General features: G+C 36.6%; 1 protein-coding gene and 2 pseudogenes across 4 annotated transcripts; 1 reads left to right on the forward strand and 2 right to left on the reverse strand.

Moving 5' to 3' along the window:
- LOC113880806 overlaps window positions 1-54 on the reverse strand; it is a 392-nt pseudogene extending 338 nt beyond the window's left edge.
- A 22,375-nt stretch (window positions 55-22,429) lies between these two features.
- Window positions 22,430-116,358, forward strand: LNPK (lunapark, ER junction formation factor). Of its 4 annotated transcripts, none has more exons than XM_027557089.1 (14): window positions 22,430-22,566; window positions 27,772-27,860; window positions 29,452-29,493; window positions 30,199-30,386; window positions 48,669-48,727; window positions 52,822-52,862; window positions 63,894-63,977; window positions 64,057-64,108; window positions 92,873-93,085; window positions 100,853-100,958; window positions 102,531-102,601; window positions 103,372-103,542; window positions 105,083-105,165; window positions 111,064-111,157. In XM_027557089.1, exons 2-14 carry the CDS (start codon window positions 27,834-27,836, stop codon window positions 111,070-111,072), a joined length of 1,146 nt encoding a protein of 381 aa, XP_027412890.1. In that variant the 5' UTR covers window positions 22,430-22,566; window positions 27,772-27,833; the 3' UTR covers window positions 111,073-111,157. The 4 variants fall into 4 exon arrangements, with proteins under 4 accessions (XP_027412890.1, XP_027412887.1, XP_027412881.1 ...); XM_027557086.1 differs by lacking the exon at window positions 111,064-111,157 and adding an exon at window positions 105,872-108,948; XM_027557080.1 differs by lacking the exon at window positions 105,083-105,165 and adding an exon at window positions 25,554-25,581 and having other exon boundaries at window positions 22,433-22,566; window positions 111,064-116,358.
- Window positions 116,359-140,105: 23,747 nt separating this feature from the next.
- LOC113902149 lies at window positions 140,106-141,339 on the reverse strand (annotated as a pseudogene).
- Window positions 141,340-144,179: the final 2,840 nt, after the last annotated feature.

Consider the following 144,179-nt stretch of genomic DNA (forward strand, 5'->3'; position numbering starts at 1 on the left):
CAGTAGGAAGACCGCGACACTTGCCCATCCTGCTGGCGCCATGGGCCTGAGCGAAAGAGAATTTTACTTTAAGTAACATCTGTATTTCCTGATTTTTGTATTTATCAAAGGTGATGCTTTAACTTAGAAATCTATTTTTAAAAATTTTATCTTGCTGGGTTAATTACTCATACAAAACCTATTAATTCTGCAATACACAAGTCTAATATTTACATATTTTAGTATTATAAAACTACTGTGTAACATAAACTTCTGTGTTAGTTTATTAATTAGGATCATAGAAGAGAATCATAGATGGTAACAATTAGTAAAGTCAAAACTAAATCAGCTAATCTTTTGCCAGTTGCTTCTTCTGCAGTCCTTCTTCCTCCTCACACCCAACACCCCCCACCCCCTTTTCCATATAGTTCAGCAATCATTACCCTTATTCAAAACAATGACAGGCAATATATTTGGCCCCCCAAAAGAAGTCAGTGCTTTAGAATCCATGACATTCTGTATTTGGAAAGACTCTTAAGTATCTGAGGGTTACCCAGTGCTGAAGTGTCACTGAGCACTTCTGTTGTCCGTTCTAGTAATTTTATTCCCTTTATCCTCGAAGATCCAATTAGAAGATTGCTTTTATGAAGTTCAATTTGATAATACACAAGATACAGATTCATTCACTTTTTGAACAGATTGTAGATATCCACATCACAAAAGCTAAATTTATATATATGAATGTGCCCCTAGCAACAGAAATACACATTTTAGTTTTTCTTTTTTCCCATAGTAATAGTGGTAGCTGCGAGTTAAGTCATTCCCTACTTTTCCAGATACTCCTTTTTTTTTTAATTTTATTTTATTTTTAAACTTTACGTAATTGTATTAGTTTTGCCAAATATCAAAATGAATCCACCACAGGTATACATGTGTTGGTCTTATATGGGAAGCCACTGAAAATGACCCAGTACCTTTAGCCCTTTACCTAGTGTCTTAGATCAGGCTTCCTAGAAGCAGACCATCAGATGAGGATTCATGTGCAAGTGATTCATTAAGAAAATACTCCTGGGGGAAACCAAGAAGGGGATGTGGAAAGCAGGACAGGAAAGAGAAGACATACAAGCAAGGATGAATCTCAGGCCAACTCCGATAGAGAGTAGGTTCAGCCTGTGATTTGCAGGGGAATCTGGAATGTAAGTTAAACCTCAGGATTGTCCTAATAGCAGAGGGTAAGGGGGCTGGTCTTTCATACTGTGGCACACATCAGTGCCCCCTGGGTGAGGTAGAGTAGGGGGGAAGTAAATTCCTAAGACTTTCCAGTGTTCCTAGGACATCTTCTGAAAAACAGTCCAGTGTTTGAGTTTGAAAGCAGAAACACATAAACAGGTAAAACAGGATCTGAGGCTATTGGGGAGAAACATCGGCAGTGCTTGCAACACCCTGTCTGGGCACTCCCCCCAAACCCATTCTCCTTTACTTCATGAGCACATAGTTAGTGGGTCTCCCTTGCCAAGCATGGCCCTGTAACTGTGTTCTCTTCAATGGAACAGAGTGCAAGTGATATGTGCCACTTCTGGGCCTAGGATAGCTTCACCCATACTATCTTTCTCCTCTCTGCTGGCTGCAACTCTGGGTGATCCAGCTTATACTATAAGAATAATGACAATGACCTAAGGTTTGATGATGCAATATGATGGAAGGGCTGGAGTCCCTGGAAGACTTCTTAGTGATCCAGAGCAGTCAGGGTGGACTGTTAGGGGAGAAACAAACCTCTTCTTCAAACCACTGAATTATTGTTGGGTCTTTATCACTGCGAGGGCTTCTCTGGTGGCTCAGTGGTAAAGAATCTGCCTGCCAATGCAAGAGTTGCATGTTCAATCCCTGGGTTGGGAAGATCCCCTAGAAAAGGAAATGGCAACCTACTCTAGCATGCTTGGGAAGTCACACGGACAGAGGAGCCTGGCGGGCTATAGTCCATGGCGTCACGAAAGCATCAGACAGGACTTGGTGACTAAACAACAACAACAACAACAACTCATCACAGCAGCCTAGCTATTTTCTAATTAATACAAGATGCTTTATTCTTATTGTAACATTATATTATAGATTCATTTTAATTGCTTATTCTTGGTTTCTTCTATTAAAATATATATTATATGAGAGCAAGAGCTTTATCTCTCTTTTTCTTGCTGTCATAAAATACTCAATAAGTATTTATTTAGTGAATAAGCAAAAGCATAGTTACCTTGTCCCATAATTATTAAAAATTTTAAAACTACATTATAATTATAGAACCCTCTATAAAACTAAATTCAGAGTGATATAAAAGAAATGAAAAGAGTTTAAGGAAAAGTAATCGAAATGTTTAATAAGATAAAATAGTGATATGGAGATAAACATACTGATATATTAAAAATGGATGGCAGATATATCGTGTAAACTTGAAAAAACAAGGCTGAAGGGCACCTTGATAACTGTCTTTGCGTATTGGAAAGGTGATTATAAAGAGGTTGCTGACCAACTGTTTTCCATGTCTGCAGAGGAAAAACTTCAGGAAAGAGCTTAAACTGACCTGACAGTAATAGTGATTAAACATTAGAAAAGGCTCCAGAGTAATATTGTAGAATCTCTGTCCCTGGTGAATTTTAAGGACAAACCATCTGTCTTAGACATTTCAGGCAGAGCCTTGCAGGAAGAGAGAGGTCTGGATTAAATGACTCCTTGAGCTGGCTCCCTTTCAATTCCAGGAGTCTGTGCCACTATACAAGGTATCAGGGGATCTGGCAGTGACATATTTCACTCCAGTGACCAGCCAGATTGATTAACTGGCATCTCTTATCTGTAGCTTGAGAGAACTATTTCTCTGGCTGGGGATGATGGGGTGGGTCGAAAGTAGAGAATAAGAAAACAAATTTTCCCTTCCCTTAAAAAGATATGAAAAAGTATAGTTTGCACCTACAACTCTAAGATACTAAGTGATTTCCATACTATCAATACAAACTAGAAGAGTTCTAAGATTTTTATACCTTTTAAGTGCTAGATTTTATTTAGTAAGATTAACTTCTACAATGATTGAAAAATAATGGTTTACTACTATATATAAAATAGATAACTAATAAGGACCTGCTGTATAGCACAGGGAACTCTACTCAGTACTCTGTAGTAACCTATATGGCAAAGGAATCTAAAAAAGAGTGGATATATGTATAACTGATTCACTTTGCTGTATAACAGAAACTAAGACAGCATTATAAATCAACTACATTCTAATGAAAAGTTTTAAAAATTAAAAAAGATAGTGGTTTAATACCAACAGTGAAATGACATAGAATAGAGAAAAATGTTACTATTGACATTCCATTATATTTATTTACATTGTTTTGCAACATTAGCAACAATGTAAAAATGCTATTTATGATATTGCATTGAATTTAAACTGTACTTATGTCACTCATCAATAATAATGTTAGAAGTTCCCTAAAGACAAGCTTTCATTAGAAGAGGGAATTCCTAAGTCTCAGAAGTTGACTTTTTTATTACTGAATAATATCACGGCTACAAAAGCAATTCAATAATCTTAGTGAAATTTCACATTTTTGCTACAATCCAAAGATATACTTTTGAATTCTTCCAGAAAAGGTGGGAAACCCCTTTAAATTCTAAGGTGTTTTAGTGTTTGTTTATTTATTTGTTTCTATGTATTTATTCATTTATTTTAATGGTAGCTGTTGTAAAGTTACAACTCAGTAGGAGTCTTTTCTTCATTAAAAGTAAAAAATCTAGTCATATTTGGAAAGAAATATTGACTGCTCTTAATGTAATGAGTTTTGAAAGTAAATGTTGCTCTTCAATACATAAAGTGATAATCTGCTGCTGCTGCTAAGTTGCTTCAGACATGTCCGACTCTGTGCGACCCCATAGACGGCAGCCCACCAGGCTCCCCATCCCTGGGATTCTCCGGGCAAGAACACTGGAGTGGGTCGCCATTTCCTTACCTCCCTCATAATTAGAAAACTACAAAATTACAATGAGAAACCATTTAAAAAATTTAAGTATAGTTGACTTACAGTGTTATGAGATACCATTTTTATCACACACTGTGTTGGCCAGGGTTGGGGAGAAAGACATTTCTGGTGGGAATGTAACTTAGTACAACCTCGATGGAGGATAATTTGGCAATATCTATTGAAAGTATAGTTGTCTAGACCCTTTAGCCCAGCAATTCTACTTCTAAATATTCTTTCTTACGGATGTACATGACATAGAAAGAAATGGCGCATGTAAACGATTATGGGCTTTTTTGTATTGCTTGTAACTGTTAAAAGATCAGAAGCAACCTAAATATTGATGATGAAGAATGCTACATCCTTTTAATTGAATATAACACATCTATTAAAAAGACTGCCATTCTTAAGATATATGCTTAATAGTGTATAGGATGAACTAATCTTTGTGCCAAAAAAAAAAAAGAGTGAGTGAAATATATCCATATATTCACAAAAGATATCTGAACTAAGAACTGGCAATAGTGTTTGTTTCTGGGGAAGGGACCTGTAAGTGCTGAGAACAGGATAGGAGAGAGACAATTTTCACCTTATGCCCTTTTGCAACTTTTTTTTTTAAATTTTATTTTATTTTTAAACTTTACAATATTGTATTAGTTTTGCCAAATATTGAAATGAATCTGCCACAGGTATACCTGTGTTCCCCATCCTGAACCCTCCTCCCTCCTCCCTCCCCATACCCTCCCTCTGGGTCGTCCCAGTGTACCAGCCCCAAGCATCCAGTATCGTGCATCTTTTAATTTTGTATCATATGTGTGTGCTACCTATTCAAAAAATAAACAAAATTATTAAAAAAGAAAAATATTGTGAATAATTCATTTATTCTGAGTTTGAGGATTTGTTTACATTAACACAGAATTATCTTTAATTTCAGAGTGTAGAATTATGGCAATATCAAACTTTTTTAGACTCTGCTTGTACTTTCTATGTGGGCTATATTTATGGGTTATAATTACTATTTATAATATGAAAACCCACTTTGAAACAGTTTTAATATATTGCCATATATAAAGACCAACATTATTCATTTTTCCTTCATCCTTAAAGTATGAGGTCCTTGAAGCCAAGGATCTTGTACTCTTTCACCTAGAAAGATAAAACAGGACAAAATTACTTTGTAAAAAATTATTATTTTAATTATAAAAGTAAGATATGCCAGGCATATTTCAAATTTGGTGGTTATTTTAAAACTGACCTAAGCAAGGGCCGATTTACACGTTCACCCACAGTGTATGACAGTACACATCACAGAACTTATCTCAGGTAGACTATTTGACACGTTTCACTCCATCACCTCAGCACGCACGTGAGAGCTCGGTCGCTTCAGTCTGCGACCCCATGGACCACTGCCTGCCAGGTTCCTCTGTTCATGGAATTCTCTAGGCAAGGATATTGGAGTGGGCTGTCATGCCCTTCTCCAATCACCTCAGAGAAATAAGGACAAATAAATAAATTTGGCTAAATAATTTAGATGGAAAATAAGAACAACTTACTGGTATAAAATAGAATTCCTAAAGGAAGCATAAGATCTCTGAAATACTCTGAAATGAGCCATTTTGCAAAAGGTTGAGAGTGAAATTTAAATAGCTTCAGTGTAGGAAAAAAATGGAGTAGATAATTCTAGAGTGAATTTATCTCTAATAGAAATTGATTTCCAAAACAGTAACCTACTTTTCAATAACACAAACGATATTTCTAGGATAAAAAAAAGATAATTTGCTCATAATTTGTTATGGAGGGTCAAAGTTTAATGCCAGAGAAATTAGTACTGGAGGTGTTGAAAGATGGCATGTGCAAAAACAGCTGAATATAAAAACAATAATTTAAATTTGCTATGAATTGTTATAAAAAAGTAATATTCTAAATTCTTTCATCAAGATTTGATCACCATTACCAATGCTAATCATATTGGAGCCTAAGGCATAGGAATAATATACAATATTTATTCCATTAAATTTTTTTTGACATTTTATTAATTACAGATTTTTTTTTTTTGCATTGATCTTAACAAGTATAAAGTTTATGTTGATTACTGAGTTTTTTGACACCTCCCTATAGTTTGGACTTGATGCAAATGCCTCATTCACTTCATCTAGTTCTTTTGATCACTCAAATACTAAAATAGTGTTAAAAGAAGAGAAAAAAATAATTTAAAGCCTCTCTTATGTACCATTTCCTCAATGTTCCCAATATTCTATGGAGAGATATTAAAATGAGAAAAAATAGAATTGATGAAATCCTAAATTAAAAAAATTTTTACAAGCGAGCAAGATATGTATATTTTCTCCATATTTTATATATGAAGAAATTGAGGCTCAAAGATGTTAGTACTTTGCTTTGGGCATACAAAAAAACATGTGGCTCAGCTAAGATTGAAACCGTTTTTCTGTCATTTACCAGAGCCCGAATTCTTTCCAATACACTGAGTTCTTTCTCAGGGAATTATTGACATTTGAATTAAGCCTCAAAAGAAGAGTAGGGATTTGCTAGGAGTAGAAAAAGAGACAAGACATTGCAGGCAGTTGGGAAAATTGTGGAGAAAGCCTGGAAGTAATGTCCAGAGGCAGATTTACCAAGAAACTAAGGAGGTTGATATGTCAAGACTCCTTGGAATAAAATGTTAATAAAGCTTCTTGATAGGAACTTTAGTGATGGTGCTCTCAAAATTACATATTTTTGCAAAATTTGCCCAAGTAAGATATTTTAACTCCAACCAGTGAAGATTGCAGTGTCTTTCCTTCTGACTTTCTTCCATTCAGTTCGGTTAAGCTGCTCAGTCGTGTCCGACTCTTTGCAACTCTGTGGACCGCCAGCATGCCAGGCTTCCCTGTCCATCACCAACTCCCTGAGCTTGCTCAAATTCATGTCCACTGAGTCAGTGATGGCTTCCAGCCATCTCATCCTATGTCATCCCCCTTTCCTCCTGCCTTCAATCCTTCCTAGCATCCAGGTCTTTTCTAATGAGTCAGCCCTTCATATCAGGTGGCCAAAGTATTGGAGCTTCAGCTTCAGCATCAGTCCTTCCAATGAGTATTCAGGATTGATTTCCTTTAGGGTTGACTGGCTGGATCTCCTTGAAGTGCAACAGACTCTCAAGAGTCTTCTCCAACACCACAGTTCAAAAGCATCAATTCTTTGGCACTCAGCATTCTTTAAGGTCCAACTCTCCCATCTATACATAACTATTGGAGAAACCAGAGCTTTGACTAGACAGACCTTTGTCAGTAATGTCTCTGCTTTTTAGTATGCTGTCTAGGTTGGTCATAACTTTTCTTCCAAGGAACAAGTGTCTTTTAATTTCATGGCTGCAGTCACCATCTGCAGTGATTTTGGAGGCCCCCCCCCCCAAATAAAGTCTGTCACTGTTTCCATTGTTTCCCCGTCTATTTGCCACAAAATGATCAGACAGGATGCCATGATCTTCATTTGTTGAATGTTGAGTTTTAAGCCAACTCTTTCACTCTGCTCTTTCACTTTCATCAAGACGCTCTTTAGTTTCTCTTTGTTTTCTGCCTAAGGGTCGTGTCATCTGCATATCTGAGGTTATTGATATTTCCCTCTGCTATCTTGATTCCAGCTTGTGCTTCGTCCAGTCCAGCATTTCACATGATGTACTTTGTGTATAAGTTAAATAAGCAAGGTGACAATATTCAGCCTTGACATACTCCTTTCCCAATATGGAACTAGTTCGTTATTCCATGTCCTGTTCTAACTGTTGCTTCTTGACTTGCATACAGGTTGCTAAGGAGGCAGGTCAGGTGGTCTGGTATTCCCATCTCTTAAAAATTTTTCCACAGTTTTTTTGTGATCCACATAGTCAAAGAATTTAGGGTAGTCAGTGAAGCTGAAGTAGATGTTTTTCTGGAATTCTCTTGCTTTTTCTATGATCCATTGGATGTTGGCAATTTGATCTTTGGTTCCTCTGCCTTTCCTAAATCCAGCTTGAACATCTGGAACTTCACAGTTCACATACTGTTGAAGCCTGGCTTGGAGAATTTTGAGCATTACTTTGCTAACGTGTGAGATGACTGCAGTTGTCTGGTACTTTGAACATTCTTTGGCATTGCCTTGCTTTGGGATAGGACTGGAATGAAAACTGACTTTTTCCAGTCCTGTGGCCACTGCTGAGTTTTCCAAGTTTGCTGGCATATTGAGAGCAGCACTTTAACAGCATCATCTTTTAGGATTTGAAATAGTCCAATTGGAATTCCATCACCTCCACTAACTTTGTTCATGGTGATGCTTTCTAAGGCCCACCTGACTTCCCAGGATGTCTGGCCCTAGGTGAGTGATCACACCATCGTGGTTATCTGGGTCATGAAGATTTTTTTGTATAGTTCTTCTGTGTTTTCTGTTTGTGGGATATATTTACATGTTTCACAGCCACTCCTGTGCTTATTGCTAACCATCTCAGGGTAAGAATAACCTCTCAGCATACTTCAGTTGCCCTTTCTGCCAACTCACTTGACCTGGTGATACGAAGGTGCAAAGGCCAGGGGCTTCTGCCAGATGAATGGTATCTGGATGATGGGAATGGCTTGTTAGGGGAGGAGAAACAAGGTTTGAAATGTATGGACTAGAATACAGTTTGTGGAAAATTCTTTCAATCATCAGATGAGTAAAATTATGAGTTGAAAGTTGAATTTTCATTAAGAAAGTGTCCTTTTTAGAAGCCAAAAATTTAAACTGAAGACTCACAAAAGCGTCAAAATACCAAAAGATTTCTTATTATCTTGGAATACATGCTAAAAATGCCAAAATCATAAAGAAAAGGATGGATTCATTAGAGGCAAGAAAATATAGTGACAGTGGAAGAGATAAAGATTATGAGACTCAGGGCACTCCCAAAGAGGAAATGAAAAATCTGGAGAAACAGAAAATAATCAAGCAAAATACAATTTGTATAGTCAGCAAATGTTGGCAGCAGCTTCATGTTTATGACTTTATTGACTTTAATAAGAACTGTGGTTTTTTTTATTATGGCCCTATCGCTAAAATGTAATAATGTCACTCAGTATTTTAATTAAAGACAAATTCTCCTTCAAAATTGTGAGTCCAATAATATTTATATAGAATCAAACAGAACATAAAATGAGCAAGAGAGATGTTTCTCAAAAAGATATTTTGAAAAAAGTTCTGAAGAGTCACACTCTTATGAGATTCTGGCTAGTTTATCCCAAGGCAAAAAGAGATGATAAATATTGTTTCATTTCTAAATTATTTTCAACAAGACAGACATTACTTACACTGGATGGTTTTTCAGACTAAATGAATTTATTGATAGCCCTCAAAAGCTGTGACTATTCTATGGAGCACAAGACAACTATCTTTTCTTAGATTACCCATAAATAAAAAAACCAGCTGAGTAAGAACATTCCAAATTATTTTGAAGTGCTGAAACAGAAGTAGTTGAGGTTATTGCATTTTTAAGGGGACTTTCAGAGGTCATGATGAAATATAATCATTCATATAACAGAAATTTAATGGGAATCCTAGAAATAACTATTAAATTTAATTCATCTTTGCATGAGAACTTGGAAAAATGCCCAAAATTGAGGGGGGGCGGGGAGTAACAGTTTATGAAGAATGAATAGAAGTAATGGGAAAATATATAATAGAAGGGTTAACAGATAAATAAACCAGAAACCAAATGTTACTCCATTTTTGTAGATTCTAGGCCAGATGTGTCTGACACTGATTAGTTGGCCATTGTTGTGCTCTACTGCTGTGATTGAAAATTCTATATATGGTTTTGACATTTTTCACCAACTGAAAACCAGCCTTTGGCTTTATTCAACAGTGTGAAATAACTTTTGGAAATAGTAACCTGTGGTTGAAAACATTCATGGAGTACTGTCCGTCTAGACATAGGTGAGGAAAAGGGCTCCCAGCACTCTTTAAAGATATTAATAAGTATGCAGGATGTATACCACGTGCAGTTTATTCCTTTAATCTATAAGAGAAAAAGCTGCTTCCACAGTTGTTAACCATGTTGGCATTTTACAACAGCCATTTTCATTTCAGTTTCCTCTCATAAATGGAGTATTTTACATAAACATATCAACTTGGATTTAAAAAAAAGTCTAAGAGTAATACAATGGGTTATCCACTGTAAAGTTGCTCAAGCTTTGCAACACGGGTCAAGGAAATTTCATAGGCCCTAAAATACTTTTTTCAAAGATTTGGAAGGAAACCCCCACTACAAAAGTCAACCAAAAAGTTTATTCAAAAAATTGACACCCAGCAAATACATCACTATAACTGTAATGTAGAAAGACACTTTAAAATGTTTCTATAAGATATTTAAGAAATTGCAGTCACTATCTTTGAATTATATAAAGGGGACCATCTTTCTTCATCCTTAAATCTATTTATAAAAAACTGAGAAAAAATTCAGATAAAAATTAATGGAATATGAAACAAAAGTGGAAAAGGTAAGCAATTAAGCCAATAGAAATTATTCTGACATCAAGAAGTATTTGTAACAACAACAAAAAAGATTTGAAATCATCACCAAAGGCAGGAATTAACCAATGGAAGAGATATATTTCAAATAGAACTGATGAATAGGCTCTTGTATAGTTTGATCATGCACTTAATGAGAGGAAAGAATCATATGAACACAATAGAAAAGGATTTATAACTCTTTGATTTGACACAGAATGATTACATTGCAAAAAGTAATATAAAACTCGTAATATGCTATTGCAACAAAGACATCAAGAATGAGTAATAACTGTTATTGATTCAAAGACTATTTTTAATTAATTACTGCACAAAGAAACGTGAAAACTCTGACATTTTATGGTGTCTAGATGAAAAAAACTAGCAATCTGGTAGCACTTTTCCCACACTTGATAGCCATTCTTAAAATTTACATATTAACAGAAAGCTGAAATGTTTTCCTAAACAATCAATAATGCAAACCATTTAAATCAACAAAAGACTGGATTATCTTTCCACTCTTTATAGAAAATGATATTATAAAATTATTGTCACATAAAGAGTCAATGAGAAACTAGCAGGCTGAACTGATGTGGTCAAATTATAAGCCTACTAAAGCCTATCTTTCTGCTGATTACATCTAAAAACACTAGATGAAATGCAAAAAAGCAGCTCTATGAGAACTTTGGAAAGTAAAGAAAAGCAGGCAGATTGGGGAAAGAAGTCAAAACCTGGGGAAGTGAGCTGTATGGCAGTGAATTTCCCATATTTTTGCCTTTTTCTTGCTCATGGTCTTAAGTGTAGGCTCCTGGTACAGCTGGCACATCAGTACTACAGACAGCTAAAACTCAGAGAAATCCTATCTTTCTGTCCATAAGACCAGAAAAGGGGATCCCTGTGGGCCAGAGAGTATGGGGGTAGCACTCTTTTCTCTCTCTTATTTTACTTCCTTTTTCGTTTGTGTCTTACAGAGGGCTGACCTATAGTGGAGTTGAAGCAGTGGGTTTCCTGTCTTTCTGTCCAGAAGAGTTGAGAAAGGGGAGCTGAGGGCCAGAGAAGGTAGGGAGCATTTCCATTTTTTAAAAACCTTTCTCCCCGCCCCCCAATGCCTTGCCCAGTGGGTCGCCCCAGTTGTGGGAAACTGGCAGCAAAATGGACATCTAGAAATCCAAGAGAAATCCCACCTTTCTGGCCAGAAGATCAGGAAACAAGGCTTCAGAGGGCTGGAGAATGGGAGGGAAATCCTGGAAGGGAGAAACTTAGGGAAGATGATTCCCCCAAATCTGTGATAAACCAGCATAATGCCAGCCAACATCACTGAATTGCACACGTTTGGGTGAGATGTATTATTACTCACAATACATCTGACACCAAATACGTGGTTTTCTTCCTTTCAAATGAACCAATTTTCCCACTCTCTGGACATCAACTGAGTGTCCTATGATTCAATTCAATTCTGACACTAATCATCAGAAATTAGCATCAGATGCCACAGGGTTAAGGGCTAGGTCCCGGAAGATTGGACTTCCACAATGACTCAGTGGTGAAGAAGCTGCCTGCAATGTAAGAGCCATGGGAAATGTGGGTTTGGAGGAGAGCATGGCAACCCACTCCAGTATTCTTGCCTGGAGACTCCCATAGAGAGAGGAGCCTGGCAGGCTACAGTCCATAGGGTCACAAGGAGCTGAACACAAGTGAAGCAACTTAGCATGCATGCACACCTGGATGATTGCCCTCCCTTCAGACCAGTCACAAAACTATTGGGTCCCCAGGATACCCATGCTTCTATCTGACAGCTACAAATCAGGGTTCCTACAACCTCCCTCCCTCAGGTTTAATAATTTGCTCAATCAACTCGTAGAACTAAGGAAAATATTTCACTCACTTGTACTAGTTTATTTCTGCTTTATGGCAGAAAGTGAAGAGGAACTAAAGAGCCTCTGGATGAAAGTGAAAGAGGAGAGTGAAAAAGCTGGCTTAAAATTCAACATTCAAAAAGCAAAGATCATGGCATCCGGTCCCATCACTTCATGGCAAATAGATGGGAAAACAGTGGAAACAGTGACAGGCTTTATTTTCTTGGGCTTCAAATCACTGCAGATGGTGATTGCAGCCATGAAATTAAAAGATGCTTGCTCCTTGGAAGAAAGGATATGACAAACCTAGACAGCATATTAAAAAGCAGAGACATTGCTTTGCCAACAAAGTTCTGTACAGTCAAAGCTATGGTTTTCCAGTAGTCATGTATGGATAGGAGAGTTGGACCATAAAAAAGGCTGAGTGCCAAAGAATTGATGCTTTTGAACTGTGGTGTTGGAGAAGACTCTTGAGTCTGCAAGGAGTCTCCAAGGACTCTTGGACTGCAAGGAGATCCAACCAGTCAATCCTAAAGGAAATCAATCCTGAATACTCATTGCAAGGACTGATGCTGAAGCTGAAACTACAATACTTTGGCCACCTGATGTGAAGGGTTGACTCATCAGAAAAGACTGATGCTGGGAAGGACTGAAGGCAGGAGGAGAAGGGGATGACAGAAGATGAGATGGCTGGATGCCATCACTGACTCAATGGACATGAGTTTGAGCAAGCTCCTGGAGATGGTGAAGGACAGGGAAACCTGGCGTGCTGCAGTCCATGGAGTCTCAAAAGAGTCGGACGTGACTGAATGACTGAACAACAACAACTGGTTTATTATAAAGGGATAGCCAAATGAGAGAAATGCATATAAGGCAAGGTATGGGGAAGGTGGGTGGTTTGGAGCTCCCACACCCTCTCCAGGTGTGCCCTCTTCCTAGTACCTTAACATGTTTACCAATCTGGAAGATCTCTCAACTCATAGGTTAGAGATTTTTATAAGGTTTCATTATGTAAGCATGATTGATTAAACCTTGGCCATTGGTGATTAATTCAATCTCCAGCCATTATCCCTTCCCTGGAAGTCGGGAGATGGGTCTGAAAGTTCTAAGCTTCTAATCAAGGTTTGTCTTTCTGGTGATCTGCTCCCATTCTGAAATTATCTAGGAGCCCCTCAGCCAAGAATCAGCTCATCAACATATCAAATGCATTCTTATTATATACGAGATTCCAAGGTTTTAGGAGTTCTATGACAAGAACCTGGAACAAAGCCCAAATGTATATTTTATATTTTACCATAGTGGGACCATATATTTACCATATATTTACCAAGTTATATAGCTAAGTCTTTGTAAATGGATCTACAAATCTCAAATATCACACTAACTTTTAAGTGGTACATGAGAAAATAGAAAATAGCCTACAAATAAATTAAAAAAATTAATCAATCAAAAGACCCCCCCCCCAAACTAATATTGGGACCATGACCTACAGACAGTGAAGACAGAAGAAGAGATGAAACTTGTGTTCTTGAATGTAAATATGTTGATTGTATGCTACCTAGAGTTGGTCAAACTGTGAAATTTGAGGGTTCAGTGCTCTAGACTTCTGACACCAATCTATATTCACATTCAATAATTCACTCAAAGCATTCAGAACTCATTGACGATTATTATGCCTGTGGTTACAGCTTATTATAGGATTCAAGATTTGAAAATCAATATCATTCATCATATTGACTCACTAAAGAAGAAAAACTATGTGATCATCTCAATAGATGCAGAAAAAGCATTTGACAAAATTCAACATTCAATCATACATTGAATATCAAACTATATTATCCCATCTATAACATTTGTATATATAAATAAAATTCCATACAAAAATGGAATTCCTACAAAAAATAAAGGATTGATTTGATTGGTAAACCTCTGAAATTAGGCAACTGGAAATCCTAACTATATAAACATTCAACAGCATGATAAATACTTTCTGCAAACGAAGAAGGGACTTCCTTAATATAATAAAAAGATTTACAAAATACTTACATCTAATATACTAAAATTGAAAGACTGAATGTTTCCCCTTAAGATTAGGAACAAAGCAAGGATGTCTGCTTTCACTACTTCTATTCAATATTGTACCATAGTACAAGAAAGCAAGAGAAACAAATGAAAAAAGCAGATTAGAAAGGAAGAAAAAAAAAAACTCTGTCAAAACTGTGTGATTCTTCTACATAGAAAATACCAAGAAATTTATAAAAACCTCCTAGTACTAATAAACCATTTTAGAGAAGTCACAGGATAAAAGGTCAAAATATAAAAATCTTTTATTTCTACATATTGCCAACAAACATTTGGGAATCAAATTTTAAAACACAGTATCATTTAAAATAGTACCAAAGCCATAAAATACTTAGATATAAATCTAACAAAAATATGCAGGACATGTATGCTGAAAACTATAAAATAATGATGAAAGAAATCAAAGAATATCCAAATAGAAAGAAATACTCTGTCTTTGGATTGGAAGACTCAGTATTGTTAATATGCCACTTTTCCTCAAGCTATTCTATGTATTCAATGCAATCCCAATAAAAACCAGAGCAAAGTTTTTCCTAGAAATTGATACATTTATTTAAAACTTCATATAGAACTAGGATAGCCAAAACGATTTTTAAAAAGAGCAAAGTTGGAGGACTCACACCACCTCATTTGTTTACTGTAAAGGTATGTGAAAAAAGTGAAAGTGTTAGTTGCTCAATGTGCTGGACTCTTTGGGACCCCATGGACTTTAGCCCGCCAGGCTCCTCTGTCCATGGAATTCTCCAGGCAAGAATACTGGAGTGGTAGCCATTCCCTTCTCCGGGAGATCTTTCCGAGGCAGGGATCAAACCCAGGTCTCCAGCATTGCAGGCAGATTCTTTACCACCAAGCCACTGTAAAGGTATAGTAAACTCATTAATAAAAAGACAAATAATGCCATTTAAAAATTGGCAAATGTTTTGAACAGATAATTTCCTGAGTATGACCTATTTGGATAATAAACAGAAAACTATAGAGCTGCTGTATCTACAAAGGTAGCACAGGGAGGTGGTTTGTGCTCTGCATACACTACACAGTCGCCTTTATCTTGGAGAGAAATATTGGGTCTGATATTAGTATTGCCATAGCATTCGGACTTTTCTAGAACATATGTATATGTTAAGAAAACTAGTGCTTTTGAATATATAGTCTAACACGAAGTTTCTTGTGCATTATAGCTCAAAAATATTAATAAGTTTTGAAGTTGTTCACAATTCAGCTGCACGTAGAGTTGTATGGACTTTTATTTATATATACAAATGTTACAGATGGAATAATATGGTTTGAGCAAGAAGTCTGGTTTAGTGTCTACTGTTTGGGAAATTTAGCTCTTAACCTTTCTAAGAAATGAATTGTATAGTTAGGATTTCCAGTTGTCTGTTTTCAGAGTTCTGCCAAGCAAATCAATCCTACATTTTTTTCTCATGTATTTGCTCATGGCTCACAGCAGCAAGTCTTTTCTTCTATTTTTATCTTCAGTTTTTTCTCCTTCCTCATTTCTTAGAACTTTGTCTTTAATTTCTCACATCTTTTATTCTTCCTTCAAGCTTTTTTTTTCAAATCCCTGGCATGTCCCAATTCTCTGTTTTTATAAGACATGTTTTTTTTTCTTAAATATATCCAGTCTCCCATTGGTGATCACTTGTAAATCATCATGACTCAGTATTTATCCTGTTAGCTACCACCTACACGTGTTTTACTAAGCTCAAGGCAGAAAATTTGTCTTCCATATTTTATGCTTTGTAAAACCCCATGTACTCTTATGACTCCTATTAAAAATAAATCTCAGTGTGAATTAGCTAAAGCTATATCTTCCCTGTTTTATGTGTAAGCTTTACATGCATACAAGAGAAGACTCAAGTTTCACCAGATCCCTGATTTGCCATGTGTACCCTCATTTTTCAGGAAGCATTAGAATGCCATCTTTTTTGGACTTAGTGGACAGAAAGCCAATAATTTATTTTACCTTAGTTTATATATATTTTCCAGAACAAGCAAAGTTGTTTTTTTTTTTTCTTTTCAAGAAGGAAATGTTCCTTTTACAATAATTAGTTTAGACTTACATGGAATTATCTACATGCCAGGATACTTTGTATTCTAATTTTAAATTATGCCTTTCGGACACAATTGGTCTCTGGAATTATGCATTACTTATGATAATAGGAATCTCTAGCGTTAGACTTGATGTCAATATTTATTTTCAGTTATTTCACAGCGATCTAGACTTTCTGTCGCCTCTCTTTTATTGAAACACGGGAAGCACATTTAGTGCTCATTTGCTTCTGGAGTGTGGGCTGGACTCATCTGAACGTAATATGAGCAAACACGCTGAGGAGCTGTGGTGCTCCTTTTGCGGCACCCTAAGCGCTTGGCTTTTGGTGCTGTGCTTTCCCTGACTTGCCGTCCCTTTCCTCCCAAGTACTGTCTATCTATCAAACATAGCTTCAGAGGCAGGTGTAAATACAGGTGCATTTTTAGTCTGAATTCTAAATGGTGAAGCAATCTCAGCTGCAGGTCTTGAGTAGTGTGACCTCTGTGGTTATCGTCCTACTTCAAGTGAAGGCTAACTTGATAAGCCACCAAGATTTCTGCTCAATAAGAAAGGTGCATATTAATTTTCTTTTGCTGCTGTAACACATTACCACAATGTTAGCATCTTGAAATAATACTCATTTATTATCTCACAGTTCTGTAGGTCAGGAATCCAGGCACGCTGCAGCTATTGTGCAGTAACAGCATGTGGTTAGCCTGGTGCAGGGCCCAGGCATGGCAGTATCTGCCACCTGTGTCCACCAAGGATGCACAGAACAGCCTCAGGCTAGTTTTAGAGTAGAGCCTGCTCACCTCCTGGTCCACACATGGGCCCTCCAACCCAAACACACCCTTCAAGGTGTAGTCCCTGGAGCCTGGATTCTCTGCTGCTGCTGCTGCTGCTAAGTCGCTTCAGTTGTGTTCGACTCTGTGCGACCCCATAGACGGCAGCCCACTAGGCTCCCCCGTCCCTGGGATTCTCCAGGCAAGAACACTGGAGTGGGTAGCCATTTCCTTCTCCAATGCAGGAAAGTGAAAAGTGACAGTGAAGTGGCGCAGTCGTGTCCGACTCTTAGCGACCCCATGGACTGCAGCCTTCCAGGCTCCTCCGTCCATGGGATTTTCCAGGCAACAGTACTGGAGTGGGATGCCATTGCCTTCTCCACTGGATTCTCTAGAGCTCAGAGTACCTCTTTTACATCTGCAGAAGTCCTTCATAGCAGTACCTAGACTATCGTTTTATTGATTGATTGATCAGGGGATGGGAATCTCGGAGGGCCATCTTTAGAATTCTACTATATATATTCTACTAAAGGTATATATATAATATACCTTTATTTACTATAAAGGTATGAAATTCATGTGATGAAAATGAAAAAATTTTTTGGAAAACACATGAGAATACCTGAACAAATGTGGAGTCATACCATAAGCCAGAAAGGGGAGGCTCATGTTGAAGGATATTATTCTCCCTGAAATTAATACCCACAATTAAAGAAATGTGAATAAAAACCTACAGCCACATGGATGAATCTTAAAGACGTAACTTTGGGTAAAAGAAATAAAGACATGAAAAAAAATTTATGATTCAATTTACATTGAGTTAAAAACCAGGCATGAAATATACTGTTTGAGTAATTAAGCAATAAAACTATAAAGAAAAGCAAGGAAGTCAATATTTTAATAATCATGATAGTGTTTGTTAACTCTAGGTACTTGGGGGTTATAAAGGAAGGGGCACTTTGGGGCCTTTGGGGTGTTGGTAACATTCTACTTTTTGACTCAGTGTGGGTTACATGAGTGTTTTGGGTTATAGTCTTTAAGTAGTATACATCTGTTTGCTATATTACCCATTAAAAAAATAATTCTAATCTCTTTCCCCCCCTTACTTTCTGATTCTTCCTCTACATCTACAGTGCTTCATAGAGAAAAAGAGATGTTACAGTGAGACTACACAGAGAACAAGCAATTCAGTCTTTAAAAAACAAGATGTTTACAATGTAAGTTCTTGAGAATTTGTTGAGAGTGAAACATAACATTCGAACCTATTTCCCTCTTAACCCTGGCCAGATTAGCTAAAAGAAACCTCTGAATTGGTAGGAGTATATGGAGCATAACACCCATAACACCTTCCCCAGTGAGGGAAGGACAGGGTTTGATGCGAGTGGTAGAAAAAGAGAGCACTGGAGTAGGCTGAGCACCATTTCAGTGGACAGGACAGGAGGCCTGGGCTAGGAGCCAGGGAAGCTGTTACAGCAGCCTGTCAGGGCTGCCTGCTGCCTACATTTGCATCATTCAACAAAGGACACCAGCTTTCCTCTAAACTGCCTGACGGAGCACGTAGGACACTTCTGTAAAGGATGGAGGGTGAAATCTTGGACTACCTGGTACTGCATCATCTTCCTTTCTCCCATCCTCCCATCCCTAGAGGGATGTGCTTTTAATAAGCACTTAGGGTAACTCTCATGCAGGTGGCTTCTGGCACTGGAGTACCACTTTCCAGAGAAACTCCCTGAGAGGAAGACTCACTGGTGGCACTTGTTAAAATTCAAAATTTGATGCCTCATACTAGAGAACTTTTTTTTTTAAATGAAGGCCCCAGGTAATTTGAAAGGAAGTTTGGCAAACAGCTTTAGAGACTTTTACTTTTTGTTTTCCCACAATACTTATATTTGCATTTTGAAAAAATAAGTACTTTGTGGAAAAGAACATATTACAAACCCGAACACTTTTTCTCTAACTCAGACTTCTCAGTGCTGCAGACCCATAGATCTGTTTATGTGACATCTCTCCTTGCAGTCATGAAAATATCTGAGACTCAGCCTGTTGAAATCAATTGAAATCACCATCTCCCCCCAAATCTCTTTCAGTGTTCTCCACACCTCAGTGAACATTGCTTTCCATCCACTGTGCCTGCCAGATATCCTGTCATGACTCCTTCCTCTCCTTCAATCCCCATTCATTCCTCTACTTTACCTAAATCCATTCTCTAGACCTATTTCACCTCCTAAATTGTTCCATTTCCCCCACTTTTCTCCATCTCCTTGTGCCCATCCCAATCCACTTGAACTACTTTGGTCCAAGACTGACCTTGTTCATATCTCCACACTGCAGCGGGAATAATCTTTTCCAAACACGGATCTGATCAGGTTAAATCCCTACCCCATTTTGTTCTCAGTATGGCCAAGCAAGTCCTGCTTAGTCTGGTCTCCCTGCACAGGGCTCTAGTCACAATGACTTCCTTTCAGACCCTTGGGCTTGCACTGTTCATTCCTGACAAAAGGCTGTACATATATTGTTCCCTCTGTTTTCTTTTCTCCTTTCTTCAGTTTCTCATCCTTCAGATCTGTATTCCAGGCGACCTCCTCAAGCATGCCTTACCTAACTTTTCTGACCAGATCAGTGACTGACTCTAAGCTCTCAGAGCACCTATCTCTTGCAACTTTCATTTATCTATCTAAATAAACGTGGCTCGCTTATTTGTTGAATTAGATCTTTACAAATTCCTTTGCCTAGAACAGTTTGTTTCCTTGCTCATCGTCTCTTTGCTTTTCACTTCCTTAGTATCTATTGCAGGACAATTTTTAGTATTAGTATTTACAGCTAAAACACACCTCTGGCTGTTCTTGCCTTAGCATTTTCCGATCTTTTGAACATTTGCCTCTACCACAACACTTATTTACCTTATATTGTGTTTTTTTGTTGTTGTTGTTGTTTTCTCAAAGGTTTCTCTCTAGTGTCAGTGGCTTTGCTGTTGCTGCTGCTAAGTCGCTTCAGTCGTGTCCGACTCTGTGCGACCCTATAGACAGCAGCCCACCAGGCTCCCCCATCCCTGGAATTCTCCAGGCAAGAGTACTGGAGTGGGGTGCCATTGCCTTCTCCGGTCAGTGGCTTTAGGGCAGCTATTTTACTTATCTCTGTATTCTCAGCACTTAACACATGGTCTTGTCTTCAATAAATATTTGTAATGACTGAACTGGAGCCTTAGTTCAGCCATATAGTGCATATGCTGATCTTTCTGCTTCTAATATCTTCTCTCACTTTGCCTACAAACTCTTACCACTTGATACAGAGGAGGCAGTGATATAGAGGAGGATAGCATTACTTTCAACAATATATGTATAATTTTTATTCAGTTCCTTTCTCTTTTCAGTTTCATTTGAAAACTGATAATTACCTTAAAAGGTTATTGGAAAGGTTAAAAAAGTTAATGATCTAATTAGTACTCCTCTGTCTCTGCCTGTCAGGTCAAATTTCTCCTGTTCTATATCAACTACCTAAGGTATTTTGTCTCAGGATTAGGTTTTTGGAATTTCTTGTACCCAGTTAGCTCTTTTGTTTTCCCCCACCTGTTTTTGTCCTCTTTTCAGTAAGTCTTGATGGATCAATTAAAACTAGAAAACAAATCATTAGCAAATAGAAAGTATCTCTTCCTTGTTCTCTTAGAGAGATTGTCCTGAGGTGAGGAGCTATATTTGCAAAACTGCACAGGCCTTTCATTTATTTATTTTAAATACATACACATATCCAAATTCTTTTCCCATTTAGGTTGTTATATAATATTGAGCAGAGTTCCCTGTGCTATACATAGGTCCTTTTTGGTTATATATTTTAAATATAGCAGTGTGTACATGTCAGTCCCACACTGCCTAACCGTCTCTCCCCACTACCCTTCCCCTGTGGTAACCAAAAGTTCATTCTCTAAGTTGCCTTTTTTTTAAACTTTAAAATAAGAAAGGATGAATAACAAAATGTTTAAATTTCCATACCAAAATAAGTGAAATGTTTCATTTTCTTTTAGATATGTAATGTGTCTTACCCAGAGCATAAGAAGAAACTTTGGTTTCCTTCCCTTCACATTTACAAATCTGTAACTAAACATTTTAGCAGTTAAGCAACTCTACAGTGAACTATCTGGTAGCTACCAGTATAATCAATTATTCTTACCAACCAAATACTTTGCTTTCTTTTCGTAATTTACCTGTTTGGTTGTCAAAGTTTAAACATAGCATAATACAACGATTATACTCTTTAAAATACCATGGGCACTTAAAATGTGTATATAACTGAACAAAATAGAAGTTCCATGAAAAATGTTTGAACACAGGCGTAAATCGTGACAAGAGCTTATGCTGAAGTTTCTCTATGCTTCTCCAACATTACCTTGTGTGATTCAAGTACTATTTGTTATTGAGACTTGTCACTCTCAGTTGACTAGTAAATTTAATGTGCTTTAGCCAACGTTTAAAATCTGAGGCAAATAAAACCTAGGTGATTTATTCGTGGGCCTAGTACCAAGACCTGCCAAGGAAGTGTTCTTAAGCGTTTTAAGATAGAAAACTCAGTTTATGTTGTTAAGCCACCGGTTTGAAAGCAACATCCTCGGGCAGTTGACGTTTACCACATAATGGTGAGGTAAGCGGCCCAGTCATCAAAGGACCCTTTTTCAAGTCCATGAGTCATAAGTCTCAAGCACTCCTGGAGTCCAGGCTGAATTTCTTCACTAGCTTGGTTGGGAACCCGTCTCTCCTAAGCTGTGTAGTTAACTGGCTCCGTTGCCGGCTGGATGACAGCTGATCCCGCACTCTTCAGGGCGGGCTCGTGTCCAGGTGCACCTATCTCCACCGTCAAACCCACTCCTCTCTCTCGCGGCGGTCTAGGGCCATCCGGACCAATTTCGGGGGTTTTCTTTAGCCAGTGAGACTTTGCAGAACAGGTTCCAAAAGAAAAGCAGGAGGCAGAGGAGGAGTAAGAAGTAATTATTGGTAAGAGTCAAAACAAATGACTCTCCACCTGTGAGACGCGACGACGAGCACCCCATTTGGCTGCGGAAGCCACAGGGATGCACAGACCGCCTCCCGCCAACCGTCTGCCTCTTCCCCCAACTGCCCACCCTAGTCACGGTCACGTGATGAGGGAGCGGCGCGCGCCGGCCACGGCGCTGATTGGCCGGCGGAGGGAGCGCGGGGTTTGATGGGAAGGAGTTGGCCGGGCCCATATCTCTGTCACTGGCTGGTGCTGTCCGCTCTGGAGGCGGACTGCGGGGTGGTGGCTGAAACTGGCAGAGGTGGACGCCAGCGCCGGGCTTTGCCCGTTTCTACTTGAAGGTAGAGGGTTCAAAATGAGGGTCATTGGGAAGGTTCGGCAGAAGGGAGGCGCGCTGAGCTTTTCCCTGGGAAATACGCTGCCGATTATCTCGCTTGCCTCTCCCAGGCGCCTCCGCCTTATGCCGAGTGGCCTACCAGTTGCGCGGCGGCGGCTAGTCGAGCTCCTGCCCGGCTGGGTGCTGACCCCTTCTCACCGCCTGATCCCCTTGGTTTCCCGGTCCAGTGGCTGGGATGGCTCTGGAGTGTTGGAGACCCCTTTTTGTCCCCGGAGGGGAGTTGGTTCCCCAGCCTTTTTTCAGAGATTCGAGGCGGGGGTGGTGGTGCGGTGGCTGGGTTGAGCGGCGCACCATCCCTTTGGCCACCATCCCTTTGGCCCACCTCTCTGTCCGAGCGAAGGGTCAGAAGGTCCTACAGTAGGCCATCGCTCTGCGTGGGTTCTACCCTTGTCATCTTTTGCTGAGTTGTGCAGAGGCGCCGCGAGTGGGAGAGATCGGGAGGGACCGAAAACTGTCAGTGTCATACTGCTCGGCCCAGGCTTGTGGGCGTGGATTATGTGCTGCTTAGAGAAGCCTCTCTTCTGCCGTTGTACTTATTTGAGAGATGGTGGGGTGAAGGGAAGGGCGAGATTGCGTGGGTGTCATAGGCCTGGCAGAAGAAGAGCAACTCTAAACCGCATCAATAGTTTTAATTCCTGAATATTGTGTATGGGGATTAAGAGAAAGTTGGGATTGGTGCTCTCAGTTTTGCTGATGGTGCTCTCGCTGTACTAAGTAAAATCTATGACTCACTGAATTTTCCATTTTCCGTTTTTCCCAGTAGGCTTCTGGTTTGTGGTGCCCATTGTCGACTGTTTTCTCCTTTCTCTGTGGCCTGGGTGTCACTGTTGACAAAATTGTCACCACACAAAATTCAACAGCAGTTTGTGTGGTTGTGAGTAAGCTTCGTTTCAGGGATATGTTCAAACTGGCAAGGAATGCTAATTTCTTGTCCTCAGCAGCCCCCGTAGTTTAGTTTTAGGAGAATCAAGTTGATTTTGAACACATTTTTAAACGAGTGATGCATTTACAATTAGAATTTCAGTTTTTCTGTCATCTACTGGGATGAGCCCAATACTGTTAAAAACCTTGGTGTTCATATATTATTAACTTGAAATATTCTTTCTTAAGGAAGAAATGGCTTACAACAGGTATGATTTGTTATAGAAATCTTTCCAATCAAATAGTCATTTTTTGAGTAGTATTTAGTTTAGAATGACTATTGACTTACCGTGAAGACTAGAACTTAATCATTAAATAATAAAAGTACACTTTTAGAAGTGTACTTCTTTTCAGTAATTTTATTTTTGAGCAATAAATGTGGTTTGGGATATTTCAGAATTGTCCTTTCAGTTAGGATATTCGGGAGTTAGAGTTCTAGAACAAACCCTTTTAATCTCAAGTTGAATAGTCCAGTGTGTTATAGAGGTTTCTATTGATGGTGACTGAATAGTTTTTACTTAAGTTTGGAACTTGATAAAACTAAACTTCCTTTGCTGTTAAAGGCCCTATAGGGTTATTTTAATGGAAGAGTTGTTAGAGTATTTTGCTTTTTTTTTATATTGGAGGAAACGAGAGCAATACACTTTCAGTTTAAAATGCAAACTAATTTTGTTTTCCAATTTTAAAATTATGAAACAGTTTCTTTATAAGAAAGTAGAAAGAAATGTGTTCCATATGAGAAGTACTGCTATACTACATGTGTTTTCTGGTAATAGTAGTAATAAGTTCTATAGTTTATTATACACTTCATTATTTGTTGAACACTGTGCCAAATAATGTATGATTTCATTTAACTTATACAACAATTATGTGAAGTGTACTTTCACAGCTAAACAAATGCTGAACTGAGGCTTAGAGAGTTTAGTTTATCCAAGATCGCATAGCTAGTGTGTGGTTGAGTCATATTTTGAATCCAGACCTTTTTTATTGCCTTATTTCAATATGACTTGAAGTAAGCTGAAAATTTAAGAATAACATGTCTCAAGATTTTAAATTCTGACACCTAAACCTGAGTGTGAATAGCAGTTAGTAGAAAGCATTCGAATAATATGGTGGGCATTGTTATTTATTGAAAAACACATTAGATGCACCCAGCTCTTATGGTCATGTCAGGTCCCATTATATCAAAGTGGAAGGAGACTCTTTGTACATGTTCATAGAAGAGTTCTTAGAATAGGCCAGTTGAGATTGAACCATCTGTCCACTCAAGGGCAAGCAAATCGATTTATGCTTCAGAAAAAAATGCTAGTAGTTTGATTCTCATGTATTTTCCCTGTGTTGAAAGGAAGCAGAGATGGACTGGAGAAAGGCAACACCCACAGCAGTAAAAAAACAATTTGTGTTGAGAAATTAGGATGTGTCAGACACTGCTGTAAATCCTTTAGAATGCTTTTTAACATTTGAGAGGATTCTTATCTATCACTGTTTTGCAGATGAAGATAATGAGTAACTGAGAGGTTAAGTACTTTATTTGCCCAAGGTTTCATAGTAATGTTAATGTTTCATTAATACCAAAACAATTCTCAAGCAAATAATTGATGTGAAAGTTGGTATTAATTGTAGTATTATGCATATATTTCATATGACATGTATTTTAAAAGTGATATGCAGTAAACAAGTAGAAGTAGTACTTGAAGACTTCTTGTACCAGTTCTGCCCCTACCTGGAGGTACATGATTTTGGCACATCATTTAGCTTCTCTTCCGTATAGACTTAAGCACTCAAATTTAATCAAATAAAGGAATTGGGCTACATGATACACTGTACCAATCCTGGATCTTGTGTTTATAACTTTCCACTGCAGTAAGCCTGTTTACCAGATGTTTGAGAATGTCTGAGGTGCTTTTACGTACAAATAATTCAGTGTAATCTACAGAAAGATTTTATTTCTGATTTTGAGTTATTGGAAATAACTTGTTTATTTTTTTGGCCTTTTTTATTGAACTATAGATGATTTACAATATCATATAAATTGCAGGTATGTAACTTAGTGATTTACAATTTTTAAAGATTATTCTCGATTTATAGTTATAAAATGTTGGCTATATTCCCTTGCTGTACAATATATCCTTGTAACTTATTTGTTTTATACATAGTAGTTTGTACTTCTTAATCCCCTACCCCTAACTTGTTGCTTTTTAAAAAATCAAAAGTAAAATACTGTGTCTGGGTCTTCTATTAGTACTTACTGTCTTTGGGAACTTAGTAAATTATTTCACTTCTGTAGCCTCAGTTTCCTCATTTGTAAAACAGATTGATAATAGTATCTAAATGACAAAATTTATGAAAAACATTTGTTTTATGGCTTGCTAGATGATTGAGTACTAAGCGTTTAAATATTATTGTCATTAATTTCAAATGTTAAAATATCTAGTTTATGGTAGCTATAAACTTGGAGGCACGTCACTGTTTCAAACCAGAATGTGTAGGTCAGTTGTATACAATCACTGTCCTATACACCATGCATACGTGGGATAATGTATACTTTGAAAGTATACAAGTTAAGTGGTTCATCTGAATCTTCCCTCCCCAGTCACGTGTCTTGGTGATTTTTAGCATATATGGTTTTAAGATCTATTTAATGTCTTAGCTTAGAAATTTTTAGTTTTATTCATTAAAGTTCCTGTGTTTCCTACAACCACATTTTAGAAATTTGAATACTGAGTTACTATTGAAAGATTAATAATAATATTTAGATTGCAACTTAAATGTGACTTTATAGCATTGATTACATTTATAAACTGCAGAAATTTTTAGGATAGATGATAGATATTTCTGTCCATAAAAGTCACTTTCTGTGTTTTATAATTAGATTTTTTGTTACTTCTGTAACCAAGAAAGTTCAAGGTAGGCATGCCTTATGCTAATTCCAATCTAAAAATAGTATTTCAGAGTGTATGTACTTACTTGGTACTGGCATTATTTTGTGATTACATTTATTGGTTTAAAAAAATGTAAGAATTATGGCCTAACTTTTTTGCATGGAAATGAAGCAGTTTTATATTGGTAGAATATAACTGTAACCTTGTAAAAATATGTAAGTTTGAAAATATAATTCAACTATTTGAATTTAAAAGAATTAAAAATTATATAATTATTGACTGGTAAATTGATTTAGGTTATAATATTGCTGATACATTTTTTAAATGTATGGTAATATTTAATATAGCTTCCCTTGTGGCTTAGTGATAAAGAATCTACCAGCAATTCAAGAGACTGCCTGCAACACAGGAGATGCCAGTTTGATCCCTGGGTTGGGAAGATCCTCTGGAGAAGGAAATGGCAACCTACTCCAGTATTCTTGCCTGGAGAATTGCATACATTTGAGACTCATAGAAAAACAACCAAAAGATGGGGATAGGAGATACAACTGCCTGACATGACACTTTAACTAACTTGAGGGACTCAGAGTTTCAGAGAGAAATGCTTATTTGGGTGTTGACTGGTTCTAGACAGATCAGAAGTCTGAAGATAGAGTTCCTTTGGGTAATGTTTCTTCTGAGTTATGGACAAATGACTTGATTTCTTTCTACTTAATTTTCTTATCTGTAAAATGGTAGTAATGAAGATTATCCTGTGAAAAGTGATACTACTATTAACTTTAATGTACAGAAAAGAAATTATGGCTCAGAAACATTAAATGATATGCTCATTGTCACAGGTAGCCTTGTAACCCTTATTTTCTTACTCAGAATCCAGTTGACTTTCTATTATTGTAAAGTGATGTTATTTCTGAACATTGTAGAGCACCCCTAACTCCAAATAACTAGTTTAGTTGGGAGACAGCCAAATGATAGATATGGCTGTATTTAAGAATGTAGAATAAAAGTATAGCAGAACTTTTCTTGTAAGAACAACATAGAGGACCTACTTTAAGGAACAGAAAATTGCAAAGTGGTATAAATATACACTTTTAAAATGCCTTGCTACTTAAAAAGTCCTTCCAGCATTATTTTCACTTTTAACTATGTTCTGCCTTGAAAGAAAGATTTTTTAAAAGGTGGACTATCTGCAAGTCTATCTGAATTAAAATCTCACATAAGTGAAATCCAAGGAAATTAATATTTTATAGTATTTTATTTATTTTATAGTATTGCAGCATTTAAATTTTATAGTGAGTATGCTGTGTATTTAACTTAAACTTTAAAAATAATTTCTTTATTTCTAGCTGTGAATTCCTTTGGACAACTGATGATATTTATTATTGTGCCCAGTTTTTACAAATGAAAAATGGGTGGATTATTTTCTCGATGGAGGGTAAGTTAGTTTTCTTTACAACAGTTCCTAGTCTAATGTAAAAGTGTCCCATCAAGTTATTTGTAAAGATCTTTGTGGTGTAAACTTGAGTAGTAGTTTAATATTATCCCTAACTCTATTTAATTTTTTTTTTCCTTCTTGTGAATTTGTTTTTTATTTGGACTTTAATGGTTATACTTGCTTTATAGGTGTCTCATGTCTCTGTTTAACAGGATTATTTCACTTTGACTTACGAATTATTTTTATTTCTCTCTTTATACCTTCATGTACAAATGATTATCTTTTATTGTTTTCATAGCACCTAAATTTCAGTCTTACTTGAAAGATAGTTGAAATTATTCTATGCAGTACTTAATGTTTTTATAGGTTGTATCTTTTTGCTTAAAGCTTATCACAAATATTTACTGAAGTGATACTAGATGTACTTTTAGGAATTACTAGGTTAAACACAATTAAAAATAGAGTTTTATTTTATTGGCTAAGTCTTTAAATTTAGGGTTATAAAATATATTGGTAAATGCTCTTCTTTAAAATAAGGGAAGGTAATGTAGTCTAGGACAAACTGCTTATTTTTTTTACTCCTTTTTACCGTAGTAACGGAATCTAGCAGTACTTGACATACAGTTTAGTTTTTGAACTATTGCTGGAACTGCTTTGCTTTGGATTGACATTTTATTGATACTGTCCACCCCGCCCCCCTTTAAAATCTGATAATTGAATTTATCTGTTCTTCCTTTATCTTTCTTGTTAGGTTGAACCATATGAAATTACCAGTCTTCAACAGTTCTGACTCCATAAACAGCAATTTCATATGGTTTAATCTAATATTAACAATTCCTGTGGGTGCTGCAATGAATTGATTATCATTACCCTGTTAGATGGTTGAGTATATAATTAGTAATTATTTTTTCAAGTGTTATGTGAGCCATTTTGGCTGATTTTTATTCTAGGTGATATAAAAAATGTCTCTGAAAAACAAGCTCTGTTGTAATGAAGTATTCTTAGATGCCCTTTAAAAATCTGATCTTCAGAAAAGTACTTTAGGAATTCAGAATGAAGGTAGCTTATTGATTTTTGACCCCCAGCATCCTAAGTGAACTTATAGCAATAGTAGATCAGAACATCTTTAGTTTTGAATTTTTAAATAGAATTTATAGTTATAATAATTTAATATAATTATTTAGAATTAATAATTTATAATAATAATATAATTCTTTTGAATAATCATATCTAAGAAAATTTTCCTTAAAGGAAAATTTAAACGAATTATCTCTCAATAATTTCTAAGTATGTTTGATTGGGGTTAACGAGAGTAAAAATTGAGCTACAGAGTTGAAAGTACTTTTGGGCCTAAAAATAAGTTAAATAGGAGCATCTTATTTCTTTAGTCTTGTGTAACTTTGTTTATACTTATAATTTTTATTTAAATCTAAATCTCATTTGTAAATAAACAGGAATACATATTGCTTGATAATATTGAAAAAACTTAGTTTTGGATTAAAATGTTCTTTTATGATTAAAAAAGTCAAAGTGTTTCCAAGTTAGTGATAACAAGCTTTAATGCTGTCTCCTATTTCTGTTTATATAACAGACGAAACCTTCAACTGTAGAGGTTCTGGAAAATATAGATAAGGTATGTTCTTTGGCTCTGGGGTGTTATCTAAATATTATTTTAGTATATATTACTTTGGAGACTAGATCTGGTATGGGAATTTAGAGGTGATATACAGTAAGCCTGAGAATGTTCATGTTAAAGTCCAAAGTCTTATCAGTGACTTAAGAACTCTGTGTCAAGTAATAGTGTAAATCAATGTTACACCATCATAGATAAGTAGATTATAAAATAGTCTGAAACTATTTATATCAGCTTGCAAACTTCACAGCTTTTTACAGTTTCTATCATAAAAAATACTTATTCCTTGGGAATATTGAGAATGATGAATAGATTGAGGGAATCTAGTATGGATCACTGTTTCAATTTTTATTAATCCTTTTTATAGTTACTTTTTGTTTGGCCTTATACAAAGAGAGTTACTACTTGTTTGTTTTAACAAATACTGAATATTGATGCCAATTTTATACCTCTTGAGCTTTGCTAGTTTGATAGGTTATCAAATATTATTTTTAAATATTTTCCATAAAAAGATTTGTCAAATCATTATAGGCATTTTAATATATTTTAAACTTCATTTTTAATTGTCTTTTCATATTATGTTCTGTTTCAAATATCAAGGTATTATATTTCATTGAATTTTAAGGGTTGTTTCTCTGTAACTTCTCTATCATGTTAAATTTTTTTTAAACAGTTTACTTTCTTTATGAATTTTTCTCTTCACAGGAAATTCAAGCATTGGAAGAATTTAGGGAAAAAAATCAGAGATTACAAAAATTATGGGTTGGAAGATTAATTCTGTACTCTTCAGTCCTCTATCTATTTACATGTTTAATTGTATACTTATGGTATCTTCCGGATGAACTTACAGCAAGACTTGCCATGACACTCCCATTTTTTGCTTTCCCGTTAATGTAAGTAAAATATTCTTTTTGTTGACTTTTCTTCTTTCTGACTAGATAGTTTTAATATAGTCAGTTTCTTTTTATTATGAAATATAGTACTGTTGCAGATTGAATAAATTTCCTTTTTTTTGCAGTTTGAAAACTGTTTCTTTAAAAAAGTAGAACAGTTGTTCTAAACTTTTATTTACAGTCCAGTGTACTTGAGGAATATGACCCAGTGACATTTATAATAATGGTTCTATATGGTAATCTTTTTGTGATTCTCTAATAGATGGTCATGCTTCCTAAGAGTATTGGGCATGGAGTGGGCATTTCTGATTGTGGGTAATGGTAAGTGAGGGAACGCTTATAAAACAAAAAGAACAATTGCTCCAGTGATTCTGAATGTATTCCATTCTCCTGCTGTTCCCCTCTTTTTAGTAACTGCTATAAAGCAATTGACTCTTAGTATAGAAATATTTTGTAATATAGTACTTTACAGGAGATGAGTCATGATTGAAAATTTTGACAGAAAGTTGAGTGAAAAATTTGTTCAGTCAGCAAATGTTTATAGGTACCAATTGTGTAGATGTTGGATTATTGTGGTGTATGGTACACAAAAACACTAAACCTTTGTCCATAGATCTTAGACTGCATACATTAACTTAAGTATAATGAGTATTATGAGAGTGTCAAATGGTCTGGGAGCATTTGACAGGATCCCTAACACAGTCTGGAGTGGAGGTGGGGGTCAGAGAGGTGGAGGTGGGGGTCAGTCCTTTGTTTTCTTTATTACTGCTGCCACAAATTTAGTGATTTAAAGTAATACCATTTATTATATCACAGAAGTAAGTCAGAAGTCCAGGTAGTTTGGACTTTTTGCTTAGGGTCTTACAGGTTTAAATCAGTTATCAGCTGGCCTGGAGTCTCTGGTGGGAAGAATCTGCTTCTAGGCCCAAACGAGGTGTTGCCTGACTTCTGCTCTCTCTGCCTCTGATTTCCTATTTTGCCCTTGATTGGGAGAAACTTCTGCTTAATGGCTTAGCTGGTTATATTAGATCCACCAGGATAATCCATGTTAATCTTCCTATCTTAAAATCAATTGAGTAATAATTATATCTGCAAAGCCCCTTCATCAGTTCAGTTCAGCTCAGTCCAGTTCAGTTGCTCAGTCATGTCCGACTCTTTGCGACCCCATGAATCACAGCACACCAGGCCTCCCTGTCCATCACCAACTCCCAGAGTTCACTCAGACTCACGTCCATTGAGTCAGTGATGTCATCCAGCCATCTCATCCTCTGTCATCCCCTTCTCCTCCTGCCCCCAATCCCTCCCAGCATCAGAGTCTTTTCCAGTGAGTCAACTGTTCGCATGAAGTGGCCAAAGTACTGGAGTTTCAGCTTTAGCATCATTCCTTCCAAAGAAATCCCAGGGCTGATCTCCTTCAGAATGGACTGGTTGGATGTCCTTGCAGTCCAAGGGACTCTCAAGAGTCTTCTCCAACACCACAGTTCAAAAGCATCAATTCTTCGGCGCTCAGCCTTCTTCACAGTCCAACTGTCACATCCATACATGACCACTGGAAAAACCATAGCCTTGACTAGATGGACCTTTGTTGGCAAAGTAATGTCTCTGCTTTTGAATATGCTATCTAGGTTGGTCATAACTTTCCTTCCAAAGAGTAAGCGTCTTTTAATTTCATGGCTGCAGTCACCATCTGCAGTGATTTGGGAGCCCCCCAAAATAAAGTCTGACACTGTTTCCACTGTTTCCCCATCTATTTCCCATGAAGTGATGGGACCGGATGCCATGATCTTCATTTTCTGAATGTTGAGCTTTAAGCCAGCTTTTTCACTCTCCTCTTTCACTTTCATCAAGAGGCTTTTTAGTTCCTCTTCACTTTCTGCCATAAGGGTGATGTCATCTGCATATCTGAGGTTATTGATATTTCTCCCGGCAATCTTGATTCCAGCTTGTGCTTCTTCCAGCCCAGCGTTTCTCATGATGTACTCTGCATAGAAGTTAAATAAGCAGGATGACAATATACAGCCTTGACGTACTCCTTTTCCTATTTGGAACCAGTCTGTTGTTCCATGTCCAGTTCTAACTGTTGCTTCCTGACCTGCATACAGATTTCTCAAGAGGCAGGTCAGGTGGTCTGCCCCTTCATAGCAGTACCTAGATAACTGTTTGTATAACCAGAGAATGGAAATGTTGGAGAGAGAGGGTGGGTATCTTGGAATTCTGCCTACCATAGCCTTCCTGAGGAAGTGATGTTTGAATTTGAGATCTGAAGGTTGAATATGTGTAGCAAGGGTTGTGTGATATGGTAGGTAGTGTAGTAGGCAGAAGGAATGGCATGTGTGAAGACGCCAAGGGAAGATAGAGCATGTAGGTTTAAAGAAGTGAAAGAAAGCTGAAGACTGGATTATGGAGAAAAATCTGGATAATTAGGCGAAGGATATTTCTTGTGGGCCTTATAGTCCATGATAAGGATTTTAGCTTTTAATCTAAGAATAGTGGGCAGCCACTGAAGACTTTTAAGAAGTATGACATGATTGTATTGTTATCTTGAAAATACCACTGAGGCTACAGCATGGAGAGTAAATTAGAAGGGAGTAAGAAGGAAGGAATGATGCTAAAGCTGAAACTCCAGTACTTTGGCCACCTCATGCAAAGAGTTGACTCATTGGAAAAGATTGTGATGCTGGAAGGGATTGGGGGCAGGAGGAAAAGGGGACGCCAGAGGATAAGATGGCTGGATGGTATCACCGACTCGATGGACATGAGTTTGAGTGAACTCTGGGAGTTGGTGATGGACAGGGAGGCCTGGTGTGCTGCGATTCATGGGGTCGCAAAGAGTCGGACACGACTGAGCCACTGAACTGAACTAAACTGAAGAATGAATCTGGAGCAGCAAGATAAAAGGTTATTGTAGCTGTCCGAGAGAGACATAGTGGTAATTTGCACTTGAATGGTGGTAGCAGCATTGAAGAGGAACAGATGGTCTGAATGAAGTGGATGGGTTGAAGAGATTTAGGAGGTAGAATTGAGGTAATATGGAGAGGTTCTTCGTGATTGGTTGGATATGGGGTTGGGGGGGTGAATTGCATCAAGGATAAAATTGAAGTTCATAGCTTGGGAAATTTGGCAGATGGGTAGTGTCATTCATCTGAATAAGCAACAACATGAGAGCGAGCAGGTAGTTGACCCACTGAGACCGAAATACTTGTGTTCTATCCAGATAGAGCTGCCAAGTAGGATGGTTAAGTATGACTATGAAGTTCAGGAGAGAAATTTGAATAGAAGGTACAAATTTAGGATTTGGAAGTATATAAATATTAGTCAAAGCCATCATTTGTCTATTCAGTAAATATTGAGTACCTGCAGTGTATTAGGTTTGGAGCTAGCCCCCAGCAATAAGATCTTTGTCGTCATGGAGCTTGCATTCTGTTGGGGTTGGACAGACAAAAAATGAGAGACAAGTAAACAAACAAAGTTAATTTAGAGAAAGATAAGTGCAATGAGGGAAATAAACAGGTGATGTGATAGAGAGGAGTAGGATACTTCAGGATGGTCCAGAAGGCCTCTTTTGAGGACCTGTTATTTGAAGTGAGAACTAAAGTATGAGAGAGAACCAGTATGGAAACAGTTGGAGTATATGGAAGATTATTTATATATACAATGTAGAATAGCATGTATACCCACAGAGAGATATAGGAAAGGATTATCCTCAAAATAATAATGGTAATTTTCTCTAGGCTTTGGAATTTTAAGTAGTCATTTCTTTCCATTTGCTTTTTTGGTGTTATTTGAATTTTTAATATCAATGTATTCTTCAAATGAAAAACACAATTCCAAGAAGATCTTTCCAAAAGAAAATGCACAGGCTGTGAAGTATGAGAGAGTATTACTTAGGCGAGAACCAAAAACATAGGTATATCTGGAATGTGTGAGGAGAGGATGAGCAATGGAGAGGAAGAGCAATACAAGGTGAGCTTGCACAGTCTAGGTCATGGAGATCACAGAGAGGAGTCTGAATTTCATTTTGGGTGAAATGGTAAATGTGTAAAGGTTTTAGTAGAAAATGGCATGATGATATCTAAGTTAAGATCATATGTGCTGTCGTAGGGAGATGGAGTAAGAGGAGGACAAGAGTAGAAACCAGGAGATCAGCTCAGAGGCTGTTATAGAAGTTTAATTAAAAAATGAAGGTGGATTAGACTTCCCAGTGACAGTAGAGATGAACAATGATTTGGAAATATTTTGGAAGTGAAACTGAGACAACTTGATGGGAAGAAATGGAAGGTAAGGGAAAAGGAGGAATCAGGGTGATAACAAGTTTTTTGCTTTGACATTTGGTGGGTAGGATCTTTTTCTTTGGGACTTCTATAGTAAACATGTTTGGTTTAGTCTTTAGGAACTCCTAGAGCTGATACAATTTTAACTTTGTGTGTAGGTTAAAGAGCCAAAAATCGAGTGCATGCATATTACAAAATAATTGTTTCTGCCATTTAAAAGTTTTTTCTTCTCTTTTGAAATCTATTGGAATGCTTCTTAACCCCACATGTAGTCACAGATTTCATAATGCTGAGCTTCTTTCCCTTGTTTCCTTCCTATTTTTTTCCCTTTAAATGAAGAGAGAAAAATTTAGAAAGTGAGTAAGTGAAAATATTAGTTGATTTAAGTGTCTTTATATACTTAAACTTCACTTGACATCCATTTCCATATAAAAATTGATTTTCTGCTTATAAAAGATTTTTTATCTAGTTGTAAAAGAACGCCTGGCAGGGAACTCTACTGTGTTAATTCCAGTGCCTATCCATAGATTGTCATCAGCTATTTTGACTCAGAAGACTTTTTTTCCCAAATAAATCATACACTGTTTTTAAAAGTAAAAAATACTTAGTTTCTTTAAAAATGTTTGTTATTTCTTCCATTTGATCTTTCCACTCTTTGAGTATGAAACTTTGTTATCCTTACTGTGTCCTTTTGCTTGTTCTGCATCAGCTACATCTAGTATTTCTTGGCATGTTACACTTCAGAGCTATTTCTCACTCTCTCATTCACATCTGTGACCTGGTTCTCTGCTGCAGTTTCTATTTCAGTGTGCTCGTCACTTTTGGAAGCATAGCCCAGTTATCCAACAAAGAATAGAATTGTCCTTCTGATTGATGACAGTCAAAAAAGCATGAAATAAAATACAGCAACCTGAGAGTGAATGTGGTAAATAGAAAGAAGACTCACCACAGGACATTTTCTTTTGAGTGTAATGTGAGCTGTTGCCCAAGTTTACCCCTGGACTTTTTTTCTTTGGAAACTTCTTTTTTTTTTTTTGAGGTTTTTTTCCTTTGGAAACTTTTTTTTTGAGGTCTTAACCAGGTTTTGCTTAAAGAAATGGAGGCAGAAGAAGCAATAAAATGCATTGCTTCACTCTCATCACTGTCTACATTGATTGTAAAGTTTAGACATCTACCTAATAACTACAAGAAGTGACTGCTGCTTCTGCATTCCAAGTTTCCCAAATGCTTTTACTTGCAGAGAAGTTATAGATTTTGGACTGAGCATATATTGCCTAATCATAACTATTCCCCAATTATCTTTTATTATAGAATATTTTATTATGTCTTCTTTTTAGGATGTAATATGGAGGGACTTGGTGAGATTCCAATCTATTGTTTTTCTGCTTTTCAGATATGATAATATATTTATATTTCTCTGGTCTCTTTAACTGTTACTAAAACTGAAATTAAGGTGAACTGATTTCATAGGAATTATTAAGACTGCGTGCTCCATAGTGAGGGAAGGTTTGGGTTACAGTTAAATTTTTATATTTCTACATTTTGCTGGCTGATAACATGCATTACCTTGGGAGCTGGCTCATTTTTTGAGTGAACAACCGTAAAGTTCATCTCTATCCTTAACTAACTCTTTGAGCAACCTTATAAATTTTTATTTCTGGATACCTTATTCTTACTAGTTAAACCTTTCTAGAAATTCCATTCAAAAGATCATTTCAGAGACCAATTAGCATAAAATGTTGACTTCCCCATAGGATTTAACCATGTTTTCTTTCCCTGTATGTGTGTTTTCCTCTTAAAATGAATTTATGAAGGGGAGAATTTAAGCAGAATAACTGAGGAAGGTGGTTTTGTGCTGTTTGCTATGTTTTCTTAGTTTTCTGCTTGAAAGCTGTTTGAGGATAGAGCTTTGATCTTATACTGATACAATTTTTATGCCTCTTTCCCACTTTATCTTCTCCCAACAGCTTGTGATATATATTTCCTCAATCCATCTAGATAGCTAACAGACATAATTTGTAGCCTTTTGAGGAAAGTTAAAAGTTTGTTTCATGAACTCTAATAATAAAGTATCGAGTATAATAAAGTTCAGTTCAGTTCAGTCGCTCAGTCGTGACTATTTGCGACCCCATGGACTGCAGTACACCAGGCCTCCCTGTCTATCACAAACTCCCAGAGCTTACTGAAACTCATGTCCATTGAGTTGGTGATGCCATCCAGCCATCTCATCCTCTTTTGTCCCCTTCTCCTCCTGCCCTCAATCTTTCCCAGCATCAGGGTCTTTTCCAATGAATCAGTTCTTCACATCAGGTGGCCAAAGTATTGGAGTTTCAGCTTCAGCATCAGTCTTTCCAATGAATATTCAGGACTGATTTCCTTTAGGATGGACTGGTTGGATCTCCTTGCAGTGAAAGGGACTCTCAAGTTTTCTCCAACACCACAGTTCAAAAGCATCAATTCTTCGGCACTCAGCTTTCATTATAGTCCAACTCTTACATCCATATATGACTACTGGAAAAACCATAGCTTTGACTAGACAGACCTTTGTTGGTAAAGTAATGTCTCTGCTTTTTAATATGCTGTCTAGGTTGGCCATAGCTTTTCTTCCAAGGAGCAAGCGTCTCTTTAATTTCATGGCTGTAGTCACCATCTGCAGTGATTTTGGAGCCCGCAGAAATAAAGTCTGTCAGTGTTTCCATTGTTTCCCCATCTATTTCCCATGAAGTGATGGGACCAGATGCCATGATCTTAGTTTTCTGAATGTTGAGTTTTAAGCCAATTTTTTCACTCTCCTGTTTCACTTTCATCAAGAGGCTCTTTAGTTCTTCTTTGCTTTCTGCCGTAAGGGTGGTGTCATCTGCATATCTGAGGTTATTGATATTTCTCCCGGCAGTCTTTATTCCAGCTTGTGCTTCATCCAGTCCAGCATTTCTCATGATGTACTCTGCATAGAAGTTAAATAAGCAGGGTGACCATATATAGCATTGATGTACTCCTTTCCCGATTTGGAACCAGTCTGTTCCATATCCAGCTCTAACTATTGCTTCTTGACCTGCATACAGATTTCTCAGAGGGCAGGTCAGGTGGTCCGGTATTCCCATCTCTTTAAGAATTTTCCACAGTTTGTTATGATCCACACGGTCAAAGGCTTTGGCATAGTCAATATAATAAAGTATCTCTCATCAACTATAGTTGTAAAGAAGAAGGTATCTGAACACCTCTTGATATTTACTCAAGGAGACTACTTAGTTTTTGTAGGTAAGAAAATAATTTTGCAGGCATCCCTTTTATAATATTGATAGCTATTAAAACATAGATATTCACTTGATATAATTTTGTATTTAAAGAATTATGTACTGAGACATAATTAAGAGACAAATCCTATTCTTGGATAGGGAGATTCAGTATTGTAATGAGATTGGTTCTCCCTAAATTAATCTAAAAATGTGTAATCACAATAAAAAGACTAAAAATCTTGGTACACTTATTCCATAATTTTTAATGGAAAAGTAAGCAAATAAAAATGTCTTGAAAAATCTAGAAAAGGAGCAGAGGTCTACCAGGCTTCAGATGTATTATAAAATTTCATTAAGTAAAAGTTTGGTCTAAATAGAGACACAGACCAAAGGAAGAGAGACACAAGAATCCAGAAATAAATCTCCAAAGGAATTTTTATTGCATATGGTTTTTATACATGATAAAGATAACATTTCAACTCATTGGGGGAAAATGGTATTGAGTTATATCTCCCTTTCCATTATAAAATAAAATAAAAAAAATAAAGCTTGTATATATGTATGGAATTTAGAAAGATGGTAACAATGACCCGATATATGAGATAGCAAAAGAGACACAGATATAAAGAACAGACTTTTGGACTCTGGGAGAAGTCGAGGGTGGGATGATTTGAGGGAATAGCATTGAAACATGTATATTACCATATGTGAAGTAGATGACCAGTTCAAGTTCGATGCATGAAGCAGGGCACTCAAATCCAGGGCACTGGGACAACCCTGAGGGATGGGATGGGGAGGGAGGGGGGACACGTGTACACCCATGGCTAATTCATGTCAATGTATGGCCAAAATCACCACAATATTGTAATTAGTCTCCAATTAGTTAATTAAAAAAATAATTCTACTCAACATTGTTTAATAAAAAAATTATTTTCTTAAAAAAATAAAGCTTGTTCATTATACCAATATAGATTATTTTTGTTTGAATGTGAAAATAACTCTTGCTAAACCCTTTGATGATTAAATAAACTGACAAAATAGTCAACATAGTTATAAATACTGAGATCTGTATTTTTTCACTTTTAGCTTTATATATTGCTAAGTCTCATCTTAAAACATTTCAATAAATTGGATGGGTTTTGTGCAGTTGTTAGAAAGAAAGCACTTAAATTTGGCAAAAAGGACCAAATAAGTAAAAACTCCTTTGTATATGATTATTGCTAAAAAATCATCAGAGATTTATGGAATGTTAATCCTTCAGTAAAAATGAGGAAGGTTTATGTTGTTTGAGTTTTAGACATTCTGCTGCATTTTAACGTTTATCATTTTTAAATTCAGTACAGTAAAAACACTTACTATGAAGGATTTAAAATGTTTACTGAATCTAAGGTGTAGTTCTGTTTTATTGAAACTCCAATTTTTCATGTTAGAGCACCTTTATAAATTTACAGTGCAAGTCACTGATAATATTCAACAGAAATTCATTCCGACTTACTTTTCAAATAACATCAGATTCATTCAGAAAGGAACAACAGAAATAATTTAATGAATATGAGTTAAGGGATTTTAGTATGTCTTAGTATTACTATCTTAGAACTGATTGTGTATATGAACTTAACTGATTTTCTGTACTAGTTTTGTATTCAACCATAATAATTGTCTTATTGTTTCTTTTTAAAATTTTACTTTTTGACCCTTTTTATTTTGTATTAGGGTGTAGCCTACTAACAATATTGTGATAGTTTCAGGTGAACAGTTTCTAATAAATATTTTAGTTGATTCTTTGAGAGTTTACAAGTATGCAATCTTATTATTTGTAAATAGCAATAATTTTACCACCTCCTTTTAGATTTTTTGACTCTTTTCAGAATATTCCCCCCTCTTTCCTAATTGTGTTGGCTAATACTTGCAGGACAGTGTTAACTTACAGAGAAGATAGTTGTCATCCTTGACTTGTTCTTTCGGAATGCTTCTAATTTCCCCATTGGGCATTATTCTGACTTTTGGTTTGAGACATATATTTTATGTTAAGGAATTTTCTAGCTTTTTGTATATTGTTTAGCTTTTTTTAAGAAAGATTATTGAATTTTGTTAAATGCTATTTCATCATCTATGGAGATAGCCAGATAATTTTTCATCTTACACTTCTTTATATGATAGATCATATTAAATATTGAATTCAAATGCCAAAATGTTGATTTCTAGGAAAATTTCTACTTTCTTAGTTGCAGTCATTTTGTAAAAAATTAGAAAGCTTTTCTTTCTTTTTAAATGGTCTGTAACAGTTTAAATAGTACTGGCAGTATTTGTCCTTTACAGGTTTAGTAGTATTCCATTTGAAATCTTTTGGGCTTTGTGTTTTTTAATAGCAGCTAGCTCTTAACAACTTTTAAAATTCAATAGTAGTTAATTTTTTAGGCTTTCTCTCTCTTCCAAGGTTACTTTTGTTAATCATTCTGCAGTTTTAAAATATATTTGCAGTGTTGTAATAGTAGTAATCACTGTCTCTAATTGATTTTTAAAATCTTCCTTGTAGCTATGATTGCTGCTTCCTTATTGTTTCTTATTTTGTATATTTGTAATTCTTTTTTGATTGAATTGTTTTTATTAGCTGTTTTATTCCAAAGAACCAGATTAAAAAAATGACTTCTTTTTATTAATTATTTTTTCATGCTTAGGTTTACTTTATTCTTGTTACTCAAAATTAATGCTTTAATATATTTATTTTCATTCTTATTTCTTAACACAATACACGGTGCATATATTTGAGGCCATGGTATTTTCTGACTGTTTTAGTTTTATCCCACAGGACTTAATATGTGGTGATGTGTATTTACTTTGGTTATTTTAAGACATCATTGCATTTTTTTATAAGTTTTTATAATTTAAGGGTTATTTCTAGATGGCAGGGTGTATTTGTATGTTTGGTTTTTTGGCTTAGTTATTATTGGCAGTTTTTTTTTTTACAATAATAAAATATATTTATCAGTTTTCACAATCAATAGTTGAAAAATAAAAGATAGTCATAGTTGCAAGCCATAATGGGAACATGATTGATCTAACAGTATAAAATAATTACATACAATTTGGAAGATCAAGCAGAGTGATGTAAGTGAAAGTGCATACATGCACATGTTTTCATCCACCCAGCCAATCTGTGTCTTTCTGTTGATACATATAATCCATTTACAATTAAGATAATTATTGATCTGTATGATCCTGTTACCATTTTCTTAATTGTTTTGGATTTATTTTCTGTAGGTCTTTTGCTTCTCTTGCGTTTCCTGCCTAGAGAAGTTCCTTTAGCATTTGTTGTGAAGCTGGTTTGGTGGTGCTGAATTCTCATAACTTTTGCTTGTCTGGAAAGCTTTTGATTTCTCCATCAAATCTAAAGGAGACTCTTGCTGGGTAGAGTATTCTTGGTTGTAGGTTCTTCCCTTTCATTGCTTTAAATATGTTGTGCCATTCCCTTCTGGCTTGTTTCTGTTGAGAAATCAGCTGATAGCCTGATAGGAGTTCCCTTTTATGTTATTTGTCATTTCCCCCTTGTTGCTTTTAATATTTTATCTTTGTCTTTAATTTTTGTCAGTTTGTTTACCGTATGCCTTAATGTGTTCCTCCTTGGGTTTATCCTGCCTGAACTCTGCTTCCTGAACTTGGTTGACTATTTCCTTTCAAATGTTAGGGAAGTTTTCAGCTATTATCTCTTCGAATATTTTCTCAGGTCCTTTCTTTCTTTCTTCTCTTTCTGGGATCCCTATAATGTGAATGTTGATGTGTTTAATGTTGTCCCCTAGGACTTCACTGGTTGCTCAGCTGGTAAAGAATCTGCCTGCAATGTGGGAGAGCTGGGTTCGATCCCTGGGTTGGGAAGATCCCCTGGAAGAAGGCAAAGGCTACCCACTCCAGTATTTTGGCCTAGAGAATTCCATGGACATGGAGTCACAAAGAGTTGGACACAGCTGAGTGACTTTCACTTTCAGAGATCTCTTAGGCTGTCTTCATTTCTTTTCATTCTTTTTTCTATATTGTGTTCTGCAACAGTAATTTCCACCATTCTGTCCTCCAGGTCATTTATCTGTTCTTCTGCTTCAGTTATTCTGCTATTGATTCCTTGCAACCCACTCCAGTATTCTTGCCTGGAAAATCCCATGGATGGAGAAGCCTGGCAGGCTACAGTCCATGGGATTGCAGAGAGTCAGACACGACTGAGCGACTTCACTTCTCTTCAATATACTATTCATCTTTGTTTGTTTGCTCTTTAGTTCTTGTAGGTCTTTGGTAAACATTTATTGCATCTTCTCCATTGTTTTCCCAAGCTCCTGGATCATTTTCACTGTCATTATTCTGAATTCTTTTTCTGGAAGGTTGCCTATCTCTACTTCATTTAATTGTTTTTCTGGGGTTTTGTCCTTTCATCTAGGAGATAACTTTCTGCTTTTTCATCATGGTTAGTTTTCTATAATATGGTTTTTGTTTTAGCTGCTGTGGAACTGTGCTTCTTCCTTCTGCCCTCTGATGGATGAGGCTAAGAGCTTATGTTAGCTTCCTGATGGGAGGGACTGGCAATGGGAAAAACTGGGTCTTGCTCTGGTGGGCAGGACCTTGCTCAGTAAAGCTTTAATTAAATTATCTACTGATGAGTGGGGTTGCACTCCCTCCCTGGTAGTTGTTTGGCCTGAGGCGACCCAGCCCTGGTGTCTAGAGAACTTATGCCAAGAAGGACCTTCCTGGCCTGCTGCTGCCAGTGTCCCTGTGGTAAGTTCCTGCCGACCCAGGCCTCCACAGGAGACCCTTCAGCACGAGCAGGTAGTTCAGTCTCCTGTGGGATTTCTGCTCCTTTCCTCTGGGTCTTGGTACATGCAGAATTTTGTTTGTGCATTTCAAGACTGGAGTCTCTCTTTCTCCCAGTCCAATAGAAGTCCTATAATCAAATCCCACTGGCCTTCAAGGCCAGATTTCTTGGGGATTCCCAGTCCCTTTGTCAGATCCCCAGGCTGTGCAGCCTAACATGGGGTTCGGAACCTTCACAACAGTGGGAAAGCTTCTTTGGTATTACAGTTCCCCAGTCCGTGGGTCACCCACCCAGTGGGTGTGGGGTTTGGTTTCATTGATGGTGCTGCTCCACTCCCACTGTCTTGCTGTGGCTTCTTCGTCTTTGGACGTGGGGTATCTGTTTTTTTGGTGAGTTCCAGTGTCCTCCTGTCGATGGTTGTTCAACAGTTAGTTGCTGTTTTGGTGCTTTTGCAGGAGGAGATGAGCACACATGCTTCTACTCCGCCATTTTGAACCAAGACCCTATTTCTAGTTTTAATGTATTTCTTTCAGAGAATGTTGTTTAATAATATTTCTACTTCTTTGATCTTATTGAGACTTTTTGGTGGCATGCTGTTTGGTTACTTGCTGTGTTTCATGAATACCTGAAGATAGTGTTTTTTTCCCACATACACAGAGTTTGATAGTATCAGTGAAAATGACCTTGCTGTGTTATATAGGTCTTCTGTATCCTAGTAACAATGTACTTTTACTTCTTGCTATATTTCCTTTAGTTTTCCTTTATATGAATGTTGATACTTTTCTATTTGATGAGTAGATATTCCTAAACTGAAAGCACATCCTTTAAAAAATACTTTTTACTTTGAAATAATCACAGATTCATAGAAAATTGGAAAAAACAGATATACAAGCATGTCCTATTTCTCCTTCACCTAGCTTCCCCAGTGGTTACATCTTGCATGACTATAGTTAAATAACACAGCTGGATATCGTTATTGGTTCAATTCATAGAGCCTATTCAGATTTCACTAGTTTTGCATATGCTCATTTGTGTGTATGTATTTTATATTTGTTTAGTTTTATCATATGTGTAGCTTCATATAACTATCCCACAATTTAGATCCAGAATTGTGCAGAGTTCCTTTTTGCTTCCCCTTTATAGTCATAACAGCTCTCTTCCACCTGCCCCATTCCTAACCCCTGCCACCCCAATCTGTTTTCCATCTCTATACTTTTATTTCAAGAATATTATAAAATCGGATCACATACTATATAACCTTTTGGAATTGGCTTTTTAAACTCCGCATATTCTTGAGATCCATCCAAAATGTTATATTCTTGTGATCCATTCAAAATGTTAAGTATGACAATAATTCCTTTTTATTGCTGAGTAGTATTTCATGGCATTAATGTAGCACAGTTTGTTAGTCCTATTCTTGTTGAAGGACATTTGGATGTTTTCCAGTTTTTGGCTCTCACAAATGAGACTTCCATGAATATATGTGTACAGGTTTTTGTCTGAATGTAAGTTTTCATTTCTCTGGTGTATATACCTGAGTGTAATGTCAGAGCCACATGTAAATACATGTTTACTTTTATAAGAAATTGCTGAACTTTTTTTCAGAGTGTGTGTGTATTCAGTCGCTCAGTTGTGTCCGACTCTCTGAGACTCCATAGACTGTAGCCTGCCAGGTTCCTCTGTCCATGGAATTCTTCAGGCAAGGATACTGAAGTGAATTGCCATTCCCTTCTCCAGGGGATCTTCCCAACCCAGGGACTGAATCTGGGTTTCCTGCACTGCAGGCAGATTCTTTTCCATCTGAGCCACAGGCTTTTTTTTTTTTTTCAGAGTAGAGGTACCTTTTTACACTCCCACTGTTATGTTTAAGTGGTCTAGTTTCTCTGCATCCTTGCCAGCGTTTACTGTTTTCTAATTTGATCATTCTGATAGGTGTGGATTGATAGATCACTGTGGTTTTAACTTACATTTCCCTGATGGCTGTGATGTTGAACATATTTTCATGAGTTTATTTTCGATTTGTATCATCTTCTCAGTGAAATTTCTATTCATGTTTGCTGTCTGATTTTCTAATTGAATTATTAGTCTTTTTGCTGTTGAGTTTTGAAAGTTCTTTATGTATTTTAGATAGAAGTTTTTTGTTGGATATATGGTTTTAAAATATTTTTTCCCAGTCTGTAGTTTGTCTTTTCATCCTTATAAACGGTTTTTCACAGAGCCAAATTTATTATTTACAATTTTCCTTTTATGGATTGTGCATTCGTTATCAAGAACCCCTCTGTAACAGACTCAGACTTAGGGAACGAGCTTATGTTTGACAGGGGGAAGGACGGGGGAAGGGATACCTCAGGAGTTTGGGATGGACATGTACACATTGCTGTGTTTAAAATGGATAACCAACAAGGACCCACTGTATAGCACATGGAACTCTGCTCAGTGTTACGTGGCAGCCTGGACGGTAAGGGTGGATTTGGGGGAGAGTGGATATGTGTATGTGTATGGTGGAGTCCCTTCGCAGTTCACCTGAATGTATCACAATACTGTTAATGGCTATATCTCAATGCAAGACAAAAAGTTAAAAACAAAAAACTGCCCTGTAGCTGTAGGTCTTGAAGAATTTCTTCTTTATTTGCTGTGCTTTTTTCCTTCTAACATTTTACATTTAAGTTCATAATCCATTTTGAGCCTGTTTTTAAATATAAGATGTGAGGTTCCATTGAGATCCTGTCTGTTGCTTGCTTTCTTTGCCTGTGGATGCTCAGTTGCTTCAGCTGTATTTGTTGGAAAGAAACTTCATCCTTTTTAATGCTATAAAATAACCTTTTTCTAGTTTGAAGCTTTGTTTGATTGGGGGGGTAGTCTTGAATTTAATTTTGTGTCATATTATGATCAAACCTTATTTTGTGTGTATTTGCCTACTATATTTTTTGTCCATTGTTTAATTTTCAACCTTCAAAAAACTTAGTTTTAGGTGTCAGTTTACATTATAGGGTTGGTTTTTATTTTATGATCTAGTCTGAAAGTCTTCTTCTTTTGCTCTGGTGAGCTTAGTTCATTTACATTCATTTAAATGAAAGATGTTGGTCTAAGTTTTGAAACATAATTTTCTATTTTGATTTTGGTTTTTATAACTTACAAACAAAATCTATAGGTAGGTGGTATGTTTACTTTACTTTCGTCCAGTTATTTGTAAGAGGTTTATGTGAGAGTATAGAGGCAAGTCTTCCTACATTTTAGGCTATCTATAATTTTCCATATGATCCAGGGTTTAGTATGTTAGTTTGTTCAGCTTTTATTTGTCTCTGGCTAATAAGGTTAGGCAACTGTGTATAAAATTTTTCATAATTCAAAACTTCTCTGCCATGCTGCCATAGAAACAGAATATTCTTTGTAAATAGGGTATTTATGAGTGATTTCTCTTTAAGCCCTGATTTTTCTGTTTCACTGTTGGAACCAAACTGGGGAATTTCTGCTTGTAGCATGTGTATCTTGTTCTCACTGTAATAAACATGAGTTCTAACCTTTACACTTTGAGAAGTTTATCTTCCTGTCTTTTAGTGAGATAAGCAGTTTTCCTTCTCTGCTTTTATTCTTTTGAGCCCCAGCATGATCTCTATTGTTTTGGGGAGCCCATTCACATATTTTGAGAGATGAGTTTTAGCTTATCTTAATTTTATCAGAAAATGAATTTGTGTTTTTGTTTCCCTTCTGTTTGGATGATTTCCGAGAAGGGGCAAATGGAGACTATGCCACTATTCTCAAAGTATAGGAGTCAGTAGAAATATCCTTAATATCTTGACAAACAAGTTATTGTATTGTCATAAGTTATGTTTAATTATTGGGAGTGCAACATCTTTATTGGGATAACTAGAACACATATTCCAGAAGTACTTTAGTTCTTTTCCTAAATTTTATTTTAAAGAATTAGCTATTTAAAAGAATTTCATTTAACTTCTCTTTAAAAAATAGCTAACTGTATTATAGTCTGTCTTTTTAAGTCTTGAAGACTTGACAGTTAGAAATGTGTATTGTTTGACAGCTCCTTTTCTCCACCAGTTGTTCTGATAAAAACCAAAAGAAGAATTTGTTGTCCACAAAGGGGTATTAGTAAGTTTTATTATGAAGTAAGGGACTGTATTTTCATTCTTACAACTTTTACACTTTGAAAATTACATATACTTTTACAGATATCTACCATTTAAGAAAATTAATAGATTTCCTACAGAGTTTTAGTCTTTATCTCTGCAGTTCCTTCTCCTGTGTCCTGTTTTCTTCCTCTGTACTTTTTTTTTTTCCCCACCCCCAAATCATCTCTCAGTTTGCTGCTGTTTGAGTGGATTTGCAGTGGGGAAGTATTATGGGACTTTTCTACTCTTGTAGAATCTTTGAGGGTTGTGAGTTGTATGTTTAACCTTTTTTTTCATCTCCCTTCCCTGGATAAAGAAGGCCAGTGTCTTTTTTTTTTAGTACTAGGGTAGTTGTCCAAGTACTATGTAGGAATCTGCTGCTGGTTATTTTGGTGTTTTCATATCATAAAAATAAATTGTCATAATACAAAAAACATGTACTAGTTATCTGTTGCTATGTAACAAATTGCCCCAGAACTTTGTAGCTTAACAAATGTTTATTTTCTCTTTCAGTTCTTGAGGGGCAGAATGTGGGAGCAGCTTATTAGCTGGATGGTTCTGGCCCAGGGTCTTTTTTCATATAAAAATTGCAGTTAAGCTATTGGCTGGGGCTACAATCATCATCTCAAGGCTTAACTAAGGCTAGAGAATTTACTTCTGAGCTCACACATGTAGTTGTTGGCAGGACTCAGCTCCTTCCTGGCTGTTTGCCAGAGACCTCTGTTCTCATGAAATGGGCTTTTCTGTAGAGTTCCCTGAAGGTCTTCATGTCATAGCAGCTGGCTTCTCTCAGAGTGAGTAATCCAAGAGAGAAAGATAGCAAGCTGAAGAGGCCTGAGATGGAAACTGTGTATTTTTATAACCTAATCTTGAAGTGACATACTATCACTTCTGTCGTATGCTATTGGTCACACAGACCAACACTGGTGAGAGAGGGCTACACAAAGTTCAGAGTTGTGAATACCAGGAGACAGAGTTCACTGGTGGTGACCTTGAAGGCTGATTCCAGGAATAGCAATGATGTATTTCAGAGTGAAGAACTAGTTTTCATACTTATTATTTGAATTTACATATAGATACAATGTATTTCTTTTATAAAATAATAATGTTTGTATACTTATTCTGATATGTTCTATGGAGAAAGGAATTTGGTTTATTTACATTGAATTTAAGAGATGACCTGGGCAAGTCTGTGATGAGGATCATTCTTCGATTTTCTTTTAATTCTCTTAATATCATTTGATGTCTTACTAATGTAAAGCCTAAAGAATTACTCACAAAATTTATGAAAGGAGATGTTTAGCTGAATTTACTTGTCAATTATTTATTTGATTGTAATATTTTGTTTTTTCTCAAGATAGCTTATTTGGTAAAGTTCCCTCTAATATTCAATAACAGGGAAGGAGTATCAACTTACATTTGTATAATGCTCTGGATTTGTAAAATGTGTTTTTCCTAATGTATAGAAATAGATAAAGTTTTAGAGTTCATGTTTACCTAGTAAGAAGGAATTTTATAATTTGTTCGTAATCTTTTGGAGGATTCATAGATCCGTTTGAGAATGATAAGGGCAACGGTCCCTCCAGAGAAATGCACTTAGGTGCACAAAGGCAATTTCACAATTTGGAGGGACCATCAGGAGGTCCATGAATTTTAGATTGAGAATTCCTCCTTTGAAAGCACAGGTAGATTTCTGGTGGCTTCTGAAAGGAGTGCTTTTTTATTTTCAAAATACAAAGGGAAACGTTGTCTCTGACTGTAATTAGAAATGTATATTTGTTTTCATTTAATGTGGCTTCTAATCCATGTCTCCTAATTATGGTTTTTGTTTCCGATTTTTGCTTCTTCTATAGCATCTGGAGCATAAGAACAGTGCTTATTTTCTTCTTTTCCAAGAGAACAGAAAGAAATAGTAAGTTTAATTTTGAAGTTTTTATAAATACATTTAAAAAACCCATCTTATATGGTGCATTGGTTTGTAATTGAATGACAGGTTATGAAATGGTATACTGAAATGACAGTGGTAAATATTGAGAAGTTGTTCACTTTAAAGCATAAGAAAGTTTATGAATGATAAAACCGGTTCTATTTTTCAGTTGTATTATTTCTGTCTTGTCCATTTAGAATTTTTTTTACTCAATACACAAAATAAGTCATTTCTTATTTTGTGTGAAGAGAAATTATACTGGTTATCTTTATAGAAAATTTATGTTATTAGGGAGTAAAATATAGTTAAACATCTTTTGATTTATTCTATTAGTTGCGTCTATTCCTTTCAGTCTCACAGTAGTGTGGAATGTATTATTACCAAAACACAAAGCATTGTACTTTTTATGCATTGACGGTATAATTATACTAAAAGAATACACATATATATTGACTACCATGTTAACTATTCATCATGATATTCCCAACACACAGAAAAGCAATGTTAGAAAAATTAGAACATTTAAAATGGGATATCTCATCATAGAAGAATTTCTTCATAAAAATAAAAAGTGAAAATGGAACTTCAAAGTAAGTTTCTCAGTGGCTTATTTCTGAAGTAAAGGTAGCTATTTACCAGTTGTGAGTTAATTAAATTATGTAATTGCAGCAGATGAAAAACACGTATTTAGGGAAAATCCTTACTTGGCTAGTAGCCTTTTTAGCAAGAACAATTGGTTGAAGAGTTAAGAACACTGGAAGCAACATAGTTCCATTATGTTCATATATTCATATGGATGAATATGTTATATAACATTATGTCCATAATTCCAATATGTTCCTAAACATAGCAACATTTAAAAACAAGACAGATGATTTCAAGTGATTGTCAGTTGGCTCTTTTTTTTCTTTTTTGGCCACACTATTTGGCTTGTGGGATCAGTTCCCTGATCAGAGATTGAACCTGGACCATTGCAGTGAAAGTGCTGAGTCCTAACCACTGGACTGCTAGGAAATTCCCTGTCATTGGTTCTTGATGAGTTGACAGATGTTACTGATACAGCAAGAATTAGCCTCTGTAAACAGTCTGTGTAGAACATGCTGGGAGAGAATTTTTTTAAAGAAGTTGAAAAAGCACTAATTTAATACAACCTGAAATGGACTCTGCTGAGATTCATTTACAACTGTTGTGGTAAAAATATGTGTGAAGCAGAAAAAGGCTTAGTGGGTTAATTTACAAAGCTCATGAAACTGTGAGGTGTTTAAATTCCGTGGTTATTTACTTTGTTACTCAACAGCAGGTATCAATACTTGCAGAGCATATTTGAACCTGTCATGGGTTATTGAACTCATATAGTCAGTGGGGAACTTCATGTGCTCTCACAGACTTAATCATCATCAGTTATATGATCTTTTATCAGAAATAGAAGTGGGGGGACTTCCCTGGTAGCCCAGTGGTTAAGAATCTGCCTTGTAATGCAAGGGGTGCAGGTTCAATCCCCAGTTGGGAAACCAAGATCCCATTTGCCACGGAGCAATTAAGCCCACGCACTGCAACTACGAAGCCTGCAAGCCACAACTAGGGAGTCTGTGTGCTGCAAAAAAGGGTCCTGCATGATGCAGTGAAGATCCTGCATGCCACAACTAAGACCTGACACAGTCAAATAAATAAAAGAAATAGAAGCAGTTGGATGGATTAGTAATAGTAGTAAAGTTTTATTATGATATTTTGAGCTCGACCAGGATCGAAATGTTTCTGAGGCAAACTGCCTTTAATCACTGTGAATGAACTGGGCTTTGGAAATTAGGTCTTGCAGACTTGATAATGGTTCTTAATGAACTCAGCCTAAGATTACAAGGTGAAACAGTCCTCATATGTGAAACCTATAGTGCTATAAAAGTGATTTAGAAAGCAAATAACAATTTAATGACAAAAAGTAATTTTTTAAAAAGTGCTATGAAAAGTTAAGAAGATCTCCATTCCCACACAGATTTGTAGCAGCTATATTATATGAGCTCAAACTGCAGTTCCAGCAGTGTTTTTCACACCTCATGCAAGTACAAAGGAAATTTCCATATTTCAAAATCCATTTAACTGAAAGTGATTAATTTGCAGTGACATAATAAAGACAAATATCAAGAGAAGAATCTAAAGAATTTTATAAATGCCCTTCACACAGTGAATATGCTCAATTAAAATCATGTGGTTATCGATTGATTTAAATATTTAGCAGCACCTATCTGTGTGAAAAAATTTTCAAAAATAAAATGTTTGAAATCTCATTACAGATAAACTAACAGATTGACTTTTGCAATCATTTTTGTTGGTAGGGGATACTAATTTTGAATCTCAATTAAGTGAAATGTTATCCCCCCACCTACCTCCTAAAATTTTTCTTTTCATTGGTAGACCTATGTTATGAACAATTGACCACAATTATTATTATATTTGAATTTTGTCATTAAAAGTTTTGTGGGAATTCATTTACTCTTTTGCTTTAAAATTACCTACTTAATTTTGCCTTTTGGTCCATAAAGCCATTTGCTGTCTGGCCCTTTATAGAAAAAGTTTGCTCATCTCTGCATTAGAGGCTAAATATTTGGCTTGGTCTTATCTAAGTAAGGGCTTCCCTGGTGGCTCAGACCGTAAAGCGTCTGTCTGGAATGCAGGAGACCCAGGTTCAATCCCTGGGTCGGGAAGATCCCCTGGAGAAGAAATGGCAATCCATTCCAGTACTATTGCCTGGAAAATCCCATGGACAGAGGAGCCTGGTAGGCTACAGTCCATGGGGTTGCAAAGAGTTGGACACGACTGAGCAACTTCACTTTCGACTTCACTTTATCTAAGTAAAGATGATTGTTCTCTTTAAAGATGTCAGTAGTTTTTTTCTCCTTTCAGTAATAAGTCAGCTATAACATTAAAGACTACCTAATACATTTTGGAAAAAATATAGTAAAATCATCTTTTCAGAAGTTTATATTTCTTTGAATTTGTATGTAAATAATAATATTTGAATTGATATTTAGATGTTTGCTACTCCAAAACTTCAATGAAGAGATAATTTTGTAAGTAAATTTAATGAAAAATTAAGAACAATTATTTAAATTCTATTTGGTAAAATTTTTAAAAATTTATTTTTTGATTGAAGGATAATTGCTTTACAGAATTTTGTTGTTTTCTGTCAAACCTCAACCTAAAGCAGCCATAGCTATACGTATATCCCCTCCCTTTTGAACCTCCCTCCCATCTCCCTCCCCATCCCACCCCTCTAGATTGATACAGAACCCCTGTTTGAGTTTCCTGAGCCATACAGCAAATTCCCATTGGCTATCTATTTTACATATGGTGGTAAAATGTTTAAATCAAGTTTTAAGTCTCTTCTTTCTCCCTGGGATAGTATTCCTATTTATGCTAGTTCAATATTTCTAGAGAAAAACTAGAAACCTAAAATAAATTTGTAAAGCAGATACTGATGTTCATAAATTACATAAATTATATCCTTTGAAATAATTGTTTATGTTCTACCAATGCAACCTAACTAAGCATGCAAATCTTGGAAAAGTTTAATTTTTGAGAAGTAATTAGTATCATCTTCCTTTTCAAGTCCCTCCTCAGGTATAATACTGTAGGTTTGCAAAGGTTTTCTTTTTAGTGCTCATTTTCTTGAGATCAAATAGCTTAATAAAATGTTCTTTCTTTATAAATAAAAAGAACATTTTTATAACCAATGTATAAAAAGAGAATCAGTGAGTGGGATGTTGAAAGGAAGGAGAAATTATAGAAAGTAATGTTTCTGAAAATATTTAAAAATATATATTTTTTTACATTTGGGAAAAGTGTTTTATTCTATGTAAAGTCCATTTTTTCCCAGCTGAGCTTGTAGTATATAATATAGGCAAACATATAAAATATATGTGGGTAAAGATGAGATAACTTCTGTTTGTACACATCAGTGAAAAATCCTAAAATGAGAATGTTTTCTTGCAGTTGCTTAATGTATATCATTTGACGTGATTTTTTTCTTGTATCTTGAGCATCTTAGTATCTGATTTAGTTTTGGTTTAAATCTTGTTTTCTAGATGAAGCATTGGATGATTTAAAATCCCAGAAGAAAAAAATAGTAAGTTAACTTTTATTTAAGTTAATTTGTATAAAGCTAATGAATTAAGGACTGAATAATTAATGTTTATATGCTGTAAGTAATGACTCTCCAAGGAACACGTATGCTTTTAAATAGCAATTTAATGGTGAAGCTAAATTATGAATATTTTTGCTAGTAAATAATGATTGACAGGAAAAAGTAGTTAGGTGGACTTACGAGATTCTCAGAGTTCATGTCAGTTGGAAGCTGAGAAGTTAGTAAATGGATCATTTTGGAGCACTAAATGAGGCAGAGGGGTAAAAAGGTGAATATCTAGATTTATTATTAGGGCCAAAAAAGGACCAAACATCATGTCAGTTCTCAGATTTTTTTTGACATAATAAGGCTGAGAGAGAGGGGAATCAAGAGGATTGGCTATAAAAGAAATTTAACAATGAAAAAAGAAAAATAACCCTAAAGAAAAGGTGGGGGTGGGGAAGAGAATATTTCTTATTTGATTTCTTCCATTGTCATTCTGTGTCATTGTCCATTCTATCAGCAGTTCTAATTACATGGGCATCTATTGTGGGGCCAGTTAAATGCATCCTTCAGATGGGTTGGAAAGACAAGGACCAAGAGAGAGGAAGGACTTCAGATATTTAGAGGTTGATATTTATTAGTTTTACTAAGTGAATTGAACTTGGTGTTTGACTTGAATTTATATATACTTTTTTCGCATAATTATTTTTGAAATATAAAAATGATAGTTGACAGGAGTATCATGTTATATGGAAACTTATTTAATGATATTTAATCATATGCAAAATCAGTTTAATGTAATTTAGTCTAACGTCCCAGCTGAGCTATTTAAAATCCTAAAACCCAATGCTATTAAAGTGCTGCATTCAATATGCCAGCAAATTTGGAAAACTCAGCAGAGGCCACAGGACTGGAAAAGGTTCATTTTCATTCCAATCCCAACAAGGACAGTGCCAAAGAATGTTCAAACTACCATACAGTTGCTCTTATTTCACATGCTAGCAAGATAATGCTCAAAATCCCTCAGGCTAGACTTCAGCAGTATGTGAACTGAGAACTTGCAGTTGTACAAGCTGGATTTAGAAAAGGCAGAAGAACCAGTGATCAAATTGGCAGCATCCGTTGGATCATAGAGAAAGCAAAGGAATTCTAGAAAAACATCTATTTCTGCTTCATTGACTCTGCTGAAGCCTTTGACTGTGTGGATCACAACAAACTGTGGAAAATTCTTAAAGAGATAGGAGTACCAGATCACTTTACCTGCCTCCTGAGAAACCTGTATGCAGGTCAAGAAGTGACAGTTAGAACTGACTGGTTCAGAATTGGGAAAGGAGTATGACAAGGCTGTATATTGTCACCCTCCTTATTTAACTTATATGCAGAGTACACGATGTGAAATGCTGGGCTGGATAAATCAGAAGCTGGAATCAAGATTGCTAGGAGAAATATCAGCAGCATCAGATATGCAGGTGATACCACTCTAATGGCAGAAGTTTAAGAAGAACTAAAGACCGTCTTGATGAGGATGAAAGAGGAGAGTAAAAAAGGTGGCTTGAAACTCAACATTAAAAAAAGTTAAGATCATGGCATCTGGCCGCATCACTTCATGGCAAATAAAAGGGGAGAAAGAGGAAGCAGTAACACATTTTATATTCTTGAGCTCCAAAATCACTGCGGATGGTGACTTCAGCCATGAAATTAAAAAATACTTGCTCCTTGGAAGAAAAGCGGTGACAAACCTAGATAGCCTGTTAAGGAGCAGAGACATCACTTTGTTGACAAAGGTCAGTGTAGTCAAAGCTATGGTTTTTCCAGTAGTCACGTACTGATGTGAGAGTTGGACCAGAAAGAAGGCTAAACACTGAAGAATTGATGCTTTCAAACTGTTGCTGAAGAAGACTCTTGAGAGTCCCTTAAACTGCAAGGAGAGTAAACCAGTCAATTCTAAAGGATATCAACCCTAAATATTCATTGAAAGGACTGAGGCTGAAGCCGAAGCTCCAATACTTTGGCCGCCTGATACGAAGAACTGACTTATTGGAAAAGACCCTGATTGAGGGAAAGATTGAAGGCAAAAGGAGAAGAGAGAGGGTGTCAGAGGAGAACATGGTTGGATGACATCACCGGCTCAATGGACATGAATTTGAGCAAACTCAGGTAGATAGTGGATGACAGAGGAGCCTGGTGTCCTATAGTCCATGGAGTGGCAAAGAGTCAGACACTACTTAGCGACTGAACAACAACAACAATGTAATAAGTAACAATTATGGATGAAACTAATAAAAGTTATGAAGGTTAAGGTTAATGTTAAAAATTGTTCTGTGAATTGATAAGAAAAGACAACACTAGTCAAGGGATTTACGTACCTGAAAAATAAAGAAGCTTTAATTTTGAAAGGATTCCTTAATCTTTTTTTGTTTGATGTCTCTCAGTGTTCTGTGAGGTATTTATCAAAATTGCATTGACATTTTTGATGGTCCTAAATTGAGTTGTAAACATATTCCCATTGTATCTTATTATATTTCTGGCATTTTGCATGTTATGGAACAGCCAGAAGTTCAAAATGAGGAAATGCCAACGATTCTCAATAATATAGAAGTTGTGATATGATTGGTTTGCTGATGTGATGAAGAATATCTGATAGTGTTGATGAAAGCCAAGCCCTACTTGTACCAAAATGGAGAAATACTGATTAACATAGAAAAGGCAAAGAGGAAGACAAAAGAAAAAAGGAAAAAAGAAAAGTTCTAAGTGATGAGAAGCTGATTCAATGTCAGTGGAATTACATGACCAGAAAACAGAATCTTAGAGAACACATGATTGGGGAAAAATTATCAGTAGAGGAACAGAACAGACTTAGAAAATTCTACGAGAGAGCAAACTAAGCTATTTACTTCTTAAATAACCCTTGATGGAATCGCAAAATAGAAAATGTGCATCTAGGTCTGCCAGTTGGGAAATTCAGTTCAAAGTTCAGTTGTTTTGTATGTATAAATGGTTTATGAGGCATCAGTATTACAGAATAGTTCAGAATGGCATTTCTCTTGCAGTATGATTAGAGAAAAATAAGTTGGCTGCACTCTAAGGGAACATAGTTTACGTTAAATTGATTGTTAAAGGTTACAGTACTGTTGCTATTGGGAACTAGTCCCTTGTCTTTAATGCTCAAGCCCTCACCAGAGCTGCTTTGTTTCAGAAGTACTTTATATTTTGTTTAGAACAATGGGTGTTAAAGGGTGAATTTGTAAGGAGCACAGTGTTAGCTAATGATTGTACTGGTAATGAGAGGAGAAAGAAGGGACATTGCTTTTCAGCAAAAACAAAATGTAACCATATGTTTTACCCTACATTTATAGCTTTAAATATACTGACATGACAAATACCTATTAGTTTAAAACTACTCAACTCTTAACTCTTTCATTAAAAAAATTAATATAAATTGTATTTACTACTTGACATTTTATTGAAGGTGGTTTTCTCAGGGATGCATCTCTTTAATCTAGATAGATCTGTAATGTAATTTGTAATATGTGAAAGTGTAATTTGTAATAGTAAACATGAATTATCAATTGATTAAAAATTACTTAGAAAGGAAAATGAGTAAGAACAATCTTTTAAAACAATGTTTTAAATCTAAGGACTTAATCTAAGTATTTACTTACTAAAATAAAGCTAGGAATTAATCTTTAGTTACCTAAAAACTCTCCCAAGTCTAGATGTGAACATTTTGCCACTCACATATTTTGTGGTCTTTTTTTTTTTTAACTTTTAGTTTAAAAAAAAAATCACTGTTCAACAGATAATCCGTCTGTATCCATGAGCATTCCATTAAAACAGTTCAAAGTCAAAATCCAGCAAAACATGAGTCAAAATGACCTCTTTGGCTTCATGAAAATTCTGTGCTTTTTTCTGAGTAGAACAGGTATTTCTGTATGGTAAGTCCTTCCTGACATTTCTCAGGCAATTTATATTTTTCCAAATCCTGAGGAGAATCGTTTGAGAAATTGGGAACATGGGAAGAAGTGTTATAATTCTCTGAGAATTAAAACTTAACAATCACTACAAATGTTACTGGTTCAAAAGAATCCACTGCCAATTGAAAGCAGGAGCAAAAGCGGCTGACATGCTGAGCTGTAGGTTAATGTGGACGTTTCAGGTGACAGGACAGAGCACATAGAAGTGGCACAGTCTACTTAGTCTTGCTTTTGTGGCCATGTTACAAGTATGTTATGGGCCTTGTCTCTTATAATAGTGAGTTATTCTTACAAATAAATGTTAGTAAGTTTATTTATTATTTTTTAAGGACTTCTTTTGCTTCCAAAGTTTATTTCATGGAATGTCACTCACAGTATACTGTAGTATACTCTGCACAGAATCCTGTACAAAGTGACATTCCATGAAATAAATTTTGGAAGCAAAAGAAGTCCTTAAATTGACAATTTTAGCATATGATTCTGTGTGGGGCTATTAACCTCACTAGAAGTTTCAAATGTTACATTTTTATATTACCCAGTAATATTTGCTGGCATTTTCCAGTGTTTGAATATTCACTATAGGCTACATATCTTTGTAAATACTTTAACAAAAGAAATACAGAGAGAGAAGTTAGTGTTATTGTGAAATATGCCTATGTGAAATCAAAAAATAATTTAAAATCTGAATTATTAAAAAAATATTGATTTCAACAGCAAAACTAAAATCAGGATAAGCAGACAATATTTTCTGGTTCAAAATTGGAAAAGAAGTATGTCAAGGCTGTATATTGTCACCCCGCTTTTTTAGCTCATATGCAGAGTACATCATGTGAAGTGAGGCTGGATGAAGCTCAACCTGGAATCACGATTGCCAGAAGAAATATAAATAACCTCAGATAGGCAGATGACACCCACCCTAATGGCAGAAAGCAAAGAGGAACTGAAGAGCCTCTTGATGAAGGTGACAGAGGAGAGTGAAAAAACTGGCTTAAAACTCGAGATTCAAAAAATGAAGATCATGGCAACTGGTCTCATCACTTCATGGCAAATAGATCGGGAAACAATGGAAACAGTGAGAGACTTTATTTTTTTGGGCTCCAAAATCACTGTGGTTGGTGACTGCAGCCATGAAATTAAAAGATGCTTGCTCCTTGAAATATAAGCTATGACATACCTAGAAATGTATTAAAAAGCAGAGACATCAGTTTGCTGACAAAGATGCATATAGTCAAAGGTATGATTTTTCTAGTAGTCATGTATGGATGTGAGAGTTGTACCATAAAGAAGGATGAATGTGGAAGAATTGACACTTTTGAACTGTGGTGCTGGAGAAGACTCTTTAGAGCTCCTTGGACAGCAAGGAGATCAAATCAGTTAATCCTAAAGGAAATCAACCCGGAATATTCATTGGCAGGACTGATGTTAAAGCTGAAGTTCCAATACTTTGGCTATCTGATGAGAAGAGCCGACTCATTGGAAAGGACCCTGATGCTGGGAAAGATTGAAGGCAGGAGGAGAAGAGGATGACAGAGGATGAGACAGTTGGATGGTGTCACTGATTCAGTGGCCATTAGTTTGAGCAAACTCTGGGAGATGATGGACAGAATCCTGGCATGCTTCAGTCCATGGAGTTGCAAAGAGTTGGACATGCCTGAAAGACTGAACAACAACAGCAAGACATTATTTTATCATTTTAAAAATATGTGTTTAAATGTGAAACATGTACCCTAAAGCTGTGAATTGAAGATGCTTTTGGGCACACTCTTTAATAATTTGACCAAAGTCAATGCAAAACAAAAGACGTTTTTAAAGAAAATGTTGTGTGTTTATTTTCTGCTGCACCGACTCTTCCTTGCTGTGTGTGCGCTTTCTCTAGTTGCAGTGAGCAGGGGCTGCTCTTCATTGTAGTGTGTGGGCTTCTGGTTGCAGTAGCTTCTCTTGTTGTGTAGCGTGGGCTCTTGGGCATGCAGTCTTCAGTAGCTGCAGTTTGTGGGCTTCATTGGTCGTGGTGCTTCGGCTTAGTTGCTCTGTAGCATGTGGGATCGTCCCAGACCAGGGGTCAAACTGGTGTCCCCTGCATTGGCAGGAGGATTCTTAACAAATGGAGCACCAGGGAAGTCCAAAATGCATTTTTCTCTTTTAAAAAATTTTATTTTTTAATATATTTTTGGCTGCGTTGGGTCTTTGTTGCTGTGCGGGCTTTTCTCTAGTTATGGCAAGCGGGGGCTGCTCTCTAGTTGCAGTATGCAGGCTTCTCATTGCAGTGGCTTCTCTTGTTATGGAGCATGGGCTGTAAGGCATGTGGGCTCAGTAGATGTGGTTCCTGGGCTCTAGAACACAGCCTCAGTAGTTGTAGTACATGGTCTTAGTTGCTCTGAGGCATGTGGGATCTTCCCGACTCAGGGATTGAATCTGTGTCTCTTGCATTGGTAGGTGGATTCTTTACCACTGAGCCACCAGGGAAACCCCAAAAGACATTTTTCTATGTGTGGAATATTCATTAAGAAACAAGCATCAAGAATATTGGATAGGGCAGTTAATGCTTTGTGTGTTTTAAAATTTTATTTCAAGAATTATAATTTAAATATTATAGAATTATCTCTCAAAATAAAAAAAAATTGACATTTATTTTGTGTTAGTGTTCCCTTCTTTTAGTGTTCTCTGATGAAATTCTGTATCAGGTAGAAATAAATTTATATGTTCTCAAAATATATAAGCTTGGCAAAATAATGTTGATTGATAATAAATAAGCAATCTTGTGTTTATTTTTCTCTTTTTTATATTGTTTATTTAAATTTTTGGCTGTGCTGGGTCTTTGTTGCTGCACAGGCTTTTTTCTAGTTGTAGCAAATGGAGGCTACTCTCTACTTGCAGTACACAGGCTTCTCATTGCTGTGGCTTCTCTCGTTGAGGAGCACAGGCTCAGGCTTTAGTATTTGTGGTACATGGGCTCAGTAGTTGCAGCTCCCGGCTCTATAGCACAGGTTCAGTTCTTACGGTGCACGGGCTTAGCTACCCCGTGGCATGTGGAAGCTTCCTGGACCAGGAATCAAACCTGTATCTCCTGCATTGGTAGGTGGATTCTTTACCACAGAGCGTCAGGGATGGGGAAACAGTTACAGACTGTTCTTTTGGGCTCCAAAATCACTGCAGATGGTGACTGCAGCCACGAAATTAAAAGATGCTTGCTCCTTGGAAGAAAAACTATGACCAACCTAGACAGCATATTAAAAAGCAGAAACATTACTTTGCCAACAAAGGTCAAAGCTATGGTTTTCCCAGTGGTCATGTATGAATGTGAGAGTTGGATGATAAAGCTGAGCATCAAAGAATTGATGCTTTTGAACTGCGGTGTTGGAGAAGACTCTTGAGAGTCCATTGGACAACAAGGAGATCCAACCAGTCCATCCTAAAGGAAATCAGTCCTGAATATTCATTTGAAGACTGATGCTGAAACTCCAATACTTTGGTTACCTGATGTGAAGAGCTGACTCATTTGAAAAGACCCCGATGCTGGGAAAGATTGAAGGCAGGAGGAGAAGGGGACAACAGAGGATGAGATGGTTGCATGGCATCACCGACTCAATGGACATGAGTTTGAGTAAACTCCTGGAGTTGGTGATGGACAGAGAGGCCTGGCGTGCTGCAGTCCATGGGGTCGCACAGAGTCGAACACGACTGAGCAACTGAACTGAACCAGGGACTCCCTCTCTATATTAAATAAAAAACTCTGAAACTTTCAATATAATCATATCACAGGAAAGCAATCCATTCTTTGTTACATCATTCATTATTATTTAAAGTATGTAAAATATTTTGAAGAATACAGAGTAATTTATAATTTTGGGTATTCTGAGAATTCAATTTCTCATTCCTGAGTCCTGGTATTAATATGTTGGGACTTGAAAACGTGTTTGAAACCTTGTTTCAGATCCACTCTGAAAAATTGACGTAATCTCTGAAGATTGTGTGTTTTGTGTTAGGTGCTATTGTAGACTCTCCTATATTATTTAAATTGCACAACAGTGTTATGAGAAAATAGTATTATATCTTCAGCTTTACAAAAGGAGAAACTGGGGCTAACAGATTTGCTTAAAGTCTTTCTATAGCTAATTAAGAATGGAAATGTACTTTGAACCTAGATCTTTTCTCATGCTGTGCTTTCAAGTTTGTATTCTTCCCACTGATCAGATGTCTCTATATGAAACAGATTATTTGCTTAAAATATAGTAGGAATAAATGTGTTAATTAAGCTATTACAAGAAAAAAGATTTTTGATGTGAAGAGCTGACTCATTTGAAAAGATCCTGATGCTGGGAAAGATCGAGGGCAGGAGGAGAAAGGGACAAAAGAGGATGAGATGGTTGGATGGCATCACCGACTCGATGGACACGGGTTTGGGTAAACTCTGGGAGTTGGTGATGGACAGGGAGGCCTGGTGTGCTGCCGTTCATGGGGTCCCAAAGAATCAGACACGACTGAGCAACTGAACTGAAATGCAAAAGAGAATGGATTTGTATTTTTTGCTTTTTAGAATGATTTTAAGATACTTTAATGTACATAGGCATAAGCATGAATATTTGCTGAATGATGTACTAGGAGCGACAATAGTTTGTTAAAGTGGCATTTTAGTTTTTAGTTTTGTGTATTGTTTTAAAGATCACAGTTGTAACTAATCTTCTTTTTAAACCTAGCTGTAGTCTTACTCTAGAATTGTGCTGTGCAAATCAGCCACTAGACCCATGTAGCTTTTAAAATTTATGTTATTTGGAGTAGGATAAAGAGGCTTCCTAGGTGGACAAGGCAATGGCACCCCATTCCAGTACTCTTGCCTGGAAAATCCCATGGACGGAGGAGCCTGGTAGGCTACAGTCCATGGGGTCGCTAAGAGTCGGACACGACTGAGCGACTTCACTTTCACTTTTTGCTTTCATGCATTGGGGAAGGAAATGGCAACCCACTCCAGTGTTCTTGCCTGGAGAATCCCAGGGGGAGCCTGGTGGGCTTCTGTCTATGGGGTTGCACAGAGTCAGACATGACTGAAGCGACGTAGCAGCAGCAGTAGCAGCAGGTGGTCCTAGTGGTGAAGAACCCATGCAGGTTCTGTCCCTGGTGAGGAAGAAGATCCCCTGGAGGAGGAAATGGCAACCCACTGCAGTACTCTTGCTGGAGAATCCCATGGATAGAGGAGCCTGGCAGGCTGCAGTACAAGGGGTCCCAAAGAATTGGACATGACTGGGTGACTGAGTACAAAGTAGAATAAAAGCTACAGTTGAATTCCTTAGTTGTACAAGCAATATTTTAAGTGATCATTTATCACATATAGTATTGTAGCTATTGTATTGTGTACATATAAACCACTTTCATTATTACATATAATTCTGTTATAACAGTGGTCTGGACTATCAAAAATCAATTTGTAAAGGTCAGGGATTCAGTTCTTTGCTATTTCATGTAGATTATGTTCATTTGGGGATAGATCATGTCTTGCCTTCTGTCCCCATTCCCAGTTTTTCCCCAGCCCTAAAGAAGTAATGTTCGGAGAAGGCAATGGCACCCTACTCCAGTACTTCTGCCTGGAGAATCCTATGGACGGAGGAGCCTGGTAGGCTGCAGTCCATCGGGTTGCTACGGACACGACTGAGCGACTTCATTTTCACTTTTCACTTTCATGCATTGGAGAAGGAAATGGCAACCCACTCCATTGTTCTTGTCTGAAGAATCCCAGGGACAGGGGAGCCTGGTGGGCTGCCGTCTATGGGGTCGCACAGAGTCAGACACAACTGAAGCGACTTAGCATTAGCAAAGAAGTAATGTTACAAACATTTTCTTTACATCAGAAATTTAGATGTGCTTGTTTTAAGACTTTATGATAATTTTGAAATAATTAGAAAAATGTTGTAGTTTCACTAAACCAAGATTAATAAATCATTCATCTAAGCACTTTTACTTCTTAAATATTATATTGAGTTTTTAATGAGAAATCTATTAACTACTATTGTGGCAGCATATTTTAGTTATAGTTTAACTTGGTAAATGTGCTCTGCTTTGCGTTTTAAAATAAATGTCCTTTGTAATAAACATGACATTTAATGAATCTAAGTGGCTGTCAGTGGTCACTGAAAAGGAAAATTCCTCTTCAAGTTTTGCAAAAGAATTTTCATTCTGTATATTAGCTATCTGTCATAATTATGACTGTCTTGTATTAAAGTAAAACTTTTTCTGATATTGGGCTTTAACTGCTAAAATGATGCTTTACTAGTGATTACTTTTGAAATTAAACCCACATATTAAGCCATAAAGTGACTTGAGTGCATTGTAAATAAAATGCTATAATAATGAAGTGCTTTAAATATAGTCACTAGTGTGAGCATAGAACTCAGTAAAATTTTTTTACTTAAATTCTTACTGTGTTCTGTTTTTTACCTCTAAAGTTGTTTGAATCTAAGTAAAAAAGGGAGAGCTTCACCTTTTAAAGTCATTTGAGGAAATTCCATGAGAGAGCATGGCTGTTCTCCCAGTTACTGAGTTTTCACTGAATTTGCAGCAAGCTAATTGCTTCTGCTAATAAATAATCTAAAATCGATGCTGACAGCAGCTAATTGGCACAGAGATTTTATTTTGTAAAGCTCTTGGCTAACGACCTTCTTTAAATTAATAGCATTAAGTGCTATGAGGAAATAAATCTGAGGAATTGCCTGTCATTTGCTTGTCATGTCTAATAACTTCCAATAATGATGGCTGATAGATTTTTGCACATTCCATTATTGAAGTTGGTGCATGTAATTATTCTCCTCATTATACGTAAACAATTAGCAATATTTGGTATTTCCTTGTAGTAAAGCTGTTGAATACAAGTAGCATATTAGAGGTTAGAAGCCATTTTAAATTCTGAATTTTATTATTTGAATGTAGGAAGTCTTTCGTGCTATCTGGATGTATTATGTGCTATTTATTTTAAGCCTTGTACTTGAATACTTTTTGAATAGGACTTATAAAAATATGTAGTGTATGAATGTTTTAAAATGTGACAATTTGTGGAAATTTTTGTTTGCAGCTTGAAGAAGTCATGGAAAAAGAAACTTATAAAACAGCTAAATTAATTCTTGAAAGGTTTGATCCAGATTCAAAGAAAGCAAAGGTAAGGCTGTGATATCACCATTTTATTATAAATTGCCCATTATAGTAGGACACTGTAATAACATTACTGTATTTGATAGGAGTTTGAGCCACCGTCTGCTGGAGCAACTGTAACTCCAAGACCTGGACAAGGTAAATAAACTTTGTAGAAACTGCTGCTGCTGTTGGAAAGATCCCTGTTTACCCAAGTGAGTTCAAAAGTGTGATAGAGGTCTGAAAAATGTAAAATGCTTTTATATTAATTTGTATTTGGTTATTTGAGATATGACTTAAAGTAGATGGCAGTAAGTTTATTTCATTTTCATTAAATATGTTATCTATTGAGATTAAATATATAATTGGTTACAGTCTTTTGAAATTTAAGTGATTTTACCAATATTTTGTAATTCCTCCCCCTTTAAATAAGAGCCTCCTGGAATATCTGCTATTATGAAAATTCCTACATTTTTCTGATTTATTTTTGAGGAAATTAAATGAAGATTTTTGTCAAATTTGAGTTTCTTCTAAAATAACACTTTTAGTTAGGAAGAGGAAAATAATTTAGAAATGAGAAGAATATTGAATTACTGCTATATAATAGCATTAACTCTTTCTTTTTGAGGTTATATTGCCAGATTACTAGTGAAACCATTACTATTATATCATTAAATATTACATAATTTAAAAAATATTATTAAGTGATTATATAAAGAATTCCCATGACTAGTGTGTGAAAAGATATTTTTGAGTTTGCACTGGCTTCCCTTTTTGTTCTTGTCTCTAGAATATAATAATACATAGATATACCTCAGAGATATTGCAGGTTTGGTTCCAGACCACGCCCAAAGTAAATATCGTAATAAAGTGAGTCACATGAATTTTTTGGTTTCCTGGTATATATTAAGGTTATGTTTACACCATAATGTAGTCTGTTAAGTGTGCAATAGCAATATGTCAAGAAAAAAATGTATATCCCTTAATTAAAAAATACTTTGTTGCTAAAAAATGCTAATCATCATCTGATAATGCAGAGTTGCCATAAACCTTCAATTTGTATAGTTTATTTTGTAAAAAAAAGAAAAGAAAAAACGAACTCAGTATACATAAAGCACAATAAAGTGAAACACCGTAAAATGAGGTATGTCTGTAGTTTGTAAGGCTTTTGTTGCAATACAGAATATACTGTATTTAATTTTTACTCTTATAAATCATCAGAATTGGAGCCTGGTTTATAAAGTTAGGGTGGTATTTAGAACTTTGAGAAGTCAGTACTTTTATTAATTTCCACAGTGACCAGGGATATTAATAAGCCTTAATAGTTTTAGGTGTTCTAATTGGTGGAGGAATGTGGAAAGGATCTCATCTCTGCCATCTTTCATAAGTAGAATTCTGGTTAATAGAAATATTAGCCTGCTCTTTTGATGAATATAGAAGTTTATCAAAAGTTATGTTAAAGTTTAAAGATGATTAAAATAAATTAATCTTAGGGAATTCCCTGGTGGTCCAGTGGTTAGGACTCTGTACTTCCACTGCAGGGGATATGGGTTCAGTCCCTGGCTGGGGAACTAAGATCCAGCAAGCTGCATGGCATGGCTGAAGAAAAGAAAATTATTTTACAGTGTAACACCTACTTTCATAATCAGTTTAAATATTTTTACAATTTATACTTCTTACTAGAAATTATGAAAAATATTGTGGCCTGCAGGCCAGGTTTCTATACTTTTTACTTATATAACTATTAACTAACTTTACAAAAATACTTTTGAAATAACCTTCATGAATGTATTTTTAAAATGTGATATTTTGCAGAAAGCTGATGCTGTTACTTTAAATCTATTTTCTCTCGTTATAAAAGAGCATATGTATGACTTTCTTAAGCATTTATTAATAATTAGGCAGCATTAATTCATTTAAGAATCTGAACTTATCTTTCCTTAGAAACTTTTGAAACTCAAACTTTTTTTCTTCTGATGTCATATTGTAACTGTAGAAAAACCGTCTCTGGTCTCTCTGATTTGGATTCCTGAAGCACTACTTTTGGATATTCTTTTAGGGAAAATTAACATTTAGCTATAATACAAATGAATTGTTCACTTAAAAAAAGGTATTAAATAACTCTTATGTGTAGACACCAGGGGGAATAAAGAGATGAATATAGTATGGCTTTTGACCTTAAGAAGCTTATCTATTTTTTAAAGTATTTTTTCTGGGGTACACTATTCTAGTATTTGTAACTTTATTCGTAACTTTATTAATATCTGTAGATATTAATTACTATTTGGAATTTTTCCCCCTATTTAAAAAAAATTATAAACTATATCTCAACTTTATTCCCCTTATTGAGAATTACAGTTTTCATGTTACTTTGATCTTGTTACTGTTATTTTGATAGGTGACTTAGTCATACATTTTATTTATGTTTAAGTTCTGTGTTTCTGTGAGTTTAAACTTGTCTTTATTTCTTTGCTTTAAACCATTGTTAGTCCCTCCCTCCCTTCCTTTTTTCCTCCCTCCCTCCCTCCCTGTTACTCTTTTCTCTTCCCTCCTCCTTTTTTTCGCTTTTGTTTCTTTCACCTATTTCTGAGCTTATATAATAGGAAAGGGGAAAAACTACTAAAGGGTGTTTGTATGTACATTATGTGGCCCTTGAACAGATCTGCTCTCCAAACTGAATCTAATTGGGGTGTCCTTATTTTACTACCTTTCTTTAATATTTACTAAACCAGAACTTAGATTCATGTATAACAGATAGCTTTCTCTCATTTTTTATTATTAGGTGTAAATGATACATATTATGGGCTTCCCAGGAGGCGCTAGTGGTAAAGAACCTGCATGCCAGTGCAGGAGATGTAAGAGATGTGGGTTCAATCCTTGGGTCGGGAGGATCCCCTGGAGGAGGGCGTGGCAACTCACTGCAGTATTCTTGCCTGGAGAAGCCCATGGATAGAGAAGCCTGGTGGGCTATAGTCCATAGGGTCGAAAAGAGTTGAACATGACTGAAATGACTTAACACAATGTGTATTATACTAAGATTTATTATGAAATTTGTGAATAGTATTTTTTGATTTGTTTAGGTTTAGCACTAAAAGGAATATAGTATTTACTGACATAATACTAACCTGACTGCCAGCCTCCTACCCCCTTTTTATCTCTTGTGTTTATTTTTTAAAAAATTACTGAAGTATGGTTGACATACAGTATTGGTTTCAGGTGTACAACATAGTGATTCAACATTTATATGCATTAAAAATGCTCTCCTTGGAAACTATAGCAATCATCTGTCACCATACAAAGTTATTATCATATTATTGACTATATTCTTCATGCTGTACATTATATTATATCCTCAAAACTTATTTATTATGTGACTGGATGGATGTTTGTACCTTTAATCTCCTTCACCTATTTTGACCATTTGCCAACTCCCCATTTCTCTGGCAACTACCAGTTTGTTCTCTGTATCTGAGTCTGTTTCTGTTTTGTTTGTTTTGGTTTATAGGTATGACATATAAGTGAAATCATCTGGTTTTTACCTTTCTTTGCCTGACTTACTTCACTTACCAGAATAACCCATAGGTCCATTCATGTTGTTGCATATGGCAAGATTTCATTCTGTTTTATGGCTGAGTAGTAGTCCATTGTATACATAAATGTATACCATATTTTCTTTATCTATCTATGGGTGGACACTTAGTCTGCTTCCATATCTTGCTATTTGACATAATATTGCTATGAACATAGGTGTGCATATATCTTTTCAAATTAGTGTTTTTGTTTTCTTCAAATAGAAACCCAGGAGTGGAATTGCAGGATCGTCTGGTTGTTCTTTTTATTATTTGAGCAACCTTCATATTGTTTTCTATAGTGGCTGCACCAATTTATCCCACCAACATGAGAGGGTTCCTTTTTCTCTTTGGCAATGCTTTTTATTTGTTGTCTTTTTGGTAATAGCCATTTTGACACGTGTGAGGTGATACCTCATCGTGATTTTGATTTGCATTTCCCTGATAGTGACATTAAGCAACTTTTCATGTTTCTGTTGGTCATCTGTGTGTCATCTTTGAAAACATGTTTCTTTCTGTTCCTCTGCCCATTTTTTAGTCAGATTGCTTGGTTTTTTGATATTGAGTCGTGTATATTATTTGTATATTTTGTATATTAGCCCTTTGTTGGATATATCACTTGCAAATATCTTTTCCCAATAAAAAGGTTGCCTTTTTCTTTTGTTGTTGTTTTTCTTTGCTATGCAAAAGTTTTTAGTTTTATAAGTCCTGTTTGTTTATTCTTGCTTTTGTTTCCCTTGGCTGAGGAGATAGATACAAAAAGATATACTGTTGTCAGGATTTATTGCCTATGTTTTCTTACAGGGGTTTTATATTTTTAGTCTTTAATCGATTTTGAGTTTATTTTTGTATATGGTATAAGAAAGTGGTCTAGTTTGATTCTTTTGCGTTTAACTGTCCAATTTTCCCAACACTATTTATTGAAGAGACTTTAACCACTTGATATTTTTGCCTCCTTTGTCGTAGATTAATTGACTCTAATCATGGCTTATTCCTGAGCTTTGTTCCATTCCGTTGATCTATGTGACTGCTTTTGTGAGCACTGCACTATTTTGATTAGTATATGTGCATGCATGCTCAGTCACTTCGTTGTGTCTGGCTCTTTGTGACTCCGTGGACTTCAGCCTGTCAGTCTCCTCTGTCCATAGGATTTTCCAGGCAAGAATACTAGAGTGGGTTGCCATTTCCTCCTCCAAGAGATCTTCCCAACCCAGAGACTGAACCCGTGTCTCCTGCATTGGCATGCGTGCTAAGTTGCTTCAGTTGTGTCTGAATGTTTGCTATCTCATGGACTGTAGCCCATCAGGCTCCTCTGTCCATGGGATTCTGCAGGTAGGAATACTGGTGTGGGTTGCCATGCCCTCCTCCAGGGGATCTTCCAGACCCAGGGATCAAACCCATGTCTCTTATGTCTCCTGCATTGGCAGGTGGATTCTTTACCACTAGTGCCGTCTGGGAAGCTCTTTGATTATTATACCTCTGTAGTATAATTTGAACTCTGGGAGTATGCTAACTCTCTTTGTTCTTCTTTGCCTATTTGGAGTCTTTTGTGGTTCCATATCAATTTTAGGATTATTTTTTCTAGTTTTGTGTAAAATGCCATTGATATTTTGATAGAGATTGCATTGAATTTGTAGATGGCTTTTTGTAGTATGGACATTTTGAGTGTTAATTCTTCCAACCCATGAGCATGGTATATCTTTCCTTTTATTTGTTTCATTATCAATTTTTTTCATTAGTATTTTACAGTTTTTAGAGTACAGGTCTTTCATCTTCTTACTTAAATTTATTCCTAGTTATTTTATTCTTTTTGATGCAGTTATAAATGTGATTGTTTTCTTAATTTTTTTCCTTTCTGATAGTACATTATTAGTGTATAGAAATGAAACAGACTTCCATATATTAAATTCATATTCTTAAACTTTATTGAATTCATAAGTTGGTTTGAAAGTTTTTTTGTGATGTCTTTAGGGTTTTGTATATTTAATATCATGTTCTCTGCAAATAGTGACAGTTTTATTTCTTCTCTTCCAATTTGGATTCTTTTTCTTGTCTGATGGCTGTGGCTGGGACTTCCAATACATGTTGAGTAAATGTGGTGACAGTGGGTATTTTTGTCTCTTTCCCAATCTTAGAGGAAAAGGTTTCAGCTTTCTCTGCTGAGTCTTAGCTGTGGGTTTGTCATCAGTTCAGTTTAGTCACTCAGTAGTGTCTGACTCTTTGCAACCCCATGGACTGCAGCATGCCAGGCCTCCCTGTCCATCACCAGTTCCTGGAGTTTACTCAAACTCATGTCCATTGAGTCAGTGATGCCATCCAACCATCTCATCCCCTGTCATCCCCTTCTCCTCCTGCCTTCAATCTTTCCCAACATCAGGGTCTTTTCCATTGAGTCAGTTCTTCGCATCAGATGGCCAAAGTATTGGCATTTCAGCTTCAACATCAGTCCTTCCAGTGAATACCAGGACTGATTTCCTTTAGGATTGACTGGTTGGATCTCCTTGCAGCCCGATGGACTCCTAAGAGTCTTCTCCAACATCGCAGTTCAAAAGCATCAATTCTTCAGCACTCAGCTTTCTGTACAGTCCTACTCTCACATCCATACATGACTACTGGAAAAATCAGAGCTTTGACTAGGAGGACCTTTTTTGGCAAAGTAATGTTTCTGCTTTTTAATATGCTGTGTAGTTTGGCGTAACTTTTCTTCCAAGGAGCAAGAGTCTTTTAATTTCATGGTTGCAGTCACTATCTGCAGTGATTTTGAAGCCCCCCAAAATTAAGTCATCACTGTTTCCGCTATTTCCCCATCTATTTGCCATGAAGTGATGGGACCAGACCATGATGTTAGTTTTCTGAATGTTGAGTTTTAAGCTAACTTTTTCACTCTCCTCTTTCACGTTCATCAAGAGGGTCTTTAGTTCTTCTTCGCTTTCTGGCATAAGAGTGGTGTTATCTGCATATCTGAGGTTTTTGATATTTCTTCCAGCAGTTTTGATTCCAGCTTATTCTTCATCCAGCCCAGAATTTCTCATGATGTACTCTGCATGTAAGTTAAATAAGCAGAGTGTCATATATGGACTTTATTATATTGAGGTATATTTCCACCATACCCATTTTGTTGAGAGTTTTTATCATAAATGGATGTTGGATTTTGTCAAATGCTTTTTCTACATATATTGAGATAATCATGATTTTTATCTTTTTATCTTTTGTCTTGTTAACATGGTGTATAACATTAATTGATTTTTGGATATTGAACCATCCTTGCATCCTTGGGATAAACCCCACTTGATTGTGGTGTATGATCCTTTTAATGTATTCTTCAATTTGGTTTGCTAGTATTTTATTGAAGATTTTTGCATCTTTGTTTATCCAGGAGTATTGGCTTATAATATTTTTATAGTGTTTTTATCTGATTTTGGTATAAGCGTAAAGGGAACACTGTTGGAATGAATTTGGGAGCGATCCTTCTTTTTTTGGGATAGTTTGAGAAGGGTAGGTATTTACTCTTCTTTAAATGTTTGATAGAATTCTCTGTGAAGCCATTTGGTCCTGGACTTTTGTTGGGGTTTTGTTTGATTACCAATTCAATTTCATTATTGATAACTATAGTCTGTTCGTATTTGCTGTCTCTTTATGATTCAGTCTTGGGAGAGTGTATGTTTCTGGGAGTTCATCCATTTCTCCTGCTTTGTGCATTTTGTGGTGGTGGTAGTGGGTTAGTTGCTAAGTTGTGTCTGACTCTCGCAACCCCATGAACTGTAGTTTGCCATGCTCCTCTGTTCATGGGATTTTCCAAGCAAGAATACTGGAGTGGGTTGCCATTTCCTTCTCTAGGGCATATTCCCAACCTAGGGAACGAACCCGGGTCTTCTACATTCCAGGTGGTCTCTTGCATTGCAGATGGAATCTTTACCAACTGAGCCACCAGGGAAGCCTTTGTGCATTTTATTGGCTTATAATTATTCATAGTAATCTTTTATGATTCTTTCTGTGGTGTTTTGGTTGTGTTGATTGTAACTTCTTTTATTATCTGCTTTTATTTATTTGGGTCCTGTCTTTTTTTCTTGATGAGTCTGGCTAAAGTTTTATCAATTTTGTTTATCTTTTCAAAGAATCAGTTTTTAGTTTCACCGATCTTTATTATTTTTTAGTTTCTGTTTCATTTATTTCTGCTCTGATCTTTTTTAGTTTCTTCCTTCTGCTAACTTTGGGGTTTTGTTTATTCTTTTTTTCCCCCAGTTTCTTTAGGTGTAATGTTAAATGGTTTGCTTGAGGTTTTTCTTATTTCTTAAGTAGGCTTGTATCATTGTAAACTTAGCTGTTAGAACTGCTTTTGCTGTGCCCCATAGATTTGATATGTTTATCAAACATATCAAGGTATGTTTATCTCAAGGTATTTTTTAATTTCCCCTTTGATTTCTTTGTTGACCAGTTTGTTGTTTAGTAGCATATTGCTTAGCCTCCGTGTGTTTGTATTTTTCTATTTTTTTCTTGTAATTGTTTTCTAGTCTTATACTCTTGTGGTCAGAAAAGATGCTTGATATAATTTCAGTCTTCTTAATTTATTGGGACTTGTTTTGTGGCCAAGCATGTGATCTTGGAGAATGTTCAATGTGCAATTGAAAAGAATGTATTCTGCTGCTTTTGGATGGAATGCTTAGTGTATTTATATATAAAGTCTTTCTGGTATAATGTGTCATGTAAGACCAATGTTTTAAATTGATTTTTGTCTGGCTATTCTATCTATTGATGTAAATGGGGCATTAAAGTTCCCTATTATTATTGTGTTATTGTCTCTCCTTTTATGTCTGTTAATATTTGCTTTATATTTTTAGATGCTTTTATGTTGGTCACATAGATATTTACAAGTGATATGACTTGTTAGATTCATCCGTTTATCCTTGTGTAATGCCCTTTGTTTCTTGTTACAATTTTTGCTTTAAAGTCTGGTTTTTTCTCATGTAAGTCTTGTTGACCCAGCTTTCTTTTTATTTCCATTTGTATGGAATATGTTTTCCTATTCCTCTGCTTTACATCTATAAGTATCTTTAAATTTGAAGTGTCTTGTAGACAGTTTATGTATGGGTCTTGATATTGTAATCCCTTCAGCCATCCATTGTCTTTTGATTACAGTATTTTTGTCCATTTATATATAAATATTGCCATTTTGTTATTTGTTTCTGGTGTTTTTGTAGTTCTTCTCTGTTTCTTCTTCTCTTGAGATTTTATGGTTGTCTTTAGCATTATGTTTGGATTCTTTTTTTGTTCTGTGTGTGTATTTTGTACTTTTATTTGTTTCTGTATATGTATTATATATTGTTGTCTGTTTTAAGTGATGATCTTGTTTCAGTTCAAATGCTTTCTCAAAGCCCTTCATTTTTACCCCCCACGTCATATTTTATGTTTTTGATGTCTTATTTCACATTTTTAATTTTGTGTATCCCTTAACTACTTATTGTAGATAAGATGATTTTACTACTTTTGCCTTTCATCCTTTCTACTAGCTTTATAAGTGACTGATCCACTTCCTCCACTATATATTTGCCATTACAAGTGAGACTTTTCCTTCATAATTTTCTTATTTCTAGTTTTTTTTTTTCTTTTCCTCCTGAGAAGTGGCTTTAACTTTTCTTGTCAGTTCAGTCACTCAGTCGTGTCTGACTCTTTGCAATTCCATGGACTGCAGCACGCCAGGCTTCGCTGTCCATCACAAACTCCCAGAGCTTGCTCAAACTCATATCCATTGCTTCGGTGATGCCATCCAACTGTCTCATCCTCTGTCATCCCCTTCTCCTGCTTTCGATCTCCTTCCCAGCTCAGGGTCTTTTCAAATGAGTCAGCTCTTTGCATCAGGTGGCCAAAGTATTGGAGTTTCAGCTTCAGCATCAGTCCTTCCAGTGAATATTCAGGACTGATTTCCATTAGGATAGACTGGTTGGATCTCCTTGCAGTCCAACGGACTCTCAAGAGTCTTATCCAACACCATAGTTCAAAAGTATCAGTTCTCTGGCACTCAACTTTCTTTATTGTCCAACTCTCACATCCATACATGACCACTGGAAAAACCATAGCTTTGACTGGATGGACCTTTGTTGGAAAAGTAATGTCTCTGCTTTTTAATATGCTGTCTAGGTTGGTCATAGCTTTTCTTCCAAGGGGCAAGAGTCTTTTAATTTCATGGCTACAGTCACCATCTGCAGTGATTTTGGAGCCCAAGTAAATAAAATCTTTCACTGTTTCTCTTGTTTCCCCATCTGCTTGCCATGAAGTGATGAGACCAGATGCTGTGATCTTAGTTTTCTGAATGTTGAGCCAACTTTTCACTCTCCTCTTTCACATTCATCAAGAGACTCTTTAGTTTTTTGCTTTCTACCATAAGAGTAGTGTCATCTGTGTATCTGAGGTTATTGCTATTTCTCCTGGCAATCTTGATTCTAGCTTGTGCTTCATCCAGCCCAGCATTTTGCATGATGTACTCTGCATGTAAGTTAAATAAGCAGGGTGACAGTATACAACCTTGACGTACTCCTTCCCCGATTTGGAACCCGTCTGTTGTTCCATGTCTGGTTCTAACTGGTGCTTCTTGATCTGCATACAGGTTGCTCAGGAGACAGTTCAGGTGGTCTGGTATTCCCATCTCTTTAAGAATTTTCCCCAGTTTGTTGTGTTCCACACAGTCAAAGGCTTTGGCGTAGTCAATAAAGCAGAAGTAGATGTTTTTCTGGAATCCTCTTGCTTTTTCAATGATCCAGTGGATGTTGGGAATTTGATCTCTGGTTCCTCTGCCTTTTCTGAATCCAGCTTGAACATCTGGAAGTTCATGGTTCACGTACTGTTGAATCCTGGCTTGAAGAATTTTGAGCATTACTTTGCTAGTGTGCGAGAGGAGTGCAGTTGTGTGGTAGTTTGAGCATTCTTTGGCATTGCCTTTCTTTGGGATTGAAACTGACCAAATTCCTTTCACTTCTTTGAGAATGAAAACTGACCTTTTCCAGTCCTGTGGCCACTGATGAGTTTTCCAAATTTGCTGGCATATTGAGTGCAACACTTTCACAGCATCATCTTTTATGATTTGAAATAGCTCAACTGGAATTCCATCACCTCCACTAACTTTGTTGGTAGTGATGATTCCTAAGGCCCACTTGACTTTGCATTCTAGGATATTTGGCTCTAGGTGGATGATCACACCATTCTGGTTACCTGGGTCATGAGGATTTTTTTTTGTATAGTTCTTCTGTGTAATCTGTCACCTCTTCTTAATATCTTCTTCTTCTGTTAGGTCCATACCATTTCTGTCCTCTATTATACCCATCTTTGCATAAAATGTTCCCTTGGTAACTAACTCTAATTTTCTTGAAGAGATCTCTAGTCATTCCCATTCTATTGTTTTCCTCTATTTCTTTGCATTGATCACTGAGGAAGGCTTTCTTACCTTGCCTTGCTATTCTTTGGAACTCTGCCTTCAAATGTGTATATCTTTCCTTTTCTCTTTTGTTTTAGCTTCTCTTCTTTTCTCAGCTACGTTAAGGCCTCCTCAGACAACCATTTTGCCTTTTTGTGTTTCTTTTTCTTGGGGATGGTCTTGATCTCTGCCTCCTATATAGTGTCACGAACCTCTGTCCATAGTTCTTCAGGGACTCTGTCTATCAGATCTAATCTCTTGAATCTATTTCTTACTTCCAGTGTATAGTTGTAAGGGATTTGATTTAGGTCATACGTGAATAGTATAGTGGTTTTCCCCACTTTCTTTAATTTCAGTCTGACTTTTGCAATACCTTCTTGATCTGATCCACAATCAGCTCCTGGTCTCATTTTTGCTGGCCAAATAGAGCTTCTCCATCTTTGGCTGCAAAGAATATAATCAATCTGATTTTGGTATTGACCATCTGGTGATGGTCACGTGTAGAGTCTTCTCTTGTGTTGTTGGAAGAGGGTGTTTGCTAAGACCAGTGCGTTCTCTTGGCAAAACTCTGTTAGCCTTTGCCCTGCTTCATTTTGTACTGCAAAGCCAAATTTGCCCATTACTCCAAGTATCTCTTGTCTTCCTACTTTTGCATTCCAGTCCCCTATAATGAAAAGACATCTTTTTTGGGTGTTAGTTCTAGGAGGTCTTGTAGGTCTTCATAGAACTGTTCAGCTTCAGCTTCTTCAGCATTACAGGTTGGAGCATAGAGTTGGATTACTGTAATATTGAATGGTTTGCCTTGGAAATGAACAGAGATCATTTAGTCATTTTTGAAATTGCACCCAAGGACTGCATTTCAGATTCTTGTTGACTATGAGGGTACTCCATTTCTTCTAAGGGATTCTTGCCCACAGTAGTAGATATAATGGTCATCTGAGTTAAATTCTCCCATTCCAGTCCATTTTAGTTCTCTGATTCATCAAATTTTGATGTTCACTCTTAGCATCTTCTGTTGACCACTTCCAATTTACCTTGATTCATGGACCTAACATTTCAGGTTCCTATGCAATATTGTTCTTTACAGCATTGGACTTTTTTCCATCACCAGGGACGTACACAACTGGGTGTTGTTTTCTCTTTGGCTCCGTCTCTTCATTCTTTCTGGTGTTATTCTCCACTCTTCTCCAGTAGCATATTGGGCACGTACCGACTTGGGGAGTTCATCTTTCCGTGTCCTGTCCTTTTCCCTTTTCATACTGCTAATGGTGTTCTCAAGGCAAGAATACTGAAGTGGTTTGCCATTGCCTTCTGTAGTGGACCAACAAAAAGTTGGAGGAGTTCACTACCATTAAACCAACCTTACAAGAAAAGTTCATACTGTTCATGGGGTTCTCAATACTGTAGTAGTCTTGCCTCAAGAACCCCATGAACAGTATGAACTTTTCTTATAAGGTTGGTTTAATGGTAGTGATCTCCTCCAGCTTTTTGTTGTCTGTAAAACTCTATCTCTCCTTCAATTCTGAATGATAACCTTGCTGGGTAGTTTTCTTGATTGAAGTTTCTTTTTTTCCCTCCATTACTTTGAATATATTGTGCCACTCTTCTGACCTCCCAAGTTTTTGCTGAAGAGTTAGCCAATAGTCTTATGGGTAACTAGTTGTTTTTCTCCTCTTGCTTTTAAGATTTTCTCTTTATCTTTTGACATTTTATATATAATGTGTCTTGGTGTGGACCTCATTGGGTTTATTTTCTTTGGGACTGTCTGTTCTTCCAGGACCTGGATATTTGTTTCCTCCCTCACACTGGGGAAGTTTTAGGCCGTTATTTCTTCGAATAACTTCTCTACCCTTTGTCTGTCTCTCTTCTTTCTGGAATTCCTGTAATGTGAATGTTAGTGCACTTAACTTGATGTTGTCCCCCAGGTCCCTTACCAGTGGTCCCCAGTGTTTTTGGCCCTTGGGATTGGTGCAGAAGACAGTTTTTTCATGGACTGGGGAGGAGAGGTGGTTTCAGGATGATTCAAACACATTACACTTATTGTACACTTTCTTTCTTTTATTATTACATCAGCTCCACCTCACATCACATTAGATCCCAAAGGTTTGAGACCCCCTGCCTTAAATTATTCTCATTTTTCTGAGTTATTTATCCTTTTTTCTGTTCAGCATGGGTGGTTTCCACTTCTGTGTCTTTCAGATAACCAGTCTGTTCTTCTGTATCATCTAATCTCCCATTGATTCCCTCTAGTATGTTTTCCATTTGGGTTATTGTACTTCAGCTCTGATTTTTAAGCATATTTTCTGTCTCTGTGAAGTTCTCATTGGGGTCATCCATTCTTATTCTGAGTTTGGTGAGCATCTTTATAATTATTACCTTCAATTCTTTATCAGATAGTTTATTTCCATTTCATTTAGTCATTTTTCTAAGAGTATCTTGTTCTTTCATTTGGATCATTTTCATTTAGCCTAATTCTCTGTTTGTTTCTTTGTGTTAGGTGGGCCCATTACATTTCTTGATCCTGGAGAAGTGGTCTTATGTAGGAGGTGTCCAGGTGCATGCTTGCTTCTGTCCATCAGAAGATGCTTCAGGGGTGTACCCTTGTGGACTATATGCACCTTTCTATTGTAGGACCAACCGATACGGGTTTGCTCGTATGTGGAGCATGCCCCCTGGGCCCAGGTAGCTGAGATGACCTGCTTCATGTTATTACCAGGGGTACGTTGGTGGACAATGCAGCCTCTTCACATCTGGCTCAGAGGCCTGCTGCCATGCAATTTCTGTTAGCACACTGGTAGGTGGGGCAGGCCCCTGGTGTTAATAAGCTCAAGAGAGGATTCCAAAATACCTGCAACTTCTAGTGTCATCAAGGTAATATGAGATCACAAAAGTGGCTGCTGACAGTGTCTCAGTACTCAGGGGGAGTCCCAGCAGAATATTTCTTAAGATCAGCAGACAGGTCTGACCCTGGCGTCTTTCACACTGCTGCCTTGTGCTTAATTTCAGATTGTGTGTGTGTTTTTCCTGCACCTTTAAAGAGCTATGTCTCAGTTTCCTACACCCTTCTGGCTCTCCCAAATGTGAGCCCTGTTGATTTTCAAAGTCAGACATTTTGGGGGCTTATCATGGTACGGGACTCATGGGCTGGGGAGCCCAATGTGCAGATTGGACTCCTCAGTCCTTGGGGAGGACGTCTATAGTTGTGATTTTCCTCCCCATTGTGGGTTGCCACACTGGGGTTGTGGGGTGGGTCCTGAATAGACTGTGTCTCTGCCCCTCCTACCTGCTTTTTTGTGGCTTCTTTATATCTTAGTTATGGGAAATCTTTTCTTCTTGTCTTCTGGTCATTCTCAGAGATGGTTGCTCTCTAAGTAGTTGTAATTTTGGTGTGCCTGTGGGAGGAGGTGAGCTCATGCTTATCCTACTCTGTACTCTTGATATAGGCCCTCTTCCCCCTTTTTAGTAGATTGAATCTTTTTGAACATTTTTAGATTTACAGAAAATTTACAAAGCAATAGCTTTGTAAAGAGTTCCCATATACCTTTGCACTGCCTTCTCCTTATTATTAATGTCTTACATTAATGTAGTACATTTGTTAAAATTGATGGACCAGTAACAAAATTGATGAACCAGTAATTCACTATTATTAACCTAAAGTCCATGGTTTATAATAATTTCCTTAGTTTTTCCCTAATGTTCTTTCTCTGTTACAGGATCTCATCCAGGATCTCACATATATTTAGTTGTTATGTTTATTAGGTTTCATTTGGCTGTGCCAGTTTCTTGGACTTTTCTTTGGTTTTGATAATCTTAACTGTTTGACCCTGACTCTTTTTTAATAAGGAATTTTAATCAGTGAGTACTTAATCTTAGAAAATCAGTATTGTCATTTGATATGAAGTTATTGATTTGGCCAAAAACTTCCATAATATCTTATGGAAATGAACATGTTGGCCAATCCAATATAAATGACAAAAAAATAGGTATATGTGTATATATGTGTGTGTGCTCAGTTGCTCAGTTCTCTGTGGCTCATTGACTGTAACCCACTAGGCTCCTCTGTCCATGAAATTTTCCAGGCAAGAATACTGGAGTGGGTTGCCATTTCCTGCTCCAAGGGATCCTCTCAACCCAGGGATTGAACCCATATCTCTTGCATCTCCTGCATTGGCAGGTGGATTCTTTACCACTGTGCCACCTGGGGAGCCCGTGTGTATATATACACATATATGTATTAAGTAGAGTTATATGGTTACTAGATGTGCAGCATTTATTTTAGTTCTATAGAAAAAAGGGACTGAGAAATGGAAGAATTTTATATCCTTACTGGATTAAAAAGTAATGAAGTTTGGATTTAGTGAAAAACTGAATTCGCTATAGTGCGGATTCCTGAATAGCTTCTCTAGGATAAATTAATATAGATATTTGGGGCTAGTGAAAAATTTCTTTTTAAAGTTTTAATTGGTATAGGGGAATAAATTTGACCTGTATGTGCTAATCTGATTTTTTGTTGTTGTTGTTTTGTTTTAAAATAAATGTTTAGTGAGTATGTACTGCCAGGCATTGTTTTAGGCCCTGAGTTCATAGTAGTGAACAAAATATAGTAAAAAAAAATCACCTTTTATGCATTTGGTGGGGGTAGACAATTTTATCAATTTATTTGTATAATGTTGGAGGAAAATGATAAAAGGATAATGCATAGGTAGTGTCTTGAGTGAGAATGGGGTTTTAATGTTACATAGGGCTGTCAGGAAATGCCACATTGAGGAGGTAACATTTGATTAAAGTTATGAAAGGGTTTCCCTAGTGGCTCAGATGGTAAAGAATATGCCAGCAATGTGGGAGACCTGGGTTTAATCCCTGGGTCAGGAAGATCCCCTGGAGAAGGAACTGGCAACCCACTCTGGTATTATTGCCTAGAGAATCCCATGGACAGAGAATCCTGGCGGACTGCAGTCCATGGGGTTGCAAAGAGTCAGACATGAATGAGTAGCTAACACACATACACACATGAAAGAGGTGAGGGGATGAGTCATGCAGATACCTGAGGGAAGTTACATTCCAGACAGAGGGATCGTTAAGTGCAAAAATTGAATACAAAGCATGCCTGGATTACTCTAGAAATAGCATGGAGGCCCATATGGCTGGGACTGGGTTGAACAATTGGGACAATAGTAAGAGAGGCAATAAAAGAGGCAGCAAAGGATCGTGTCATGTGGGATCTTGTAGAATGCAGACCATTGCAAGAACTTCAGTTTTTAGTTTTTAAAAAAGTTTTTTTTTTGTCTTTTGTTTTGAACTGAGGATTGACATGATTTAAATTGTATTTTAAAAGAAAGGTGATTATGTTGGGGGTGCAAAGGAAACAAAAGTGGAGTGCAGTTACCTGGGAAAGCATTGATGTGACCTGAACCTTTTAGTATCATAGGAGTGGTTTAAGATTCTGCATATATTTTAAAGTTAGAACCCAAAAGAACTCCTGATGGATTGGGTATGGTTGGGGTCAGAGAGAAGTCAGAGATAACTTCCAGGATTTTGGCCTGAGTAACTGGTAAGGTATTAACTAAGATGGTAAGTAAGTAAGTAAGTAAGTAAGTGTTAGCCGCCCAGTTGTGCCCTACTCTTTGCGACCCCATGTACTGCAGCCCACCAGGCTCTTCTGTCCATGAGATTTTCCAGGCAACGATACTGGAGTGGGTTGCCATTTCCTTCTCCAGGGGATCTTCCTGACCCAGGGATCGAACCCAGGTTTCCTGCACTGCAGGCAGATTCTTTACCAACTGAGCTACAAGGGAAGCCCCACTGAGATGGTAGAAGTTACAAAAGAAGCACTTTTTGAATGGGGGTTCAGATGAGGTGATGAAGAACAGGGTTTGATTTTGGATATGTATCTTTGAGATGCCTATTAGACAGGTGTCCAAGTAGGGATTCTAAGGAAGTAGTTGAATATGAGTCTGGCAAACAGAAATTATCTGGATTAGAGGTACAAATTTGGGTGTCATCAGTTTGTGGATTGTATTAAAACCATGAAACTAGATGAAGTTATCAAGGATGTAAATGTGGAGAAAGAAGAGAAAGGACCAAGTCCACCCTTGGGTACTCTAACATTAAGATATTTGGAGTAATGAAGAAGAACCAGAAAAAGAGACTGAGAAATGGTCAGTGAGATAGGAAACCCAAAAGTATGTGGTGTCCTGAACACTAATTGAAGAGTTTCTAGGTAGTGATCATTTGTGATAAATACTGCTGCCAAATAAGTTGAAGATCTAGAATTGGCCATTGATTTTAGCAATTTTGAGGAACTTGATGACCTTGAAAAGAACAGTTTTGGTGGAGGAATGGATTCATTAGAGTAGATTTAAGAAAGTAAGCGAGTAGAGAAGTTGTAAACAATGAGAAGAGACAATTCTTTTGAGTAAAGAGACTTGAAAAACATGGGTAGCTGGAGCATTTTGTATGGATGTATATATGTATGTATGGGTGAACATGATGTGTGGAAGAAATGATAGCATGTTTATGTGCTACTTGGAATGGCCTAGAAAACATAGATGATTGATTTTGGAGAGAGTGCGACGGTTGGTGGAGAACCATCCATGAGGAGACAAGAAGGAATGGGATTTAGTGTACAAATGTGGAGTGGGCTCTTGATAGGAGTGTGCTCACTTCATCTGTATTAGGAAGGCAGACAGAGAACTTAGGCAGTTATAGGTAGGTGATTGGAATTGTTTTCTGATTGTGTTTATTTTCTCAATGAGAGTGAGGATGAGGAAGATGTTGAGGGACCTGAAGAGAAGGAATAAAATAATTCTCAGAATGTAGGAATACCAGGGGACATTTCTGTCCACTTTAAAGTTAATAGTTACGTATTTAAAGAATAGTTGTCTGAATGTTTTCCAGTTGAGTTTAGCTGTGTGAGTGCAGGCTTGGAGTAGGCAGAGAGTTGATTTTAAGCAGGGTTGGGCTTTAGTGTAATGGATTATCAAAGGGCAAGGAGATGAAGTTGTATGCAAGGAGGTAATTATAGTGATGTGTTATTGAATCTGAGATGATCATAAAGGAAATGATATAACAGGGGGATGATGGACAGTCAAAAGCTATTGGTAGTATTATTAATAATACAGGGGTTTGCAGTCTTCAGTCTGCAAATCTGGGCCAAGATCTGTTTTCTGTGGTGCTTGAGCTTAGAGTTACACATTTTTAAGTGTTCCAAGGGACTTCCCTGGCCATTGAGTGGTTAAGACTCTGTGCTCCCAATGCAGGGTGCACGGGTTTAATCCCTGGTTGAGGAAAGGAACTAAGATCCCCATGCCATACACCAAAAAAAAAAAAAAGTTCCAGAAAAACCAAAACAAAACACAGAATTAAGAATATGCAACAGAATTCCATATGTTATCTACAAAGTCTTAAATATTCACTATGTGATCTTTTACCAAAAAAAGTTTGCTGACCTCTTTAATAATTAATGGATTATAGATCCCCTTATTCTGGAAGAGATGGGAACACCAGACCACCTGATCTGCTTCCTGAGAAATTTGTATGCAGGTCAGGAGGCAACAGTTAGAACAGGACATGGAACAACAGACTGGTTCCAAATTGGGAAAGGAGAACGTCAAGGCTGTATATTGTCACCCTGCTTATTTAACTTCTATGCAGAGTACAGCATGAGAAATGCTGGACTGGATGAAGCACGAGCTGGAATCAAGATTGCCCGGGAGGAATATAAATAACCTCAGATATGCAGATGACACCACCCTTATGGCAGAAAGCGAAGAAGAACTAAAGAGCCTCTTGATGAAAGTGAAAAAGGAGAGTGAAAAAGTTGACTTAAAGCTCAACATTCAGAAAACTAAGATCATGGCATCCGGTTCCATCACTTCATGGCACTTTCATGGGGAAACAGTGGAAATAGTGGCTGACTTTATTTTCTTGGGCTCCAAAATCACTGCAGATTATGACTGCAACCATGAAATTAAAAGACTCTTGCTCCTTGGAAGAAAAGTTATGACCAACCTAGACAGCATATTAAAAAGCAGAGACATCACTATGCCAACAAAGGTCCATCTAGTCAAGGTTCTGGTTTTTCCAGTAGTCATGTATGGATGTGAGAGTTGGACTATAAAGAAAGCTGAGCACTGAATAATTGATGCTTTTGAACTGGTGTTCGAGAAGACTCTTGAGACTCCCTTGGACTGCAAGGAGATCCAACCAGTCAATCCTAAAAAATCAGTCCTGAATATCCATTGGAAGGACTGATGCTGAAGCTGAAACTCCAGTACTTTGGCCACCTGATGAGAAGAACTGACTCATTTGAAAAGACCCTGATGGTTGGAAAGATTGAAGGTGGGAGGAGAAGGGGACGACAGAGGAGGAGATGGTTGTATGGCATCACTGACTTGATGAGTTTCAGTAAACTCCAGGAGTTGGTGATGGACAGGGAAGCCTGGCGTGCTGCAGTCCATGGGGTCGAAAAGAGTCTGACACGGCTGAGCGACTGAACTGAACTGAACTGAACTGAACTGAGATCCCCTTGGAATTGAAAGAGTCATAGAGGAAGGAAGTAGGAAATGTAAGTGAGATTTGAGAGTGGGATGCTTGAACTTGATGGCAAGGTTCTAGAACTAGGTTATGACCGTAACAGTGAATGACTGAAGTAGGAAGGCTGATAAGATTTTTGGAGAATGTCATCTGATAGCTGAAAATAAACCCTTAACAGATCCTCTTATATTTGTTTTAAAAGGAAGGCACTCATACATTCTCTTTTACCTTTGTATATAACCCTGCATCTCTACTAGTTAATAAATAATAACTAGTTAATAAATAAGTTAATAAAAGGAAGGTCAGTCAGAAGTCAAAATCGTGCCACAGCTAAGTTTGAAATCAAAAAGTTTTGAAAAAAAATTGAATGGTTCTGGCAAATGGATTACAACTTATTTAAATAGGTTTTTACAGTTTACTCGTGTTCCATGGCATATATGGAAGATTAAAGTAGAAATCATTAATCTTTTTTGCTTTTGTTAGCAAACCCAATGATATTTCATATTTTGAGGTTTCAGGGGACGTACATTTGATTAACAAAATCTGGGAAGACATAAAATAGCAAATTCACTTTTTTGGGTGTTCTTACATGTTATAGCTGTGCTTTTATTTATTGTATTACAAACCACTCCACAGCTTAGTGGCTTACACAATGGACATGGCTTTGGGTGGACTCCGGGAGTTGGTGATGGACAGGGAAGCCTGGTGTACTGTGGTTCATAGGGTCGCAAAGAGTCGGACACGACTGAGCGACTGGACTGAACTGAAAACAACATTTATTTGTTTTGCTCATGAATTTACAATTTTGACAGAGTTTGGTAGAAATATCTCGTCTCTACCCAACATGGGTTGGAACTACCTGATTGGGCATGGAGGAACTACTACCAGGATGGCTTACTCACATGATTGACAAGTTGGTGCTGGCCATTGGTTCCTCTCCACATGGATCTCTTTAGTGGAGCCACTTGTACTTTCCTAATATGGTGGCTGGATTCTAAGAGCAAGCTGCCCAAGAGACAGAAAGTAGTTTTGAAAACTAGAACCTGTATTCTGTTGGTCAAACAGCAGTAGTACAGATTCAAGGGAGGAGACATAGACATTCTCTTTCTTCCATTTTAATGGAGGCAACTCAAATAATTTTGGACTTTTATTTTAAAAGTGCCACATATACCTTAATACAGGTAACAAAGGCATTTCTACCCCTATTCATTTTTCAGTGTTTATCTTAAATGCCACTATTACCACAAAACCTTTCTTCAGCCCATCTTTGAGTTTAATATCCTCCTTCCTGAACCCTCCATAGTACCTTGTTAGTTCCTTTTTTTGTGGCACTTACCTTGAGTTAGTGTAATTTGTAATTTTGTATTATCTTTGCTTGCCACTTTTATACACAACTCTGACTCCCATTCTGAAGTGCCTTACTCATAGTGGTTGCTTAATAAATGTGTTGTTAAAGGAAATAAAAGGAAACTTTTTTTTAAAGAACTCACAAATTTTGTTTGAATGTTATAAAAAATGTGACTAACCAAATGAGACCTTGACGAACTGCAAGGTGCAGGTTGATTAACGTTGAGAGATAAGAGAGAACTAGAAATAAATTATCAAGGTGATGAAGAAAAATAAATGTTTAGATAAATTGAAAGTACATTTTGCTTTATAGTTCTTTAAAAAGCAGAGCAACAAAAAAGTGAACTCAACTAAATGTTGGCATGTCATATGTACTATTAGAAAATAATAATATTTGAGAATGTTTGAAAAAGAAAGCTTTTTTGTATGGTCTCCTGAAATTAGGCTGAAATTCTCAATGTAGCAGGCAACAAATAGGACATGACTGAGCAACTAACACTTTCACTTTGACTCTGTATGTAAGTTACATAAGCAGCATGACAATATACAGCCTTGACATACTCCTTTCCTGATTTTGAACCAGTCCGTTGTTCCATGTCCAGTTGCTTCTTGACCTGCATAGAAGTTTCTCAGGAGGCAAGTAGGGTGGTCTGGAATTGCCATCTCTTTCAGAATTTTCCAGTTTGCTGTTATCAACACAAAGGCTTTAGCATAGTTAATGAGGCAGAAGTAGATGTTTTTCTGGAATTCCCTTGCTTTCTCTATGATCTAATGGATGTTAGCAATTTGGTCTCTGGTTCTTCTGCCTTTTCTAAATCTAGCCGGTATATCTTAAAGTTCTAAGTTCATGTACTGTTGAACTCTAGCTTGAAGGAATGGCACCCCACTCCAGTACTCTTGCATGGAGAATCCCATGGACGGAGGAGCCTGGTACACTGCAGTCCATGGGATCGCTAAGAGTCAGACAGGACTGAGGGACTTCACTTTCACTTTTCACTTTCATGCATTGGAGAAGGAAATGGCAACCCACTCCAGTGTTCTTGCCTGGAGAATCCCAGGGACGGGGGAGCCCGGTGGGCTTCCATCTATGGGATCGCACAGAGTCGGACACGACCGAATCGACTTAGCAGCAGCAGCAGCAGCAGCAGCAGCAGCAGCAGCAGCGTGTGAAAGGAGTGCAATTGTGCAGTAGCTTGAACATTCTTTGGCATTGCCCTTCTTTGGAATTGGAATAAAAACAGGTTGTACAAGCTACCGCACAATTGATGCTTTTGAATGCGGTGTTGGAGAAGACTCTTTTGAGAGTCCCTTGGACTGCAGGGAGATCAAGCCAGTCAGTCCTAAAGGAAGTCAACCCTGAGTATTCATTTGGAAGGACTGATACTGAAGCTGAAGCTCCAGTACTTTGGCCACCTGATGAGAAGAGCTGACTCATTGGAAAGACCCTGATGCTGGGAAAGATTGAAGGCAGGAGGAGAAGGGGATGACAGAGGATGAAATGGTTGGATGGCATCACTGACTTAATGGACATGAGTTTGAGCAAACTCCAGGAGATGGTGAAGGATAGGGAGGCCTGGCGTGCTGCAGTCCATGGGATCACAAAGAGTCAGACAGGACTTAGGGACTGAATAACAGCAGCAACAAAGGGGTAATTATGAAAAGATTTTGTGTGCAACATTACAGAGCTTGGGACTTTATTTTAGATGTAACATGGAAAGCCACTGGAGGCTTTGTGTTTTAGAAACAACAGCCTTTTTGTTTGTTTTTGTTTTTTTTTTTTTTTGTAACATGGATAATGGATTCCAGAATGCCAGGCTGAACATCTGGAGATGAATTAGAATACCAGCTAATATAGGTAAAAGATAAGGGCCTGCACTAGATAGATTATTGCAACAATGTTGGAAGAGATTTAAGAGAGAATTCAGACTTAAGAGTAGATTGACAGGACTTGATGGTGATTAGATTTGAAAAGTGTGGAGTGGAAGGAGGAGTAAAGGTTTTTGGCTTGGGCAGCTGTTTAGATGTTAGTATTTTAAGCAAGATAAGGAACATTAAGAATTGAAGTAGATTTGTGTTAAAGATAATGAATTTGCTTTTGTATCTATTAAGTGGGAGTTAAATCCAGGTAATATAAGGTATAGATAATTATTTCAAGTGGAGCTTAGAAAAAAGTTGAATTTATAGATACAGATTAGGAATCATTGGGAAGTATAAGTGATATTTATTGAAACTATGCAATCAAGTGAAATTTTCTCTCCAGGGAGAGAAAATGGAGTAAGAAAACCTGCAAGAACATTAGCATTTAAGGGTAGATGGAGAAAGAGCATCCCAGGAAAAAAAAAAAGATCAGAATTAAAAGTAGAACTAAATTGACATCTAGAAAGTTGAAGCATAAGTAGGGATTATACCCACTGCCATATTCTGTAAAGGGTCAAGTGGATAGAAGAGAAATGAGTCCATTGAATCTGACAGGATATATAACAGAGTGAGGGTATCTGCCATAAAACCTTGGATTTGAATCCTGGCTCCATCTCTTATTATACTGTAAGACTTTTGGGAAGGTACTTGACTTCTGAGCTTTGGTTTCTTTTGAAAACAGGATAGGAGTTTTCACAAAAAGTTGGTCTGAGTACTGTATGAAATTAGTAAACGCAAGTAAAATGCCTCATATAGTTCCTAGCAAATAGTAGGGATTTGATAAAATATATATATAATAACAAAAATCCCATGGACAGAGGAGCCTGGCAGACTGTAGTCAATGGGATCACAAGAGTTGGACATGACTTAGTGACGAAACCATTGCCACCATGTATAATAACAGTAATGGTGATGTTATAAGTTGGTAACCAAAGCAATAGTACTTCTAGTGGTAGGTGATACTTTGGTAGCTAAGGAGGAGGACAAAAACCATATTGCATTGGGTTGAAGAATGAACTGTTAGGAAAGTTTTTCTTCTTTTCTTTTTTCCCTTAAAGCTTTGCCTATATGGGAAGAAAAAGGTTATGGAGTCATTTTTGTTAATAAAAGGCCATTGACATATTGAGAAAACAAATTGGATAGAAAAGTAGGGCAGAAGCCGAATTTAAAGGAGCTTAGTATGAGTAGGTGTAGAAGGCAATGGCACCCTACTCCAGTACTCCTGCCTGGAAAATCCCATGGATGGAGGAGCCTGGAAGGCTGCAGTCCATGGGGTCGCTGAGGGTCAGACACGACTGAGCGACTTCACTTTCACTTTTCACTTTCATGCATTGGAGAAGGAAATGGCAACCCACTCCAGTGTTCTTGCCTGGAGAATCCCAGGGACGGGGGAGCCTGGTGGGCTGTTGTCTAAGGGGTCGCACAGAGTCGGACAAGACCGTAGTGACTTAGCAGCTTAGCAGTATGGTAGGATGTGAAGAAGATGATACAGTGAATGCAGACTTTAGATCATTTAGAAAGTAAAAGGAGGAAATATCAGATGTATGATATTTATTATTTTATTTAAAGGAATCATATCAATTTAAACAAAAGAGACCTGAATTTCTATAAATTCAAAAATAGAAACTCTCCTGAAAATATATCTCTGTGTTCCACCTAACTGCATCTCATGGTCACATTTATAAAGAACCAAATTCCCCTAAATTTGAGTGTCCACATCTGCATATGCTAATCATTCATAGACTTAAAGACCTTTTTCTGTTCATTGCTAAAATCCTAGTCAATGAAATTTCTTCGTATGACGCTTAGGACTGAACACGATAGTTCAGAAAGCCTTTAAACCAGTATTAGGGAAAATATGAGGATTGTCTTTGTAGTTCTGCCAACACTCTTTTAAAGAAATGTGAAACCCAGCGTGGATAAAAAGACTTTTAGTTCACATAAGGAAATGGTGGTATCAGCTAGGATGAAAATATAGGCCCCTAACTGTTGTATGATGTTTTTGCTACTACAGCTTAATACCAAAACAAAGACAAAACCTTCTACCTGTATGTATAAGGAATCATTATTTAAAAATCTGATAAGGGATAATTATTGGTATTATAGAACATTCATCTCAAGAAGTATTTAATAGCAAGCTAGAGTAATAGATTTAAGTTTTATATAATGCATTTAAGCAAGTTCACAAATAACTCTAGGAAAACATTTAATTTGCAAACTAATATCTATATTTTGTTTTAATAATTACTTTAGAAATTCTAGATTGCTCAGCTTTAGATTTATTGTACAAGCTGGAACCTTTAAATGTATACCACTTCTAATAGTTATTACTTATTAAGTACTTTTCTTATGCTCTGGCTAAGCTCTTTGTGTTGATTTATCTCATTTATTCTTTATAACAACTGTAAGAGGTAAGTATTCTCATTATGAGGAAACTGAACTGAGAGATGTCATCAACTTGGAAAAGCCTTCCTACACAGCTAATAAACAGGGTGGAGCTAAAATTTACGGAGAAGGCAATGGCACCCCACTCCAGTACTCTTGCCTGGAAAATCCCATGGGTGGAAGGGCCTGGTAGGCTTCAGGCCATGGGGTCGCTGAGAGTCAGAAACAACTGAGCGACTTCACTTTCACTTTTCACTTTCTTGCATTGGAGAAGGAGATGGCAACCCACTCCAGTGTTCTTGCCTGGAGAATCCCAGGGACAGGGGAGCCTGGTGGGCTGCCGTCTATGGGGTTGCACAGAGTCGGACACTACTGAAGCGACTTAGCAGCAGCAGCAGCTAAAATTTAAATCCAAACAATTTGATTCCAGAATTTATGTTTTTAACAGCTATTCTGTATCATTACTTTAAACTTTGTTTTCTTCCTTTTGTTTATCATAAAATAGTAGTTTTTGATCTCATTTTGATTCTGTTTGATTCATTTTGAATTTAAAATTGGGCTTTCCAAGTGGTGCTAGTGGTAAAGAACCTGCCTGCTAATGCAGGAAACATTAAGAGATGCTGGTTCAATCCCTGGTTCAGGAAGATCCCCTGGAGGAGGGCATGGCAACCCACTCCAATATTCTTACCTAGAGAATCCCATGGACAGTGGGGCCTAGCAGGCTACAGTCCATAGGGTCTCAGAGAATAGGACATGGCTGAAGCGAATGTCCTCATACTTAGTGTGATTTTTATTGAATTATTGATTGGTCATTGATAAGGATATCCTCTAGTCAAGAGGTGACTTTATGGGATAGTCCTTGTACCTAACGAGACTTATGTAGAGTGCTTGGAAAATGTTGTTAGGGGATGGTATTTTACGTTTGAATGTGGGAAATGTTCAATATATCCAATATGACTATTTTGTTGAGTGAGAGAAACTTTTTAAGAGATTTAATAATACAAAGCATTTGTAAATGGCACATAGCTAAAAGTAGATAAATCTTAGCTATTTTTCATTGAGACTACCAGAATATTTTATAGTACTTTACCAAATATAGATTTGGTATTGTATTGCTAGCTGTTTTCAACCATAGTCATTGTAACTCTTTGTTACCTTCTTTTCCTTTGTAAATACTGAAACTGTGTTTTCTCCCTTTCCTGACTCTCTTATATCAGTTTTCCCTTTTGTCTGCCTAGTTTTAGATTTAGAAATAATATGAAGCCAAGTCTCTTTTATGGAATGCTGGATATGGTGTTCCTTTTAGTTATAGACCTTACCTTTCAGTAGCGTATGAGTGACGTTAAAAGTGTGCTTTAGTTAGTTTTCGCTGGGTAAATGCATGCTCAGAGGAAACAGTCTCAAATCTTTGTTCAAAAAGTTAAAGACTAAGGTAGTCTAATAAATGTTAAGCATTTATCTGGAAGAAAAATACATTTTTGAGTTGAAAGTGAAGTGAAAGTCGCATAGTCGTATCCTACTCTTTGTGATGCCATGGACTGTATCCTGCCCAGCTCCTCTGTCCATGGAATTCTCCAGGCAAGGATACCCTCCTCCAGGGAATTTTCCCGACCCAGGGATGGAAGCTGGGTCTCCTGTATTGCAGGCAGATTCTTTACCAACTGAGCCACTAGGGAAGCCCTTTGGAGTTATGTTTTACCTAAAAATCTGCTAAAGAAATAATTTAAAATGTTGATGCCTTGTTTTTTAAATTAATTCCAGTAATCAGATCCTTATATGATTTCACTGATTTCAGTACCTTTTGTAGAATTTAATGGCTTTCCTAATGTGTAACCATCTTTTAAGAAGTTCCTTGTGAATAAAAGATAATTAAGTGACCAGTTAATTTGCTGGAATTAATTAGGATATAATTAATCTAGGTAAAATTCAAAATTTTCTATAAACTGTAAGGAAAATAGCCAAATATAAGGACATATCCATTTATATAGTGATGACACGCTTGTAATTTATTATCGAAGTGGCTAGGTTAGAGACTCGGAGAAGGCAATGGCACCCTACTCCAGTAGTCTTGCCTGGAAAATCCCATGGACCAAGGAGCCTGGTGGGCTTCAGTCCATGGGGTCTCTAAGAGTCGGACATGACTGAGCGACTTCCCTTTCACTTTTCACTTTCACGCATTGGAGAAGGAAATGGCAACCCACTCCAGTGTTCCTGCCTGGAGAATCCCAGGGACGGGGGAGCTTCCATCTGTGGGATCGCACAGAGTCGGACATGACTGTAGTGACTTAGCAGCTTAGCAGCAGGTTAGAGACTAAATTAACAACCAATGGAAAATTTGTTGGTCCCAGTAATTACAGCTAAATGGTGATTTGAAAATACTTAATTGTATGAAAGCACTGTCATCTGAAATCTGTATTCAATAAATGTGATCTGTCAACTTACAGACATTATCTTATTTAATTCTTTTAACAATTCTGAGTTAGGATATTATTATCCTAATTTTGCAAATAAATAGAGGCTTAACAAAGTTAACCCATCTGGGGTCATGGAGCTGTAGCTGGGATTCTAACCAAACCTTTTTGACCGCAGGACCCAGGTTCTTAATAGTTGAAGAGGTTGTAGTAAACTGAAATCTGGTGCTCAAGTTGTGATTGCAATGAGCTGTTTATGAAAATCTTTAACTGTCAAATGGAGTCCAAATTTAAAGTATTTTGCTTCTGAAACGGCATTTTTTACCAATCATGCCAATTAAAATTTATTAATAACTTCTTTAGCTTTAGCTTACCATTTCAGGATTTGTAATAATTTAAGGTGATATGTAGAATTACAAAGTTAGAGGTGCATCTTTATTTGAGATCGTACCGTCAACATTCAAGTAAGATATTGGTGAGAATGGGGAATGACAGGATTGAATTTTATGTTACTGAGTACAGAGGGGGATCATGAAACTTTCTGTAAAGGAACAGATAGTAAGTATAGTGAATGACTTTGAGAGCCATATGGTCTCTAGTGTGTTTACTCAAACTCTTCTAAAACAGCCATAGACAATATGTAAAGAACTGTGTTGTTGTGTTTCAGTGAAAAACTACAAAAACAGGCGGTAGCCTGGATTTGAGTCATTTACCAACTTCATGTAATTTCTGCATCAAAAAGATAAAATTTGTTATTCTAATGTATTGTTTGTGCAGAGTGAAAGTTTTCCTCTGTTGAATGTATTGACCAAAAAAAATTTACCCCAAAAGATAGTAGTATAAAGGAGAATAGAAATGGTACCTTTCTTCAGCATTTCTATGACTACTTAGATTAATTACTTCATAAATTACATGACAATTCCATATATACTTATTAGCTCATTTCTTAGCATTACCATTTTTTATCTTGAAAAAACAATTCTGCAGTTTTCACTGATTCTGATAAACTTTATCATAACTTGGGAGGGATTGATTATAAAAAGATATGCATAATTGGGTGATTTTATTTTATTTTATTTGAATTTATTTTGAAAAATAGTATCAGTAGGTAGACTTAGATCAAGACTTACGTAAATATATACATGTAGTTGAATTTTAGGTTCAGAAATGGAGTACTCTGTAGTCAGTTTTCAGTGTTACATTGTACAGATTTCTTATTTACAAGCAGTTTGACCTTGTAGATGATTTCTAGTGCTGCAAAGCTTTATTGAATGTAAAAAGTCACTTGTGATATTGACTGATGGTGGTATGCTCAATGTTAAACCTAATAAATACTTTTTATTCTTATTTTCAGAGATTCGTCAGCGAACTGCCGCTCAAAGAAACCTTTCTCCAACACCAGCAGGCTCCAGCCAAGGCCCTCCTCTGCAAATTCCAGTTTCTCCTGGACCACCAAAGGACACTTCAGCCCCTGGTGGACCCCCAGAAAGAACTGTTACTCCAGCCTTATCATCAAATGTGTTACCAAGACGTTTTGGATCCCCTGCTACTTCAGTGCCTGGAATGGGTAAACAGAGCACTTAATGTTATTTACAGTTTATATTGTTTTCTCTGGTTACCAATAAAACGGGCCATTTTCAGACAGTATGGAAATGGCATTTCATTTGGAAATAGCAGAGCAGTTATCTGATTAAGCAGGAGTTCCATATTCAATTAGCCATAACTCTTTACAGCTGGCACCTTGTGATACTGAAACCTATTTCTTGAGCTCATTTAACTGTTATGGCTTCTTTGTTTAAATGGCAATAAAACTTTGTAGTATTCTGTAGTCAACAGTGTAGCATATCTTTATATTCAGCTTTAGAATGGCTCCAGATTTATATAAAATGAGGATAGAAGAGAACATTTTGGGAATGTATTCATGCTTTTTGCTAAACCCTTCATATATATTTTTAAACTTGACAGATTAACATTTCAGGAAGAATATTCATGTACTGTAGTGTGTAATGCTACTAATGTTAATGTGAGCTTGGTAGATTTTTTCTTTTTTTAAGCCGTAGAGCCTCAATATTTTCTGACAGATACTTTAACATAAAGTCCTATTGAATTAACATACTGCCTTTACTACTATTTCATCTCTTTGGATTCTCCTTTTTCAGTTTTGTAGATCTCTAGGGGAAGATCCCATTTTAGGAGTGTAATAGATTATATTACCCTGCAGCTTTCTTTTGGAGTATGATTGCGACATGAAAGTCTTCTTCTTCAGCAGATCACATTATTGTATGTAGAGTCCCATGTCAGATTCTTAAATATGATAATAAATTATTTATTTTAGGATATTTAATTTTAATTTAGATTAATTTCATATTTCATGACTAATTACATATAATTTATGACTTTGAGCCTCATCAGAAGTTGATATTAGATATTCAGGGCATTTACATAGTCTTACTAAAATCAGTAAGCAATCTAAATGATACTAATACAGTAGATTTTTTCCCCCTCCTTTTTCTTTGAAAACAGCATAAGATTTTAGAAAACTAAAAAACTATTAATTTATAAATATATTATGAAAGCTAACTACAAATGAAATGAATACAAATCATAACTTTTAATTGTTGATTATTGAAAAAATACTTTTAAACTTAACATATAATGATGTCACTCAGGGCAATTGTATATTTTGTGAAATTGAGTAAATTGGTTGAAAATTTTTCATCTTTCATTTGTTACTGGTTGATTTGAGATACCCATGACTTGTAAAGCTCTTAATTGTTTAATGGAAGAACTAATTTTGTAAGAATGTATTTTGTATATCTATTTTTAAAGAAATTAGAGTTTATCAACTTATACAGAGTAATAAAAACTATATAATAGCACACGTAAGAACAGGGTTTCAGTAGCCTACCATTTCATGATCATGTAAACATAATATATTTTACTAAAGTTTTTAATTAGTTTCTGTGTAAAAGACTTTGTATTTAAGTTGTACATTGCCAAAAATGTGAGTGAGCTAAGTGATTTCTTATAGAGAAGATTAATAATTCATTTTTTCATTATGCCATATTTGTGAAAGAGAATCAATTTAATGTGTATTACCACAGGGCTCCCATATGTTTGAAAATTAATAACCAGCAGGTACTTGATAATTTGCCAAGCTGTGTAAAAATGACCAATATTCCTACAATGATTGCTCTTGATGTTTGTATTAATTACTGTTACCCGTAACAGCATGAATACAAAGATGTGTTATTTTAAAAGTTATTAATATGCAAGGGAGTTAAGATATTTTTATGAAATCTGTTGTTTTATTTATCCAGATTCCCTTATGGACATTTTCATTTTAAGTAGGTAGAAGTAAAATACTCCAGCAAAAGTTAAGCTGGCTTAAATGCTTTCAGAATTTAATTTGGCGTACTTATTTAAGTTGAAAGTTTGATAATGAGGGATGACACTTAATGTCTGCATTCAAGTTTATTTTTTGATGCTAGTGATTGAATGTTAAGTATGACTGTACTTAACATTAGCCAAAGAAATACCAATAGCCAATGAGATATGAAAAATGCACTTGATTCCTAATACTGAAAACTTATTTTAGAACCTAATTTCATTTACTAGCTATAATTCTATATCATTCCCCCCTTTTTAAGATGGTAACAGCCTTAAGATTTGTGACTATTTACAATGCAGATCTCTTATCTTTTAGAATAGTAATATCATATTGCTGCCCTAAAGTCATTTTTTAATGCTTTAAAGGTTTTGTCACAGTCATTTTGAAGACCTTTAATCCATGTATTGCAGGGCTTGTTTCAACAAGACCTCATTTTGTTTGGAAGTCTTCTACAAGGTCTCCATGTAAACGTCCATTGCTGCCTATCTTACTTTTATCTGGCCTTGATTTACAAAGGCAAACATCACATCTTGTTTATTTTATTCTCTAACTTTCTTCTCAGTGCCTTCTGTGTAGTCTCTAATTTTAGAATATCTCCTGCAAACAGTTCTGTTTCAGTTTTCAGAGATTGTGGAGTTACAATTCATAATTTTGAATGTGTAACTTTATTTTTGTTACTGTTTCTATATAATGTAATATTAACTAAATTCTAAGTTATTCCTCTACTCCTGACTCTCCATTCATCATCTCTGATACTGGCTAATTTATTATAGGAATACAATGTATCTCTCCATTTATTTAGATCTTCTCTAGTTTCTCTTAGCAATGTTTTGCAGTGTTCATAGCTTTTGTACCTTTTTTGATTAAATGTACATCTGATTATTTCATGTTTTTATCCTAGTTTAAATACTTTATTAACTGTTTCCATTGTTCACTGGTAATGTAACAGAAATTGATTTTTGTATAGTGATCTTATATCCTGTAATATTGCTAAAGTCACTGGTTCTTATAACTTTTATATAGATTCCATAATATATCCTAAACAGGCTTCAGATTGTTGGTGACTAAATACAATTCTACTTCTTCCTTTTAAATGTAGATTCCTTTCATTTCTTTTTCTTGCCTTATTACACTAGCTAGAATTTTCAGTGCAGTGTTAAATAGAAGTGGTGAGAGCAGACATCCTTGTCTTACTGCTGATCTTAGGAGGAAAGCATTTACCTTTTTACCATTCAACTCAGTGTAAGCTATAGGTTTTTGTTTTTTTTTTTTAATAGATAGCCTCTATCAGATTGAGAAATACCCTTCCATTCCTAGTTAGCTGAAGGTTTTTATCAGTAACAGATGATGAATTTTTTTGAATCTTTTTTTTACATCTATTGAGATGCTCTTATAGGGTTTTAGTTTAGTTATATATTTTTTTAATATCACTATTTCATATGGTGAAATACATTGATTGATTTTTTTTTTTTTAACATTGACTTTTTTTTAGACATTAAACCACCGTGCTTTCCTGAAGTAAATTTGACTTGGTCATGATGTTTTAATTTTTATATATATTATTGGGTTCAGTTTGTTAAAATTTTATTAGAAATGTGTACATCAATTTTCCTTAAAGATACTGGTCTGTTTTGTTTTTGCTTTTTGTTTTTTTTCTTGTAATTTTGTTTTATCTGTTTTCTTTATTTGTTTTCTTGTAATTTTTTTGGTTTTCTTGTAATTTTTTTGGTCTGGTTTTGGTATAAGAGTAATGCTGGCCTCAGTATGAGAAAGCGTTTTCTTGTCTTTAGTTTTATGGACAAGTTTGTATAGAATTGGTATTATTTCTTAGTAATAAATTTAAATGTTACAGGTTGAAGTGGCTAGGCCTGGTGTTTTATTTGCTGAAGGTTTTTTCTTTTTTTAAAAAAAATTCAACTTTTTTAAAGAAAAAGAAACTACAGACCAATATCCTTATAAATATAGATGCAAAAATTCTTAACAAAATTTTAGCAAGTTGAAGTTTCTGTTTCTTGTTGAGTAAGTTTTGGTAGTTTGGTAGTCTTGAGGAATTTGTTTCTCCTAACTTACAGAATTTATTGGCATAAAGTTATTCATAATATACCCTTATTATTCTATGAATATCTTTACTATCTGGATTTATGTCATTTCTCTCATTGTTAATATTTTATATCTTTCCTTTTTATCCTGATTAGTCTGAGTAGAGCTTTATCAGTTTGGTCTTCTCAAAGAACTAGCTTTTCTCTATTATTCTAGTATATTTTTATTAATTTCCACTCTGATCTTTATTATTTCATTTATTCTGTTTACTCTGGGTTTCATTTGCTCTTTCCTTTTAGGTTCTTAAGGTAGAAACTGAATTCATGGATTTTAGATCTATCCTCGTTTGTAGGTGTTTAGCAGTATAGGTGTTTAGTGTTATAAATTTTCCTCAAAGTATTGTTTTAGTTGCATATCATACATTTGATATGTTGGTTTTTTGTTCTCATTCAGTTAAAAATACTTTCTAATTTCTTTATCTTTAAAGCTTGGATTATTTATATATTACTGAGTCTTCAAATATTTGAGTATTTTCCTGATGTCTTTTTGTTGCTTATTTCTAGTTTAATTCTGTTGTGGTCAGAAAACATACTTTGTATTATTGAATCTTCTTGAATGTATTGAGATTTATGTTTCAGACTATCATTTGTCTTGGTATATGCTTTGTGTTCACTTGGAAAGAATATATGTTTTGTTCCTGCTGGGTAGAATGGCTGTAAATGTTGATTGCATCAAGTTGGTTAAGTAGATAGTATTACATATCATTAATGATTTTTTGTCTGTTTATTCTGTCAGTGCTTGAGAGAATGCTGTTGAAATCTCCAGCTATAATTGTGTATTTATTTCTTTTTGTATTTTTTTTAGTTTTTGCATAATGTGTTTTGAAACTCTGTTATAATGCACATACATCATAGGTTTAGGATTATTATGTCCTCTTGATGAATTGACTCCTTGTCATTATGAAATTACACTTTTATCCCTGTTTATATTCTTTGCTCTAGAATCTACTTTGATTGCTATTAATACAGGTGCTCTAGGTTTCTTTTGAATAGTGTTAGCGTATTTATGTAGTTTTCCCTGTCATTTACCTTTGGTCTGTTTGTGTTTTTATATTTAAAATGGATTTTTTGTAAGCAACATCTGTTGGGTCTTGCTTTTTTATCCGTTCTGACAATCTTTGCCTTATAGTGAGGATGCTCAGGCCACTTACATTTAATGTAATGATTGGTATGTTTTAGTTTGAGTTTAAATCTTTAATTGTGCTAGTTTTCTATTTGTCCCATTTGTTCTGCTACCTCTCTTGTTTTCTGCCTCTTGTGGGTTGAGTATCTTTTATGATTGCTTTTAATCATTTTTTTTGTTGTTGCCTTGTTAGCTATAGTGCTTTTTTTTTGTTATTTTAGTGGGTACTTTAGACTTTGCAGTATGTATCATTAATTTATCACAGTTCATCTCAAATGGTATGACACCAGTTCTCATACAGATTAAGAATCAAACTACAGTATACTTAATGTTTCTCTCCCCTTGGCCTTTGTGGTATTGTTTTCATACATTTTACTTATACATGTGTTATAAACCCCACAAGGAATTGCAGATATCCTCCGCATTTTGAAAGTTCACTTTACACCACTTTCCTTTTATGAAAGACCTACATTAGTGCCTGTTTACACTAATTGAAAGAATCGGAAGAAGGTTTTCGCTTTTACAAAAAAAGATGAAAAGCGAAAATAGCGTTCAGCATTTGTTTTGCAGCGAGCCGTTGTAGAGGCAGCGTGCATCCTGAGCAGCAAGAGTGGCACCACCAAGCTCCTTTCCTGGGAACTACACTCAGCATCTCATCAGCAAGCCGCCATAGCTTTGAACTTTGTCTGTGAGCATCTGTGCTTTGTCTCAATTTATTTTGTGCATCCGTTAGCAAGATGTGTCCCAAGGTAATTGCTTCTTCACTTTATGCCATTTTGGCTTACGAAAGCTTTCATGGGAACTTTTGGATAGCAAGGGAAACCTGTATTACTTTTTCTTTGAGCCATCAATTGTTTTTTAAAGCGGTATAAATAATGTTTTATATATTTACCCACATGGTAACCATTTCAGGTACTCTTTCTTTTGTGTGATCCAGCTTTCTGTCTGGTGTCATTTTCCTTCTACGTGAAGGATTTCTTTTAACATTTCTTGTAGTACAGTTCTGTTAGTGGTGAATTCTTTCAGTTTTGTATGTCTGAAAAAAGTCTTCATTTTGCCTTCATTTTAAAAGATGTCTTCACTAATACAGATAATTTCGCTAATTTGATAGTTTTTCTTTCAGAACTTTAAAGATACTGTTTCATTGTCTTCTCGCTTGCTTATTTTCTAATGAATAATCTGTCATTCTTATCGTTGTTTCTCTGTACTAATGTATCTTTTTCTGACTGCTTTTAAGATTTTCTGTCACTGGTTTTAAGAAGGTTGATTATGCTGTATCTTGGTGCAAAATTATTTCTTGTGCTTAGGGTTTGTTGATATTCTTGGGTCTGTATGTTTTCGGTTTTCCAGGTTTTGAAAATTTTTGTGCATTATTTTTTTGAGTCAATTTTTTTTCCTCTCCTCTTCTGAACTCCAATTATACATATACTAGATGCTTGAGGTTGTTACATAGCTGACTGATTTGTTCATTTAAAAGTCTTTTTAGTCTTTGTGTTTCACTTTGCATGGCTTCTATTGCTGTCTTCAGATTTACTAATTCTTCTGTAATGTCCAAACTGTTGTTCATTTCATCTGTGAATTTTAAAATCTAAGACATTGTAGATTTCATCTGTAGAGGTTCAATTTGGATCTTTTATAAATTTTTTTCATGTCTCTGCTTAACATATTACAGTTTTTGTCTAGATTCTCAAGCCTAAGGAATATAGTCATAATAAGTGTTTTAATATGTTTGTCTCTTAATGCTATCATCTCCATTGTTTCTGGGTCACTTTTGATTGATTCTTCTCATTATAGGTTTTATTTTCTTGCCAATTTGCATGACTAATAATTTTTTATCTAATGTCAGACATTGTAAATTTTGCCTTATTGGGTACAGGATATTTTAAAATTACGGTACAAGGCCTCTCTGAATATTTACCCAGTGACCTGTGAGTTATGAAGTTTTCCATCCTGGCTGGTGGGAACATGTGATATTTTTGGCCCCATGTGAGCACTGGTACCTTTAGTATTTTGGGGGCAGTTCTTTCTTTGTCCTCAGGTAGTTTTTCTCATTTGCATCCTGGGCAGATCTTTGGTGTTCTGGCTCTCGGCATTCTCTCCTCTCTGTTCCCAGTGAATTCAACCTGTCTTGGCCTCTCCAGCGTTCCAGCTTTATCTCTTCAACTCAGGGAGACGAATGAACTTCACCGGGATTTACTCTGCCTGAATTGCTACCTGGAAAACTCTCCAGGCAATAAATTGGGGCAGTTGTAGGGCTCATCTTATTTACTTTATGTGTTTCAGGGATCTTTATCCTACATTACTTGATATCCAGTGTCTCTAAAACCATTGCATAATATATTTTACATGGTATTTTAGTTGTTTTAAGTGGGAGATTAAATCTGACTCTGATTACTCTATTATGGTACACAGTGGAAGTCTCCTAGTTTGTTATTGCATAAACTTTTAAGAGTCTGAGCATTTAAAAAATTAATTTGTACAGAACTCAACATAGTTTTATTCCGTAATAGATTATGTTTCTGGTTCTAATATAGCACATAGATAAATATATTTTTGTAGTATAGTGTTTTTAATGAAAATTTGAATACAGAGTTGATAGTATCATTTTTATTTTGTTAAAATCATTAAAAAACTCTTAACGAGCATAAGTAGTTCTTGGCAACTGAATTGAAATTTAGATGTATTTTACACATATAAATTTTGTGTATATTTATTTACTAGGTCTTCATCCTCCTGGTCCACCTTTAGCAAGACCCATTCTGCCTCGAGAACGAGGTGCTCTGGATAGAATTGTTGAATATTTAGTTGGTGATGGTCCACAGAACAGGTAATGTTTACTAGGGTGTAGCTAAATGAAAATGAAGAAAGTTTATTGGTCAGAGTGGGTGTGTATGTGTGTGTGTACACACATGTGCTGCTGCTGCTGCTGCTAAGTCACTTCAGTTGTGTCCAACTCTGCGACCCCATAGACGGCAGCCCACCAGGCTCCCCTGTCCCTGGGATTCTCCAGGCAAGAACACTTAAGTGGGTTGCCATTTCCTTCTCCAATGCATGAAAGTGAAAAGTGAAAGTGAAGTCACTCAGTCGGGTCCGACCCTCAGCGACCCCATGGACTGCAGCCTACCAGGCTCCTCTGCCCATGGGATTTTCCAGGCAAGAGTACTGGAGTGGGGTGCCATTGCCTTCTCCAACACACATGTGCACATGCACTAAATGTTCTATGATTTTGTAGTTGTTTCCTGATTTTAGAACATAATGCAGTATTTTATGGCCCTGCAAAAGAGTACATACTCAGTTGTTTTTCAGTAGTAGATTATCTAGATAAAGTATTTGGATAAAATATTTTAAAACATATTATATATAACAAAAAAATATTGTAACTGGTATGTTATAACGCTGCTATAACATTATTTTTAGAGAATTTGAATCATTTTGTTGAATCTTTTGAATTTGAAGAGTTTGTAAATAGTGAAAAGTTGGTAGGTTATAAGAAATGGAGTTTTATAGATGTGAGTACTGGACTTAATGATAGTGAAAATTTTAATAACAGTGAGGACAGTTTCATGTATTTGACACTTAGAGTTCCAAAATGCTTCTCCAGTTATTTTAATTGATCCTTATAATAACTCTAGGATTATAAGGATGATAGGAGCAGAACAATTGTCATAGTGTAGACTTTTAAGTAATTCTTAGGGTATTTTAAGAATAGATATTTGACAAGGTTATTGGTTAATATTATTGTCTTAATAAAGAGACTAGAATTTAATGTTAATGTGAAAAATTATACGTTCTTCAAAACAGATAGAATGTTGTTTGATAGGGCCAGGTATTTATTAAGTATTTACTCAGAGAACAGAAAGGGTATATAAATAGAAAATGTGGAAGATGTTTAAGTGTAATTGGGATAGCTAAGAAATCATGATATACAGAAATTAACCTTTGGACTGGACTAAACAAAATTAAATTCATTTCTTTACTACAAGACTTCACAGCGGTTTTAATAATACTCATTTGTGAATCTGTAAGAGGCTTCATCTTTTCCACTCTTTATCTGACCACAGATTTGGGGTCTGTCATCCCCAGGAATATGTGTTAGGAAACATTAAAATTTAAGTGTTCTGTTATCAAATACATTTCTGCTTACTAAGAAAATTTTATTTGACTGCTTCTTAGTTTATTTTTAATTTGATATATAATATTTTAAAATAATTGAAAATTTGACTGTTGTCATAAAGAGTGTTGTTTATTGTTTACAAAGTAATATCTATTATGGCACATCTAGCTACATTAAATGCTATGTAATCTAACTGTGTACTTTAGCTGTGATGGCTAAAGTAGCTTCTCCCACTTGTTTTGTCTGCATTTGTAACTACTCTGTTCATTTTTCCTTTTGCTGTAGGTACGCCCTTATATGTCAGCAGTGTTTTTCTCACAATGGCATGGCTTTGAAAGAAGAATTTGAGTACATTGGTAAGAATTATTTGGCAGTTAGATTTTAAATATTTTACTCTTAAATATTTCATTCTGTGCCAATTGCCATGTAATGCCATTTTGTTTTAGGTATTGCTCTGTATATGTTGTTCAGGCATATTATAGAATACACAGCAAAGCAGAAAAGACAACTCAGATTTTTTCTTCATACAGTGTACAACTTCTAGGCTAGCTGTTCTTAAACTTTCACTGTGCATCAGAATTAGCCTGAAGAGCTTTTAAACATTGTGATGCCCAGGTTCCACCTACAAATAATCTGCTTTAGTTGATCTGAGGTGGGGCCTAGGCATCAGCATTTTTTTTAAGCTCTTCAGAATATTTTCATGTGCAGCTACTATTTAAAAACATTGAACTAAATTAATCATGCTTCTCAAATATATATAACATGCAACATTTTGGGGGGCAGATGAGTAAAGTTCTGGCTTTTAAGATACCTCATGGTGACTAGAAGTGTAATTTCTGTAATACATTTAGATCATTATTATTGTTTTGCTATTGGTTAACCTGCTATGTAACTTATTATCTTTTCTGCTTTAAATTGGTATTATAATTCTAATAATAATTTTTAAATATGCTTTAAAATAAACTTTGGTTAGAACACCTGCCATAATATTATTATAACCATGTGTAATTTCACAATGAATAAATGGCTTTTGAAAGATTCTTTGTAAAATTAACCTTGAGGGTTACTTGATTAGTCCTTAAAGTTTACTTGGTTTATGGTTTTATTTTTTTTTAATTCTCTACAGCTTTTCGTTGTGCCTACTGTTTTTTCTTGAATCCTGCTAGAAAAACCAGACCCCAGGCTCCAAGACTTCCAGAATTTAGTTTTGAAAAGAGGCAGGCATTGGAAGTCTCAAATACAGTTGGTTCCTTGCCCTCAGAAAGTGTAATTTCATCAGAGAACCAGATCAATGAAGGTATGAATATGTTAATTTAGAAGTTTTGTCTCTTGATAATGTTTGCTTTCAACAATAAAAGCATAATTGTTTTAGACAAGAATGGATCAGATTTTTCAGCATGCATATTATCAGGTATTGCTCTGATATTATGGCCTCCTATGCAGTCGGTTTGATGTGTTTGAGTTTTAAAATATATATTGTGTTAAGCAGGATCTAGAAATAGCTTGGTAAATATTATTTATGGAGTTATCTTTTTAATTAACTGTTGGGAGATTTAACTAGTAATACATGGAATTGCTTTTCAATTTATGTAAATGAAGCAGATTTAAGACAACTATGAAGCCACTACTCATAAGGGTCAGTTTCTTATAATAATTGTAGTTAACACTGATAAATATAGGTTTGTGCCTTAGCATTTCTATGACTACAAGTTACTCGAAAACAGGAAACTCTGAAGTTGAAAAGTCAGCCTTACATTCTTTGGATGACTATATTGACAGGACTGGTGTTCCTTTGAAACAGACAATTTATCAAGGTCCATAGGATTTAATATTGCTGATTAATGCCTTTGTTGTAAAACAAACTTATTTTAAAGAAATGGAAGTTATCAGGATTCATTGAGTTTTAGAACTTATCTTTCAGTTCTGTTTTAGGAATTCCTGAGGAAGTTTCATGGAAAGATGAGATGGAAGATCTGACTATTAATTGCCAACTATTTCTTGTTATTAATGTTGGGTGAGGAACTATTTGTTAAGCAGCTCTGAATTATGAAGATTGCTAAAGTTATGACACAGTCCCTGATATTTTGGTGCTTCACCCCGTACAGAAAAAAAAAATCCACATGGGAAGTTTCGTTCACATAGTTTAAGGTAGCAGTCAGTATTCATTCTTTTAACTTCTAGAAGTTATCATTTACATATATTTGATTTCTTTATAAAATCACTGAGTAGTGGAAAAAGTGCTTTAACTGAGAATAATATACAAGGCAGTGAATTTTCACGTATCTGAAGTTTGGTATGAGAATTTGACTATGTTTGTTTGTTTTTTTAACTTTGAAGAATGAACCTAAAATATGTGTGTTGACTTGGGCTTGGCTTTTGTCTTACTAACAAATATCAAAATGAATTTGAATACAGATAGCCATGACAAAGAGGTCTGTGTACTTGAACGCTGAATCTTTGTATTTGTCTTCTCCATGTCTGCAACGTCAACTCCAAACACAATGTCAGACTTTTATCTTTTGCTTAAGTCATGCTCTGAGCTGCATGCTGTCACAGGCAAATCATCTGCCTTGCCATTGCCGCCTCTTGGAACTGAAAATTAAAGAATTCCAACCTGAAGATGCCTAGAGGAAAAATTGGAGTCCCTGCCATGAGTAACTTTGCTTATGAAAGCTAAAGTGAATATTTGAAAGCCAATAGTTGGGACAAAAAAAGAAAAAACAGCCAACAAAATAGATATCTTGATAATGAGTCCCATGCTTTTATCTTCTACTAAGGTCAAGATGCAAAGTTAGCAAACCACACCCAGCTATACCTTTCCTTCTCATCTAATCTAGGAGGAGCAATACCCCAGATGTCTCATTTTCTGTCAGAAACCTCCGGAATGAAGTCTAACTGGCTCAAACTCAACCCTAATAAGGTAACGTTAATAGGTGAAGACATTGAGGCAGGGTATGATAGCTCCACAATGCTAGAAACTGAAGCAACAATTCCATTTGGTTAAGATAGTCACTATAGTAGTAACTTCTTCATTCTTCTTTTTGGATTCATCAAAATGGCTAGTATGAGCATCGTTTTACTTCTTTGGTTTGTCAGAAGACAAAATTTTTTCCAAGACTCCTGTCTCTCAACACTGTGATATACGGTTATCAATTTCAAGCTGGATTCCATTAGTAAATGGCGGAAAGTATTTCTGATGAAGAGATAAAGCTGCATTTATTTAAACACTGGTGGCGTACCTTTATGATTAAATTGAACTGTGAAGTAAGGAGCATATCATCTCAATCAGCTACTCCCTCTGTTGACAGCCAGAGTGATGAAGGGCTTAGATTGCTGATTTCTACACTTCTGTGTAGAAAAATTACACAAAACTTAGGGTCTGAAAGAAAAACTTTCCTGTTTCAATTTTTATATATTTTTAAAAGTATTGAACCAGCTTCTTGAGATTGTGTTACTGAATTTACAGATGGAACCAAAAGGTAACTTTCTTTTGTCTTAATGTTTTTTCAAAGAATAGTTCATAACCATTTATGTGAATCTAGAATTAATACAAGAAATCCTTTTTTCAATTTATGATGCAAGACTTTAAATTTTATCTTCATTCTACTGGAATATTTTGCATTTAGGGTGAGGCATAAGGCTTTTGAAATTTTTGGACCACTCTTGGAACAACACATGAAACCTTGGAAAGTTTTCATCAAAGAAGGAGCGCTAGAAGAAAGAAATTCTTCCTGTTAACTGCTCATTTGAATTCCTAAAATTTTTTCTAAAACTGTGTACACGGATGTTTTGGTAATAAAACATTAGAGAAAACAAAAAAATTAAGATTGTCACTTTATTCTAAGAGCATGCTAGATATGGTATGTCAAAGTAATGAGCTGGTTTTTAGTTTCTTTGGTTTCTTTTATTGTGAAATGAATAGTACAGTAATATTTGAGTGTCTGCTAAGCCATGTTAAAGTCAGTTTATCAGTTTTTCTTCTTTTTAAAATGTGTTTTTCAAAATAATTGATTCATAGTATTCTTTTTGTTAGATGTGATAATAATTAGAGTACAAGGTTACTACACTATTAATATTCCAGTATAGTGATTTGGAGTTAGCATGTTTAAAAAATGTTAATATTGTTTTTGTTGTTCAGTTATATTTAGTTAGATCTTATGTAATTCTTTTAGTAGAATATAGCTTTATTCACTGGAAATAACTTGCTAGTAATAAAACTCATGGCATCTACTTAGTACTATCAAAAATAGCAAGTACAATTTATATAAGGTGAATTTATCTTGATAATCCGATTTTTGCTCTTCCCTTTCTTTTGTTTCAACAATAATACTGTTACCATTAGGTTATGTTGAACTAAGGAAAGTTCTGTTTTTAGTTTTGCTTATTAGGTGCTTTAGGAAATTGTACTATTTGATAATGTAGATTTTATTGAATTCTATGTATCAGATCAGAAAAACTTATGTCTTTATTTTTAGCTATGTATAGCTTACTCAAGATGTAAACTTGCCTATATTATGTTTTTTTCATGCTTGTTTTAGACATAGAGATCTTTTAGCCTGTTGGTTTCCTTTTCTGAAACACCTTCATCTAATAGTTTTACATTATTGCTTAATAATGACATTCTAATGACTCTTCTAATGGATTTGTTAACAAATGGTAAATAATTACACAACATCTTTATGTTTAAAATGAGCTATTTTCTCATAGGTGGTTATCATTTATTTGAATTTTATTCATTGAGCCAGTAAGTTGCATTTTGGGATGAAATTTGTGTCTTTGGTCCTTGAATATAAGTTGGCTGTTTTTCTTAAGGCAGAAAAATCTTTAAAAAACTTGAAAATCTGTGAGTTAAAGACAAATTGTCCATTTTAATTTAACAAATTTCCTTTGGGTGAGTTTTATAGTCTGTACATATAGTAGGTACTGATATGTTAGCAAGGCAAAATTTTTTTTAAGTTATTGTAAAAAGGAGTAAGAAGTAAGAATCTAAATCACCAAAATATTAGGAGTTTTGGAATACATAATATAAATAGACTCATGTATTTTGCTGCAGAAATTATGTGTTTCTTTTGGAGATGTATGAAATTGTTTTGTTAACTATTCTTTAATTTTTTTAGAGAATTATCCTTTCAAGAGCTAGAATAAAAACCTAAATGGACGGTGGTCTTCTTAAATGTTTTTGCATGTTTGTGGTTTATAGGTGAGGCAGTGGCAGTGTTCATTATACAGTTACATTCAGTTTTATGAGGTTGAGCTATCTAGCTGAATTGAAGCTTTACCCAAACAACCAGAAGCCAATTGTTACAGTTTGGTGGGAAAAGCTTTTTTCTCAAGAATATTGGGGTAGGAGAATAGAAGGGGAAGGAGTCAGGTAAGGAACAAATCCCATGGATCATTTTTGTTTTATCACATTGTGATAGATTGTTTTCTTGGCATTACAGATGTCAAAGGTGATTTAAAAATTTTCCTACAGATGGAATTAGGTCATTCGAGTAACCTTGTATTAATTTTAGTCTTAAACTGGTGCTGCACAGGGAAGAGTAGACCTGTTTAATTAGTGTGAACATGAAATATGGTTTCTCTTTTGGTATTTTATGCCCAAATATTGACATCTACTGTAATGAATTTTATACCACCAACTATTATATATAAACTACAGCTTCACAGAAGAAATTTACTGTTTTCTTCTGTGGCAAATGATACTCTCCCGCAGAAATAAAGTAAGTACTTTTGGAATATATTTAATTATCTTTTTATAAAGTTCTGTGGTTTAGTTATTAAACTGGTATGTAATTAAATTTCTGTTAATCTTGTGCATCTAGTTCACTTGAAGCTTGTAGTGATGACCTCTCACAAAAAGACACTGACATACATAACACTGAATATCTATGTTGTTTAGACTAGCTGATATCTGCATTATAGGTATCATGACACGTACCAAATTTTTGTAACATTAACTGCTATTAATATTACTTTTCTACAGATTAACCTGGGGGAAGAAAAGTAGTCATTTAATACGCTTTTTGTTCTCAAACCCTTTTCATCATTTCACCATTTTTTAGTCTTCTGTATATTTTCTGAAATACAATATAGTATTGATGAGCAGGTTTTGTGTATAATGCTATTTTCTAGTTATGAAAATAATTGACTTTTGTAGAATTCACGTGTATATCTTAGAATTCACCTCTATATACGTTAACAAAATTAAGTATTATAATTTTTCTCTTTGTATTAATGCTTCTTTAAGATTCCAGAATTTTAAAATTTGTATTGTATTTGACTGGCGATGTGTCTATTTCTGAAAATAATTACATCACAAAGCTTTAATATGATAAATCATAAACTTTGATACTTCTCCTGTTTAATACTGAGTTAATCTATCAAAACAGATAACAAACTATGTGGGCCCATGTTCACTGAAGCATGCTTATTGATGAGTTGAGTCCTGAGTTCTGAGCTTTTTGTTTTTTCATTTCGTGTAACTTTATTGGAGGTTTTACTAAATCATAACCACTTGTAAAATTCTTGGCAAGTAAGTATTGCTCTATGGCCAGAGAGTTGTAGAAAACAGTGACTCTTAAAATTCTACCCTGGATAAATTCTGTGAAGGTAGAATTACAGATGGTTATTGACTTCCCTTGTGGCTCAGCTGGTAAAGAATCCACCTGCTATGTGGGAGACCTGGGTTCAATCCCTGGGTTGGGAAGATCCCCTGGAGAAGGGAAGGGTTATCCACTCCAGTATTCTGGCCTGGAAAATTCCATGGACTGTATAGTCCACGGGGTCGCAAAGAGTTGGACATGACTGAGTGACTTTCACTTATTGACTCCTGAAGTGTTCCACTGAACAGTTTGCTTGCCCTTGTAGCAGAAATGGTCTGTACATGTCCATAGAGTTTCATTTCACTTTCTGCTTTTCCTTTGACCACTGGATATAACACAACTTTGTATAACATGACTCGACCTCCTGCTTTTCAACTTTGGATTTTTGTAAGATTCCAAGTGGTGACAGTGCCATTTTATGTTCCTTTTACAATAAAAATAGCATTTTTGTGACATGTGAACATTCCTCATCTTTTTGTGAGCATATGAAGTTTCCATACAGTAAACCTCGTTAACTTAGATGTCCCTAGCTATGCAATTTTGGCTTTTTGTTCTATATATAAAAAGAGAGAAAGAGATTGTGATTAATTCCATAAACTAGAGTCGAAAATATCTTTAAAAATAAGTTAAAAAATTATTTTCAAATCCACCTAGAGTATGTGATATAATTTATATTTATTAAAACTGATATGATAAAACCATGAATTTATAAAACCTCCATGTAAGCATATTTTCTTTAAAAAGTATTAATTTTGTTATCAAAATACTGGCATTTATTATATGCTAAGTTGCTTTGGTTGTATCCGACTCTTTGCAGCTCTATGGACTATAGCCCGCCTGACTCCTCTGTCCATGGGATTCTCCAGCAAGAATACTGGAGTGGGTTACTATTCTACAAGGAACAAAACTAGAACTTTTTACTAGTGTAAACTGGCCTGTCCTCCAGATTTTTGAATCAGTAGCATTTGTAATATATTATAAGGGATCATCTGTGAGGGTATGAAAATCTCCTTATTTGCTTTGCTGATGTAGTTTAACCATATTTCTCCTAGCAGTAATATTAGTTGCTATTTATTATTACAGAAACAAAACACAGAAACACCTCAAAGTTAGGTGTTTATCTTTGATTTGGAAATTGAGTGGCCCAAATCTCTGCTCCTGTCATTTCCTTCCCTTTCCTATTCTTTAAACTTTGAAGAATTAAAGTTATTATTATTAAATTATTATTAAGAGATATGAGTTCAATGACACTCAAAAGAGAGTTTGAAGGGAGTAAACTTTCAGATTAGGAACCAATGCCTTTACTTGGCCTCTGCTAATGGAGACAGAGGCAAAAGACTCTTCCCTTTCGCTCCCTAGCATTCAAGGTATGTAGCATATTCTGACCCAGAGGTTTAAATCCCAAGGACTTGTCTTGCACAGGGATGAAGGAAGACTTGTCTTGTCTTTGGAAAAGGTGGATCCAGACCCCCACAGTCATGGATAATAGAGATGTAAATCAGTGTGGGAAATCACACCACCTAAACACACATATGCACCCTACAAAGGTACACATTTACTCATTGGTCACAGTGTTGCCTGGAAGCAAGAGACACTAGTTCCTTCAGGACACATAATGTGGGAGTTAGTGCATTTGCTGTTTTTCCTGGGCTGTTGTCTTATAATACATAGTTCTATTTTAATTTTGATATATTCAGACATTCAGCTTTCAAATCCATCTTTAGGAAAGTTCTTAAGTATTATGATAGTTCATTTATTTTGTGAACGATGGGGCTTTAGGTAAAATTATGTTTATGGGTATGTTTCCCCCAAATTGTTTTTTCCTTCATTCATACCATTTCATATATGGTATGCTCTAGGGATAGGCTTCCAAAGTGGCTCAGTGGTAAAGAATCTGCCTGCCAATGCAGGAGACATGGGTTTGATCCCTGGGTTGGGAATATCCCCTGGAGAAGGGCATGGCAACCCACTCCAGTATTCTTGCTTGGAAGATCCTGTGAACAGAAGAGCCTGGTGAGATCCAGGGATTGCAAAAGAGTCAACGTGACTTAGCAACTGATTATGCATGCATGATGTACTTAAGTACATTAAAAAGATATATTTTAAGGATAATGTTAGACTATTCTTCTGTTTCTTAGTTTCTTTGCACATGCTTATCTTATTTAGTAGTTATTAACATTGACTATTCCTGAAGTTTTTACTCTTTATCTTTTCAGAATCTTTAGAAGAACAAGATGTTCTAGATAATAGTACAGAACAGACAGATGACAAAATACCAGATACAGAGCAGACAAACCCAGTGATTGAACAAGCATCTGGCATAGAGGAACCAGAGGAGAAACAAGAAGAGACCGAGAATGAAGAAACCTCAATGAATGAAGACAAGTCAGCAGTTCCCAGAGCTAGTGCTGTTCCTAATCCTGAACTAAGTGGAGAATCTTTGACAATGTAGTAAATACTTCCATGTGCCTTCAACTGGATATTTGTAGTCTTGCTGATGTCAGTTATTGCTTTTTTAGGTGGTACTTTCTTTTTTTCCGCCCCGCCAAAGACATGCTTGGTTTCGTTTGAATTTCAAATTGCCTAGCTATTTCAATATGTCAGACTTACGTCTACTGGCTATTAAAATTAAAAGCAAATGGTGTCAGTAAAGTAAAATCCTTTTGAATGTACAGAAACCCACACTGTTCAGACAACGTTTAGGTATTTTTTTCTGTTCTAAAAGTAAACAAATATAATAGAAGTTTTGTTTTCTTCTTGTGACCTGTAAATACATTTGGCATAGGAAGAACTTTGGTTAGGAATAAGTTCTAATGGCATTTGTTTTATTTTTTATTTTATTTTTTTTTTATGTATGGCATTTGTTTTAAGGAATGAATGTTTAAGGAATGAAACTCAATTAAGATTTTTAATACTTCATTATTAAAATGGATAGAATTTTAACTCTTGTGATATTTGCCAGGGGGTAAAAATCTATTTAGGCATTTACATTAAGAGGTGTGAAAGTTATTACAGTAATAATATAGGCATTTGTGTGAATTCTCAGTAAGAATGCAGTCGAACAGTCAAGTGCAGTGTTACTTTTGATGTCTCTTATTTTGCAGCTGGGCCAGAGGTACCTGATGTATATAATTAGCTTATGTTTACATATTAACATATAGGAAATATCTCTGCACTTGACTGTACTTGAATTTTGAACATTATTTATATTTGTAAAATAATGCTATTATAAGTGAATTTTGTGCTCGTATGTGTATTTTGTTAAGGAAAATAAAGATGATCTGGAAGCAATTTCTTTTTGTTAAATATCTAGACTTCTTCAGACAATAGCTTGGTAGATGACTTAGCTACCTGAAAAGTCTTAGTAGGAAGAGTTCACGATTCAGTAAATCTATAAATTATGCTGAGAAAAAATTATGATCTTTTTATTCAAATTTGTTACCTTTCAAGTTCAGAGAATTAGTGACATTTAGAGGTTCTAATCCGAGGTTAGATTTTTCTGATTCAGGAAAACCTTAGGCCATTTGTAGTTTTTAATTTTGAGAGACATAGTTTTGTGAGAATAGGCAGTTAATTACTAGTAGTTCATTGGATTTAATATGTGTATTAAGGACTAACTGGCAATTTTTTCGACCCAGAATAGTAATTCTTGTTATCTTTTCTATTTTCTTTTTATCTATTACTAAGAAAAAACTATCAAGTTATGCCAAAGGAAGGAATATACAGGAATGGTGTATATGGCAAGTATTTCTAAGTTATATATGGTTTGTTAAAAATTAAATAAAATAACCATTTATTATCATTTAAAAATTCATCTTTATGATTTAATACCTTATATCTGATAGGTTTTTTAAAGGAACCCAAATCTGTTAATAGTCTGAGAGTTTTCAAGATTATAGGATTGGGCTTGAATTCTAGCTCTGCAGTCTTGGGCAAGTCACCTGACCTCACTGAGGTCATGTTTTTTCATCTTTAAAATTGGAAGAATACCTACTTTTTGGAGTATGAGGACAATAAAAAGTAATTAATGTAGTGGGCCTAGCTGACTGTCTGATAGTAGATATTAAGTGGTAGCATTTTATACTCTTGATATCTTTGTGAAATGTGGAAGAGGTCTGAATTCTCCTTCTTGCAGATAAGGAAATGAAAAAACAACATGAAATATAATTTGGCTGGTCAGAATCAAGCCAAAGTTTTCTGTATAGGTTTTCTTTATCTTATACATGTATATAAATGCATAGATTAAGGCAATAGGAACCTGAAACTGTGGCATATAATAATACTACAGAATATAGTCTCCTTTTTCCCTTTTTTGATGAAGCCCATCAGTTTTTTTGGTGTGTGTATTATTGGCCCATAACACTTTAGTAACACTTTGCTGAGTCTTGTTATAAAACATTCAAATTCTGAAAAATGAGTAATCTCAGAGAAATATAATTTAGTGATAGAATTAAGTAGATATCAGAAGTATCTATGGAAGAAGGTTAAAATAGGTGAATTAATGTTAACAGGTAACATGCTGTAATCATGTAGTACCTATTAAAATAGAAACGTTTCTTCTGATATTATAATAAACAGTTAATGGTTGAAGAGTGGTATAGTGTCCTATTTCTGATTATTAAGACTAGTATAAATGAGGAAAAGCAAACTAATCAGTGCTGTGAGCTAGAGTAACCTTCGCTTCCCTACTTACTAATGCTCAACAGGTCATCATGTAAACTTCTCACTATGCCCTTAGCATAATCTACAAACATGTCTGGCTTTTCTCTCTGTCTCTCTTCCATCATTATGCTGAAGCCTTAGGGTGTCTTTCAATTCTCTGACTAAGCTAAACCCTTTCCCACCTTAGGTCTCAGTTTAAATGTTCTTTCCTCAGAGAGATGCCCTCCCAAGCTCTGTATCTAAAGCTGGTCTCTGCCTTTTACTCAATCCTGTCATGTTATTATAATCTATGAGTATTTTATCTGTTTATTAGTTTACTGTATTTCTTCAAGACTTAAGAGTCTTTGTGTGCAAGGTTCTGTCTTATTTACCTTTGTATCTCCAGAGCCTGGTACAGTGTTTGACACATTTATTATTTATTAGGTGAATGAATAACTTTGTTGCTAAATTCAGCAAAAACTCAGTTCTTACCTAATTCCATTGACACTCTTGGGTGCTCCCTTTAGTTTGAAACACTTTTTTCTTTTGGCTTTTGAGTTCTCCCACTATTGTTCTCTTACTCCTCTGCTCCTTTTCTCTCAGTGTCCTCTGCAGGTTTCCCTTCCTCTGCCCATCATTTACATGTTGGTGTTTCACCTTTCTACCTTGTCAGCATTTCTTCACTCTGTGTATTCTCTCTCTAAAGGCTCTCATCAACCCCCATGGACTTAATTACATCTGTCTCTCTCATTCTCAGATCTTCAGCCTTGATCTCTTTCCTTCACTTTAGAGTGATAGATATACCTGCCTACTGGAATGACTGTCTCTCCCAATCAATTTATTAAATAGTGAACACTATTTTCTCCTTCAAAACCTTCAAAAAGTTTCTATGTTTCAGTTTAATTTCTGTGCTTCTCATCTTATCAATAGTGCTACTGTGCAAGCTAGAAACTAGAGTTTGTCCACTCATTCCTTTCCCCTTTTTCTTGTACCTTAACTGTCATTTTCTGTTTCCTAAGCATCTTCCTGTTATATTCTCATTTCTCCATCCCATTAACCTTACATTAATGATAGTAAACATTTGCATTCTTACTATGTACCAAGCAACATGCTAACTGTTGTTTAAGTATTATTTGTTCCTTGGCAACAACCCTGTGAGGATTTTTTTCTCTGGGTTATAGATAGGAAAACATGTATAGAGAGTAAGCAACTGGATAAGTGAAAAATCTGAGACTTGAATGCAGGCAAATAACTTCAGGTGGCTCAGACCATAAAGAATCAGGCTGCAATGCAAGAAACCCAGGTTCAATCCTTGGGTCAGGAAAATTCCCTGGAGAAGAGAATGGCTACCCACTCCAGTATTCTTGTCTGGAGAATCCCATGGATGGAGCAGCCAGGTGGGCTACAGTCCATGGGGTCGCAAAGAGTCAGACACAACTGAGCAATTAACACATACACACACATATGACTTTAGAAGTCTTACTTCTTATTACTGTTGTACTGCCTTCTAATTTAGGCCTCCTTCATCTCAAAACTGTTTCTTAACTGGTTTCCTTGTCTCCAGTCTTGTCCATGGCTATCTATTCTGTCTACTTCAGCCTGAAAGAGTTTTCATAACTGGAAAACGAATCATGTCATACCATTGCTTAAACCCTTTAATTATTCCTCACTGTTCTTAGAATGAGGTCCAAAGTTACCCATACGGCTTACAAAGCCTGTGTAACTTTGCTCCTAGTTTCTTCTGGCGTTTCTCACTACAGCTGCTGCCACTGTTTCTCTGCCCCTGTACCCCCACACTTTCAGTACAGCTATACTGTTATCTCTGTTTGCAAATGCAGTGTTTTTTCCTAATCCCCCGCTCTTCCTCTGCCTGGGATATTTTCCCACTTGCACAGACAGGAGGACACTCAGTTGTTGGATTCAAGTGACATAGTTCCAGTCAGAATCCAAGTTTAGAAATCTTGCTAATTATTAAGCTATGCTCTTTATTTTTGTACTTGGTCTTTCTCACTACCAGGCAAGAATACAGGAGTGGGTAGCCATTCCCTTCTCCAGGGGATCTTCCCAAACCAGGGATCAAATCTGGGTCTCCAGCATCGCAGGCATATTCTTTATTGTCTGAGCCACTGGGGAAGCCCAGTGCATTGGACACACAATCACTATTGTTTGCTGAACATAACTGAATCTGAAGAGCTATCTTTTCATGTAGTGAGGGGAGAGGTTCTAATTATATAATTTTCATTAAACATTATATGCTGGGTGCTAGAAATACTAAATGTCTTACATGAAGTCATGGGGAGAGTTAGCGCCTAAGCAAGTTAGAACTCGAATCTCAGCTCTTAATGTAGGATGCTTTATATTAAACCACTGTTTTTATACTGCCAATAATTATTGGTGTTAGAGTTTATGTATTTAAAATATGTAACATGTTTATTTCTATTTCCAGCTGGCAGTAACTACTTAACTATCTTAAAACTTCTTTTCTTATTTTTTCCTTTATTTTACCTTATAGTATTACTCTACAATAATGCCTGTTGGACTGCGCTCAAATCAGTTAGTGGAAGGGTCAAAGAATGAGGATAATTTGTGGAATTATAGCAATTTTGAGACAATTATGGATACAGATCTGCTTTAGAAAATTGAAAGAAAATAATGTGGTGTCATTATCTAGTATAACATCAATTCATTGTAAGAATTATAGAAGAGATTTACATACAGTTTATGAACTCTTAGAGCTATTAAAATAATAAAAGTATTTACATGAAGACAGACTAAGACAGAGATGATTGTGAATTGATGATCTGCCAAATCTTACAGTTTGTAATTTGACTTGTTTTAGAATTATTAAAGACCTAAATATATTGACTCTACCAAATTAGTATATTGTCACCCTGGTTATTTAACTTATATGCAGAGTATATCATGTGAAACGCTGGGCTAGATGAACCACAGGCTGGAATCAAGATTTCTGGGAGAAATACCAATAACGTCAAATATGCAGATGACACCAGCCTCATGGCAGAAAATGAAGAGGAACTAAAGAGCCTCTTGATGAAAGTGAAAGAGAGTGAAAAAGCTGGCTTCAAACTCAACATTCAAAAAAGAGATCATGGCATCTGATGATGTCACTTCATGGCAAATAGAGGGGAAAAAATGGAAACTGACAGACTTCATTTTCTTGGGCTCCAAAATCACTGCAGATGGTGATTGCAGCCATGAAATTAAAAGATGCTTGCTCCTTGGAAGAATGGCCAACCTAGACAGCATATTAAAAAGCAGAGACATTACTTTGCCAACAAAGGTCCATCTGGTCCAAAGCTCTGGTTTTTCCAGAAGTCATGTATGGATGGGAGAGTTGCACTATAAAGAAGGAAGGCTGAGTGCCAGAGAGTTGATTTTTTTTTTGAACTGTGGTGTTGGAGAAGACTCATGAGAGTCAGTTGGATTGCAAGGAGATCAAACCAGTAAATTCTAAAGGAAATTGTTCCTGAATATTCATTGGAAGGACTGATGGTGAAGCTGAAACTCCAATACTTTGGCCACCCAATGCAAAGAGCCGCCTCATTGGAAAAGATCCTGATGCTGAGAAAGATTGAAGGCAGGAAGAGAAGGTGATGACAGAGGATGAGATGATTGGATAGCATCACTGACTCGATGGACATGAGTTTGAGCACACTCTGGGAGATAATGAAAGACAGGGAAGCCTGGTGTGCTGCAGTCCATGGGATTGCAGAAAGTTGGACACAACAGAGCGACTGAACACCACCACCAAATTAGTAAAGCAATAAAACAAAGAGTTTTTGTTGTGAACTGCAAACAATAAACTTAGTTTTAAATAGTTCATTGCTAGAGCTTCAGTTTCTGTCTCAGTGAAACCCAGTTGAGATAATCACACAGTAACATGGTCAGAGATAAAGAGGAACAGCTGCTAGAAAAAAGACAGGAACCCTAGTCAGTCTTCCTCATAGTCACCTGGTCAGTTGACTTTATTATGCACACACAGAAAAACAGAAGCAAATGAAACTGGTTAAGTGTGCTGGTGACCTTCTTTAAGGTGATTTATATCCACAGATTCAGGCTCTGAGTTTAGACTGATAAACTTATAAATATAGAAAAGTACATTTATTAGAATATAACCATAAGAATACAAATAAAGTGAATTAAAATTATTAATGAGTACAGAATTTTTATCAATCCATAAACTTTGTATCAGCCTAATTTCTTTCCTCCTTGGAAACTAATCTACATTTTCTACTTTAATACTATTTTAAAATGCCTTTAAAAATTATTTATTAGATAGTAGGTGTCCCCCCAGTTACCTTTATCAGTTTACCTTTGTATGAAACTTATATTGCATTCGATTTCCTATTCTTTTTCCTCCAAAGCTCCTGTTATATGTAGTTTAATTTATACTACTCATGGGTTTTAGGAAAAGAAAATACTATCCACTTTCATACCTCTATATTACTTGATGTTTTTTAAAACCTAGATTTTCTGTTTTATGCATTTTTCTCTTTTTTAAAAAAATATTTGTGCCTTCCTTTTTTTTTTTTTTTTTTGGCAGCAAAATTGATAGAATCTGGAAGCACTCTGAGAAGATTAAAAAAAGTTCTCAAAATCTCCCTCATAAATTAGTTTAAGTTCTTATTCCAGGATTATATGAGAACGGGCCAAATTTTCAGCTGCCAAAGACGTTTACCAGATCCCTGGCACTTGATTTAGGAAAACTGGGAAAAATTTATTTTTGTGAAAATAAGTATTTCTATCTTAAGTCTGGTTTTGAAGGATGAAGAAAGTGGGGAATTAAATGAACATTTTTTTTTGAATACCTGTTCTTGGTCAGGCCCTGTGCCCTGGATACTTTCATATACATTCTCATATAGTCTCACACAGCCATGTGAGGGGCTGGAATCCTGTCAAGCAGGGATTAAATGAATTCCCCAAGATTACTTAATTTATGGATAGTAAATGGAATTGAAACCTAGGATCTCTAAGTTCTGTCCTTTTCACTACCTATGAGTTTTCTCCTCCTCTGTTGGCTGAAAGAAATAGACTCAGGCTCTTGGGTTTCTCATTTTTGTGATAACTCAATTGTTACTTCTTCAGGGCAGTCTTCTGTTAACCTAACACTTGTCAGACTTTCCACTCTGACGTACCCTCCTCTTGAAATTCTTTCATAATATTATCTTTTGCACCAGACTATGAACTCGTTGAAGTCAAGGCCATATCTGGTTTTGCTTATTATATTCCCAGTGCCTGGTGTATAGAAGAGACAATAAATTATCTGTTGAATAGTAGTATGCATGAACCTACCCATATGCACAATGGGAAATACTACTGTAGTCTTTAGTGCAGATTTTATAGTGTGAAGGAGTTTGCAAATCTCAAATTATTTGAATTATTGAGAAGGGAAAGGGCCAGAAAGTTTGTTCCTCACAACTTAGGAAAATTTCAACTGATGCTTTTGTCTTTTTTTTTTTCCTTTTTTTAAAGTCCATTGTCCACATTGCTGTTGGAGTGTTCTAAAACACAAATTTCAAAAATTATTGTCAGGCTCACTTGTGTCTGGCTACCTCCTTGGGTGGCTTGTAAGCATGCCCTTCTTTTCTGGCCTTGTTTCCTACTGTTCTCCCTCGCCTTCTGACCACACTTCTGAGAGATGCCTCGCACTGATCTTCCATGATGCTACTCCTGTCAACTCTCATTTCCTGAAGAGCTAACTCTGTAATCCGAGTGACTTCCTCAACCTCCCTAAGCAGTTACTTGCTTTTTGTTCCTATTGTTCTTTATACACCATGTAGAACTTGTAATCTCCTGACCTCTTGTTTATTGTCTGCCTCCCTCGTTTGATTGTTAACACAGAAAAAAGGCCATGTTGCTCAGTCTTGTATTTCTCACTTTTGCATTCCTCCAACAGAACAGCACAGATTAAAACAAAACTGAAAGCTGGCATGGTGTCAGCTACCTGTCCGTTTAGAGAATGGATTCCTGTGATAGACCTGAGTTGATCAGCACTAGTGGTTGGTATGCTACTTCTATCTGTAACTCCTACAAATACAGGAATTGGGGATACAAAGTGAGAAGGAGTAGCTCAAGATATGAGAAAATGGGAACTGTATGAGCACCTTGAGGATGGGGAGGATTCATTTGTTTTGAATTCTTAATGTCTGAGATAGATGCTTAATAACTGTGAATGAACCAAGCTGAAGATGGCCTAAGAGCTGGTGTGCTGAGGGGCACCACAGGGTCAGAGCTCTTCCTTGATTCACGTGAGTCTGTTATTTGGGTATGATTTCTAAATTGTATCTGTAATTTGGGTTCTTTAGAAAATTTCCATTCTTGAAGATCCCTACTCTCCCCACCCTCGATCCCATATTTTAATTACCTATGGAATGGTGTTTTTAAAAAATCTCATTTTTATGTTTATTTTCTCATTTCTGACCATTTAATGTTGCAACTGACATTAAGTTAGAATTTTCTGGATTAAGCTGCTGGTTTTGGACATTGTATCTGTTGGAGCCCAGACACAAAAACATCTTAAAATTGAGTACTTTTCCTCAAAAAATCATTAAACATGAGGTATACTGTACATGGCAAATGTAATTCAAACTTGCTTAGTGTGTTATAGTTTATGAATTATAGTCAGCTATTTTTTTTCTGAAAATGAGAAAGGCTACTTGTGCCTTAATGTCTATAGCAAGAATTATAAAGGCTTTGCCTACCTGCCAAGAGTTGACGTATTTTATTAAATTAGTAGGGTTTAAAAAAAACCTTTCCTAGGAATAGATGAAATCAAATTTTGGAATGAATTTGTATTCTCAATTATGAGTCTTCATACAGCCAAAGAATACATGACTTTTCAGAATAGGATGTTGTGAATTTTATAAAATGAACTGAGTATTGACTGAAATAAAATTTATACGCTTGAAACATGTTTTGGGTGGATGTTGTAGACTCTTTTCAACACGATTTTTTTCTTTTGGTTTTTAAAGACCTGGATTCTTTTTGATGTTTGTATGATCTTTCTTCAACAGGGCAATCTCCTGTAGTTGGGCTTGATGAAAGTAAATGGTATTTTATTTGTTTAATACAGCCACAGTCCTTACTGAAGAGTGGGGATTTTTCCTTTCCTGCTGCCATTTCCCCCCTACCCCCACCCTCCACCCTGCCACACCTCCTCCCCTCCCCCAACCAGCAAATGCAGGGGCAGCAGCTGTTCAGGTTTTAATAGATTCTGATAAGACCAATTTATCCTAGCAAACAATTGTTAGCAATAGTTTGAAGCAAGCATGAATGTTCAGCACTCCTTTTAGAATAGGATGGCACAAGACTACTAAATTGTGAGTCAGGACAGTAGTGCTGTGAGCTTCGAGTGGGCAGAGGAAAAGGGGAGCAGATGACTTCCCTTCTAAGGAAGAAGCAGAATTCTGGACTGCCTTGTGCAGATGAGTAACAAGAGGTATGTGGCTGACACTTCTGTTTTCAACAGTGCCTCCTCCAGTAGACATGTAAACAATTCAATTTGTGCATTATAGGTTTTATTGCTTTTAAAGTGATTTATGTCCTTATCTCTGCATTATTGCCCACAAGATACTGCCCTCTGTCAGAAGGGCTGTGCTATCTAATTTTTTAGACCTTTGTCTTCATTAGTACAGCAATTTTAGCTTGTGATCATTGTACTAGCCCTCACTGATAAGCTAAGACACTGCAAGATTCATGGTACTGACATCTAACCTTGCCACTGGCTTCTTGACCCTTCTACTTCCGAAACATAGGTTCATTTTTTTTTTTTTAAACCCAAGGTAGAACTCCATCTATTTTTCACACACATTGTGGGCAGTTTAAAGGTTGGTCAGAATCAAATATTGTGCTTTCAAATTTGATAATGTATGAGTACAGAAGGATGACCTTTGATACATGGTTATACATCAACATGACATGAGCAGTAAATGCAGCAATTACCTTTACCTCATTGAAATGGTACTTTAGTTTTCATCTTCAGAGCAATTACTGCAAAAACAAAAAAATGCATTTAAGTTCTCATAACAGTTGCAAAATAAGTATCTTTGGAAACAGTCCTAATTTATGAACGTATTTTCAATATGAGTTTGGTGTTCATAGGATGAAATATAGTTCACTTATCAAAAGATCTTGACATGATAATGTTAGGCAGGTTTCTGTAAATCTACTTCGTGTTTTATAAATATGTGATTTTTCAAAAGGATTAAATGGAAGAGGTGTATACAAGAGGTGTACCATTTGTGTTTTGAAACATTGAAGTCTGTGCCCGGTGGTCATCTAAAGGAGTATTTAATGGTGATAAGGATCTTTATGATATGATCATACACAGCTGCATGTAGCTTCTACCACTATTTATGGGATTGTTGCCCCAGTGTGTTAATTTAAATATTTATTTCTCCATTAATGAGTGCCTCCTGTGTGTCAGGCACTGGAGATGTAGAATGAGTGTGACATGGACCCTACTCTCAGGGAGTTCATTGTCTACTCAGTGGTTAATCTAATAGGTCAGTTCTATCTTAAGTCCCAAGATAAAGAAGCAGTAAGTTGACTTAGTAAGTCCTAAGTGAAGTATTCATAGGACTTAAAAAGTTAGGAGACCAGGTTTGCATTTTGACTCAGCCAATTTCCAGTAGTATGACCTTGTGGGGAAGTTAGGTAATCTCTCTAAACCTTGGTTTCCTTGACTATTGAGAAATGATATGTAATGCATGGAACTGCTGTGAAAATTAAATAGGGAATGTGGACTAGAATGGGAAACTTCCTTGTCTACTTCCCATCCTTTCTTTATCTCCTCCTACACCTCTCATCCGGTTTACTGTTTCTCTATAAATTCCTCTCTTTCTGGTATAGAGGTTGTTAACAAGGATCCAGGGAGTCCAAGGGCCTCTGGAAATTTTCTACAGGATTTTATGTGTGTATGTGCACATTTTTCTAGGAAAAGAATACATAACTTTCATCTAATTTTCAAAGGGGATCACAAGTCAGTAAAGCAGGAATGCTGCAGCTCTCTTCTAAGAGAATAGCTAAGTACCAAAGATACTAGTTAACATCAATGTTTAATAATATTAAAAACAACAATTGAATCTCAAGATCCTTTTCTTTGGGCATTAAAGAACCCATCAAATTACCCCCATGGCCAGAAGCTATACATGAGGTACAAAGCATCAGTGCCACAGCAGTGGCAAAATTAGTATAAAAATGGAACTGAAGTTCAGTGTGTGAGTCTTGCATGTTTTTAGATTGCTGATAGCTTTATCAGTGATCACTTTTAGACATGAGAATTGCTTAAAACTCATCAGGTTAGTGAGATTGCATTTTGAAAATAAGATAGGGGTATTGTAAGGAATCACAAGGTATCTTACTGGTTTTGATGTTATAAGTAAAGTTTCACCATCCTACCCCAAACACCTACTTGTTGCCTCCCCTCAACCCAGGAACTTCCTGCTCATGAAATGATGTCATAAAATTAGCTTTTCACCAATACTTGTCTGTCTCCTTCTCTTGGTTTTTAATACAGGAAATCTAAGTGCAATGATCAAAATTTTAAAAGCTATTTCACTGCATTCTATCACTGTAACACATTAACTGCTTTCTCTTCCTTAGGTTCCCTTTCACTCTTTAGATCTTTTAGCTTATGTATGTGTTTTATAAATTGATAAAAACACAGTTGCATTCTTTATTGTTTTTTGTCTGTGCTGGGTATTCACAGCCTTTTCTCGTTGCGGTGAGCAGGGGCTACTCTCTAGTCGCAGTGCACTGGCTTCTCATTGCAGTGGCCTTCCTTCTTGTGGAGCATGGGCTCTAGGGCGCACAGGCTTCAGTAGTTGTGGCTCCTGGGCTCCAGAGCATAGTCTCAGTAATTGTGGCACACGAGCTTAGTTGCTTTGTGGCATTTGGGATCTTCCTGGATGGATAAGGGAAGGAACCTGTGTCTCCTGCATTGGCAGGTGGATTCTTTACCACTGAGCCACCAGGGAAGCATCCCCCGCCCTGTCCCCGTGCAGTTGTATTCTTAAACCAAACTGTGAGCAAGAGGCTCTCTGTGGTGTTCCACTTGTTCCTGTAGCTTTTCTCACATGAACTGTTATGAAAATCTTGAGTCAATTATTGACCATTCCATAGCACCTGAAGCCATGGGCATTTGGTCACTGGGAAGAGGTTTGAACCCTTAAACCTTTACAGGCCATTGAACAGCTGTCAAGTGGTAATGAGTTTTTCCTTTACACTCAAGCAAAAGTAGGCCGAAGGCTTGAATGCATGGTTTTACTCCTTTCCCTATCGTCTCTGCTTACATTTCTCCTTCAGAATGTACCTTAAGTTTGAGTTTGTACATTTGCTTTGTAGGTCTAAACCTATTGCATTTTCAAGTGAGTTTCATCCCAGAGTTAATTATGACAGTGAAAAAAAGTAGATGGTCAAAATGTTCAGGAGTGGGCAAGTTTTTAAATAGTGCATTTAAATATTTTTGAAGTATTTTTAATAATGAAAGAAAATACTCAAGATTTGATATTAAGAGAAACATGGATATAAAGTTACAGGTGTATATACAGTCTGGTCTCATATACAAGTATATGAAAATAAGACTAAATATAGATCTATCTATAAATAGATACAGATATATGAGAGGGAGGGGTTTATACAAATATAACAAATTTTAACTAATCATATTGGGTTATAGTATGTGTTACTCTGTTTTTTCATCTTTTCCCCCAGACTTTCCCAAACAATATCAAGAATGTGCATTACTTTTAGAAAGTCTAATTTTTAAATTAAAAATCTAGAGTAATGAGATCCAACAAATTACTGTGTTACAGAAAGATTTTTAATTCAAGTTAATAGTTCTGTTATTCCAAAATTCAGAACATTTTTGTATGTGCAAATTCTGGGGAAACAGTTCATTTTCAGAAAAGGCAGAGAAAAAAGTGAGTTTATCTGGGCAGTAAAAATATAGAGACCTCTGTTGTTACTTTGGAATAAAGAATAGAAATGAACGTTTTATAAAAAATATGGAGTTAGAAATTAGGAAGGAATCTGAGAAACTTAGATTTTTTTTCTTTCAGCAGCTTGAATAAAGTGCTCTCCACCTATGTAGAATGGTTTGGAAGCCCTGGTACATCTACATACTTTCTCCTCCTTCCTTTATTTGCACAAAGCCATACACAGCTCATTAATTCCTTTAATTAAAAGGAATGAATCAAAGGTTTTTGTCTTCTAATAAGTAGTTGCTTTATTTTTATGTAATATGACACCATAATCTTTAATCTTCCCTTAATATATTTCTTTGGAAATCTAACAAGTTATGGAGACTGCTTCTTATGGATGGGTTCTGATAAACATTGAGAAATAATCACAAACACAGAATACAGTGATGTGTCTTAGTGCAGATTGCTCTAGAATCGTCATATGATAGCAGTTATAGCAAAATCTGACTCAAGCTTCCCAAATTGAGAATTTGTGGCAATTTGTGAGAGAGATGAGAATGAATTTCATGATTTAGAGAATTAGGTAAATTATAATATATTTAGAGATTTGTAGAAATATTTACTTTTTTGGGTAGTTATTTTAAATGTCCATTTATGTACAGCAGTGTACCTGGAGGCCCCTCTGATGTGCTGGTTTTCTACTAGGGAAACTGTAATTGACTGAAAGTTTAATATATACCCAACCTGCTATAAGACATCTTATATATACAGTGTAATTTGATCCTTAGAAGAATTCTTTGAAATAGAAATTATTTATCCTCATTCTTTAGATAAGGAAATTGAGGTTCCTGGAAATTCAGTAATGCATCAAAGGTCACACAGCTGATAAGTGGGAAACACAGGATTTGAACCTAGGTTGATCCATAAATGAACCTTCCCTGGTGGCTCATAGGCTAAAGAGTTTGCCTGCAGTGTGGAAGACCGGGGTTCGATCCCTGGGTCAGGAAGGGCTCCTGGATAAGGAAATGGCAACCCACTCCAGTATCCTTGTCTGGAAAATTCCGTGGACAGAGGAGCCTGGCAGGCTATAGTCCATGCGGTCACAAAGAGTCAGACATGACTGAGTGACTTCACTTGATCCACAAATGTTTCACTATATTGCACTACTTCCAGTCTTACCTATTTGTTCAAATTTACTTTTTACTAGCAATATTCTCTTTATCTTGTATACATTAAAGCGATTAAAATATCCTGTAAAAATGTTCCATAGTAATACTCTGAGGGAAATCTTGAAGAGTTCTTTTGGTAAGATGAACACTCCTTGGGTTGCCCACATTTTGTGAAACAGTACTGGAGATGTTACTATTATTTTAGAAGCTAAAAAAGAATATGGTACTGCTTGCTGGCTCCTCCTCTGCTTAGTTAGGGGCAGTATGCATTCTTTCCGCTTTCACTGTTAGCTCTGTTTCTTTTGTGCTACCATACAGAGTTGAGTTGATTCATGACAAAAGCATGTACATAAATTACCTTTCTATTCTTGGTGTTATGTGAATTTCTACAACCAATATTCAAATTCTTTGATTCTGGTGCCATTTAAAAAATTGTCTTCCCATTGAGATTTTTACTGAAAGCACTGAGAAATATTAAAAAAAGATGTCTTATCAAAATCTTTTCCTGAGTACATGTCAGATGCTTCTTTGATTTATACAAAGGATGAATATTTCTTCCTGGATCTCACTATCACTGAGGGACTAATTGTCTCTTTACATACCTTCAACTCTCACTTAGAAGGTACTTGGCAAACAGTATGTGCTTCATGAGTATTTGCTGAACTGGAATTGTTTCTTAGCAGGCACTGTGCCTCTGATATAGATGATCTTCTTATCAGCTCTGAAATTTAATATTTTTGAAATGAAGAAACCTTGATTTTGAATTTCTTTGTGCCTCTAGGTCTTCAAATGATGCCAGGAGGGAAGGATATGGACTGCTGCTGTCCACAGCTCCCACACCTTGGATTTTACCTAGAGGTCTAGGCGTTGATGACCAGCTACCTTTCTCTATTTAACCTTTGGTTACATGTACTGGCCTCACGAAGGACCTCATACTAGTCAGCTACCTTTCTAGGCCCTTTCCCCTTCCATCCTCTCCCTTCCTTCTTCTGTGATCATCCTTTGCTGACCTGCATCCCCAGGACTTTGCATGTCCTTCTATTGAATTTGGGGTATCAGCTTTCCCCCAGTCCTTTATGGATTTTGCATGTAGTTTCCATGACTCTGATTCTTATGTGTAATTCATGCACTGTGATGTTCCTATTCACAAAGAATAGGAACAAACTTCTACTAACACATACTGCTGTTAGACATTATCACCAGATGTTTGGGAAGGCAGGTAAGGAAGTAGTTCTGGGCTGTAAGACTCAGGCCCTCCCAGGAGAGTTAGGAGGAAGTGGGACGTCCTGTTGCTTCCAGTCACTTTAACAGGCTCGGCCTCTCTTGATGTTTCCCAAGAGTAGTCTGAGGCCACCTCCATCAGCTTTCACAGGATGTGACATCTCTCCTAGCAGCCTAGGGAGTGCTGGTTTTCACGCTATATTCCACAAACCCCCTAGACTCCACAAGTCCTGTCATTCCTCAAACATTTGACTTGTCTTTAATGTGGATCTGTAGTAACTTTAAAAAATGTATACACAATGTATTTAACAATTTTTAACACTGAAGGCCACTAATTTGTGTTCTCAGTGATGGATTGATTTCATAATACATAAATGTTGTAAATTAGAATTTATAAAATAAATTCATTCGTAACAGATATTGGCAGTCTCTGTGGGCAGCCTTTATTCTCACTCCATGCTGTTCAGACATGAGCCCTATACTTCTCTCAGATTGCGGCCCCTCTCATCTCTCCTCTGGGTTACTTGTAACAGGCACTCATTCACTCTCCTCACAATCCATTCCTAGCAGCAGCCAAAGTAAGCCTATTAGGAGGGTGTGATGACTCCTCTACTCAAAAACTTTCCCGTATTTTCCCATCCTTTTGTTCCAGGTGGCACTAGTGGTGAAGAACCTGCCTGCCAATGCAGGAGTTTGATCCCTGGGTTGGCAAGATCCCATGGAGGCGGGGATGGCAACCCACTCCAGTATTCTTGCCTGGAGAATCCCATGGACAGAGGAGCCTAGCGGGGTACATAGGGTTGCGATCGAAGCGACTTAGCATGCATGTTATTGTTTTGTTTTTTAATTGAGATATAATTGACACATAGCATTGTATAAGTTTAAGATGTACCATGTGTTGATTTGAAATAATAATTATAAATTATAAAATGATTACCACTATACTATTAGCTACTTTTCCATCCTATCAAATGGTTACCATTTCTTTCTGTGGTGAGAAAGTTAAGATCTACCCTCTTAGCAATGTTCTAGCATAAGACGCAGCATCATTAGCTACAATCACCATGCTGTGTATTAGATCCCCCAAATTGTTTATCTGTCTCTGGAAGTTTATAACCTTTGACCATTATCTCCCCATTTCTCCCACCATCCCCAAACCCTGATAACAACCACTCTACTCTGTTTCTCTGAGTTTGTCTTTTTAAGACTGTCTATATAAGTGATCGGAGAAGGCAATGGCACCCCACTCCAGTACTCTTGCCTGGAAAATCCCATGGACGGAGGAGCCTGGTAGGCTGCAGTCCATGAGGTCACTAACAGTCAGACATGACTGAGTGACTTCACTCTGACTTTTTACTTTAATGCATTGGGGAAGGAAATGGCAACCCACTCCAGTATTCTTGCCTGGAGAATCCCAGGGACGGGGGAGCCTGGTGGGCTGCCATCTATGGGGTCGCACAGAGTTGGACATGACTGAAGCAACTTAGCATCAGCAGCATATAAGTGATGTCAAACAGTATTTGGCTTTCTCTGGCTTATTTCACTTAGAACAGTGCCCTCAGGGTCCATTCATGTTGTTGTAAAGGGCAGGATTTCTTCCCATTTATGGGTGGATGATATTTCATTGTGTATATAACACATCATCTTTGTCCATTCATCTGTGACAGGCATTTAGGTCCATAGTTTAGGTTCACAGTTCCCCGTATTACCTAGAGTAAAAGCCCAAGACATTGCAATGGCTTATAAAGTCCTACACTACCTACCCTCACCCCCTGCTTGATGTTCCTGTTCTAATTATCCCATCTCTCTTTGGCTTTGCTGTCCTCCTTGGTCTTCCTCCAACATGCCAGCCATACTCCTGCCTCAGAGCCGTTTTTTCTTAATGGTCCTTCTGTTTTAAACATTTTTGCTTAGCTGGACACTCCAACCCCAGGTCTTTACGCAAATACCAACCTGCCTTGCCTAACCTGACAACACCTTCTTTAAAATATCCCTCCATTCCCTTTCCTGCTTTTTTCTTCTATTAAAATTGTCTAAAACTTCTCTATTGTCATTAACATTCAATAGGAGTATTATCACCATCTAATGTACTATATATTTGGCATCTTCATTTTGCAATTCTTCCCCCTATAGAAAGTAATCCATGTTGCCAGAAATTTCTGAATGTTTTTGTTCCCTCCAGTATTCCCTGTAGATAGTAGTTGGTAGTTATCAATAAATATTTGTGTTCTCTAGGAATAATCCACGAGCCCCAGAACGTTAGTAAATAACTAGATTTTTCTGGGAATTTTGCAGGGGGAGATGGACAAGATGGTTTATGTCCAAGGGGGAGATTCTCCTTTCAATTACTCCTTTCCTGAGAATAGAGACCAAATTGTTTTGACTTGAGAGATGCTCTCCCTGGATATCACTATAAATAGATGCTTTTTAGGTCAGTACAACATATAATCAAGCAGATTAAGTGATAATATTTATGAGGATCTGAGAGTGAGATGTGCCATAATGCACAAGTCAACTGGATTTTGGAGGAAAAAGGATTTATAAAAATTCTTTTTAACATTATCTCAAATGCAATGATCTAGATAAGCTAAATAAGTATTTTTCCTCTATTTTTCCTAACCCCCAACCACCAGCTACCTCCCTCCTCATCTCCATCCCCGTCCCCCAGCTGATGAAGTAAAGCCAAACTTATTGTCCAAATGGTGGATTACCTAAGGCATTTGCTTTTACCTCATGACTTTTCCTGGAGAAGGAAATGGCAACCCACTCCACTATTCTTGCCTAGAGAATCCTTTGGACACGAGTCTGGTGGGCTGCTGTCCATGGGGTTGTGCAGAGTTGGACACGACTGAATCGAGTTAGCAGTAGCAGCAGCAGCAGCATGCCTTTTCTGTTCCCCACCTGGAATGGCAATATGAAAACAATTAAGGTAATTAACATTATTACTTACGGTAAAAATTTGGGTGGGGAAGAAAACAAGTATTGACTAAAAGGAAATTTGAAGGGTCTGCATGGATTGTCTCTCCATGTATTTTGTTAGCACATATAATTGATAGCAATATTAAGGCATTAAAAATATTATTTACTTCCTGGTTTGCATTATTAGCTCACATGTATTTCATTAACACACATGAGCAAGAGTGATACATAGCAACAAGTGAGCTTTCTTTACCAGCCATTGTGCAAGTTAGCATGTGGCTATTTTAAAGGCTGATCTACTAGTATTTGTAAATGTAAACACCTCTGTGTGCTATGGTGACATCTTTAAGTAATTGAAAGCTCAGCGTGAAAGTTGTGTCCAGCCTAAAGACCACTCTCAGTTAAAAGGTTAATCCTTTTAATAGTTAAATAGGCTGCCCTCTAAGACACATCTCAGAGAAGAGAATTTATTAGGTATAATCTCATTGGGTATGCAAGGTAAATAACCTCATTAAAACTAAAATGTGAAGGAGATGCAGTACTATTCAAATAGGGCAAAAAGGGGCCAACAAGGTAAAACAGAAAGCAGTTATGGAAAGTCAACCACTGCTTTTATTTTGTGTTTCATATTTTGTGCTGAATAAGCAGATTAAAACGGTGAACTGCCTAGCATCAAGAAGAGCCTAAAGGAAAAAGGCCTGGATAAATTCTTTTGGTGAAAAAGCAACAGATTAGAGCATAGCCTGTTGGGCATGCATTAGCTGAATAATCTCAAAGAGTGGGAATGCTGGTTTCCACAAGTGTTCTTCAAAGGGCTATAAATGAAGTGATCCTTCCTGGATCTAAAACCCTAATAGACCTTGAACACTTGTTTTCCCAAAGCATGGGTACCCTTGATGGATGACTTGACTAACTGTCTTTTTATTTGACTAAGCTCCCTTGTTATGTTGGAATTTCAAGATCATTATTTCTCAATGAAAAATTCCTCTTCCACGTAAGGTACTGAGCAATGCCCTAGAACTAGAATATCTCTCAGTTGTGTCTGACTCTTTGCAGCCCCATGGACTGTAGCTGCCAGGTTCCTCTGCCCATGGAATTTTCCAGGCAAGAATACTCAAGAGGGGTGCCGTTTCCTACTCCAGGGCATCTTCCTGACCCAGGGATTGAAACTGCGTCTCTTGCATCTCCTGCATTGGCAGGTGGATTCTTTACCACTTGCACCACCTGGGAAACCCTTTGGTCTCCTACCTATCAGTATCTACATTTATTGTCATCTACATCTATTTCATCTGTTTTGTTGTTTTTAGTTGCTCAGTCATATCTGACTCTTTTACACCATGGACTAGCCCTCGGGGCTCTGTGGGATTTCCCATGGAGAAATTTCCCAGGAGTGGTCCATGGGATTTCCCAGGCAAGAATACTGGAGTGGGTTGCCATTTCCTTCTCCAGGGGGTCTTTCTGACCCAGGGATTGAACCCGTATCTCCTACATTGGCAGGTGGATTCTTTACCACTGAGCCACCAGGGAAGCCCTATTGTAGTTTACCTACAGTTTTTCCAGGGGAATCTGTAGTGGTTCTAAAATAGAAATTAGCTTTTATGCAACTGGTATTTAGGACAATGAGGCCAGTATAACTCAGAAGTTATGTTGGTCATACATGATTTCCCTCAGATTACTAATATTTTGCATCACTAAACAATAAGCTGAATGCAGCAAGTTAGAAGAACATAGAATATAGAAAGTAAAAGTGTTAGTTGCTCAACTGTGTCTGACTCTTTGTGACCCCGTGGACTGTAGCCTGCCAGGCTCCTCTCTCCATGGAAATCTCCAAGGCAAGTATACTGGAGTGGGGAGCCATTCCTTTCTCTAGGGGATCTTCTCAACCCAAGGATCTAACAGTGGTCTCTTGCACTGCAGGCAGATTCTTTACCATCTGAGCCACCAGAAAGCCCCATAGAAATAGGACCTACAGCCAAACTATGTTGAAAAGAAGACCAACCTGTGAACAGCTTGGCTATGTGCTTTGTCTTCGAAGTGCTGAGTGTGTGGTTCTCTCTGATCCTTGCGTATTTTGCTCTTGTCTCCTCAAATAAGCAGCCTCTGTCTTCTATTTGATCCCTTCTAGCAAGCTGTCTAGTTTCTCTCTCTCTTTTATTGTGGTAAAAAATATATATCTTTTTTTTAAAAGAGGTAAAAATTCCTGTATTTACAGTGGTCTTTTAGGAAGTTAACTTGAGCTTTAAAAAAACTGAAAATATTTTTATTAGGTTTATTCTTTGTGTTGGTATTTTTATTACAAAGCTGCTTAAATTTGGAGTGGTTTGCTACTACTATTTTCTCTATAAATCCTGTGACTTTGCAGAATGAAAGTATCTTTTGAAACACATATATCTCTTATAGCAGTTGCTGCTGCTGCTAAGTCGCTTCAGTCGTGTCCAACTCTGTGGGACCCCATAGACGGCAGCCCACCACGCTCCCCCATCCCTGGGATTCTCCAGGCAAGAACACTGGAGTGGGTTGCCATTTCCTTCTCCAATGCATGAAAGTGAAAAAGTGAAAGCGAAGTCGTTCAGTCATGTCCAACTCTTAGCGACCCCATGGACTGCAGCCTACCAGGCTCCTCCGTCCATGGGAATTTCCAGGCAACAGTACTAGAGTGGGGTGCCATTTCTTTCTCCACTCTTATAGCAGAAGAGCCTGTATTTCATTTTCTTAGTGGATGTTGCATGGATGTCATAACTAATCATGTTCAGAACTTGTCCTAGGAAGCTACACTAAGGTTGGAGCAGGATCATCTATAAAGAACACAACAGGAAGAAGTTCCAAAATCAGCCAGGAGACTTGCTGAAGCTTTTTTTTTTTTTTAATATATTTATTTTTAAATTGAAGGCTAATTGCTTTACAGAATTGTGTTGGTTTCTGCCAAACATCAACATGAATCTTGCTGAAGTTTTGTGGGTTCACAAGTGTCAAAGTTCGGAAGCCTCACAGTTATCACTCTTGGTACAATGTTCTTATTCCTCTGGCCTCTCCTACTTCCAATGAATCAGTTCAGCTGCTCAGTCATGTGTGACTCTTTGCAACCCCATGGACTGCAGCATGGCAGGCCTACCTTCATCACCAACTCCTGGAGTTTACTCAAACTCATGTCCACTGAGTCAGTGATGCCATCCAACCATCTCATCCTCTGTCGTCCCCTTCTCCTCCTGCCCCCAATCTTTCCCAGCATCAAGGTCTTTTCCAATGAGTTAACTCTTCTCATGAGGTGGCCACAGTATTAGAGTTTCAGCTTCAGCATCAGTACTTCCAATAAATATTCAGGACTGATTTCCTTTAGGATGGACTGGATGTATCTCCTTGCTGTCCAAGGGACTCTCAAGAGTCTTCTCCAACACCACAGTTCAAAAGCAGCAATTCTTTAGCGCTCAGGTTTCTTCACAGTCCAACTCTCACATCCATACATGACTACTGGAAAAACCAGAGCTTTGACTAGACGGACCTTTGTTGGCAAAGAAATGTCTCTGCTTTTTAATATGCTGTCTAGGTTGTTCATAACTTTTCTTCCAAGGAGCAAGCATCTTTTAATTTCAGGGTTGCAGTCACCATCTGCAGTGACTTTGGAGCCCCCAAAATAAAGTCTTCCACTGTTTCCAGTGTTTCCCCATCTATTTGCCATAAAGTGATGGGACTAAATGCCATGCTCTTAGTTTTCTGAATGTCGAGTTTTAAGCTAACTTTTTCACTGTCCTCTTTCACTTTCATCAAGAGGCTCTTTAGTTCTTTTTGTTTTCTGCCGTAAGGGTGGTGTCATCTGCATATCTGAGGTTATTGCTATTTCTCCTGGCAATCTTGATTCCAGCTTGTGCTTCATCCAGCCCAGCGTTTCTCATGATATACTCTGCATATAAGTTAAATAAGCAGGGTGACAATATACAGCCTTGACGTACTCCTTTCCCTATTTGGAACCAGTCTGTTGTTCCATGTCCAGTTCTAACTGTTGGTTCCTGACCTGCATACAGATTTCTCAGGAGGCAGGTAAGGTGGTATTCACATCTCTTTAAGAATTTTCCACAGTATGTTGTGATCCGCACAAAGGCTTTGGCATAGTCAAAACAGAAATAGATGTTTTTCTGGAACTCTCTTGCTTTTTCGATGATCCAGCGGATGTTGGCAATTTGATCTCTGGTTCCTCTGCCTTTGCTAAATCTAGCTTAGATTCTGGAAGTTCATAGTTCATGTGCTGTTGAAGCCTGGCTTGGAGAATTTTGAGCATTACTTTGCTAGCATGTGAGATGAGTGCTGTGAAAGTGCTACACTCAATATGCCAGCAAATTTGGAAAACTCAGCAGTGGCCACAGGACTGGAAAAGGTCATTTTTCATTCCAATCCCAAAGAAAGGCAATGCCAAAGAATGCTCAAACTACTGCACAATTGCACTCATCTCTCAAAGAGTCGGACACAACTGAGGGACTGAACTGAACTGAACTGACACTTACAGGTGACTTCTCTGAACTTTCCTGCAACCAGTAAAAATGTTTTTTGGTGTCAAGAATATAGTTTGCTTAACACGCAATGAAGCTCTTTTCTAAACCCTTTTCAGTTACAAAATAATTCTGTGTTTTCCAAGTGGGATTTTTATTTCCATCTCCCCGCCCCCAGCCCTCCCCTGCACTCAGGCCTCTTGCTCTGTCCTGTGATGTGTTCACTCATTACTAACTGGGCAGGTCACATGGACATGATCTCATGGATGCTATTTCAGTTCAATAAGCATATATTGAACACCTAATGGCACCCCACTCCAGTGCTCTTGCTTGGAAAATCCCATGGACGGAGGAGCCTGTTGGGCTGCAATCCATGGGGTCACTAAGAGTCGGACACGACTGAGTGACTTCACTTTCACTTTTCACTTTCATGCATTGGAGAAGGAAATGGCAACTCACTCCAGTGTTCTTGCCTGGAGAATCCCAGGGACGGGGGAGCCTGGTGGGCTGCCGTCTATGGGGTCGCACAGAGACGGACACGACTGAAGTGACTTAGCATAGCATAGCATATGACATGTAGGGCATTCTGCTAAGGAGTTTCTGTTAAGTCTCCCAGATCAGAAATTGGTTATCTTAGAGACCTTCTAAAAGGCAATTCCTTAACCCAAGACAGCAACCAGATGAAATAGGGCCTCAAGTATTCCTAAAACATCTCCTTAAATCTCTTCAGGGACCCACCCTGGTATTTTCCTGGATGACCTATTCGCTATAGTGTCTGCAAACAAGCTAGGAGCCAAGAAAAGTGGGGAGCGATGGGCATCCATACTTCAGAAGCTATTCCTTTATTCAATAACTGGTTTCATCCATGACATTAATTTAATGATTTGTGTGTGCTGGGCAGGTATATGTTCAATTATTCCACAAAGGACCATGAAAATTTCAGTGTCCCAACAACTAAAATTCTCTGTGTTGCAAAGCCACCAAGCTGGCCTGGAATAATGAAATTCCCATGAAATTGAATTGATCCTCAAATTATTGCTTAAATGATGAGACAGTAGAACTTGAGGGAATATTAATGCTAATGAGAGTTCTTCAGCGAATGCTATGAGACCAGTTGCAAAGTGGATTAGGCATACTATGAAAAAAGCCATTATGCTCATCTTTTCATAGATGCATGATTTGTTTTACTCTTAAAACATTTGAGGTTTAAAGTTTTTATACCATGCTCTATGAATAGAAGTGTAATGAGGTTGAAAACCAAAATAGTACTCACCACTATTAGAAAAAGAAAAAGAAAGAAGCTCTGGTTGAATGCTGCCCATTTGAATCCCGTTTTCTAAAAATCTAATTTTTTTATTACTTGTCTCATTAACCCCAAGATTTAGAAAATTGAATGGTGTCCGAGTAAAATGAGTGACAGTGTGAAATATTTTTAAAGGGCCCGTCTTTCTGTTGATCTTCTGTTAAACATTTTAAAATTAAAATGTTCTTACATGATAAAACTATTTGGATATGTAAGTGATTTATCCCAAAGTTTGAATCCACCTGTCTTAAATGTATACTGAGCTTTTATTTATGCTTTGAAAATATAGTAGATAAAAAGCATAAGTGTTTCTGATATTATGTTTTGCCATCTCCAGCGAAGAAGATTGAAATCTTGAGAAACAATTTTCTGAAGAAATGAAATCGTATGCCCTCCTGAACCCTTGGGGGAAAATAGCCTCTCTGTTTGCTCAGAATATGAAACAGTAAAACAGTGCAAGTAAAACAGACAGCCATGCCACGCGTGTCACATTTCCATTTGTATTGTTTGAAATGATGTTTTAAAAAGATTTTCTGGGGTTTTATTTATTTATTTAAGAAGTAACTGGTACAAATAATATTTGCACAATCTCGCTGGTGTAAGAATTTCCAAATCAAATGTATTTATTTTCTGGGACCAGAAGGGATTGGTTTGTAACCCTTGTGATCTACGACTAAGCAGAGAACATGTAGAAAAAGTTTCAAAAGTGCTCTATAATAGTAACATTTCTGAAAAGATAAAGAGAAGCTTCCAACATCCTTGTCTCCTAGACTGTTAGGGGAGTCCTCAGTAGACTCAGTGACCTCATAGGGTAGGCAGAAAGAATAACTTACAGAGGAAGGAAACTTTTTAAAAAGGCAAAAAATGAAAAAAAAAATTTAACTGCTATGCTTCTCAAAGAGAAGATTATCACATTTAGAGGGAATAATTTAGAGTGAAGAATTGTCCTTTCTCATCCCTCAAAGTCATAAATGTCCCCCTTGGGCCTGATGATAATCTAGATAATTCAGTACAGTTGAGGCTGGAATGGAAGATTCTGTAAAAGTCTAAAGTAATATTTTTTGCTTTTTAAACAAGTTAACATAATACATCCAAACACTTCTGGGGACACATCCCTTGTTATCAGATCTTGGACTTAGGGGGAGGAGATGTTCTTCTCCTTATAAATTTAAAAGATTAAAAAATTTTACTTTGCAGTTAAACTGTATTATAAAATTATAACAGTACGTAACTGAGGAAGATCACTTGTCAGAAGTGGTTTGTCAATAATTAAAGAAGAAATCTATCTCCATATTTATATTCAAATATTATTTCTGGTGCCAAGTAGTTTTTTAAGCTGGGTCACTCACCTTAATCAACAATCTTGGCTCCAGATATTTTGATCATTCCGAAACTCCAGATCTACCTCCAGTGATTAATGTTTGGTACCATTAGGAATATTTAGAGGATAGGTGGTAAGCTGTGAAGGCCATCTCCCTAATGGAGTTCCAATGCTGCGTTGAGACAGCCTCGCAGACTAAGTGTGTGGTCCTAGGTTGATGGCTTTAAATGAAAAAGCACACATTTGGGCTTTATACTCTGGTATATTTATTTAAAAATCAGTTGCTTTACTGTGGAGTCATAACTTGTGTACCATTTGAGTTAGAAATGCATTTCCTCCAGATTCTTTGAGTGCTCAGAAAGCTGCCATGGTTTAAAGCACATAGGATCACTTAGCCCTAAAATTTCTGGCATCAGAGAGGGATGGTCTCAATAAGAGTATTTGAAGTTGAACCACTTGCCAACATGAACTAAATTATCTGTTGCCAATCACTACCTTTAGAAAAGGGTCCCCACTCACACATTTCCTCCTATTGTGTATATGTCAATGATATTTTACATAGTGACAGCAGCCCTTGTTTGCCAGTTGTTTATAAAGGGTTTCTGAGTATTTTTATGTAAATTAATTCTTTATGCTTGTGTTAGTAAGTTTTTGATTGCAAGTGGTAGAACTCCAGCTGGTTTGAGAAAGAGGGGAATGTTTTGGAAGGTTATAGGTTTATCTTACATGACTTAAATTCAGTTGGGGAGCTTTGTGGCTAGACCTTAGGGACAACAGCATCTAGACATTCAAATGCCCTCAGAGCTCCTGCTCTCTCCAACTCTCAAACGTGTTTCTTTCTGACTGTTGGTTTCACCCTCCACTGCTGTTGAGCAATGTCTTCCATGTGGCTGAGAACACATGGCTGATGCCAAGTCTTGTATCTCATAGCTCCTGCCATTAGATTTATCAACTGTCACTTCTCAGTTTTAGTTCAGTCAAGACCACAGATAGGCACACCTCTAGATCCATCAGTTCAGTTCAGTTCAGTTCAGTTTGGTCGCTCAGTCGTATCCGACTCTTTGTGACCCCATGAATCACAGCACGCCAGGCCTCCCTGTCCATCACCAACTCCTGGAGTTCACTCAAATTCATGTCCTTTGAGTCGGTGATGCCATCCAGCCATCTCATCCTCTGTCATCCCCTTCTTCTCCTGCCCCCAGTCCCTCCCAACATCAGGGTCTTTTCCAATGAGTCAACTCTTCGCATGAGGTGGCAAAAGTATTGGAGTTTCAGCTTCAGCATCAGTCCTTCCAATGAACACCAGGACTGATCTCCTTTAGGATGGACTGGTTGGATCTCCTTGCAGTCCAGGGACTCTCAAGAGTCTTCTCCAACATCACAGTTCAAAAGCATCAATTCTTCGGCACTCAGCTTTCTTCACAGTCCAACTCTGTGAAAAACCATAGCCTTGACTAGACGGAACTTTGTTGGCAAAGTAATATCTCTGCTTTTCAATATGCTGTCTAGGTTGATCATAACTTTCCTTCCAAGGAGTAAGTGTCTTTTAATTTCATGGCTGCAATCACTATCTGCAGTGATTTTGGAGCCCCCAAAAAATAAAGTCTGACACTGTTTCCCCATCTATTTCCCATGTAGTGATGGGACCAGAGGCCATGATCTTAGTTTTCTGAATGTTGTATCAGTGGAGACCAAACGTCTCATGTAAGAACATGGCAGTCCCCACTAGGTAGCGGTGGGGAGAGAAGCTCTCTAGACAAGGGAAGAAAATATGATAGCGGTCCATCACAATTTCCAACCAGAAATAGAAGAGCCCTAAGGACAGAGGTGGTAGTATGTTGAGTAGAATGTCTTAAGGGCTCAATGCATGTTCAAGGATGGCTGCTTTCCAGATAACTTTTAGGGCTTGAAAATACAGCTGTTCAAACTGTAGAATTGGTTAGAGCAAATCTCCCACATTTCCTTGACCTCACCACATGGGTTATCTGTGGTGACACTGCAGTTAAGCATGTGGGCTCTGGAGCCAGACATCCTGAGTTGAAATCCTCCCTTCTGGCTCTGTGCCCATGGGCAAGTTACTTATCCCCTGTATCTCAATTTCCTCATCTGTTAAATGGAGTTAGGACCTTCATCAGAGGCATATCTAAAAATTCAATGAGGTTTTAATACCTGTACCTGACAAATGTAAGGAGTTAGATGTTGTTACTCTTCTCCTCACAGTTACATAATTAGAAAGAGAAACTACAGGAAAAAATGTCTGTGTGTCTGGATATGCTGTTCTTTCTGCTGGGATGGCCTTTTCCCTGCTCTCCTAACGTGCCAATCTCTAACAAAGCCAGAGCTTCAGCTTCTTTCTTCTGGTTGCTCAAAACATACTAAAGGCAGAAAACACCGACACACTGCTGTGGGCTGTGGGGTTGCTGATGCTGCTCTTCCTATGTCCCGGGGGGATCTTTGAGAGTATGTACTGTGTTTGTTTCATGTACATATTTTAGAGGTTAGCAGATGACAGAAGACAAGTTTTTGGTAGGATGACTAAAAACATGCACATTTCAATTTTCTCTCATTGGCATTGCCTCTGCCATTCTACTTGGCATTTCTTCCTTCAATTCTTGTTTTGTTGAAATCCTATCAACCCTTCAAATTGCAGTTCAAATGCTGTATTTAGAATCAGGCATTCTCTGAACAGGCCAGGTCTCTGCAATCTCTTAATACACTTTCCTCCCCAGTCACTTAGCACTTTTGTGTATCCAACATGTTGGTTTGCCTGAAAACAAAGAAGCCTTAGAAGTTTTATTCTTATAGTTGCCTAAGAAAATTATTTAGTCAAACAAATGTAACTTTTTGCTTATGTGTAGACCATATGTAATCAGTTCTGACTTTAAAAATATCAGTTTAATATATTTTTAAATATAGCTCTGTGTCTAGTAACCAGGAAAAAGTCCTTTTATTTCCTGAATTCTTTTTTTTTTTAACGTAATACTGTTTATTTAACTTCAAAAACATTTCAACATTCTAAACATACAAAAAAAATAACAGAACATTGCAGATCGTATTTAGTACAGAAGATTCTTGAACTTTCACTGGTGCAGTGGCTCTTGGCTTTGCTGACAATGAACAGTTCTACAGTTTGTTTTAAAAAAAAACAAAACAGTTTAAAACTACCGCACTTCAACTAAAAAGGATCCAAAACACTTCTCATGTCTGCTGACCTCCCCCACCTACTCCACAGCTAAGAATGGCAGCGGGATGCTATGTCGCTATATACAAAAACAAGACAACCTGAAGCTAAATGGATGCCCACTGCAGTGTCCACAGGTCCAGCCCCACAGTGCACGCCCTGAGCTACAGCCCCTCTGGAAGGCATTGCCCCCACAGCCTCCACACCAAGCAAGGAGCATCAAGAGTGTGTCTTGGTTGCTTTGTTCTTTTTACAAACTATAGATATGTACAGTTGAAAACTCGGGATTTCTAGCCAATGACCATAGAATTAACACACCACCTTACAAATTAAAAAAAAAAAATGCCAGAAACGTCTTTAAATGCCTTGTCACACCAACAGCAAAGTGCACAGAGTGAGGAGAACACGAGAGCCTTTTTATTTTAAAAATGTTTGGAAATATGTACAACTTTGATACAGTTTCCAGGTGCTCCAGACACCCATGGCCACTTAACGTAAACCACTGACAATTGCTAGAGCACTTTCAGAGACTAAGATATGATCATGATCCAATTGGGTAATTAAACCTAATAAGGGCAACAGACACATCTTGGGTGAGAGGTGTGTCAATCAAGGCACTCCCTACTCTAAGGTATTCACAAGGAGACAGATCAACAGTTTTTTTTTTTTTTATTCATCCTCTTCCTCCTCCTCCTCCTCATCCTCTTCGTCTTCCTCTTCCACCTTTTTCCGGGCAACTTTAGCAGCACCCTTGGCGCCATCAAACTTCCCTTTAGACTATAGTCTGCGACATCCTTCTCATACTTCTCCTTCAGCTTCGCAGCCTTGTTGATATATGGCTGCTTCTCACTATCACTTAAGTTATTCCACATCTCGCCCAGCTTCTTTGCCACATCTCCAATAGAGATACCAGGGTTAGCAGACTTGATCTTCGGGCGGAATTCCGAGCAGAATAGGAAAAATCCAGATGGTGGTCTCTTGGGGGCATTAGGGTCCTTCTTCTTCTTGCCTCCCTTAGCTGGTCCATAATCCTTCATTTCCCGATCATAGCGCACTTTATCCGCCTTTGCCATTTCATCGAACTTCGACTTCTCTTTCCCGGACATGGTCTTCCACCTCTCAGAGCATTTCTTGGAAAATTCAGCAAAATTGACAGGGACCTCTGGGTTTTTCTTCTTATGTTCCTCTCTGCACGTCTGCACAAAGAAGGAATAAGCAGACATCTTGCCCTTTGGTTTCTTGGGATCACCTTTAGCCATCTTGACTGTATTGTTCGCTAGTCTGGGCAGCGCAGGGCACGACGCGCAGCTCAGCGCTCCACAACCTCGCGCTAGCTGCCTCCAGAGAGCCGCCTGTTCCTGAATTCTTATACTTAATTTTAAAACATTTGTTTGCATTATTGGCAAAATTGAGCCTATTAAACTATTAATTTTATTATAAGATGAACTGGAAATTCTGATTTCATGATTCTATTAGATTTTAACTTAAATTGTTAAGGATAGAGAATCCAAATGATCTTAAGAAGCCAAAAGAAAATTGAAAACAGAAAGAAATATGTGGAATTCATGCTATTTCCTAGTAGGTGTCAGTGATAAGATTAAAAAGCGGTGAAGCTTTAATGGATAAAGACCAGTTGCCTATTTTGGAACTGAGGACAGCTGATGTTCTAGGTACCTTCATTGTGAGTGTGTGTGTGTGTGTGTGTATGTGTGTGCATTCAGTTGCTTCAGTCATGTCTGACTCTGCAACCCCGTCGACCATAGCCTACCATGCTCCACTGTCCATGGGATTTTCTGGGCAAGAATACTGCAGTGGGCTGCTATTTCCTCCTCCAGAGGATCTTCCTGACCCAGGGATCAAACCTGAACGTCCTGCATTGCAGGCAGATTCTTCACTGCTTGAGCCATCAAGGAAGGCCCTTCATTGTGAATAATCATAGACAAAAGTATTCACAATATCAAGTTGCATAAAAGTGCTTGTTTCCCTGTACACTTTTTATGATTCAGGTGGTCATTTTTTTTCCAGCAGGAGGTGCCATATGAGATGGATGTGGGCACAACTTGGAATTGTTTCTAGTTTCAGCTTGAGTCCCCTGTCCATGAACACAGAGGACATAATACCTATGTGGAGAGGATCTGAAGGCATGAGATCTGGAAGTGCACATCTGGGAGCCCCAGTGTTCATTGTTGGCAAACCTTTATTTTTCCACCCCACAAACAGTAAGTATTCATTCATGGAATATTTTATCTAGGTATTCATTAGTATTTAAAAAGAATGTGTTTTTAATACTTTAATGGTTACATAAAAACAGGAAAAAAGAACAAACAAAAAAAAAAGGTAGGGGAAGATTTTTCCTAGGCACTGCTGAAATTTTCCAGGATGATTAACTTAAAAAAACAAAACACAATACTTTAAGCCACTATTTCTATTGGCTGGCTTCTAAATAGGTCACCATGGCTCTGTCTTCAAAAGTGCAACAGAACAGGCTGAAACATTTTAAAAATGCACGCATGCTGTGTCAAATAACTTGCTAGACTGGTCTTTTTTCCCTGGTGACCTGATGGATTTCTAGAGATGATCCTTTCCTCTGATTACATCTCCTCTGTCTCAAGACTGTCTCAGCCTCTGTCTCAAGACTGTATCATCTGTTTTTCTCTTCCCAGTTTCCCCCTTCACTCTCCTGTCCCCTCCAGCATCTCTTCTTCACTAGCACTTTTCTATTCAGCCCAGAAACTCAGGCTTTTGACATACCCAAAGAATCTTTCCTGCATCCTGCCTCTCTGACACTTACCTCATTCCCTCCTCTTCCCAGCCAAGTATCTGAAAAAGAAAATTTTATTCCTGATGCCTCCCCCTCCATTTAAACTCCAGAGTCTGGCTTCCACCTTGAGAATTTACTGCAAGTACCCTTGCAAAAGTCACAGGTGTTCAGTTAATGCCCCGCTCAATGTCCTTTCTCTGCTGCCCTACTGCTCTAGCACTGTTGACACTGGGCACTCCAACTGGTCCACCAGCAAGGTCACTTGCTCAGCATCATTGCTAGTTCTGGTTCATTTTTCAGTCTTCTTCATTGGTTGTCCTTCTTCCACTCACCCCACCATTAGTGGCCGACATTGCTTTTGGTCCTCCTCTTGCTTTTTTATGCTTTTTACTGGTGAACTCAGTCATCCCCATATTGTTAGCTATAGCATATACCCACATTCCAATAACCCCAAATTTTGTATTTCCAGAACTGAGATGGTCATAAATGATGTCTGATCCCATAACTTTTTATACAGAGTAGAGGTAACTTTTTAAAAGTTAGTGAGAAAGAGAAACAGTTGGGAAATAAAATGGAGTGAGGAATGATGTGCTTATTACAAATACCTAAATACTTGCTAGAGGCAATATTTAAATAGTGTTTCCAATTTGACTCTGATCTTTCTTGCAGCTGGGGAGAAGAGAAAAAAAAATCTGATAAGCTATGTAATTCATGATATCTATAGGAAAAAACAAAACCAGTTTCTCCACACAGCTATTCCTTGTGCTAACACTGGAAAGATGTCTCAGGAAGAGGATCTTGGATAATACACTGACTGATATCTTTATACCTTTATCATAAATGAATATTCATTTTTCTTCTAAAAATGACATTTGCAGGATGGAGTGTGATGTGATTATCCAGTTTGAGCATCATTTATGGTACTGTTGTGAACCAGTCAGACTTTGATTTGGATCCACTGCAATTTGCGCTTTTCTTCCTGGACCTCCAGTGGGTTTTCCTAAAGTAGGGTAAATAGAGGTCATTTCTGTACATTGCACAAAGACTATCAGGAGCAGAATTTGCTAACTTTAAAATGTGCAATGGATAGGATAACTTCATTTATTAAATAATGCGTACAGGCTGGCTACCTAATTTAGGTGGAATGACTCATGCTTCTTGCCTTAGGAACAGTAGATGATAAAAGGAGTGGTTGAGTGCAGGGAGAAAGCAATATGGATGTACACTCTCGTTTTCCTTAAACAGCATGATGGACTATGTCCCTAAAATATCTGTCCTCAGCACAGGTGGGACACTATACCTTCCTGCTGGATACCAGCAGGGTTCTTCTGCTCTCCATGTCACCGCTCACTCTTGTCTCCTGTTCTTCATGAGCCAAGCGACAGAAGACCT

This window comes from Bos indicus x Bos taurus, chromosome 2 (assembly GCF_003369695.1).
Source record: "Bos indicus x Bos taurus breed Angus x Brahman F1 hybrid chromosome 2, Bos_hybrid_MaternalHap_v2.0, whole genome shotgun sequence".
Lineage (NCBI taxonomy): Eukaryota > Metazoa > Chordata > Mammalia > Artiodactyla > Bovidae > Bos > Bos indicus x Bos taurus.

Coding starts and splice junctions, on each gene's coding strand:
- LNPK (XM_027557080.1), top strand. CDS start 27,834: ATGGGTGGATTATTTTCTCGATGGAGG. Junction 29,494..30,198: donor TTCTGGAAAATATAGATAAG/GTATGTTCTTTG, acceptor TTCTCTTCACAG/GAAATTCAAGCATTGGAAGA. Junction 102,602..103,371: donor AGAAGAATTTGAGTACATTG/GTAAGAATTATT, acceptor AATTCTCTACAG/CTTTTCGTTGTGCCTACTGT.